Source organism: Prionailurus viverrinus, chromosome B2 (genome assembly GCF_022837055.1).
Source record: "Prionailurus viverrinus isolate Anna chromosome B2, UM_Priviv_1.0, whole genome shotgun sequence".
Lineage (NCBI taxonomy): Eukaryota > Metazoa > Chordata > Mammalia > Carnivora > Felidae > Prionailurus > Prionailurus viverrinus.
In genome coordinates, this window is record NC_062565.1 from 128565304 (window position 1) to 128709482 (window position 144179).

Here is a 144179-nt window from a genome sequence, read left to right on the forward strand (position 1 = left end):
TTCCTTCATTTATAAGAGGCCAACAAAGAATTCAAATGTGAACAATCTGACCAAGGAGAGAAAGATATCACAAAAGCAAGAGAAAGAGGAAATTTCAAAAAGAAGTGTAGACCTCTGTGTCAAATGCTCCTTAAAGATAAAAACAAAAACAAAAACCTCCTTTGAAACTGGAGCCTATGTCTTACTCATTGTTGTATCTAAAGTGCATAACAATGCCTGACCCACAGTCATTTCTCAGTAAACGTTTGTTGAACTAATAGGGAAATGTGGTCTGAGCAGCAAGGAGATTGCTTATTAAGACAGTTTTGGAAGAGTGGGATGGTCATCGGGTATTAGGTTGAGATTAAAATGATGTCAGGGATGGAGACAAAGTCTAGTGAAGCCCAAGCTGGATCAATATTCAGAACCACCTAGAGAGCTGAAGAAAGATAGAGTCTTAGGTTTCTCTCCAGACTTACACATTCTCTAAGATATAGAATGTGAGTCTCTACATTTTACTAAGATTTTCAAATGGTTCTGAATATAAACCAGGTTCAGAAACCACTTTTCAAGTAGATTGACTGTGGCAGTAAGCATCTTTCTGCAAGACCCCTGTGAGCTTGTCTGGTGCAAAGGACATATGTTCAGCAGTAGAGAGTTTCTGGAATCCAGCAAAAGTTCAGCGTTAAGAACTAGATGCCTGCCCTTTATAATATGTCACATCATGTTTTAAAAAGTATTTATAGCTCACAGCAGTAAAATTTATTCTGAATAAAATTACTAAATTTATTATTTAAAATATCTATTCACGATCATAGAACAGAATGTCTAAAATGATAATCTTTTAAAAATAATGTAGTAAGTGGGATGTCACCTTGGAAAAAATGAAAAATACTGGATTCAATTACCGAGGGCTCAGTAATTCCGTTTGACACAAATGGATTTACCCTCTGGCCAAATCACTTTGTTCTTAACCCATTAAAGTGTGTGACTTAAATGACACATGAAAGTCTCATGAGAAGGGGAATGACAATGACAAGTCATGTTGATGAAGGCAACAGGTTGGAACTAGCCAGTCTATGATTAAAGGAATTGGGGAAGGGCTATAGAAGGTAGAGAGATCACCATCATTAATTTTACAATAGGCTCATTTTGCACCCCACTTTACTGCCTATTATCTAATAATTAACTGCATATGTGAATAAATATTGTTTTGAATTAATGGGTCACTTGTCATCCTGACACATAGATGACATAGCAGAAGTAGTTACACAGCAACCTACTGTTTATGTTAATTATGTTAATTATGTTCATGTTAATTATGTCATTTGATAAAATAATCCTGTGTAGTAAAATTGATTGGTGTACCCATTTTACAGAAAAGCGCATTGAGACTATGGGATTAAGTGATGTTGAAATAACCACAGAGCCAGTAGGCAGATGACTTAGAATTCACACAAGACTATCTTGTGACTTCAGATTCTATATTTTTTCAGCTATGGCACATCACAGAGAATGCAACTGAAGAATTAAATTCTTTACCTCTTCTACCCATTTTCTCTTCAAATGTGATTCTTTTCCAAAAATTAACTTAAATTAAATCACAATTATTAAAATTTCATTTTCAAAATATTCTTCTCAAATTTCCACAAATGATAAAAGTAAAGAAGCTCTACATTGAAAGTTGAAAAAATATTCTTGTTTGTTTATTTTAGAGAGAAAAAGAGTGAGCAAGCACATTCACACACTCAAGTAAGTTGGAGGGGCAGGGAGAGGAGCAGAAAGGGAAGAGAGAATCTTAAGCTCAGATCCATCTGATGGAGATGTGGGGCTCCATCTCATGACTGTGAGATGACCTGAGCCAAAATCAAGAGTGGGACGCTCAACCGACTGAGCCACCCAGGAACCCCTTGAAAAAAATATTCTTAATGAAAATCTGCAGAAGAAAAAAATCAAAACTTAATTGCACATATATTAATGAAGATAAGGACTTGGGATAAATAAATGTTTAATGTTTATTCTTGTTCCCCTTGAAGATCCATGAATAACTGGAAATAGAAAATACTGCCCGGCACATCAATAAATCAGTGGCTTTCACAAAGATGGGCTATGAGCCTAATAGCATTGAATATTTTGTATCAGTAATTAAAGCAATAAGTTAAAAGACAGTTCATTAAGCTTGAACCTAGCAATATTAAGCTCGGTCATCACTTTGGAGCTTGGACTGAAACTGAAAATGACTTTGGTCATACAGAAACCAATAAGAATACAGGAATAAAAACAACAAATTATTAAAAAGGGAAATGTAATGAAGACGTGTATCTTTTTGTATAGAGAAATAAACAAACTTTCCAAATACCAAAGTTGTCAGTATATTTGGTATGTGGGTGGGTTCTCCATAGAGCTTACAATAATCTACTAGTTACATAAATATTATCTAAAACCTACATACTATTTCACAAGTAAAAGTAATAATGGAAAGTAAATACACAAATATAGCATATAACTATCTCGTACTGAATATTTGATCAACACCTTCTAAAAGAGAATCATCTACAACCCATATCAGCATCAACTTTTCTAGAAATGCAGTAAGTAAAAGTAAGGACTAACTAAAAAACTTTAAGTAAGAACTTATTGAATGGAATATTACACAGCCGTAAAGAATGAGATCATGCTATTTGTGACAACATGGATGGACATAGAAGGTATTATACTAAATGAAATAAGACATATGAGAAAGACAAATACCATATGATTTCATGCATGTGTGGATTCTAAAAAACAAAACAAATGAATTAAAAAAAAAACAGAATCAGATCTACAAATACAAAGAATGAGCTGATGGGTGCCAGAGGGAAGAGGGGTGGGAGATGAGCAAAATGGATAAGGAGAGTGGGAGATAGAGGCTTCCAGTTATGCAATGAATGTCACAGGAATAAAAAGAACAGCAGAGGGAATATAGTCAACAGTATTGTAATAGCATTGCACAGTGACAGATGATAGCTACACTCGTGGTAAGGATAATATAACGTATAGAGAAGCTGACTCACTATGTGGTACACCTGAAACTAATATAACATTGTTTGCCAACTATACTCAAATTTTAATTTTTTTTTTAAAAGAGCTTGTTGAGAATGAAAAAATAAGAATGCAATTAAAACTATTAAAGACCTTGGAGATCGGTCAATCCTCCTGAGGAATCAGCAACCAAAGGACCAATGTAAATTGTTATTTTTGTTCTTTAAACACACAAACAGGAAGTGTACTGGTGGGACAGCTAACAATAGGGAAAGTGTTGAACTTCACTGACTTCCTGGCTCAACTGGAGCAGATGGCCCCTTATTTAAATGCCCCACCACAGGCAAAAGACTGACAAGGTACACCGTAGAGAGTGTTTCCACTGAGAAGTGGACCAAATAGAGTCAGCATAAGTGACTAACTGAAAGACTTGTTGCAACGTGGAGGGCAGTGGTAGAGCCCCAGAGACAGAACTCACCATGCAGCTACCTCGCCAATATAGTGTCTCTTCTCTTTGGGCCTTTCTCCACTCAATACTCAGGGAGGGAAATAATAGGATCCTATCTACAGTCCCTTGGCTCTACAGTTGAAGACATTATTCTTATTTTGCAAATGAGGAAAATACTGCCTTATGAGCATGTGTTTTGCACTATTTTATCGTCTCCAACTAGAACATCAGAACCTAACAGATACAGGATTATCACCCACATGTCCGGGGCATCCCTCCTTAGTTATAGTGTGTCCCAAAAATTTCGGACCAAGGTGCATGAATAATCTTCAAAAACTATAAAGTAGTACACAAGTTATGGCAATAGTATGAATATTGTGAGAATTATACAGCCTCTCCAATGTCTCAGATTCCTTCTAAAGAGAAGGAGAAAGGACATAAGCTAGAAGCATTTGAGACTAATGAATAAAAGATATCTGAGTTACTGGAGTCAAAGATAGCAACTTTTATTCAACAAAAAAAACCATATAAATTCAGATTAAAAACTGATACATTAAGTGCAGATTTCAATTTATCCTGTTTTATGACTACATAAAAATAACAGCTGAGCACTTCTTATGAAAAATTATCCTTTTTGCATTGGCAGCTAGAAAGTTCACAAACATGTGACTCACATTTGTGACAGTATAGGTCACCTTATAGTCTTCAACTTTTATTTTTCCTCTCCCTGGATTTCCTCCCTTTTTTATATCTGTTGTATGTTGTTTGTATCTTTGTTTTTAAGCTCCCTTAAATTCTTTTTGGAACAAGTTGAAAATAAAAAAAGTCCTTGCTCTGGTAAAATGGGTTATCTGTAGGGTGAGTGTGGAGTATTCTCTTAGGTAGGTGTGGCCAATCTGAACTCCTCAGAAGAGTTTAGAAACACGCTCTAAGTGCTAATCTCAGCACCGAGAAGTAAGGGCTTCTCAGCATACTATCCAGGGCTCCAGACCAAAGAAGAAAACATCCCCAGTGGGGCCAGCTGGTTAATCAGTACCTGAGCTTCACTCAGGAGTTTTGGTGAAAACCCAGAAAACAGATTATGGCATTCCCTCCCATCACTGGACTAAGACTCATAAGAATGCTTCTGAAGGCCTTGGGACTGTTAGATCCACGGTGTTCATTTCATCTGTTTCAATATTTTAACAAATAATTATACCGAAGAGAATATCTGTTTGCATTGGTGTAATATCCAAATAATGTTAATGATTCAAGGTTCATCATACCTAACAGAACTAGCTTAGTTATGGAATTAAATCTGAGTATCCTAACTTGCAACTAAAAGCTTGAAATCATTAATATGTTAACACTTTAGTTAGATTTGGCAAAAAATTATGTTTGCATTCAATCCAACATTGGCTATTCAATACCAGAAAAACAACATAATCTGGTACATTAAATTAATATTAATTGCATTTTTATTATTTTATAGGTTTTTAATATTTAATTTAAAAATGCATTTTAGGGGCACCTGGGTGGCTCAGTCGGTTGAGCCGCCGACTTCGGCTCAGGTCATGATTTTGTGGTCCGTGAGTTCGAGACCCACGTCGGGCTCTGTGCTGACAGCTCAGAGACTGAAGCCTGTTTCAGATTCTGTGTCTCCCTCTCTCTGACCCTCCCCCGTTCATGCTCTGTCTCTCTCTGTCTCTCTCTGTCTCTCTCTGTCTCAAAAATAAATAAACATTGGGGGCGCCTGGGTGGCGCAGTCGGTTAAGCGTCCGACTTCAGCCAGGTCACGATCTCGCGGTCCGGGAGTTCGAGCCCCGCGTCAGGCTCTGGGCTGATGGCTCGGAGCCTGGAGCCTGTTTCTGATTCTGTGTCTCCCTCTCTCTCTGACCCTCCCCCATTCATGCTCTGTCTCTCTCTGTCCCAAAAATAAATAAACGTTGAAAAAAAAATTAAAAATAAATAAATAAATAAATAAATAAACATAAAAAAATTTTTTAAATAAAAAATAAAAATGCATTTTAATTAACAGTTGTATTTAAAAAATAAGAATTGATGCCTAGTTTTACATTGGTAAATACATAAAATTATTAAGTTTATAGTTCAGCCCTAGGAATCTGGGAAATTTTTCCTCTAAAGGAAAGAGGAGAACTCATTCTCAAAAGTTATTTGCATTTTAATTAGGGGTTTTTAGAGGCCAGAAGGTCTTCAGGAATCAAAGAAATTATATCCTAAGTTTGGAAATGAAGCCACTATAATAGATAGTGATGGAGATACCTGTAAGCCAACCACAAACAAAGTATGTTTATGGGATCCCACCTGCTCAGTATCCCAGCGTGTGTGTGTGTATGTGTGTGTGTGTGTGTATGAAAAACTGTTAAAAACATAATACCACAGAGAATATGCACATGCCTTTAATCAGCTATTTCATGTGAGCAAGCAAACAAGTACATTTTCAAAACATAAAAAAAAATCATCAAGATAAAAGTAGAAAATAAACTAAAATCACCAGACTCACCATCTCGGATGGGGCCCTGTCTCTCCTCCTCCACTGGGGTTATGAAATGCCCCTGAGGCACATCTACAGTGGACACAAAAGACCTTTCCTACGATGTACCCGTTGAAACTTCTCAAAAAACCTTGGCAATTCAAGGAATAATAATCTCAAGAACCGAAAGTGTCACCCACCCAACACTTTAGTCATATAGAACAAGGTGATTTAAGCCTCAAGGTTGATTCATAAATATTATATTTCTTATTTCAGTCTCTGCTCTCCGGTGATGCTGTCATCGATGCTCTATAACACTGAAGTCCACTTCATATTGGGATGTGCTTTCTGAAATAGAATGATCTTCCTGTTTCTTTTTCTACATTACAGTGATTTCTACTTCTATACTCTATTTTCTTAAGGAAAGACATTGAAGCTATCTAATGAAGATAGGATATTTGGTTTAATGAACAATTGAATTTGTTGCTTAAAAAGTTTTCCTATTGCCACTACCACTACTTAATTTTGAATTTTTATGATATTCTTTCCTTTTGTTGAATCTAATGAATCAGCTTTCGAAATCATTATTCCTTTTGTACTCTTGGGTGCTTTGCTTTAAATTGAATTTTTTAGTCTATTTACCATTAAATAGGAAAAATCATTAATAATTTCTTAGGCCTGGAAAAGTAATACTGTGGCTTAATGGTAAAGAGTATGGACTTTGAATTGAGCTCAAATGTTGGCTCCATCACTGTGAGACCGTGAAAATGTTGCTTAATTTCAAGGCTTTGATTTCTTCACTTTAAAATAGTAATAATAATAATGCCTGCTTCATAGTATTGTGAGGGTAATAAACTCACACACAGAAAAGCACAGTGCTAACTACAATTAGTCCTCTACTTGTTTCCAAATTCACAGGAAATCCAAACTTTGGTGAGATAAAATGGGAGGGGATTAAATACTTATCAACACTTGATCACTATGTTCTGGAAGAAAAATAGAAATGTAGACAATATATAGCAGAACGTTTCCAAACCACTTTAATTGACTATTGGAATGTATTGGGTAATTTCATCACCAGTGATTCCAGTTCCTTAATTTATATTTCCAAAACACACAACGTAGAATGTGGACCAAGCAGAAGAGGCAACCCACCTTTCTTTATCCTTATTATTAAAGTATCCACGCTGCATTTACAAAGTACATGATATATATAACAGAGCAAAAAGGTCAGTAAATACATGAGTAATAGCATGTTCTCAGACCTTGGTCAGAGCCAGCCAATTTACCTGTGGGTCTCCATGACAATAGATTGAGAAAAATGGCATAAAATAAACTCTAGCCCTGGATCTTGCTGCTAGCAGAAATCAAAGCACAATGATAGTAACTTTAACTATTGTATTCATAGCTATTCAATATGTTTTATTCTAATTATTAAGTAGTATTCTTTTAACTTTCTAATTAAAATGGGTCCTATAAAGAGGGGCAGCTAAACTAAAAAGTCATATTTTAATTACAGGGTTCAAAAAACTGTATAAAAGGTAATAGAAATAGTGTCATCTTAGCAAAATGAGGTACATATAATTTACCCAAAGACACCCATTTTTATAGGAATGTGGTTTTAGAAAGAATATGACACAAACTAAAAAGTCAATAATATTTGGTTTAAAAAGACAGAAGCTCTCAACTCGCCAGTGATTGTTGTCTTTCCTTCAACAAAGATTAACTCTTCAATGCCAGAGTGATGGAAAGGTATTAATGCAAATACCGGGACACTTAGATGGAGTCATTTTCCTCTCATAACATGTAAATTGAAGAAGAGGAGTGCATCCACCACCTTAATCATCCAAGTTCAATTGTTTATCTAAATAGCTTAAGTCAACACCCCATCCTGAAGAGAATTAAACCAGGGCTCCATGCACAGTTGCCTAATAGGACATTTTGTCCGCACCCCCATGCAGACATTTCTCCTGCTTAAATGCGGGAAAGCATGATGATAGAGAGACTGAGGGAGAGGCATGGACCAGCAGTCAGCAGTCCTGGATTCTCCAGCCTGCCCTGCCAGCGGGATTCACTTTCCCTGGGCCATCAACACCTAAAAATGACATGGTTGAACTTAGTTGGTCTGCAAGGTAAAATACTAGACCTGTCTCACCTTTAAATATGTGAAAAGCAAGTTTGATATCAAATTTGTATTTGTACACCACCATTTTAAGATACTAAAATTCAGTACCTACCTGTTTGCAGGGGAGGGGGATCACTTAACTTGAGGCATTAAAGCAAGAATGTGTAGTCAACTGTCTGAAGAGCATTTACTATTGTAGTTGTTTGACTTGGAATAAATAACAGAATTTGGTTAATAAGTATAAATGATGTTTCCCCATATTTGAAAAAAAAAAACTCAACATCAAACACTTTCCTAATATTAAGTTAGACATTCTTACCTATTGACTGAACAAGGAAAGTGCACTTGTAAGATTTTAGCACATGCAAAGCTCCTACGTGATAGGGTGCCCTGTTCCCCAATTATTCTATAGCTTTTCTATGAAATAGACAGTAAAGATTTTCAGAGTGTTTGCAGGGGAGGAGGGAGACTAGGCTATGCAATTTTAGAACTACTTTCAAACTAACACAATGTTAATTATTTTTAAAGGAATATTGTTCTTATATATTTTTTCAAGCTTCACAACTCAGTCCGTTTTTAACTCCTTTCACTCCAGTTCCCAGATACACTCTCTCTCCCTCTCTCCCTGCCCACCTGCGGGCTTTCCTTTCTCCCTCGCCCCCCACCCCCACCAGGGGCACCCCTGCCCCTCTGCGCCGCTTTTCCAGGCCACCACTACCTGCGCCCTTACCTGTCGGCGCTGAGGGCGGTGAGAGTGAACACGGAAACCCCCACCGAGGTGAGCTGGATGACCGGGATCAGTTTGCAGCCCACCTTCCCGAACATCCACTCGTCAAAGAAGTAGCGCGAGGCATCCACCGGGACGCAGGTGAGCAGCAGCATCAAGTCCCCGGCGGCCAGGTTAGAGATGAAGATGTTGGGGGCGCTCCTCATGGCGCTGTTGCTCATGAAGATCTTCACCAGCATGATGTTGCCTAGCAAGCCCACCGCGATGATGAGCAGGTAGAGGGACGGGATCGCACAGCGGATCGCGAACTTGGCGCTCGTCCCGTCGGCGGCGGCCAGCAAGTCCCCCTCGGACACCCCGGGAAAGAAGCCGCTCTGATTCGCGCCTGCGGTCTGGGAGAGGTTGCAGAGAGACTTGGGGGGCATGTTCTCCTTTCCAGGACAGTCCGCTGGGTTTCATGCGCCCAGGTGCTCTGAAAAGTGCAACACCCTCTTGGCCTTAATCAGTTTCCCTCTCACGGGGACAAGTTTACCGTCTAGGGAGAGCGAGTCACGCTGCCGCGTCCCGAAGAGGATCGGGCCTTGGGGAGAAGTCTGCCCACGCTTCGGGGCTTCACTTCTGGATGGGGCACCTGGCTTCCGCTGGCTCCGAATTAAAAAAAAAAAAAAAAAGCAGAGCAATTGAGTCTTCGTTCCAGTCTTCAACGGTTTGTTCCCTTTCACAGAGGAACCAGTCCTTTTGCGAACAAAGATTTTTTTCCCTCCGGAATTAAAAAAGTACCTGCCGGACAGTTCGCGGGGAGGGGAAGAAGTCACCTTGTCCTTGCCCAGCGATCCGCAGGTGAAACCCTGGGGGCGGCAGGCACTTTGCTCTTTGCACAGTTTTGCTCTTGTTTCTGCAGTGCCTGCCGTAATGTGCGGAATTGGAGGGGATCTGAGTCCTCTCTCGCTCACTCTGCGCCCCTACATAGTTACATCCTTACCCGCCTCCAAGCGGGAGGAGCCCCAGTTTGCAATCCTCAGGATTCAGGGGCTGAGCTGTCAAGGCCTTGGCAGTGTAACACTGAATTTAGGAAAGAGAATGAGTGACAAAGGACGGAATAAATGAACGGAATTCCGCAACCCCCACCCCCCCGCCCCCCCCCCACACTCTTCTTTTCTGATCCATTTTTCTCACCCCAAAGATGGAAACTCTTTCCAACAGCTGCGTATTAGTTTTAAACATATTTACTGAAATATAGCATGCATAAAGTACACAGTTCTTAAATGTACAACTTAATGTAATCACCATTCAGAACCTACAATCTAGCTGCTATCTCTTGAAATAACCACTATTTATTCTGCCTTTTATCATCTAAGATTAGTTTGCTGCTTTTGAGCATCCTATAAATGGAACCATAAGTGTTTAATCTTGTGTCCAGTTTCTTTCAGTTAACATTGCATCTGTGAGACCCACTCATGATTTTGTGTGTAGCATTTTTTTCATTGTTGCATAGTATTCCAGTATAAATATACCCACTGTATTTATCCCTTCTAATGAAGACACTTGTATTCTCTATAGTTTTAGCTATTTTGGACAATGTTTCCATAAATACTCTTTGCCTGTCTTCTGGTGCATATTTGAATCCACGTGTACATTTCTTAGGTCACAATGATTGAATATGTTCAACTTTAGCAGAAATGGGAAATTTTCCAAAGTGAATTCCACTTTTTTTTTTCCTTCTGGAAACTTGCTGGACGATATCTATTAAGGCTGAACATACATATGCCTATGATTGGGCAAGGCTTCCCCTAAATACATCCTTGATATATATGTAATACACTATTTTTTAGTTTCAGGTGTACAACAGAGTGATTTAACAATTCCATATGTTAGTCAGTGCTCATCCTAATAAGTGTACTCTTTAATCCCCATCACTGACAACGTTGCTTTAAATAAGGTGTTCCTAAAATCAAAATGACTTTCCAAATTCACACTATCTGAGTTTAATGTAATCTTCTCAGAAGTGGCACAGTTCTGAAGTGAGCCAAATCACACTCTTCATTAGGAAAAACATTAGGCAGGTTCTTGGTAATTAAAGAAGAAAATCATGTGATAAAAAGAAAATTAGTCAAGAACTACCTACAATGATGTAGCCAGAAGCTAATGAAATGTGCCAACCCATTTCTAAAATGTACACATTTTTTTTCAGATGTTCCTGACCAAGAACAGCATTTAATTATCGTAGTTCCATTAGACAAGTTAAACATTTGCACTATAATGAATTGTATGTTTTTTAACTCGATTACAAGTCTTTACTATACTCTCCTTGGATTTCATTACTTGAAATAATTTGTTCTTAGGTTAAGTTTGGCTAAATAAAATAAGTTTGGATATATGTATATAAATCACAATTTTTATAAGTCACTTTTATATATCATATATCAAGGCCATTCATATTACTTATTTCATGTCTCTAGGAATTTTATCTTCAAAGTTACTTAAATTTTGTCTTTTAACATCCAACCTTATTATGTGAGGTAAATTAACTACTAAAGCAATCTTCTACATTATGAAATCTCTCACTTTCAACCTGCAACTATCCCATTTTAACCTATTTTATATGAAAATATATTATACTCTAAATTGCTCTATGAATATCTGTATTCTCCTCTAATTGTGTCTGTATGATGCTAAGCATTCAGATGAAAAAAATGTGTAGTCTAAAAATTGGATTAATAAATATCTAATTGCCTGACATTGTAGAAATGAGGCATCTCGATCACTAAATTTTTGCACTTTAAGTGAGTCCATATGTATTAACTCAAAATCTTAGGTTCATGGGATTGGAGAGTATAATGAATGATTTAATACTGATAGCCTTACTGATATTTTACTAAAATGTTATGAAGTTATTATTTGGATATATCACCAACTTATATTTAGGTGTAGGGGTATTGTCTCTTTTGTATAGAATCAATACACATCAGAAAGACATCTACCAAAGGGACATTTTTTAAATTATAGTCAGTGCTTTATACATCACATTAGGTTCCTTAGAGTCATATCTAATTTAATGTTTGTAAGTGTTCTGTGAGGTACATATTTGAGTCTTAATTTAACATATGAGACAATCAAAACCCATAAAGGTAAGATAACTTGCTTAATTTTCTAAAAACTTTGGTAAAATGGTATTTTGACGTTTATTATATATGCCTTCAAAGTCTACGTATCTCTTTGTACCAAGAGAATAAAATTGCATGAAAAAAATGTGATTTCTATATAATTGAAGGACACATTTTAACTGAAGTATTCAATGTTTATAAAATATATATTATACATTTCATTTCCCTGAACTGAACAAAATCTATTCAGAAGTATATGTAAACATTCCTTGTTGTTTAAAATTCATGCAAATAAGCTGTAAACCACAACCAAAAAAAGAAAGAAAGAAGTCAATGAAAACTAAGCTAATAATGATACAGATGCTACAACAAGTAGGTAAGGATATTAAAAATGTAACCAAAACCTTTACACCATGTGTTTGAGTAAGGGAGAAGAAAACATTAGCATTAACAGAGAAATGACTATAAAAAGACATATATCAAATTTCCACAGGGGAAAAAAGCAATGTCTGTGATGGGAAGTATTACAGGATTAACAGCAGACCAAACACTGCAGAAGAAAAGATTGGTGAACTTGAAATATACTAATAGAAGCTACCCAAAATAAAATATCGACCTAAAAAAAACTGAAAAAAAATGAACAGAGTATCAACACACTGTGGGAAACATTTAGTGGCCTAATCTTTCTGTAAGTAGGGTCCCTGAAGGACAGGAGAGAAAGATTTCAAATAATGGCCCCATATTTTTCCCAATTTGATGAAAGCAAATCCCAGGCAGAAGAAAGATGAAGAAAACTCTACTAAGAAGAAAAACTGGAAGCTTTCCCACCAAGATTAGGAACAAGGAAAAGATATCTTCTTTCACCACTTTTATTACACATTGTACTGAAAGTCCTAGCAATGTGATAGGACAAGAAAAGGAAATGAAAAGTACACCGATTAGGAAGGAGGAAATCAAACTGTCATTATTCAAAAATGGCATGATCGTTTATGTAGAAAATCCAAAAAAAAAAAAATCAACCAAAAATCTGCAACTAATAAATGATTAGTTGCAAGGTTGCAGGGTATAAGGTTAATATACAAAAGTCAACTGCTTTTTTATATACCAGCAATGAATAAGTAGAATTTGAAATTAAAAATGCAATACCATTTACACTAGCACCCCAAAAATAAAATACTTGCACAAATCTGACAAAATATATCTAAGATCTATATGAAGAAAACCATAAAAACTTGATAAAAGAAATCTTACGAATAAAGGAATAAATGGAGAGATAATTCTTGTTCATGGATAGGAAGACTCAATATTTTTAAGATGTCACTTCTTCCATCCTTGATTACAATGCAATGTCAATCAAAATCTTAAGTTAATTTGTGGATATTGACAAAATGAATCTAAAGTCTATATGGTAAAGCAAGAGACCCAGATTATTCGACATAATATTGAAAAAGAACAAAGTCAGAGAACTTACACTATCTGACTTGAAGACTTACTATCGAGCTACAATGACCAAGACAATGTGGCATTGGCAAAAGAATAAACAAGTAAATCAATGGGACAGAATAGAGAGCACAGAATAGACTCACGTAAACATAATCAACTAATCTCTGACAAAGAAGCAAAGATAATAATTTGGATAATACATAATACTATGGAGCAAAGATTGTCTTTCAGCAAATGGTATTGGAACGACTGAACATACACATGCAAAAAAAAAAAAAAAGAATCAAGACACAGACCTTATACCCTACACAAAATTAACCATCAACCTAAGTGTAAAACATAAAACAATAAAACTCCTAGAAGATAACATAGGAGAAAACCTAAATGACCTTGAGCATGGCAACAATTTTTTTAGATACATAAAAGAAAGAATTTATAAGCTTGACTAAATTAGTGAGTCAAAATTACATACTTCTGTACTGCAAAACTGCTGTCAAGAATATGAGAAGACAAATCACAAAGTGGGAAAAGAAATATTTCTAAATCATATAGCTGGTAAATGTTATTCAAAAATACAAACACTTAATAGTCAACAATAAAGAACCAAAAAACTCAACATTAAATAGGTAAAAGAATCTGGACAGCTTACCAAAGAACATGTACAGATGGCAAATAAGTAAATGGAAAGATGCTCAACATAATTAGGGAATTACAAATTAATAAACAGTGAGCTTTTCCACCCATTTCCTCCTCCTCCAGTATGCCCTTCTGATTGCATCCCACTTACTTCCAGCTCTGGGCTCATGCTAAGCTAGCACCACCATTGACTCTCTGCAGCCATTGTCATGATCATCTGCTGGGACCTCATCAACCATGAGGTCAGTGAGACAGAGAGTAAGACTGATGAGTCACTCAGTGGAAATGCTTTCACTGGAGGCCCTGAGGACAAAGGTACTGGAAGCATGCTAATTGCTGTTGTTGATATTGTCATGAACTATCACTTGCAAGAAACCAGAATCACAACAGAAAGCTACGAGAAGCACATCAAAGATTATATAAAATCAATCAAAGGCAAACTTGAAGAACAGAGACCAAGGAAGAGTTAAACTGTTTATGACAGGGGCTGTAGAACAAATCAAGCACATCCTTGCTAATTTCAAAAACTACCAATTCTCTACTTATGACAACATAAATCCAGATGACATGGTTGTTCTGCTGGACTACCATGAGGATGGTGTGGCCCCATATATGATTCTCTATAAGGACGCTTCACATGTGACAAAATGGTAACATAATTGGCTGCTACTTTGGATGTTACTGCCCGTTGCCATAATTGGCTGCTGCTTTTCATCCACACAATGCCAGAACTTGTGGCAACTGACTACGTGTTGTGTGATTCCACTATATGATATTCTGGAAAACACAAAACTATGGAAACAGTAAAGGATCAGTAGTTGCCAGAGGTTACCTTAGGAAGGATGCAGAGAAAAGGAGGCAGTGCACAGAGACGTTTTGGGGCAGTGAAACTACTCCATATGATATCATAATGGTGGATATATGTCATTCATTTGTCAAAAGCCATAGATGTTCCAAAGGTGAAGTCTAATGTAAATTATGGACTCTTGGTGATAATGATTTGTCAGTATTGGTTTGTTAGGTATAAAAAGTGTACCAACCTTTGCAGGACGTTGATAGTGAGGCTATGAGGGGAGGTAATGTATAGAAAATCTGTTATTTTCAATCAACTTTTTTTGTGAACTTAAAGCCACTTTAAAAATTGCTCTAAAAAATAGGGGCGCCTGGGTAGCTCAGTCAGTTAAGTGTCTGACTGGGGCTCAGGTCATGATCTCATGGTTTGATTCGTGAGTTCGAGCCCTGTATTGGGCTCTGTGCTGACAGCTCAGAACCCGGAGCCTGCTTCAGATCCTGTGTCTCTCTCTCTGCCCCACCCCTGCTTGCACTCTGTCTCTCAAAAATGAATAAATGTTTAAAAAAATGTTTTTAATTGCTCTAAAAAATAAAGTATTTTTTAAAAAAGATAACTATGATAAAATCATATTTAGTTACTAAGGTGCTGCATTTTACCTAGACATTTATGTCTATAAGAATTCCTTGGTAGAATTATCTGTTCTACATTTTAATGTCAAAAGAAGTCTTTGGGGGATTGTTCTTGCTTTTTTTTTTTTTTAATAAAACCTCTACCTATGGTTTAAAAAAAATGGTACCAAGGTACATCATAGTCAAATCAGCACTCAATGACAAAGAGATTCTGCACAAGGAAAAGATAAGCTGTGAAAGCAGAGAGCTCCAAAGCTCTCCCTAAGGGAACTAACCATATCAGGAACAGAGTATGAGGAAGTCCAAGCTAATAGATACTCTTGAAAACAATGAAACAAAGAAGGTGACGCTGACAGTAGTTCAAATCCACATGAAAAATTAAAGAATGTGGGTAAATTTAATTAGAAAGGATAGCGTATCTCTTATTTTTAAAAGCAGTTGTATAAAACAATACATATAAAATTGTATTGTTGGGCCCATAATATATAGAAACATAATAATATTTGACAATCAATGCACAAAGTAGGTGGGTGGGAACAGACCTAGATACAAGTAAGAAAAATATGCTAAATGAACCCACAAAAACAAATGAAAAGAGCCAGGATGGTAAATCGGAAAGTTACTATAACAAACAGGAAATACATACTCACTCTTTCCTCTCCCAGCATCTTTAAAAGAAATAAATTATATAAGGTAAAAATTATAACAATGTATTGTTGGGCTTGTACCACACTCATAAACAGGTATTAATTTAGTGTAAGTTTGAAGTAGATTCTGATAAGATATATGTGATAAGCCCTAGACAAACCAAAAAAAAGCAGAAAACTGCGGTGTCTGGGTGGTTCAGTTGGTTAAACATCCGACTTCAGCTCAAGTCATGATCTCTCAGTTCACAAGTTCAAGCCCAGCATTGGGCTCTGTGCTGACAGCTCAGAGCCTGGAGCCTGCTTTTCAGATTCTGTGTCTCCCTCGGTCTCTGCCCCTCCCCCTCTCATGCTCTGTCTCTCTCTGTCTCTCAAAAATGAATAAACATTAAAAAAAAAGAAAGAAAGAAAACATATAGTAGAACAACTATTTAAAGCATTAAAATGTTAAACTAGAAAACATTTACTTTATACAAAAGACAGCAATAAAGGAGGAACAGAAGAACAAAAAAGATATGACACATGCAAAAAACAACAAGAAAAATTTCACATAAAATCCAACTGTATCAATAATAACATAAAAGGTGAGTGGATTAAACAATGCAAGTCATGAGCAGAGACTGGCAAACTGCAGTAAAAAAAAAAAGAGAGAGAGAGAGAGAGATCTAAATTTGCATGAGGCAGACACACTTTATTTTTTTTTTAATTTTTTTTAACGTTTTTATTTATTTTTGGGACAGAGAGAGACAGAGCATGAACGGGGGAGGGTCAGAGAGAGAGGGAGACACAGAATCGGAAACAGGCTCCAGGCTCCGAGCCATCAGCCCAGAGCCTGACGCGGGGCTCGAACTCCCGGACCGCGAGATCGTGACCTGGCTGAAGTCGGACGCCCAACCAACTGCGCCACCCAGGCGCCCCTAGGCAGACACACTTTAGATTCAAAGGTACGCATAGGTTGAAAGGGAAAAAAAATGGAAAAATATATGCAAACAGCAGCCATGAGAGAGCTGGAGTGCTATACTAGTATCAGACAAAATTGCCTTTAAAATGGGGTGCCTGGGTGGCTCAGTCGGTTAAGCCTCTGACTCAGTTTGGGCTCAGGTCATGATCTTACGGTTCACAAGTCTGAGCCCCACATTGGGCTCTGCGCTCTGCAGTGACGGTGTGGAGGCAAGAATCTCTTCTCCCTCTCTCTCTGCCCCTCTCCTGCTCATTCTCTCTCTCTCTCTCTCTCTCTCTCTCTCTCTCTCTCCCTCTCTCTCTCTCTCCAAATAAGTAAACATTTAAAACAATAGCCTTTAAAACAAAAAGGGTACTAGAGATAAAGGGCATTTTATAATGATAAAAGGGTCAGTCCATCCAGAATATTTAACAATTCTAAACACATTTGTACCTAACCACTACATCTCAAAATACATGAAGCAAATATTGGTGAAACAAAAAGGATAAACTGATAATCAATAGTAATAGCTGGAGTCGTTAATATCTCACTTTCAATAGTGACTAGAACAACTAGACAAGGAAGCAACAAGAAACTGGAAGGCGATAAACAGACTAAACCCAACAGACATCATTAGAACAATCTGCTCAGCAACTGAAAAATACATATTCTTCTCAAGTACATATGAGACATTCTCCAGGATAGATCATAGGCCAGGCCACAAAACAATCTTCAATAAACATAGAATTATTAAAATCATACAGTGTATGTTTCCTGACCACAGTGGAATAAAATTCTAAATCATTAACAAAGAAATATAGGAAATTCACAACTGTGTGGAAATTAGACAACAAATTCCTCAGGAACCAATGTGTCAAATAAGAAATCACAAGGGAAATGAGAAAATATTTTAAGATGAAAATAAAGATGCAACATACCAAAATTACAGGAATACAACCAAATCAATGTTTAGAAAGAAATTTATAGCTCTAAACACCTATATTTAAAAAAAAAGAAAAATCTCAACTTACTACCCTAACCTTTCATCTTAAAGCAATGAAAAGAACAACCTAAACTAATCAGTTGATATCCAATTAGGGAACTTGTGGGGACAGGAAACATTAAATTTTTCTCAGAAAATCCTACCAAAAAGTTGAATGGCTGTCTTAGCAGACTCCTTTCGTTGAGAAACCATTTCAATTTGATCCTATAAAATTATCAAAGATCTATAGCTATGTCCATAAAATATTTGTACCCTGAATTCATTAATGTATGGCCTTTGGTTACACCACTATGCACAACAAAATCTGGTACCAGGAAGTGATCATTTCTATTGAGAAAGGGCAATGGATACAACAGTCATAATCTCTGATTTGTTGATAAAAACCAAAGTTAAATATGTTTCTTCATGAGAAAAAATTGACCTGGTTATATAATAATGTGATTTCTATGAGTCTCCAATCATCAATGTTATTTAGGGAAAAAAAAGAAAGTTAACTAGACCATCCTTTATACAGCAGTCTCTTAACCTTAGTCATTTAGAGGGAACTTCCTTGAAGCAGTTTTATCCATCACTAGTTTCAAATAGGATACACAAAAATGTGAAATTGACCACTTTATTCAAAATAGAACATAGAATTGGGATGATATTGGTTCTTACTGGAAGAAAATTAAACTTTGAAAAACTGAGGATACCAAAATGTCCATGGACACTTAATCTATGTAGAAATGTAACTTCAGAGAACATGTATTAGTATGTTTTTTGTGCTAACTCTGCTGAATTCCCCATTTAAAATGCAACTCTTTATTTCTTGGTGGGATATTGCTCAAATAACTTGCTCAGGGGCCACCGAGGCACTTTATAACACATGAGTGTATGCTATTTGTGTAGCTTGTTAAATTGACAAAATGAGCAAATACTTCTATCTTTTCTAATTAAATAGTGTTTCCTTATGCTGAAAAGTTCATTTAATTGCCACAGTACAAAGGTTTTTATTCTGAATGGTTAGTAGAGCCACAAGACAAAAGGAATTTCCCCCCTTGGAACACTTGGCCTAAATCTTAAACTAGTAAATAATCTACTAAGATTAAGATTAAAAATCCTCAAAGAGGGGCGCCTGGGTGGCGCAGCCGGTTAAGCGTCCGACTTCAGCCAGGTCACGATCTCGAGGTCCGTGAGTTCGAGCCCCGCCTCAGGCTCTGGGCTGATGGCTCGGAGCCTGGAGCCTGTTTCCAATTCTGTGTCTCCCTCTCTCTCTGCCCCTCCCCTGTTCATGCTCTGTCTCTCTCTGTCCCAAAAATAAATAAACGTTGAAAAAAAAAATTAAAAAAAAAAATAATAAAATAAAAAAATCCTCAAAGATAAAAAGGATTATAATTTCTTGGGAGTTAGTAGCTCTTTTGAATTCCACATTTTGTGCTTAAAGGAATAACCACAAAGTGATTCAGTTTTTTCCAGCATATGAATGGAAGAAAGTTCATACGGGCAAAGGAGCAAACTGAAAGTTTAGCTTTCAGTGAAAGAAGGTGCTTTATTTTTGTCAAATATTATGAAGTAGAAAAGAAGGAATAAACATTATCTTTGAATTCAGTATAAAGTAGGGGCTGAATAAATCTTTAAAATCATTTTATGTGGCCTCAGCACTCCTCAAATGAGAAAAAATGTGATCAGACTGTCTTTACCCCCAACATTCTTATTGCTAAACTAATATATTTCTGGCTGTAGGAGTTTACGATTCAATATTTTGTGTCTCATTAGCGCCACCTGCTGAGTGCTGCTCACACTCAATTACAAATCAACTGCTTGTAAATGGAAGAACCAAATCAAAATAACGAAAGAATGACAATAGAATTATTACATCTCCAGCATTTTCCTTTCATCTGTGCTATTTGAGTATAGGTGCAGTAACCAGACCTTGAATGTGAGGTCAGAAAAATAATTAGCTTTAAATTTTATTTATACAAGGATGATACTTAATTTGATTAATAGAGGCTTTACCTTGACAAAAACAAATATTATTAAGTCATAGTTACTTTACACATGTCATGGATTTATGATATAAATTACCTAAAATAATGCATGCAAAAAAGAAATCTTTGCAAGCCACAAAACATTAAAAATGTAAAACATGCTATATAATTCAACCCACAATGGGATGGTATTTTCACTTTTATTTTTATTTTCTTCAAAAATTTTTAAAATTCCATAGCTGAATTTATGATCCAAGCTAGACTGATACTTTAGGTTCCATTGACTTAAGCACTTCGAAAAGCTGAAATATTTTATTTCACTGGAAAGCATTTTCCTGCATTTGACGGTTTGGAACACCCTTCTCTTATCTTCTCATTTCTAAAAACAAAAATAAAGGAGTTAACCTTATAGCCTAAAGTCATATTTATTTTTCAGTTCTGAAAATACACTGAGTCTCACACCCTAAACACAGCATAAGATGATTTCATTAACAAAAATATAGTTGGTAATTCAAACTTTTTATTTTGCTGCAACTACTGAGTCACGAAGCACATGAAAAACTCAGTGTGGTTAAGTATCAAGTTCATTGACTTCTGACTGCTGGTGAGTATTATGAAACAGAATGGTCTCAGGTAAGAAAAGTTCCTCCCACAAAGTCTGGTTCTTTCACCACCTACCTGTGGATCTTGTCTGAAGTAATAAGATAATAATAAAAATAAAATAATATAAAATAATAATTAATAAAATAAAAAGGAAATAATTCCGTATATCTGATTAAGTGAATTTATTACTACTCATTTTTTTTCTACTATAGTACAGGTAAAACACCAGGACTGAGGACTCAAACAAAGGTTTACATTGTTTATTTTCTTATCCACAGTATCCAGTTTTATAACAAGCAGATTACAGAACTTGGAAGCATCTAAATATCTATAAACATTCAAATATTTGTCATTTTTGCCTGAATTGTCAATTTTTACTTGAATGCTTCCTTTTCGCAGGGAGGCTTTCATATTTTATAAATATAAACATAGCCAAAATATTAAAGTCACTTACACTCTCCCAAAGCAAATATACGAATGTTTAACAAATATCTTCCTTTGGCCCAATTCCCTCCCATTCATATCTTCCTGGCTGCCCCTCCTCATCCCCCAAAGGTTTCTTGGCATGAAGAGCCCAATTATGAAATAGGAAAAGTTCCACTCAAAGCCGATATATACAGTTACAGAGTGCTCTGGAGAGGTTAAAAGACTGATATGAATTTGGTCCACTGAATATAACCTAAAGCAATATTGCCAGAGAAGACAAGAATTTGAATGAGCTTAGGTCGGAAAAATAAATTACTTTGTTGCCTTGAAGGCAATCTCCATGGGTCAAGGCTAAGGTCTTTTTCTTTGGTGTTGTATGGAGAATCATCTCTATCGCTGTTTCTTCCAGATAACTAGGTGGTTTTGACATTTTTGTGGTCAGTAATCTGATATTTTTTCACAAATTGTCTTTCAGAAAATGGAAAATGTTCTCATTAGTTGAATGGGAATGATTGATCATACTAACAAATGTCTTTTTCAAAATCTATCATAACTTTAAATCAAGGTCAGGGTATTAATAAGACTACTACCTTCCTCATATTTATTTTCTCTCTCTCTAGGTTCATATGTCTATATGTATCTAGCTAATATCAACAGCAGAAGAAAATAACATCTTGGCTCAAGAAACATAGTCTTGTTAATATTTATTTAAGAGGTACTGATCTAATAATGATCATCAGTAAACATTTCAGTCAAAGAAACAAAAGTGCATCTGTGTCTACAAATATATTTAATTCCCATACCCCAAACTTTAATTCAAGGAGAAAAACAGACTAACCCTGAAACTAACCATGGTAGCATAAAACATAATAATTGTGAAGGTCAATACAGTTTACTGATTAGAGTTTGTATGCCAAATATCCAGCTAGACATCTACATTCATTATTTTATATATTATTCTTATCGATAGTATGAATTTCATATTATTATCCCCATTTCCCAGGGAAGAAAACTAAACCTAGAGAGGTAAAATAATATATCTGAGGTCAGCCAGACAGTAACAGAAAAGAGAACTGAAGTCTAGCAAATCTCCATTCTTTAAGCCCCGTATTCTGGCAAGGAGCTTCATCTACAAGGTTTAGGAGGTCCTTTTCCTAATCAGTCTGCTCACCGTGCTGTGTGCCTATGGGACTGTCCGTCCAGATGAAGTGGGTTTTCTAATTTGTTTAGTATTAGCCCTGTATGTTTCCAAATGTTTTGAAAATTCAGAGAGAAAGTTTGCTGTTTGCTCAGTTGATCAGAGATGGAATCATAGATATAAGAAATTTAAATTTAGCCATAAAAAATAGGTAAGATTTTAATGAGGGAAATAAACAGTATGGTGGGAAGATAAAATAGGAGGACATTTTTGGAAAATGCAAAGGATCTACATATGGAAAGAAAAAGAAGCCATATTTGAGGTATATAACATGGTCTGGAGTGGCTGAAGCATAGAATTTTCTAGAAGGATGGGAGAACAGACTGAAAAAGGCCAACTTGTAGAATACTCCAAATGCTAAATTAAGGCATGTAGTCTCTGGTGATTAAGATTTGGGGAGCAAAGAGGATTTTGGAGGGAAACAACAAAACCACATGTAGGACAATTATTCTGACATTGGGTGTAGAAGCATTTGAGCAGGTAATATGGCAGTAAGAAGACAACCTCAAACTATTAATACCAGACCTGAACTACACTAGTAGAAGTAGAGGAAGAGGAGGGGAGAGATAATCAGTCACTAGAAATGCATTATTGTTCCTTCTTCCTATGAACGCTTTTTTTTTAAGTTCTTATTCTAATATTTTTCCATGTAGACATCGAGTTAAAACACTAAGATCTTTTGAGATTTGATATAGGGTTAATGGTTGTGAAAAACTATCCAAAGACCTTGAATTGTGATTTTACAAAAATGTTAAATCAAAGAAAGAACCTCAATATCCATGGCTCTCTGCAGTCTCTTAATCTCACAAAAAGATACACTTACCCAAACACATATACCCACGTCTACACAAAAATATATCTTCAGCCTACAGTTACTATAAGAAGCTATATATATAGGATATTTGGCTCCAAGGGGATGTGAAGAGTTATTAAAATCTTATTTGGACACAGAGAAGACCAAGGATTTCTATATTTTATGAAGGACTCACGGGTAAACTAATAGAACCACACATCTACTGATAGTTTTTTTTTAAGTTTATTTATTTTGAGAGACAGAAAAAAAGGGAGAGGGAGAGAGAGCACACAAGTGGAGAAGGGGCAGAGAGAGGGACAGAAAGAATCCTAAGCAGTCTCCACACCACCAGCCCAGAGCCCCATGTGGGGCTCGAACCATGAACCATGAGATCATGACGTGAGCCAAGTCAGACACAACTGACTGAGCCACCCAGGTGCCCCTACTGACAGTCTCAAAACCCTAATAGATTGTTGATACTTTTGAGTTCTCACGTATCAGCAATCAATGGAAGGGCTCTATATCATGTCTGTGATACCATTCAATTCCAAATTGCTCTATCAACTCCAGGGAATTGACCCCAAGAGAGTCTTGCTTTTTTACAAGATCTTTTCAGGTCATTTGATAACAAATGAACAATTTTCATTTTCTTATCCATTTAAGTTTGTATTCATAATTCAGTGTTACAAGTTTTTAACAGATCTGTTGGCACAAAGTCATCTTTCAGCTTATTGTTACTTACCGTAAAGTTGAATGGCTGTTAGCCAAATAACTCCATATTTATTACCTTCATCCTTAATATAATTGCTTTTAATAAATAAACCTCTAACATTATCATGATTAATATTGCTAGAAACCTGCCACCTCACCCAAAATAAGTTAAGAAGTCCCATATTAATTTTACAGATAAAAAATGCTATTAGAAACAGCACAACACTCATCTTAAATTATTTGTATCTTGATAACCAACAAAAAATGGCATTGGTATCCATTCACTTCAGTGTCAAAGAATGCTTGTGATCATAGGGTGACTAGATATTCACAGGACCTTTTAATACACCTGGAAAAGTTTATACTCCTAACATATAAAGCTGGAAAAATCATTTTTTGAAACTATCAGAATATGTGATGGTTTTAGTTCATATGACTCATAAAACTCAAATAATTATAGTCAGTAGCATATTAACAAAGTCATCTCACATATGGTTTCATATTTTACTAGCTCCAGTACATTTCCATCCCAAGATCTATATTAGCATTTTAAAGATAAATTAGCACATTCCAATACTTAATAAGTAGGAATTCATAGAAAAATGGCCATTAAATTTTCCTTATAAAAAGAAGTAAAGGTGGCTTATATATTACGTGTTCAAACAGAGAAAGGCATTAATCAGCTTTCAAAGGCTAAATTTGTCTCCAGCTCATTATTATTCAAAGCAATGAATTTTCCCTGGTAACATGTCACAAAGGGAATAAGGAATGGAAATTCTAATGATAGCCCAACAATTTAGCACGGGGTTTTAATTCAGTAATCTGGAGTTTGTGCACATAAGACTGAATATATGCACTAAAGTTTGATTGTATAAGCATTTCACAAATTAAAGGAATGCTATGAATTTCAAAAACACAAAATAGGAGTCAACATATAGTAAAATAAAGCAGCAGTTACCAAACATAGAAGAATCACAAATTCTCCCCACGTGAAAGCATACAACAGGAGTATTTACAATTTCTCAGTATGTCCAACATTGAAAAATTACAACAAATTGATGATTTACAGAACTTATAGTGATGAAAATTGGTGTGAAATAAGGGAAAGTGACCAACAAAGAGTAGTATTAGGCATGAGCTTTTTGAGTTTGAGTTTACAGGAAATAATTAAAACAAAACAAAACAAAACAAAAAAACCTTGTGCTATCAGATGTGTACCTCTTTACAGAAACCTGGTTCATGAAAAATAAATAAATAAAACTGGGCATGCCCAAATTTAAAAATTCAATATTTTTCAGAAAAATGAGAATAACCTCCAATAATAAATCTAAAGGATCCAGTCACAGTGCCATAATGCTCACTAACTCTTTTAGCATTGAAATAATTTGAAATAACATGAAAACTTGAACATGTTGGAAGGTGTATGCTAACACACTCCTATTCGTAGTCATCATGAAGTTACTATTACTAATAAGAATATTAATCACATGCACATAGCCAATCCGAGGTCAAAGGTTTTCGTTTGCTAATGGCAATTTGTGGTCACTTCAGATAAGAGCCCTCCAAAATCACATTTATAAGATGAAGGTTCTCATGTTCCCCAAGTGTCTTAGTCTGGGTTTCATAGAAACAAATTCTGAAATGGCAACATGTATGCAGGAGGTTTATTGAAGTGCTTTCAGGAGTTGACCCTGGAAGGAAATGAGGAAGGCAGGACTGAGCAGATGAAGAAACACTGTGCCTGTGCCTGAAGGCTCCATCATTCCAAGAGCTGAGATACCCTTCATAGTTGTTCTGAAATGGAATGGGAGTGGGCCTTTCGGCTCTGCTTCAGCACGTTTCTGGCCATGTGTCACCCTCTGGCAAGGAACACAAGCTCAGGTGAGAAGTCTCCCTGCAGAAGAAGGCTATGCTCAGTGAAGGATGTAGTCATACCCGGCCAGCAGCCAATATTCCCAGCAGTGGGGGGATAGCATATAGGAAAAATACCATAGCCTTTAATACACAAGGAAGGGAGATACGACTCAGTCATGCTAACCCCATTTAAATAAGACCTTGTTAGGCTTGACCTTCTGAGTTAAGTCAGTTCATGGATGGCTTTGGCTGGTGCCCTAAGAGCTGGTCCAGTCAGTTGCAGCCAAGTAAATTGGTCTGCTTTCATCCAAATGATAAAGCACAAAGAATTTCCAGGGACTCTAACATGGTGGGTACTTAAAGGCCTACAGACTCATTTTCAGTACAATAAATGACCACCTTCTCCATAACAATCATATCAACAACAGTACAATAATATTTATGTTAATATTGTACTTACAGTGCTAGATATTATGTTAAATACATAATCTATCTCATTTGATCCCAATAGCAACCCTATGAGATGGGCATTACTTTTTTGTTGTTGTTATAGATAGGAAATTGAAACCATGAAAAAAAAGAAGAAATGTCTCCAACATCACACAACTGGTGAGTTGTACAGCTTGAAATGAAGGACTTCAGACTTCTTCATTCTGAGCAACTTTACTAAACTATCAATGCAGTTTGACTTGTTGCTGACCCTATACCACTTGACACTTGGGTAGTATTCTGTTGACTTCTAAATTTTAAGTATAAAGTAAGATCTACTGTATTACGCATACTGCAAAATAGAAATTATATTTATTCAGAGTGCCCACGACCTTTAGTCTTCTGAACATTGTTGAGAACCATGAAACTAGTTTTAAAGGCTTTTGTGTTATGGTAGAAATAGAGTGATGAGGACTGGATGTTCTTTCTGCTTTCTGCTACAAACAACTAGAAAACTGGACCCCCAAAAGGAAGGATCATTGTAAAATATGAGACAGCCATTGGAAGACAAGCAGCACAGGACTGAAGTCGCTGGGGAAAGGGAAATAAACCAAGCAAGCCTACATGCAGCTCAGGTCACTGTTCAGGAAATGGAAACCCTAACAAAGCTCATTGGCCTCACTGAATTGAGAATTAGAAATCAGTGTTTAAAGAGACAAAGATGGGTAGAATTTGGGGAACAGAGTATGATAGAGGCAGGAGCTAAACAAAGAGAACCCTGGAGATCAGCAGTGGGGGTTCGTTTGAGGCTTTGACTGAGTACTGATCTGCTCAAGCATAGAAGAAACTTCCCAAGGTCAGAGAAAGAACCACCCATAAAGAGTTGAAGTACAAACTGGGTTGAGAATAGTTTGTGTCTCCACAGCCAGAGTGGAAAGACTTTGTAATGCAAGGTATATACTGTAGAATACACAGCATACATACATATTACTTTAGTTGTGAACCTAGATTTGCCCTACTGCAAGTTAATCTAAACCCATCTTAACACGACTGAAAGGTAGCCAACTGATTTGAGTAGCCTACCTGCATGTGAGGAAAAATTCTAACACCACTGAAAGGAAAACAACAAATTGCAACAACCCACAAAATGTTAGGAATCCAGTTATAAATTACCAGGCATACAAAAAATAAGAAAATATAACCCACAACGAGGAAGATCGATCATTAGGATGACACAAAAATGACAGAAATGATGGAACTAGACACAAGGACATTAAACAGCTGTTAAAATGTATCCCATTTACCTTTAAAAGGGTAGGGGAAAATATTAACAAGATGATATGAGAAACAGAAGATTAAAAAAAGACCCACATTCAACTTCTAGAGCAGGATTGGCTCTAGAAAGGTTGGCAAACTTTTTTCTTAAACAGCCAGATGGTAAATATTTTAGGTTCATGGGCCATAATCTCTGCTGCAACTATTCAGTTCTGACCTTGTAGAACAAAAGCAACTGCAGACAACACGAATTGGCATGGCTATGCTGCAATGAAACCTTACTTCACAAAAGGGGTGGCTGATCTATGGGCTTCAGTTTACTGACCCTTGTCCCAGAGGTAAATATACAATATCACAGATAAAAATGCCCTGAATAGGATCAACTTTAGATGAGATCCTGTAGAAGAAAAGATCCGTTGACATTACAATAACTATTCACACAATGAGAGAAGAATTTAGAGAGGATCAGGTACCATATCAAGCATTCTAGCATATATGTAATTGGAGTCCAGAACAAGAGGGGAAAAGGACAGAAAAACATTTGAAGAAATAATGGCTTGTTTTGCCCCCAAATTCATTGAAAACAAATCTACAGATCCAGAGAGCTAAGCAACTCCCAGGAAAGTGAGGTTTAATGTTGTTAGCTCATTTTCCCTAGGCATTTTTTTTAATGTGTATTTATTTTTGGAGAGAGAGAGAGAGAGAGAGAGAGAGAGAGAGCACAAGTAGGGAGGGGCAGAGAGGGAGAGAGAGAGAGAGGGAGACAGAGTCCAAAGGAGGCTCCGGGCTCCGAGCTTTCAGCACAGAGCCCGACGCAGGGCTCGAACTCACAAGCTGTGAGATCATGACCTGAGCTGAAGCCAGACATTCAGTCAACTGAGCCACCTCAGGTGCTCCCCCTAGGCATTTTTATCACAAGCTGTGATTCAATCTATGTTTGCCGATTCAAGTATACCTATCTGTATACTTCTCAGGTTTGATACAATGAGTAGAGTCTCCATAACAAGAACAAAAATAATATTTATTGGGAAATCAACTATGTGTCAGGCATTTTGCTAGATATTACCTCATCTACTCTCTCAATCATGTCATCTGTTGGGTAAGAGTTTGTAATTAGAAAAACTAAAACTTAGAGAGTTAACACAGAATGTTTAAATAACAACTAGTAATGGTAAAAAAGACACAAATTCAGGTCTTCTGGATTTATAGACTGTATTCTCCTATGGGGCTTGACTGTATAGATAAGCATCCAAAAAAGAAAGAAGTCATATGTGTTGTATAACTATAAGCCATACAGTATAGGCATATTGGAAATATCTAAAATGTATAAACTCACTGATAAAGAAGAAAACTGAGGTCTTCAATTTAACCATTAGGTCAAGCAATTATTGGCAACATACAAATTACTGACAATAAATCTCACAGCAAGTACAGTAGCTCCAAGAATGTTTACAAGACTTAGAATCCTAAAACCACAATATTGTAAAGTTATTTACAGATTGTTGCATCCAGCCTATTCTTTTTGGAGACCCGGAAATGCAACCCAGCAAGTTAAATCATTTGCCTAAAATAACATGATTGGCTATTGACCCTTTCTGCTAAGGCATTCCCAGTTCCATTCCAGAGAACATAAATTATTCATGCAGAAAGACAAACCCAATTTTGGCAGGTCAGAGATTTCAGTGAGATGTGAATTGGTTAAGGATTGTGATTTATGAATTGAGGCAGATGTCCAGATTGCCTTATCTCAGCTGTCCTTCTGTGAAATCTACTACTGGGAGTACCTAAATTGATCTCTATTTCATCCCATTCAAAAGTCATTGGATATCTCAGGAGGAGGAGGGTAAATTACTGTAACACAATGAGAACTTCTGAGAATCAAAGAATGCTAGAGAGGAAACTTATAAAGAGACTATTTCTCCTTGTTTCCAGATGTAAAATAAGCCAAGATAGTCTGTGACCATACTCTGAAGTATTGCACATAAATCATTCTTCATTTTAAGCAAATTACCAGCATTATATAAACCACATATATTTATACATATGTACATACATACATACTTACTTATACATATAAGCACATATGCTATTATAAGACCCATGAAAGCAAGGTCTGTATTATTCTCACACATTCTCAACAATGTACATAGAAGCTGACATTGTAGGTAATCAATATTTACTGGGTTAATGAAAAAAATAAGGGTGAATAAGCACAAACTCTAGAAAAGCATAGGTCTAAAACAGTACGTGCAGGGGTGCCTAGGTCGCTCAGTTGGTTGAGTGTCCGACTGGATTTCTGCTCAGGTCATGATCCCAGGGTCATGGGATCAAGCACCTCATTGGGCTCTACACTGACTGTGGAGCCTGTTTAAGATTCTCTCTCTCTCTCTCTCTCTCTCTCTCTCTCTCCCTCTGTCTGTCTCCCCACTTGTGTGCTCTTTCTCTCTAAAAAATAAAATAAAATAAAATAAAATAAAATAAAATAAAATAAAATACAATACAATACAATACAATACAATACAATACAATAAAATAAATAAAGACAAAACAAAACATGTGACTAAATTTAAAATGTTAATTTAGAGCAACTTGTAACTAGTAATAATAAAAAATATATATGGGTTGATATGTGTTAGCCAGCATAACTAGTGCTTTTCTGCACCTTTATTTCATTCAATCCTATCTTGGTTTCTGCACAAAATTAGAGGTTTATCCCCTTTCTGGTCTAGACCACACAGGTCTTAAATGGTCTTAATCTCAGAAATAAGAGTATCTGGCCAAAGATTATACAAGACTCCCATGGTTTAGAGCACTACTGGAAACAGTAGTAATGAATAAATGTCAGCAGTTTGTGTATGTGTGTGTACATGTGTGTATGTGTGTGTATAAGAAGTAGCAGCAGTAGTCATAGTAGAAAAATACCCGGGCCTTTCTTCACTCCTCTGCTACAATGAAAAGCTCTAGGCAAGCTAGTGCTACTGCCTCAAATTTTAGACCATTTACTTAGGAAACTGATGGGAGTGACTTGGTCATTTAAAAAACCTTTGGAGCTAGGAGAGCAGAGGTACATTTTAATGATTACATTTACTGAAGCTCCTCCAGGGTTCAATCTCACTAGTCTTGCTGAGCAGAAGCCCATATCTTGGCATTTTAGGAGGTTCCAAAGAAAGAGACACTCCCTCTCAAAAAGATTAAACAGAGATAGAGGAGAGACATTGGAAATAGACATGCATATTTCAATGTTACTGAAAGAGTAAATCTTGAAAGTTCTTATCAGAAGAAAAAAACATTTTTCAATGTATACAAACATCAAATCCTTACATTGTGCACCTGAACCAATATAATGTTATATGTCAATTATACCCCAACAAAAATGTTAAAAAAAAAACAAACAGATATGGGATTTGCATATGTTATTCATTCTTTCCTAAAATGTTCTTATGGCCAACACAAATATTCTTTACGTTAGAGAAAGCAGTGACTCTTCCTTGCTTAAAAAGGATGATTAATTTGTTAACATTATGTAATCTGCATAAAAAAGAAAAATTAATAGAAAATAATAGATTCAGGTCTCAGTAAAGAAAGGAAGAATATTGGGGCACCTGGGGGGCTCATTTGGTTAAGCATCTGACTTCGGCTCGGGTCATGATCTCACGGTTCGTGAGTTGGAGCCCCACATCGGGCTCTGTGCTGACAGCTCGGAGCCTGGAGTCTGCTTAGGATTCTGTGTTTCTTTCTCTCTATCTGCCCCTCCCCCACTCATTCTCCCTCTCTTTCTCTCTCTCTTTCAAAAATGAATGAAAATTTAAAATTTTTTTAAAGAAAGGAGGAATATTCTCCCAAATGCTTTAATAATCCCCATACAGTAACTCTGTGAGGTAAATAGTACCATCAACCCTAGTTGGAGAAAATGAAATTCAGAGATGGTAAATAATTTTCCTGAGATTTCAAATCTAACCACGTTGTGAAACCAGGGTTCAAATATAGTTTTTCTGATTCCAGAGCCCATGGCCTCAGATACCACATGGTTCCTCCTCTTCACATGGACACCAAATGAGAAAGCAACTTAGCTGAATTTCTGTGGAAGCCTTCATGGTTCTCAAGTGCTCCCCTGGCACGCGTTATACTTTGTTAGTTCTCTGCTTGGCTTTTCCTCTTCCTGTTGAGGTCAGGCCAGGAGCATGGGATAATGGCCAAGCTCTGGAGCACCATCCAGCTGCTATGTATCCCAATAACCCCTGAGATCTTCCCGGGAGAAAATAAGAAAGTCTGGACTTATTTCCCCTTAATTCCTCATGTTTCAAGGTCCTAGTAACCAGCCTAATAATATTCTCATGTGCCTGTAGCCCCACCAGTTAACAGGCAATTCATTCACTATCTTTCACTACCTGGTTTTACCACTTACTAACTGTAACTCGGGATAAGTTACTTAACCTCTCTAGGCCCTATCTGTAGAATAGACCTGTAAGAGAATAGAGCTGCAAGAATTCAGGGAGACCATTTGTTTTAAATACTTAATAGCAAATAGAAACCATTCCATAGGCTAATACATTGTTACTGGATGTTTATTGTAGACCAGTCCCCCCACCCCCCCCCACCCCCCCCCACCCCCCCCCCCGCCATCTGCTCTAGTTCTTTTCCCGTCCCTTTCACATCAGGAAGAAAGGGTTCAGTGGGCAGCATATACCCATGGCCCCAAACTGTAGTTTTCATTAATTGATTCTAGGCTTTTCTAGGAAGAAAGCACAAATCCTTGATTTCCAAAATGCATTTTGAAACAGACATGATTCTTGAATATCAGATTTCCTCAATTAATGCCCTTCAGTCTCAGGCTTGATTGTAAAATCACTACAAATTCTTCGCCATCGGAATGTAACTTCAGATCTTCCTGCTGAGAGCTGGAGTCCTAGTTTGCTGTGAGACTTGCTTTCGCCAGTGGGACATTAGCACCTCTGAAGCAAGCAGAGGCTTGAAATGCTCTCGCACTTTGGCCTTTACAATTCTTTCTGCTTTGGAAACTCTGTAACGCCCTCCACAAGCAGAAGTCTGGGCCAGTCTCCAGAATGACAAACAGACATGTGCTTTAGTCACCCTGATCACTCTCCCCAAAGTCTGCCAACCTCTAGGCATGTGAGTTAAGTCATCCCGGATAATCCACAGAGCAGCTGACCTGTTGCCTGACCACATTCGCATGCAAGAACCCAGCAGAGATCACTGAGCCACCCAGACCAGGAGAAATAACCACTCAAACCATGAGCTATATGAATGTTTGCTATTTGGCCATTAAATGTGAGAGTGCCTTGCTATGAAATAATTCTTAACTGGTACGGATATTGGTACTAAGCAATATGACTGCAGATCCTTCAAGAGGTAGTAGCCATTTCTCAAATCTGGGTTGGCTTTGCCTAATGTAATATTAGCAAACCTAAAGCAAACAGAGGACTAAATGATGCTTGCACATTGGGGATTGCCCTTTTTTTTTTTTTTTTGCTGTTCCTGGTACTCTGCAAGTCTTAGCATGTAAAGCAGCTCAGGTTGTCGTCTTAATTAACAGCTCTACTAATTGCCATGCATACGACGAGGCCAGCATCACTATAGCCACCGTCTTATCTGGTGAGTTTATCTTACATTTGGAAGGTAAAACTAGGCTTTCATCATTTCTTGGGACTTTCCCCTTGGGAGCCAGTTGTCCACAGACATCAGCACTTCTACTCTGTTCTCATACATAAATCTCATAGAGGGAGGGAGGCACTTCATGCAGGGAAGGCAGCCATGATACAGCACTGACCAAGCCTGCACCTGTGTCTGCCTAGGAATCACACTTTCCCAAAGAGATAAACCATGTTCCTCCTCCAACATAATCTTTACGGTGATAAGTATAATAAGGGCACTATTCTGGCCTCCAACTGCTTTACTCCTTTGTCTTATGACTCATTTGAATCATAACCTATAAAGGGAAGAGCAGTATTATTTATTTGGCCTCACATGGATCCCAACAATGAAAATGATACCGTGTTTCTCCCATCTACACATGCAATTTCACACAATTAAGGTCCAAGCCAATTTTTGCTCATCTCTGAAAAAACACAGGAAGACTTTGACGGTTTCTACCTGTCTGACCCTAGCATATGTTGGTCTAAATGATCATATTCATTACTGTACATGGTAGAAATCAAAGAAGAATTCATCCCATGCAAAAGATTGTTTTGGCTTTTGGATGCTTCTTCATAGGAATTGACACACAGCAAACCTGGAATTCTTTTTCTGAACAAGATGAGAATATAGACCAATTGCTCTCATGCAACAGCTCTGAGGGATCATTACGTTGTCCATGGTTTTTTTTTCCCTATCCTCTACAACACCGATTTAACAAGGCCACTGCCCCTTGCCCATTGGCTACAACTGCATGTGTTATACAGTTGCTTCTTCACTTGCTGAGGAGAGCAGTGCAGTTGTCTAGAGTTACAGCCCTCACAGATTGCAGATCACAAAACAAAGATGAGAAATGCAGGTAAAGGAAGCAGATCTGATTCACCATTGGCTGTAGGGAAGTATCAGTGGGTGGAAGATATTATACAGATATATCAGTTGGAAGGCATCTCCTTATCTGTTTTGGCCTCTGCTGATCTCAGCACCCATAATAATGCCTAGCAGACGATGTATCTACTGAAGGACAAAAGAAAGGAAGGCAGGATTGTTCACACGATTTGTGCCAGATCCCGGTTTTATCTTGGTTGGTAGGAAACCATCTTTTACTTAGAATAGAGATCTAACCACAGATTTTTTATGTCCATGGTAAGCGTTTGACAAGAAGATAAATATGGCAACACATCAGTAATATCCGATGCTGTAACACCTATCATAATCTGTTACAATTTCTTAAATGTCCCAGAAATTAGTTCTATTCCATAAAGGTAAACAAGAAAGAATCAGGAATATTTTCTATGTGCTTATCTTTTCAGATACACCTAAATGGAGGGGGAGGGGGAAAAATCACTTGACGTTTTGGAGAAAACTCTAAGCTTAAGAGTCCACTGATTTACCAATAGGCAATTCTCAGGTAACTGAGAGGCACTGAGTGTTCAGAGCCCTTGTTGAGCTGGCCTCTTGCTTTGCTAGCATGCCCGTCTGTCTGGCTGGCTATGCTGACAGTGTAAGTCAAGGGATTATTAGATTGAACACATGCCCTCAGCTTTTCTTTGTTTTTGTTTTGCTTTGGGACAGAGAGAGGAAAGTTGACTGGGGCCCCAGAGATCTATGAAAAAAAAAAAAAAAGACAGAAAAGGAGGAGGGGAGAGAAATTTGCAGTGATAAGTGTTTTCTGCTGTAAGAGTCATGGGAGAATATGAGTTTGATTCTGGCAGAAGCAAAGTGGCACTGTGGGTCAAGAATTAACCCACAGGGATGCCAGGATAACAACTCCTGAGACATGTCTCTAAATTACATCAAAAACTTCTATGAAGGATGTGTAAGTATTATGCAAACAAAAAACAAACAAAAATAATTGTTTGAGTCTTGTCTTGTATTTTAATCTGATTTGCATAAGTATTGATGAATGAGAACATCTACATATATGGAGAATAATATAAACATCAACCATATACTTCAAAATATGCTGAATTTAAAACTATATCCTGAATAATTCAGGAAGTACTTTTAGCTATTAGTGTTTTAAAGTAGCTCACTATCTCTCAATTCAATAATTAAGAAGTAGAAAATAAGCTGTAATGGCAATTAAATAAACATCATTTGGTTGTTCAGATAGTATGCATACCAATGAGTTTAATGTTAGATTTGTTATCTAATTTTCTAAAAGAGGTCCCAGATATTCTAAGATTCTCTTGATTTTATTGCAGAAGGATTAGGGGGGTAAGGATATTCATTGAATTCAGAGCTGTTTAAATATTTCCAAAATTATACATTTGATTAGCAATGTGTCCCTGATAGTTGCATTTCATATTTTCAGAGTTAAAAGGGCTGGGCAATCTCATAATGCAGAATTTGTATTGGGTTTAATGATGTCTAAAGTTATATCTTGCTTCAGAAATTCATGAATATTAAATATTTTTAAATGTGATCAAGAAAACATCCTTTAACATGTGCTTCTTTAATGTTTGTTGTCAAAACATTTTTTTCTCCTAAAATCACTAACAGGTGAAGCCTCCAACTGTGATTGGTCAATTCCACACCCTATTCTTTGGATCAGTAAGAATGTTCTTCCTTGGTGTGTTAGGCTTTGCGGTCTATGGGAATGAGGCTTTGCACTTCAGTTGTGATCCAGACAAAAGAGAAATAAATCTCTTCTGTTATAATCAGTTCAGGCCAATCACTCCACAGGTAAGTTTTTCTGTGGGCACGTAAGCCTTACTCTACACTGTATAAAAATTGGTTTCTTTTTAAATGTAAAATAATGTCACAATAAGATGAAGAATGTCCTAACAGGCATTGTTTGTAGAATTATTACTTTTTCTCTAACTGGCTGTATATTTCAGGTGAATTAATATGAGTTGGTCAAGAGTTTCTTCCATCTCCAGAATTCTGTTATCTATTTATGTTAGAATTATACTCTAGACCTGTAATTAGAAAATGGAAATTGGGTAGCTACTAAAATAAAGTACTTCACTATAATTAATAATTGGTAGATGATGACAGCAAAATATGACATTTTCACAATTACTAAGATGTTTAACATTTTAAATATCTTAGCAAGTAAACATGTTCAATAATACTATCTTCATCATATTATTTTTATTGCTTGCAAGACTTATGAAACATAGAATTCTTAAGTTTGCTTCTGTTGAGATACAGTCTCTTTAGTGTGTTTTTGGTAACATGTGGATTGATTTGACTAAGATATTTCTGACATACTTTAGGTGTTCTGGGCGTTACAACTAGTGATTGTCCTGGTTCCTGGCGCTATTTTCCATCTTTATGCTGCATGTAAAAGCATCAATCAAGAATGCATTCTTCAAAAGCCTGTCTATACTGTGATTTATATCCTCTCTGTTTTATTAAGAATTAGTCTAGAGGTGATAGCATTTTGGCTTCAGATTCACCTCTTTGGTTTCCAAGTTAAACCTCTCTACTTGTGTGATGCTGGATCTTTTGGGGAAAAATTTACTATTATAAAATGCATGGTGCCAGAACACTTTGAGAAGACCATTTTTCTCATTGCAATGTATACATTTACTGTAATTACAGTAGTATTATGTGTTGCTGAAATTTTTGAAATCATATTTAGAAGATTATGCTTTCTAATTAGGCAATGACCAAAAGGTTGACTACCTGCCGATATGCCACAATTCTTTATCAGTCATGTTCATTTAGTTTCATCTTATTCACTGACTATCTCAATTTCACACATAAATATCTATTCTTTAAACTTATCTCAGTGTGTCTAAACTTTATGTCTAATATAAAATAGAATACTAAGTTCCAAGGCGAGTATTCTTGAACAAACATTTCATTCTATTTTAATTTTGTCACGTATTAGAAAATATATACAGAACTAATGTTAATTCTTTTTAAAATAGAACTTTTATAGAGTTCTCACACATATAACATCTTAATCACAGTATTTTGTGGCCAGAGAAGTTTTATTATCTCTTCTACAGAGTGGAAAATTGCATCTTAGGGGGGTTAATATGTATGCCCAAAGTCATACAACCACATTAGAATTAAGATCCCCTAAATATAAAGGCTGAACACTTTTGGCTAAACTTTGAGGCTGTAATTATATTTGCATTCATATAAATATAACTTATTTAAGTGCAAAAGTTGTAAATTAATTATTAAAAGTCGTTCTATAGTTTGATCACTAACTTAAAGAAATGGAGTAATTACATTTTTAATATTATACTGTTTTCTTGAAATTTTTAACATCAAATGATATGGTAATATAGCCACCAAATAAATTAAAAATGCTATGGCAAATATTGTGAATGGTTTCCTTGTTTCTTTTCTTTTTTTAATGTTTATTTATTTTTGAGTGGGGGGGGGGGCGGCAGGGAGGCGTAGAGAGACAGGGAAACAGAAGATCAGAAGTGGGCTCTGTCCTGACAGCAGAAACCCTATGTGGGACTTGAACTCAAGAACTGTGAGACCATGACCTGAGCCAAAGTTAGACACTCAGTTGACTGAGCCACTCAGGTGTTCTGGTTTCCTTGTTTCTTATTGAAGGAAAAACAAAACAAAAAAAACACAAAAAACTCTGTGCTCACGGATATCCTAATAATGATAGCTTTTAGGGTCAAGATTATTGAAATGGAAAAGTATATTTATATTAAGTTAGACTTCCTAAAGAGTTATAAAATTATATCAAAGAAATTTATATTAGTTCAGTGTATTCTTTTTATCTTTACCAATAATCATATCTATTTGATATCATTTGAAATCTTTTTTTTTAAAGTTTATTTTGAGACAGGGACAGAGACAGACCGCAAGTGGGGGAGGAGGTAAGAGAGAGGAGAGAGAGAGAATACCAAGCAGCTCTTGCTGTCAGCGCAGAGCCCGACATAGGGCTTGATCTCAAGAACAGTGAGATCATGAGCTGAGCTGAAATCAAGAGTCAGACACTTAACCAACTGAGCCACCCAGGCGCTCCTCATTTATAATCTTTATGTATGACCGCCTTGTACTGATGCCTCATTAGTAAAGAAACTATAGTCAGTCAAATACTGAGGTTTTCAATTTTTCTTAACTATTATTCAGCCTATGCTTAATATCATGAATTTCTCGACTTAAGGATTTTAAATAATTGAGGCTTCCTCCACACAAAAAGCACAGGAGAAAAGCCAACTCACTTGCATTCAACAAAGAGCCGCTAAGTATCTGTCAGTTAGCATGTACTGCATTAAGAGTTCATATACAAAGACTGGGGCGCCTAGGTGGCTCGGTTAAGCGCCCAACTTCAGCTCAGCTCATGATCTCATGGTTCATGGGTTCCAGCGCCACCTCAGGCTCCACGCTGACAGTGTGGAGCCTGCTTGGGATTCTCTCTCTTTCCCTCTCTCTCTGCCCCTCCCCAACTTGCACTTTCTCTCTCTCTCTCAAAAATAAAAGATAAACTAAAAAAAAAAAAAAGAGTTCACATACAAAGATAACCAAGATTTAGTATCTTTATGAAATGTTTAGTGAGTGGTCGGTGACACATCCCAAAAAAGTGGGGCTGTGGAAATAGCCCACCCTGAAGGGAAGAAGTATTTATGTATTCACTATCTTTGTCTCAAATCACTGCAGGGCACCTAGGTGGCTCAGTCAGTTAAGGGTCTGACTTGGGCTCAGGTCATGATCTCACAGCTCCTGGGATCAGGCCCCACATCAGGCCCTGTGCTGCCAGCACGGAGCCTGCTTGCGATTCTCTCTCTGTCTCTCTCTCTCTCTTTCTCCCCAACCCTTGCTCATGCTTTCTCTCACTTTCAAAATAAATAAACTTAAAAAAAAAAAAAAAAAGAATCCCTGGCCCTATGTGCTAATAAACAGCAACAATGTTTAGTCCACTTTATTCTTATTTCCAGATTCTCTACAGATAACACACTTTTGGATCTATTTTCCTGCACCTTTGGAAGGCTGTTTGTTTGTTTATTTTTGATACCAGACATTGTGTGTTTTACCTTGTTGTTGGATGTGGGATACTTTTGTCTTCCCATGAATATACTTAAACTGTAATGTGGGGCGCGGATAAGTTGCTCAGAGATGGTTGATCCTTTGCAGTAGATCCTTTCAAGTTTTGTTAGATGGGACTAGTGCAGCTCTCACTGAAGGGCTAATTTTGCCCCTTTACCAAGGCAAACCCTTTCTGAGTACTCTATCAGATGACCCGTTAGTATTTTGGAAATGTTATGTTTCTACCATCCTCAAACTGGTTCATTCCTCTTAGTCCCTTTGGGCTGCTATAACAAAGTACATAGACTGGGCGGCTTATAAACAACAGACATTTATTTCTCAATTCTAAAGGCTGGAAGTCTGAGACCAGGGTGCCAGTACAGTGAAGTTCTGGTGAGAACCCTCTTCTGAGATACACACTTGTCCTGGTAGAAAAATGTGAGGGCACTCTACGGTTCCTTTTATAAGGGCACTAAACCCATTAAAAGGGCTCTACCCTCATGACCTAATCACCTCCCAAAGGTCCTACCTCCTACCATCACACTGGGGGTTAGGATTCTAAAATATGAATTTTGCAGGGGACACAAACATTCAGCTTATCACACTCATGAATGCAACATAAATTGCTATAACTATAGGAAGCAAGTCTTTGCCGCACCCAAGAAGGGAGAAGAGCAAAGGACCTTCTTCTGGTTTGCCTCTTAGGATTTTTCTCAGGGAAGATTTTTTGTTTTTTGTTTTTTTCTTTTTTTCCCAAAAACCCACAGCAGATTTCCCCTTAGTGTCACTAATAACTCTGATCTATACTCTGATTCGTCCTCTAGGACATTGTCAAAGTTTAACTCTTTTTAGAGAGATTTTCTACTTTGGCTATCAGGAAAAGCAACAAGTGTCAATCTTGTGTGAATCTTGAATATTGTTCCTTTCAATCTTTTCAAGAGTTCTTCTCTTTTAAAGATATTTAAAGATGTTACACCGATCAGGACTCCATTGGAGACCCTTTACAGATCTATGGAGCTCTCTTGCTTTGCAGTTCTCTCCCCTAAGGTAGCTTGCCCTGCAAAATCTAGCCTCCTTGCCCACCCCTGCCCCCCGCCCCATACTCTCTCTCCTCACTGGACAGGTAATGGCATTTCTAAGCCACCATAAAAACCCTGCTTACCTCTGCTTCCTTTCAGCAAACAGTACCTGTTATTATGTTTAAAGATACAGATTCAGTGAGAGAGTTGATTTGGACAATCTTTAATTCCTTACTATTCTACTTTTTTATGATTTCATTTCATTGGTAATTATATCAGGATTTTAGCATACAGCTATATACTCCTGAATAATAAATGATATATATAAATATGGCATTTATAAAGTAAATATAAAATATTTACAAAAAACATACATTCTAACCAAAATGCAAATGTAGTAAAAAATTAGTAAGAATGTAAAAGCTAAACATATACTTAACCATTTGAAAATACATTTAAGGGGCGCCTGGGTGGTGCAGTCAGTTAAGCGTCCGACTTCAGCCAGGTCACGATCTCGCGGTCCGTGAGTTCGAGCCCCGCGTCGGGCTCTGGGTTGATGGCTCAGAGCCTGGAGCCTGTTTCCGATTCTGTGTCTCCCTCTCTCTCTGCCCCTCCCCCGTTCATGCTCTGTCTCTCTCTGTTCCAAAAATAAATAAACGTTGAAAAAAAAATTTTTTTTGAAAATACATTTAAAATTATTTCATAAAAAGCTCTTGGATCAAGTAAGGTAATTTAAAATGAATTTTTTTTCTGTATTTATAAATGAACAGTCAAATGCTACATATTAAAAGCCATGAGATGGGACCAAATCTGTAGTACACAGAAAATTGACAGCTGAAAATATTTTCTTATTAAAAAGAAATAATAAATGTAATTTAAAGAGTAAAAATAAGAACTCCAAAAAAAACTAAAAAATACAAAAATAATTCAGGGTGCCTGGTTGGCTCAGTTGGTTAAGCCTCTGACTCTTGATTTCAGTTCAAGTCATGATCTTACAGTTAGTGAGTTCGAGCCCTGTGTTGGGCTCCACCCTGACAGTGTGGAGCCTGCTTGGGATTCTCTGTCTCTCCTTCTCTCTCTGCCCGATCTCTCTCTCAAAATAAACAAATAAACTTTTTTTGAAAAATGTTAAAATAGTTTAATAAGGATAAAGTCAGAAAGTACAGTAATAAATTAGAAAACAAACATATAAAACATATAAAATACAAATATAAAATGGTACTAGAAAACAGTAATAAAATAGATAAATCTGGTGGATCAAATTAAGTGTGATAGTATACTATTATCAGATCCTTACAATATATAAAGTTGTATATTATCAGTTAAAGTATATTGTGGTAATATATCTTTAGATATATACTATGACATATAAGCTGATAAAACAAAACAAGAAAATTTGGGCTGAAAAGCCAACAAAGTATATTAAATGGAATCATAAAACATGCAATTAGTCCAGAGGGTGGCAGAAAGAGAAAAGGGAAACAAAAAATCATGGGACAAATTGAAAGCAAGATAAGACAGTTGACCTAAACCTAAAAATATCGATAGTAGCAATACGTATAAAAGCTCTTACCACCCTAAACAAAAACAAAGATTAAACGAATGCACTGTTTTAAAAGCCAGACCAAACAATTAACAAGAACCCCACTTTAAATATTTTTGAATACTTAAAGATTTAGTACTTAGGCCATTCAAATATTTTTACAAATAGATTTTAAAAAATGGAAAAAGATATATCATGCAAAAGCGTTAGAGAGCTGAAGTGGCTATAATATAAGAAAACTCAAGTAGATTTCATGCAAGGGATAATGACAGGGATAAAAGAGACGTTTAATAATGATTCAAGTGTAATATCACCAGGAATCATAACAGTTCTGTAATGTCACCAGTTACAGAGTAGCAAACTACACAAAGCAAAACTTGATAAAATTCAAAAAAGAAATAAATTCAATTATAATTAAAGATTTCAACACCCATCTCTCACTTATCAAGAAGATAGAAAGAACATCAGAAAGGATATGGGAGTCTTAAACGTTACTAGTAGATGACTTGAACTAATTGATATTTAGAAATCACCTAACCACAGCAGATTATATATATATTTTTTTCATGCATATATGGAACATTCACCAAGGGAGACTATTTGCTGGGCCATGAGAAAGTCTGAAGGAATTAAATCACAGAGTATATAAGCTGATCACAATGGAATTAAACTAGGAATTAATATGCCCAAGTATTTGAGAAACTAACAATACAATTTTATTAACCCATAGATTAAAGATGAAATTATGTGGAAAATTGAAAACTATTATAAACAAATGCTAATAAAAACATGATTTCTGAAAAATTATGGAAAACAGCTAGAAGACTAGTTAACAGAACATTAAAAGTTCTAAATGTTCTGGTAGGAAAAAAAAATTGAGTTATAAAGTGATTTAAGCCTCTCACCTTAAGAAATCATAAAAAGAACAGTTTAAATACAAATTAAATAGGAGGGAAATTTTTTTAAAAAGCACAAAACTTTGAAATAGAAAACTGAAAGACAATAGAAAAAAATCAGTGGAACAAAAAGTGGTTCTTGGAAAGATTAGTAAAACTGATACATTCCTCCATAGACAGATTGAGATAATAAAAGAGAAAATGAGGGGCGCCTGGGTGGCGCAGTCGGTTAAGTGTCCGACTTCAGCCAGGTCACGATCTCGCGGTCCGTGAGTTCGAGCCCCGCGTCGGGCTCTGGGCTGATGGCTCGGAGCCCGGAGCCTGTTTCCGATTCTGTGTCTCCCTCTCTCTCTGCCCCTCCCCCGTTCAGGCTGTGTCTCTCTCTGTCCCAAAAATAAATAAACGTTGAAAAGAGAAAATGAAAATTACTCAGATCATAAATAAAAAAAAGGGGCATCACAACAGACTATTTAAATGATTTTAAGGAAACATCATCAATGTTATGCCAATAAGTTTGCTGCTTATATAAAATGAACAAATTCCTTGAAAAGCATATATTATTAAAAACTTAATTAAGCAGAAAACATGAATATCTTTATACTTATTAAAGAAATTACATTAAAAATGAAAAGCCTTCCCACAAAGAAAATGCCAGGCCCAGGCAGCTTCGCTGGTGAATTCCATCCATGCCCTCCCTCCTCTACCTTGCATAGATTCAAGCCCCAATCTGGAGGGTGATGTAAGATCCCTGAGCAACTGTTCAGAGCTGGATGGAGGAGAGTTTGGGTCTGTCTTCATAGTAACTACTTCATTATAAAACATCAACAAGAAAAAACAACCTCATGTTAAGATTTATTTTGTTTCACAGCATAATTTCAATGTGCTGTTAAGCTAACAGTCTCTGTTACTTTTCTCCCTCCTATCAATTATCCTCTCCTAATGGGAGTTCATTACTTAGAAAGAAGAGAGCGTGTGTTGGCAGATGGAGTAAAATCCAATTTTAACCACTTCACTTACTTGCTTACATACCCTTTCTTCCTAGAACATATGCCAATGAGAAAGAGACCTGAGCAACCTCCGGTCCTGAAAGGAGAGATCAGGAGAATAACAGGAAGGGGTGCTGAGTGGTTCAGTCACTTATGCATCTGACTTCGGTTCAGGTCATGATCTCACGGTTGGTGGGCCCGAGCCCCAGTCGGGCTCTGTGCTGAAAGCTCAGAGCCTGGAGCCTGGTTCAGGTTCTGTCTCCTTCTCTGTCTGCCCCTCCCCTGCTGACGCTCTGTCTGTCTCTGTCTCTCAAAACTAAATAAATATTTAAAACTTAAATATTAAAGTATTAATATTAAATATATTAAAAAATAAATATTTAAAATATTAACATTAAATATTGATATTAATAATAAAAAGGAGAATAGCAGGAAGGTATAGACTTCATTAGGAATAGGAACACATGATTTTCAGACACAGGATCATTCAATAGGAAAAACATAAAATACAATAACATATTGGTCTAGAGATATTAAAGTCAAGTAGTAGTGACTAGATTTACAGGCTCTGAAACCAAAGCACATGGATTTTTAATAACAAACATTCATATTTACTGGCTGTCATCTGGTGCAAGTTACATAACTTCTAAGTGTCTCATTTTTCTCTTCTGTAAGATAGTGAAAACAATAATACCTTATTCATAGGGTTGTTGTAAAGATGAAATGAGTTGACGTTAAATCCCTAGAAACATACATGATTCATGATAGATGCTCAGCAAGTGTTAGCTAGTTGTTATTACTTTGTCGTGGCAAAGGTGAGGTCAAACAATTCCTATGTGGTGACCTTAATCCCAACAGCAGGAACTTTAGTGTCCCATCAAGGCAATCAGGGCAGAGGGTCTAGATTAAAGACAGCAGAGAAGACTTGAAACATCAGCTATGTGTTGAAGATTCTTTATGGCACTAGTCCTCACCTTTAGATGTGTCATTAAAATTCCCCAAGACCTTTTAAAAATACTGATATTTAGGCTCCAACCAAGAGCAATTACATCTGACTGCCTGGGGGTGATATGTAGATATAAGTCTTTAAAACAAACAAAACAAAACAAAACAACAACAAAAACAGAACAAACTTCTTAGGTGAACTTTAAGGATAAGCACAGTTGAGAATGAAGAATAGGAAAATAATAAATGAGAAGTCATAAGGACAGAATGATGACATTTATGGTTATCCCACTCTGCTTTAGTTTCTACCAATCCAGCAACTTATGACTGGAAGTTAGAATAGTGAGAATAAGAGGAGAGAGAAACCATACAGTCTTTGTCCATTCAGGCTGCTATAACAAAATACCACAGACTGTGTGGTTTACAAACAATAGAAATTTATTTCTCACAGCTCTGAAGGCTGGATGTCTAAGATCTGGGTTCCAGCATGGTCAGGTTTTGGTGAGACCATTCTTCTAGGTTGCAGACTGTTGCCCTCTTATTGTATCCTCACATAGTGGGAAGGGCCAGATAGCTCTCTGGGGTCTCTTTTATGAAGGCATTAATCCCATTTATAAAAGCTCTGCCTTCATCACCTAATCACCTCTCAAGGACTCCATCTCCTAATACCATCACACTGGGTATTAGGTTTCAACAAACGAATTTTAATATATTCAGTCTGTAGCACCTATATTCTCAAGTGATAGTGAATGTGTTACTGAGATTGGGGAGAATACATAAATCAGTTTCTGTCAGGTAAAAACAGGCAGACCTAGAGCAATGTACTCTGCCAACAGAGAGGGACAAAGGAGGGGAAGTAGGGATAAAAATACGGACACAGGACACAGGGCAGTTTCTGCAGGGGTTGAGGGAAGGGGAGGATGATTTGGTGATTAGCAAACAGCATGCAGGGCAAATTTCAGAGCTTGGGATCTTTACCTTTGGAGATAGTATGATTTCAATGAAAACTAGTTTTAAGATGAACCTTCAAAACTGGGAACTGAGGAAATAAAGCAATAAAGATAAAGGTTACTGGAGGAGGCAAATGAAGTGTAAAGTCCCAGAAGATGACAGAATGAGAAGAGAGAAAAAGAATTGAAGTCATTGGTTGTAGAAGGAAAAGTTGATGTCTACAATGGTATGAGTTAAAATACTTGACAAATTGTTCATCATTACCCAGAAATAAATGACCTTCAGATTATTCATTCGCTAGCGGATACCGACCCAGTTCAGAAGGAAAATTCAATTTTCTTTAAGCTTATGTGCTTAAGTGTTTAAGCTGAAAAAAAGTCTGGTTATTTTATCCAATGTATCAATATAAAAGAATTCAACATAAAATTTTAAACACATCATCTCTCATCTCAGGCAATAATTGAATTTACTGTTTCTACAATCAGAAAGGTTTCTACGGACGCTATTAAAATAATCTGAGGAACTGGAAGTGATAATTCCTGAATGATGTCAACGACAATTCACTTTACCCTTTCTCCCAATCAGCAAACTTTATTCTCTTCATGTTTTCCCCTTTCTACTTTCCGTCTCGCTAAAGAGAAAAGAAAAAAAGAAAAAGAAAAAAAAAAAGGAAAGAAAAAAAACGCCTGGGGGACGCAAGAAAGTAAAAGAAAACAAAAACTCTTTTCCCTCCCATCCGTAGCCAGCAGAGAGCGCTGGTGCCACAAGCGGCACCACGGCGGTGCCGCTTAGCCTACACTGGTATGTAACCCCCCGGAGCCGGGTACACTGAGGATGTCCCTGCTGGGAGCCCGTAGTTGACTTGCTGTCGCTGAGCAACGGAAAGTGGGCGGGATTTTTGCGCGTTCGTGCGCGCGACCTGCCGGACGGAAGCGGAAGTGTCGGTAGCGCGCGAGTAGGAAGTGGTGATTCCTGGAATAGAGATGGCCGCGCTTGCTCAGCTGCCCCCACTCCCCCCCCAGTTTAAGAGCATACAGCATCATCTGAGGACGGCTCAGGAGCATGACAAGCGGGACCCTGTGGTCGCTTATTACTGTGAGTCTTTCCGAGTCGCCGTGCCTCTCCTTACCCTCCGGGGCCCACACACCACACCTTGGTTATTAAGGCAGGCCCCGCCCCTTCAGTTTTGGACCTGAGCTTTGACCTCTGGCCTGCCCTGGGAACACAGTGCGGCCCCGCCCTTTTCTGGGATTTCCCCACCTTACCCCCTTTTTCCCCCTCGCAGGCCCAGAGAGACAAAACTTAAAAGCACCCCTGGTTTTCCTCTCCTCTCCAGTCTTGGGCTTAAATATTGCCAAACTGGCTGCATGGGCTCATGAGCTCAGTGACACACTGTCTTAAGGTTTTCTGTGTATACTCAGCAAGTCTCTTGTCTCCAAAATCACCTCGACAGTTAAGTTGTGTTGGGGCTAAAACAAAGGTGAGTGTCCCGAAGACGGTAGTGATGTGGACAAAAGGAAGAAGGTAGACTAATTGAAAACATAGTAATGAGTGCAGGTTAATTATGACAACATGAAAGCCCATTCAGAAACTCATAAATGATGAAATGGAGATGAGCTGCTAGGAAACTAGCACTTGAATTTGACCATATTCCCACCAGTGGGAATTTTTTGTCTTCTTTGAATAATACCTGGGGCCAAGACATTTGGTAGCAATACTATCACCTTGGTTGATTATGAGACCTATAATCTACAGTTGATAGAGAACAAATTAGGTTGTTAAAATTTTTTCCTTCGTAGTATGTCTAGTAGTTTTTTTTATGTAAACTTTAAACTTGACGGCAAATAAAACAAGTTACCAAGCAATTGTAATCTTCTGTGAAGGACTTTTAGCATTGAAAAGCTCAATATAATGTGTCCTCTTTTGTGAACATTGAAACGTTCACTAAACTCTGGTCTACTTTCATCCCTGTCAAACTCCAGTACCTCCATTTCTCAAGTATTCAGGGCCCTTTCGCACCTCTACATTCTTCAGTTTCTTGGAATGTCTACCTGTTTTTTTTTCCCACTTGGCAAACTCCTCATGATACAAGATCTAACCCAAATGTCACCTCTTCTGTAGGCAGTAAGTTGATTATTCTCTAGGCTGTCTCCCATTTTGTTCAAATCATACAGTGTTATTTCCATTATATTTGTTTTTCAGGTTCCACAAGTAAGGAAGGACTGTTAATCATTTAATCGCCTTGTACTTATTGAACTTCTTCCTGTATCAGGCATTACTAGGCACTGTGGCTGCAGTTCCTGCATTCATGCAGCATATATACAAGTGAGGAAGAGAGGAGATTAAACAATAAAATGAGCATATTATATGGACTAGTAGAAGGTTTTGAAGACAGACAAAGCAAGGAAAAGAGAAGGGAGTACTAGGAGTAGGGTGGTAGGGAGCAAGGAGGGGATTTCACTTTCAAGGTAGTTATGGAATGTGTCACTGAGTTCACATCTGAGCAAAGACTTGAACGAAGAGGAAGACAGGCTTTGCATCATCTGGAAAATATAGAGGGAATAATATATGCAAAGGTCATGAGGCAGGGGCTTGTTTGAAGGAGGATCAAGGAGCCCATTGTAACTGGAGTGGCTATAGCAAGGAGAAAAATGATGCGATAAGGTCAAAGAGGTAATTTCTTATAACAATGAAGTAAGTAGGAACCCTTGTTCCTGTCTAAAACAAATTCCCGTTCATGAGTTCTGTATTACATACCTTTGTGAATACCTAGGGACTTTTATTTTCTGTGTCGTCATCTTCCCCCTTTCGCTATTTCTTTCTAAACTTGCCCCAGTTTTTTTTTTTTTAATTTAAAAAGAAAAAAGGAAAGCTGCCACTATGACATTCTTGTAAAGTTATATTCCTGTCTGCCTAACTTCAAAGGTAAGCTTGAAATAGTCGTGGGTATTGTCTTTACCTCCCTTTCTCCCAGAGCCTTTTCAGCTCATTGCAGTCTGCTTTTCATGCCTTTTATTTCACCAAAACTGCTCTCAACAGGGCCATGAACAAACATTTGCATTGCTTAATCCAAGTGGTAGCTAAATAATATTTTTGTTATGAAACATATGCATATTAAAGAATACATATAACATGTATGGTTTAAGGAATAATAAAATGAACACTGAGGTACCCACCATACTTGAAGTTATTAGACTTTTAAATTTTGTCCAATCTGGTGAGCATGAAATTCAAGCTGAATTTGCAATTCACTGTGTCTTAATGAGGTTGAGCGTCTTTTCATATGTTAATTACCATTTGTGATTCCCTTTTGAAATACCTATTTATTGCTTCTATTTTTTTTTTTAATTTCAGTGTTTATCTTTTCTTAATAATATACTAATCATTTGTTATATGTGCATTGCAGATGTCTTCTCCAAGCTCATAGTTTGATTTTTTTACTCTGTGAAGTCCTTTGATGTTCAAAAGTTCTTAATTTTAAAATATAGCCAATGTATCACTCTCCTGATTTATATTCTAATTTTCCAAGACTTGATTTCTTTTCATCTGCCTTGTTTGGGACTTTGGCATACTGGATTTGCAGATGGGTGTCTTCCATAAATTCTGGAAAATTCTCTATTATCTGTTCAAGTATTCTCTGTTCTCTACTGAAATTTTGATGAGACACGTGCTTCACTTTTCTCCTTTGTCTCTTAATGTTTTCATCCCTTTGTGTCTCTGTGCTACATTGTGTATAATTTCTGCAGGTCTGTGTTCACCTCCATATATCCTATTGTATAACCCATTTGTTGAATTTTTGTTTTCATTTTTTATTTCTGGGTATTCTCTTTTTGTTGTTTTTAAATTGGCCCAGCCGTTTCTGATAGTCTTTTGTTACTATATTTTTAAACACTTATTTCTTTAAAAGGTTTATAAATATTTGTTTGTATTTGTGTTCTGATCATTCCTATAGCTGCTGTACATGTGAGTCTGATTCTGTTGTGTAACAGAAGACTGCTCGTGGTGACCCCTTTACTTGTGATTTGTGCTTTACACGTACCAAACCAGTGTTCTTCAAACCTTGGGGTGCAAGTAATTCTACAGGAATCATATCCCCAGTTCTCAACTTCTGTTTCTTTTCTAACAAAGCTCCTTTGATCAGGGTAGCAAAGTAGTATGCTGCTTCTCTTTTCCCACATCCTGTTCACAATTGCCCTTCTCCTACTTTAAAGAAGAAAGGCACACTCCCATGCCTCGTGAGTATTTTTATGGTGTGTTGCCCTGGGGGAGAAGGTGGAAAACCTTCCAGGGTGTCTGGAAAAAAGGGACAATTCAAATTACTGGTATAGTGAAGTTTCTGTTAATTAAGGTATTAAGGAGAGCTTCCTGCCCTTCCCTTTTTTATATGGAAGAAAATCAGAGCAAAGAATAAGCCTTTATTTGAAAACGCTGGGCATGAGAAAAGATGTCAAAAGCAACATTCTAATTTGGGGAATGAGTCCAGAACATTTTATGAGGGGGAAGAGAAAGGATTGTCCTTAGATATTAGTAGCCATTGTTTGATCATTTGGGATTTAATCCAGAGGGGTGGTGAGGGACATTTTGGGATCAGAGTCATGTGTGAGAGAGTGTGAAAAGGTTTAGCTGTGAGGACAAAGACATGCAAGGACCACAGTGGAAAAGTCTGTCTTTCAGAGGTCTCGTATGTTTATAAATGTATCTGTTTAAGGGCAAAGCCTCGCATTAAAACCTGGCCTGAGTTGCAGTGTTCCGAATTCCCAGAATGTAAGACTTTTCCTGAAATGACCTCACCTTTTCATTTTCTATTCATTATGAAAGAATATCATTCCTGATAGAAGAGCAAACCCCAAAAAGCAAAGGAGAAATGCTGGAAGGGGTAGTGCCTTGTTTCATCCAAGTGACATAAGGATTTGTGGCTGACTGAAATTTTGGAATTAGAAGTCAGATGAGATGTGGTGAATGGGGACATGGGTTAACACTTATTTGATTGGAAAATTAAATCGTATTTTTCTGAAAAGTAAGCCACCATTGGCAGGCTGGTTTGGCATTAGCAGCAGGTTTTGCCATTTATGTTACACGATAGACATGCTCCAACTAAATGAGCCTAATTTTCGGCTCTGAGGTATTTTGTTTTTTCAGAAATACATTTAAAGCAAGTAATAACATAAAAACATTTGAATTGGTTTTGAGTTTTTCTAATGTTTTTGTTTTCTTTGCCAGAGCATGTTGAAATGAACAGCATTTCGGTTTTCCCAATCTTGTTTCAGTGTCTTAGAATAAACAAGCCTCTGAATGAAAGGACATGATGAATCCTCGTAAGATTTTTTGGTATGCTTCACAGAATTGAGAAAATGAATAACTCTAATGATGGGGTGACAAGTCCTTTTCTCGTTTTAAAACAAATTTTGAGGCTGACCTATATGAAATATCAGCTAAGAGAGATTATTAAAAATAGTATTTGATGATAGATGATTATATGCTTTTTAGCCTGTAACCCAGAAGGAATGAAAAGAATTCTATGATTCTGCTGTGACAAAACTTCCATTCTCATCTACTGCTTTATGTGAATGAACTTTCTCTGAAAGAGAAAGTTTCTCTGAACTTTCTCCTATGTTAAATTCATAAAAGTGGGAATAGAACCAATACATTACTCTGGTTCATTATGACAGTAAATCATACTGATTCCTAGATATACAGTTTAGCTCATTATAAGATACATTAACAGTAAATTTTACTTTTTCTTTTTAATTATTATTGAAATGTATAACATATTGATGTTGTTTTGATCAATTATTCATTACAATAATCACAAAAACCTCAAATCCAGAGGAAAAACTTTAATGCTAGCACCTTATTTCACAGGAAGTTTTGATAAATTTAAATTTCCGTTTTTATACATTTTTAAAATTGTTTTAAATGTTTATTTTGAGAGAGAGAGAGAGAGAAAGTAGGGGAGGGGCAGATGGAGAGAAAGAATCCCAAGCAGGCTCAGCACTGACAGCGCTTAGCTCGTTGTGGGGCTCAATTCCATGAACTGTGACCTGAGCTGAAATCAAGAGATGCTTAACAGACAGAACCACCCAGATGCCCCCAATTTTGATACTTTTTTTTTTTTTGCAGAGAAGTATGCTAATCAGGTTAGGACTTGTGAGCATACAAATATATTCTTTTATAATAAAATTCAGTAGGATAAGTAAATGGAAATGTAGGTTAAAAGAAATAACAAAATGTATCATTTCTGACTCTTGAAGAAAGACCTTTTTCCATTTTAAAATAGATTATGATACCAAATTGTTAATGATACTTAACAGCTGAAAGAATGATACAATTTTAGATGTATGAATTTGATGTACAGAAGTTACATCTTTTATACTTGCTTAAATATCTGATGAAAAGTGATAGATGTCAACTTAAAAGTGTGTGAAGGGATACATTTCTATAATCTTCGTGCAAACAATTTTCTAAATTTCCTAGAGCAAAGAATTTTTGGTGAGGAAAAAAAAAGAAGATTATTATGCTGAAGTACTTGCTGACCAGTAAAGCTCCCTGTTGTCTTTTACTTCTGAGGCTTTGCCTGGAATCCCCCTGACTTCCTCTTCACCTGGCTAACTTACTAGTACTGATTCAATACAAATTCTACATTTTATAGGCTGTTTTTCATTACCTCCAAAGGATAGTCTAGAAATTGTTCCAGTGTGCCCCTCATCTTAATTACATAGTGTTATAAACACCTTTTTACCTTTTAATCTTCTAGATTCTCCTGAAGGACAGGGAATAAGTATCTTGTTTTCTCTCACCACCTGGCACACAACTGACATTCATAAATATTTAATGAATGCCATCTCTCTAAATGTTACTAACATTTCACTAGAGCATAAGCTCTATGAGAGCAAAGTATGTCTTATTTGATGATCTTGGAATCTCTGACTCCTAATATAGTACCTAAGACATGGTGGATATGTGTAAATTTTGTCTGTTGATTGAATAAATGAACTATATAGTGCCTATAGAGTAATTTATAGCTTTTTGACATGCTCTAGCTACAGTAAGGAAATGTAATGGAAAGAATTCCAATGCTCTGTTTTATAATTTACCTTACTATGTTTTAAAAATGTTTTAATGTTTGGGGCGCCTGGGTGGCGCAGTCGGTTAAGCCTCCGACTTCAGCCAGGTCACGATCTCGCGGTCCGGGAGTTCGAGCCCCGCGTCAGGCTCTGGGCTGATGGCTCAGAGCCTGGAGCCAGTTTCTGATTCTTTGTCTCCCTCTCTCTCTGCCCCTCCCCCGTTCATGCTCTGTCTCTCTCTGTCCCAAAAATAAATTAACGTTGAAAAAAAAATTAAAAAAAAAATGTTTTAATGTTTATTCCTTCGTTAAGAGAGAAAGAGCACACACAAGAGAGAGAAAGAGTGGGGGAGGGGCAGAGAGAGGAAAACACAGAATCTGAAGCAGGTTCCAGGCTCTGAGCTGACAGCACAGAGCCCGATTCGGGATTTGAATTCATGAACTGCAAGATCATGACCTGAGCTGAAGTCAGATGCTTAATCAACTGAGCCACTGGGCGCCCCTTACCTTACTATGTTTGTAATTTTAGATGAAGTCATAGGTATAGTATCTAGCGTAAGGTATAGTTATTGTGCCTCCTCCATTTTGGTATTATACGATTTCCAGAAATGATTTATCTATGGGCTTAATGTGAATACCCTAGTGTTTTATCATGTTTTAAATTATGACCTTAATATTTCTATATTTTTATGTTGTTTGGTCTTTTGTTTTCTTTTTAAATCAGGAATGTATATTGAATGCTATGTATCAAATTACCTTTTTGTACTATTTGTGCAAGTGGTAATGTGCTTGTGCTTACTTCTTTGAACTTGTTAATTTAGTAAGTTATAACAAAATAGTAAATGTTCTCATTTAAAACATCCTTCCATTCCTGGAAAGAATCCCATTAGTTTTTTTTTTTTTAATTAACCTTTTTTTTTTTTTTTAAGATAATTGTAGATCCGTATGCATGTCCCAAAAATAATACAGAAAGATCCTGTACCCTTTACTCCCTGTCTTCCAGTGGTAATGTCTTGCAAAAAAAAAAAAAAACAAAAACAAAAAACAAAAACGATAGTACTATGACCAGAATATTGACATTGATAAAATCCACCAATCTTATTCAGACTTCCCCAGTTTTATGTATATTCCTCTGTGTGTGTGTTTGTGTGTGTGTGTGTGTGTGTGTGTGTGTGTGTGTGTATTTAGTTCCAAGCAGTTTATCAGATACAGGTTCCTGTATCACCATAGTCAGGAAAACAGTTCCCTACGAAGGATCCCTCATGTTACTTTTCTAAATCCACATCTGTCTCTTGTCAACCTTACCCTATCCTTGTATCCTAGCAACCACTAACCTATTCTTCGTTTCTAAAATTTTATCATTTAAAAAATATTATATAAATGCAATCATTGTATACCCTTTAGACTTGACCTTTTTTCACTCAGCAAGTAATAATTGCCCGGAAGCTCGTCTAAGTTGTTACATGTATCAATATTTTGTTTCTTTTTAATGCTCAGTAATATTCCATGGTATGAATGTACCAGAGTGTAACAGTTCAGCCATTGAAGGACATTTGGGTTGTGCTATGATCTGAATGTTTGCCTCCCTCCTCCCCAATTCATGTTGAAATCCTAATCCCCCAAAAGTAATGGTATTAGTAGATGAGGTGTTTGGGGGACGATTAGGTCATAAGAATGGAGCCCTCATGAAAGAGATCTGTTATGAAAGAGATCCCACAGAGCTCCCTACCCCTTCTTGGTATTTAGTTTTATAAGAAGCTAGCAAAACTTTTCCAGATTGGCTGTACCATTGTACATTCCAATCAGCAACGTGAGTGGCGAGTGACCCAGTTTCTCTATGTTATTGCTGGCATTTGGTATGTCACTCTTTTTTTATTTTATTTTTTTAATTTTTACAGAGAGTGTGTGTGTGAGCAGGGGAAAGAGGCAGAGGGAGAGAGAGAGAATCTCAGACTTCCATGCTCAGCACAGAGCATCTGATGAAATCAAGAGTCAGATGCTCAACCAGCTGAGCCACCCAGGCTTCCTGTGTCACTATTTTTATTTTAGTCATTCTGGTAGTTATGTTAACATCATGGCTTTAATTTTTATTTCCCCATGCTACTGAAATTAACATCTTGTGCTTATTTACTATCTGTATATCACCTTTCAACAAAATGTGTTTTTGCCCCTCCCCCCTTTATCTTTACAGTTTTGAGAGTTCTTTATATATTGTAGTTACTGTAAGTTCTTAGATATGTGTTTTGCAAATATTTTTCCCAGTCTGTAGCTTCTCTTTTGTCTTCCTAACAGAGTCACAAAGTTTTAAATTTTGCTACTACCCAGTTTTTCAGTTTTTGCTTTTTTATATGCTGTTGGTATCAAATCTGTATGCTTTATTGTGTATTTTTCTTAGTGTCCTAGTCTGTTTTTTCTGTTTTTCTCCCCCAAGAAGAGTTCCTAAATAATATTGATTTAGCTCTTTTTTTTTTTTTTTTGAGTGTTATCATTGTCAGATTTTTAGTACCAATGTCATGCTGGTTTCCTAAATATTTGTTGAAAAGGTTCTCCTATCTGACTTGGACTAAAACACAGTAGATCTATCTCTCTCTTTTGATTAAAGAAGTCCTTGTAGAGCAGACCTTTGTTCTTTGGGGGGAAATTATTTTATATATTTACCAATTTCTTCCATTTAAAATATTTTTGGCTTGGGGGTACCTGGGTGGGTCAGTCAGTTAAGCATCCAACTTGGACTGAAGCAATGATCTCATGGTTCGTGAGTTCAGGCCCCACATCGGGCTCTGCACTTACAGTGAGGAGCCTGCTTGGGGTTCTCTCTCCCCCTCTCTCTCTCCGTCCCTCCCTCACTCGCACTCTCTCTCTCTCCCAAAATAAATAAGTAAACTTAAAAAATACACATTTTTGGCTTGAACCTGTGTTGATATATTAAAGTTTTCTAGAATATCTTCCATTTCTGTCAGATTTGCAAATTTATTAACTAGAAATTACAAGCTGAACCTTTTTTCCCTTCCCTCATATCTTTCACAGTTAGTCGTTAAATTTTAAAAATTTTACTTATCTCCTCATTTTCTTTTGGTATATACCATACCCTTATCTTACACCTAAACTACTGACAGAGGTTCCAAGTTTCTACTTCAAACAGGTCATCCCTTGAGCCACTAGATTAGAACAGGTAGTCTGTTTTAAATGCTTAGTTTAAATAAATAAATAAACAAATAAATGATAGAGTTAACTGTAAACACTTAGAAATTCTGTATGACACACACTACAATTTTAAAAACGTTGCGTAGGAAAAATATTTCCAGTAGATGAGACAAAGGGCCAATATCCGTGATACATAAAACACTCATATAAAATCATTTTATAAAACCTAAGATACCCATAGAGAAATGGACAAAGAACATGTATATACAACTGCTGAAGGAAGGAATGGGGATCATTAAAATTCAGCATAACTAGTAATGTAAATTAAAATCACTTACGTTTTGCAACTAACTCAGTAGGTTAAGTGTCTGACTCTTGATTTTGGCTCGGGTCATGATCTCCTGGATGGTGGGTTTAAGCCCTGAGTCTGATGGTGCGGAGCCTGCTTGAGATTCTCTCTCCCCCCACCCCCGTCTCTGCCCCTGCCCTACTCAAGCTCCCTTCTCTCTCCCTTGCTCTCTCTCTCTCTCTCTCAAAATAAATAAACTTAAAAAATTTTAAAAACAAAAAATCACTTACTTTTTTTGGCTGTAAAATTGTAACAGTGCAGATGAATTTACAGTGAAATCTCCATTGACAAGGCAGTGTGAATTGGTACAAAAGTTTTGGAAAGCATTTTGGCAAAATGGATTGAATCACAAAAATATCTGTAATTCAGTAATTCTAGTTTTGGAAAGCTTGTGCTTAGGAAATAATCACAAATATATTGAGGGCTTTATGTGGAGTTCTCTGGATGATTATTTATACATTTGTGGAAAATGCGAAATAACCAAAATACAGATCACTGTGGAGATGGTTAATTAAGTTATGGCATATCTACTGGGTGGAAAGTAATGTAATCATTTAAGAATTACAAAGCATCTTTTGTAACATGGGAGGAAGTTTGTATGAAAATGCAGGATATAAAATTGTGTATACACACACACACACACATAATTTGAACTTTTTAATGTGTATATACTTGGAGAAAAAGATTGTGGCTTTTAGTTTCATATAGTGTTTCTTTTGAATTTTTTGTTGTTGTTTGTTTTCTGTTCTGTAAGTGAACATATTCCATACCATAAAAAATTTCAAAGCAAAAGCTATATTAAAACCAAATTGTTTTTTAAAAGCCACCTATAGGGGCGCCTGGGTGGTTCAGTTGGTTAAGCGTCCGACTTCAGCTCAGGTCACAATCTCGCTTCCGTGAGTTCGAGCCCCACGTCAGGCTCTGGGCTGATGGCTCAGAGCCTGGAGCCTGCTTCCGATTCTGTGTCTCCCTCTCTCTCTGCCCCTCCCCCGTTCGTGCTCTATCTCTCTCTGTCTCAAAAATAAATAAACGTAAAAAAAAAATTTTTTTTTTAAATAAAAGCCACCTATAGTAGCTCCGTATGTAAGTGCCCTTAGTTATTTGAACTCTGAAATCGTCTTTAGCAGTTCTAATCAAGCTGAATTTCATTGTTTCCCGAACCTTTCTCATTTGTCTCTTGTCTTCAAGTCTTCCAACATTTTGTTCGCTCTGTCCTGACAACTGTTTACTTCTTCACCACCCTTACTCTACTTTATCCTTATGTACTACTTGAATGTCACTTTTTCTGGGAGGCCTTCTCCTAAACTTCCTAAGGTGCTTCTTTTCTTTGTCCTCATTGTGCTTTGTATGGCTTTACCTTAACTGCTTTTCATTTTCTGTTGTCTCTTCCAGGCTTTAAACTTAAGGCCTATTGTGTCTTCTAGGCTTTAAACTTAAGCACCCTTCTGGGTGCTTTTTATCTATTTACAGTGTCACTTAGTGCTAGGCCACTAGAGATATTGACACAGTAAAGAAAAAGGGCTCAAAAATGTCTGTTAAATTGACTTGGATTGTAAGGCAACCTGTGGTCCCTAGAGGGAACTATGGCCATAGAGTTGTCACTGGATAAAGAAGCAGACAAATAACATTCATGTAGCTCTTGGCATTTGTAACAATGCTTTCTTTCAGGATATCTGATTTGAACCCTACAATCATCCTGATTCTTCTGTTAGTAAGTGATGGAACCAGGATCTGAATGGCAGATGCTAGTTGAGAAATAGTTGTATGAAAAATCTTTGATAGTAGGTGGTAATTAGAAAACCAGTTGCAGAGTGAGTGAGGGTAAAGGGACTATCCTAATTGGTGAAAAATGAAAGGGGGGCAAAAAGCCAATGCAGTGTAATCTGGGAGATTGTGATAACTGAAGGGTAGAAATGGAGGACAGGCTTGATGTTATTAACATAATTTTGAGCAACGTGTGTGTGTGTCTCTCTCTCTCTTTTTTTTTTTTTTTCCTTTAATGAAGCCAGAAAATATTTGAGTCTCTAAATGTGGACTCTTTATGGTAAATATTTTGATTCTGTCAGATTTGGTGTTGTAGATAAAGCTAAACCCCATAAAGAGTCCTTCCCTTGGTATTAGCTTAAGTAACTAAACATAGTTTCAAGTTCGGTTTTTTAAAGTTTCCTCTAGAGGGTGACAGTGTACAATTAACAGACTTAATGAAAGCGTAGATGTTCTTTGAGAGTCATTTGTTTATGATCATAGGAAAATTAAAAACAGTTGTTCAGGAAGTTGTAAACAGGTATGGCCATTTCAATTCTGAGCTGTAACAGAACATGGGGTGTAAAATTGTAATTTAGTTTAAATAAAGGCTAAATAATAAGAGAGTTTTTAATTGATATGTTAAATCAGACGGGTTTGAGGATTAATAACCAGTTGCCTATTATTTTTTTTCTGTTGTTAATCACACAGAAATTAGATCTTTTGAAGCCAGTGAGACAAACTTAACTAGACCAGTAAAGATCTCCCCCTTTCTTACTGATATGTGAATCTCTGTGATTAATGGAAGTCTGTAGTCCTGTTGTTAGAGTACTTATCATTTTTTATTACAGGCTGACTCAGGCTACATGATTGTAGCAATCACAGGTTAATAATAAAGCACAGTTGGACAGCTGATTTATCCATTAACATTCCCCATTTATTTACCTTTTGTTTGTTTTTGGAATTGTGTTGCAAACATGAGTTTTATTTTTTTAAAAATGATCATTTTAATAGTTCCTCCTAGTTTTGAGTGAAGTAAATCATTTCATTTTAGATTCTCAATCTGTCCCTAAGGTTGAAGGCCCAGGGGGCTGGTGTCAGGTAATTCGTCCTTTACTGTCATCGTTTTGCTTTGGCACCCATGCAGGTTTAAAGTGTCTTTTTTTATGACAATTATGTTTGACGTTCGAGGTGAAAACTTATTTTTGAGCAGCGTGTTATTACATGAAAGAGGTTTCAATGCTTGTGAAGTTCCTGCTTTCGTTCACTTCATCGTTTATTTTTCTGTGGCTTGTCAGGGTTTTTTGGTTTTTAGATGTTTTTTAACCTCAGTTACTGCTTCTCTTTGGAAGCACTTTGGATTCCCTTGTGCCTCAACTATGGGCTTCTTAGATATTCCTCCTCGTTTTATGTTTTTAGTGGTTGCTCTAGCGTTTATGTTAACTTATCATAGTCTACTATCATATAACATACTGCCTCAGATTCCAAGTAAGAACTTTCCTTTTCCCTTCCCCTATCCTTTGTTTCCATACATTTTACTTGTAGATATGTCATAAACCCTAGCATACATTTCAATTTCATTAACTGTCATTTTTTACAAGAAATTTATAAAATGAAATAAGATGTTGAAATATTTTCACACATAATTACCATTTTCAGCACTTGTTACTCCTCTCGTTAGATCCCACTTTGAAATCTGGTATCATTTTCTTTCCTGTGGAAGAGCTTTATCATTTCTTACGCGGGCTTGCTGCTGGCAAATTCTTTCAGCTTCTATTGTGTGAAACAGACTTTAATTTCATACCTATTTTTGAGATATTTTTGCTGGATAAAGAATTTTAATTTGTTTATATTTTTCTTCAGCACTCAATTCTTTTTCTTTCTTTTCTTTCTTTCTTTCTTTCTTTTTTTTTTTAACCACACCTCTCCACCCTCTTTGGAGAATCCAGTTACACATACATTAGAACATTTTTTTTTTTTCATAACTCACTGAGACTCTGGTTTTCTTTTTCTTTTTCTTTTCAATCCCTTTTTCCCTGCGTAGAGTAGTTTTTATTGCTGTGTTCTGAAGTACACTAATCTTTCTCTCATGGTGTCTAAACTTCTGTTAATCCCTATCCAATACATTTTTTATTTCAGGTATATTTCATCTCCAGAAGTTCCATTTGTGTTATATATGTTCTGTTTCTCTCCTCATTCATGTTTTCCATTAAATACTTCATTATGATTTCCCAGTAATTTAATGTCACTGCTATTTTTAATGTCACTTTCTGTTATTTTGTCAGTGTTTGATCTTATTGGGCTGTTCACATTCTCCTGCTTATTGCCACCTTAGTAATTTTTGATTCATTGTAGGACAGTGAATTTTAAGTTCTTGAACATCTAGAGTTTATAGTTTTGAACAGATTTGATCTGGCCTACAGTTAAGTTAGTTGCAGTTCAGTGTGATATGTTTGTGCCTTATTTTGTTTGTTATTAGTTTTGGCAGCCGGTCTAAAGTAGCTCTGAGGACACGATAATCCTCTACTAAAGCATATCCCAAATTTAGGGTCTGTACTGAATATTTTGGATAAGCATTAAGGGCTCTGCACCCTGGCTGGAACTTGAAAGCACCCCAGTTTTGGGGATGTGCTTTGGCGATGGTTCCACTCACGGCTTCTGCTCACTCTTTGACTTTGTGGAGTTTCCCTGTACACCTACACCTGGTAGTATTCAGCTTAGCCTCAAGTTTATTGGTCAGATTTCTGGGGTTCTTTTCTGCATGGATTCCACTCTTCCGAACTCTGCGCCTCCATTTATAGCTGCTTCCGGAGACCTGAACTCTATAGTCTGTTTTCTCAACTCTACTAGACTATGCTCTGCTTGGGTCTCCCCCCTACTCCTTAGTTTATAATGTGCCTCCAAAGGGGCACCTGGGTGGCTCAGTTGCTTAGGCTTCCGACCTCAGCCCAAGTCATGATCTCATGGTTCCTGAGCTCAAGCCCCACATCCAGCCCTGTGCTGACAGCTCAGAGCCTGGAGCCTGCTTCGGATTCTGTGTCTCCCTCTCACTCTGCCCCTCCCCCACTCGCGCTCTGTATTAAAAAGAAAAATGTGCCTCCAGGAAGAATGCTGGGCTGATCATTGGTGTGGTCGTCTCATTTGTTTCCTTTCTCCAGGTGTCATGGTCTTCCCATCTGTTTCCATTTGTGAAAATGTGGTTCATATATTTTGTCTAGTTTTTTGATGTTTATGGTGAATGGCAAGTCTCATTACTCCATCATGGCCAAAATTTGAATCTGGTCTCGTTTTAGTAATCAAATAGTCACTTAGTATTTGCTCTATACCAGCATAATCTTCTAGTAAGAATTCAAGAGTAGTTCACTTTTTCTTAAAGCTACTATATTATGACAGGAGCTCCAAAAATATTGTTAAATGAAGGAATGAGCAGAGTAAACACCCTTTATTAGTAGACACTCATTCATACTTTCTTTTTAATCTTTGGCTCAGAAGTCCCTTCACAAAAGCTAATACTAACCATATAGCAAATATTTATAATATACTTACAAATAGAGTAATATATTCAGTTCTGTTTATTGGAAAAAAATCTTCTTTTAAACATCAGTGTAAATCATAATGATTCCTATTTGAGTGCCATGTTTATTTCACCTATCAAAGCATCACTCTTCACAACTGCTTTTATATATCTTTTTTTTGTATATTTATATCATGCATTTCATAGTTTTATATTTCTCATGTTTAAGCAAGGATGTGTTAGAATGTTAATGTTTAGATTTTATGGAACTTTGAATTACACATACCTTCAGGATTTGTAAATGTTTATCTCCTAAATGCTTCACATTAAATTAAAGTTAGGTTGGAAAGTAGTTAATCCTTTTGCAAATGTGCCTCATTACTCATCTTCAAATAATATTTATTCATAAAAATAAACACATTTCCTTGATGAAATAAATCAAATATATTTTCTTATACATGATTTTAGCTACATATTTTTTCTGTTTTAGTAGGTAATTTTCCATGTTAGACATTAATTTTTCATCATCCTGCTGCTGCTACAATGAATTACTTGTCTCGAGCTGTACATGAAAGTGATTCCTTTTCCATCCCTTCTGGCAAAAAGATCTTTTTGTGTACATATTAATTTTCACAAGTAGATTTAAGGTCTTCTCACTTTTATTAATATTAAAAAATGTATCAGAAGATAATTTTCTGTATTTAAGAAATCAAACATGTGAGATATTAAAAAATGTTAAAGCCAGGCCAATTTTATCCTGTTTCCAATTCTGTGATGATTCTTTCCAGTTCTTCAATTAAAGGTGTTACTTGTGTTTGCAAAGACTAAATTATGCACATAAACCAAGAAAGAAAATGCATGAAGGCAAAACCAATGAACTGTATTGTCATTACATTTTATAGCAAGTATCAAACATCTGTGTTAAGGTTAACTTGTGGACAGGAGCTGATACTGTGTTGTGAGGAAGTATAATAATGGTTGTGGTGATAGTGAATTGAGAATAATTTGATTTTTTGCTTCCGAAGAAATAAGATTTAGATACTCTCCATTTTTATTGTAAATAACAGTGGTAGTTAAAAATAACAAATTAGAAACTGAGAATTGTACTTTAAAAAAAATTTTTTTTTAAGGTTTATTTATCTATTTTGAGATAGAGAGCCGGGGAAGGGCAGAGATAGAGAGAATCCCTAGCAGGCTCCACGCTGTCTGCACAGAGCCTGACTCAGTGCTCTATCTCACAAACTGAGATCATGACCTGAGCTGAAATCAAGAGTGGGACGCTTAACTGACTGAGCCACCCAAGTGCCCCCTGAGAATTGTACTTTTTGCATATGAATAAATCACTTAAATCATTTTCTCGTGGTAAAAAGAAAACTGCTCAATTAATTTCTGCGTGTTTCCTTAATGGTTAAGTCCTAGATGGCTGCCACTTAAGCCATTGGAAACCTAAGAATCCATCTCATCTTTTCAACCTGTCTATGCTGGATAGCCATTTATCCCCAAAGTTGGTTCACCAAATAGCTAATTACACTCTATGGATTGTAGGATTCATGTAGTGTTCACTACCATGTTAAGAAGGTAAGGAGAAAGACCTCCTAGGAAAACCAAACTGTCTGTATTGTATTTCCTCCACATTTTCATGACATCATGTTAGCCAGTAGTGTATATAGGTAGTGAATAATTAACTAATGTATATTACATTTTCAGTGCATGTTTTTGAGGTTGTTGTTTAAAGAGATTGACCAAAGGGTGCCTGGGTGGCTCAGTCGGTGAAATGTCCAACTTCGGCTCAGGTCATGATCTCGCGGTTCATGAGTTAAAGCCCCACATCAGGCTCTGTGTTGACAGCTCAGAGCCTGGATCCTGCTTCAGATTCTGTGTCTCTCCCTCTCTCTGCTCCTCCCCTGCTCACACTCTGTCTCTCTCCCTCTCAAAAATAAATAAACATAAAAAAAAAATAGGTTGACGTATGTTTGAAATAGTTATTTGGGAGGTTGGGAAGGCATGTGTTAAGCTCATTTGAGGCTGATAATTTGAATAATTATAATGGTGCTAATCTGCTAGTGGTATTTCTCAAATATAGGCATAGAGAATGAGGATTGTTGAGTTTATATATGAGTGTACTTTTGCCAGAGGAATATAGTAAAAAGATTATGGGATAGAAGGACATAGGGCAATGAAATTCTAGAAAAATACATTGTAAAATAAAAGCTGGTTGCCGAGAGAAGTTAAAGGAGAAAAGACTTGATTGTAAATGAAGAAATAGACACCCGTGAACTGGACACCTGTTTTAATAGGCATAACTTTAAGTTGGAAAAAAGGGAAATTGTATTTAGACTTGGTACTTAATATACTGATTTTGGAAGTACAACAGTTTGAGGTGGTAATTTAATTATGGAGTGACTGGCATATAAGGGAGAGTGCGTACAAATTTTGGAGACCAGGTCAATAAGAATTGAGAAGATGGTTCTATGTATTTTTAAGATTAGATTTGCTTTCTTATTGCTGAAAATCCAGAATAACAATGGCTAAGTAAAAGAAGGACTTGACTTCCTCATTTAAAACAAAGTCTGATGTTGGTAGTACCCAGTGTGTGCCAAATCCATGAAGTCTGCAGGGACCAAGGTGCTTTCCAATTTCAGCTTTACAAGCCAGCACATGATTATTACCATTTGCAGGGTTGCGTTGTGATCTAAGGTATCTACTAGAGTTTCAGTCATACCATTTCTATTTTAGGCAGCAGAAGTAGAAGAGGGAAAGGGTCAATGAAACCTTTCCCCAGCTGTTATTCCCCCTTTTAAGGTGACTTCCAGAATTCTCTTCCAACAACTTCTGATAATATGGTGCCAGTTTTAGTTACTTGGTCGTATCGTGCTTTCAGGAATACTGGGAAATGTACTTTTGGCTAGGTACATTACAATGCCCTTAATAATAAAGGGGGCTCCTTAGCAAAGGAGGTAGGAAGAAAGAATGTGGGTAGGCAGTTAGCAGTCTCTGCCACAATTATTAATTATCCACGTGAACAGGAAAACTTTCAATGATGGACACAGAAGGACCTTGAGGTCCTTGGGCAGTTACAGGCATTAACAAGATCAGGTGGAAGAGAGGGGCTTGAGCGCTAGACCAGTGTTTTTAGAAAACATGGAGAAAAAACTGTAAGTAGCAATGGAATGCACAGGAAAAAAACCATTATACTTGCCAGTCCCGAGATCCGAAGAATATAAGAGAATTTCTTGAGGTGACATCAAGGTTTAGTGAAGACAGGGAGAAGGAATCTGAGGACATGTAGGGGATTTTTCCGATTATAAAGCAGTAGCTCCAAGGGATATGGTAGAAGGAATGGGGCCCTGTGGAAGACGTAAGTGGTAGGTTGGGGTAAGAAAGTATAGTTTATAGTTGAGAGGAGTAAGGATGCTGTGAGTAGTGATTCTTAACCTATCCATGAGTTTTTAAAAAAAAATTAATCTTTAATTATATTGTATAAATTATAAATTATATTTGCATATTGATGTACTAATGTATTATAAAAACACTATATGTATTTTTAAAGATACAGAAACATAGAAACATAAAGAATGATATACAAATTATCAGTAGAAATGCTAATATTTTCTTTCCCACACTCCAGCTCGTTTTCTTGCCAATCCTTGGGATCATGTAGGTCCCAGAGGCTGCAGTTTCAATATAGCATAGGGCGGGGACTCAGTGTGACTATAAACAACCTGGCACGAAATTGATCCCTACTGCCAAGCAGAAGCCTTCCTCTTAAAAATAAGAGCAAGAATACTTAAAATTCTTGGTAGAATTTTGGCAATACCGTAAAACATGGCAAGATTAAATTTGGAGGAAGAAAAAGCATATTACCAGTTACAGATATTGTCATTTGTAAAGATGGCATTTGATCTGTGATTTCAGCAAATCAAATAGCCAGGAAATCTAAAAAATAAAAATATATTAAAGAGGGAACCACAGATCATTGGAGAAAGGAAGGATCATTTATTAAGTTTATTTGAGATTGGTGCCAGTAACTTGGGAGGAGAGGAAATGCAAGTAAAAGAGTTAAATTTGAAAAATTAAAATGTAGGAAAAACTAGAAAAATCATGTAAATGAGTATCAAGTCCCTTGGAGATAAAAGAACTTTTCCAAGCACAGAATTGACAAGGAAAAAAAAAAATCACAAATAATAGCTTTGAGTACATAATATTTCAAGCCTCTGTGTTTCAAATCAGCATTCAAAAATCGAAAGACGGCATGATATTTGCAGCCAATATGTTTGTTTTCCAAAGAGCTCATGTGATGTACTTTAGAAGAAAAAATGCAGCAAAAATGCTGGAAGAAAAAACCTGAACAGCTCACAAAGAGGAAGTCTTGGGGAGTTCAGTCACAGTCATAAGAAGAAAAGGAGTTTAAGGCAGGCACAGATCTTGATCAGCTCAAAAGAGATGTGACTGGTTTAAAAGGAAAGGGTGTTCAACCATGTTTTAAAAGGTGTGGGGGGAAGGGAGAGATGACTGAAACCTAACAGACAACATGCTAAAGAAATATGACTGGTTAAAAGAAAGAGAAGAAGAAGAAAATTTGGTCACATTTGTGACCAATGGATGTTTAAAATGATGGGGTTTTTTGCTTTTCAAAAAGCAGGTTCAAACCAGAACCTGGTTTTGGGTCAAAGTGATACCCAGTGCTGGCTGGTGTGCAGGGAAAATGAAAACACCATGCTTTTTATTTATTTTTTTTTTAATTTTTTTTTCAACGTTTATTTATTTTTGGGACAGAGAGAGACAGAGCATGAACGGGGGAGGGGCAGAGAGAGAGGGAGACACAGAATTGGAAGCAGGCTCCAGGCTCCGAGCCATCAGCCCAGAGCCTGACGCAGGGCTCGAACTCACGGACCGCGAGATCATGACCTGGCTGAAGTCGGACGCTTAACCGACTGCGCCACCCAGGCGCCCCAACACCATGCTTTTTAAACTGTGTAGCACTATAAATCTGTACAGTACTTTTGGAACTCCATTTTTTTCTTGCATTAAAACCTAGATGGATCAGACCCTTAAATTCGATATATGAAAATAAATACATTAATAAACATCCAACTCTGTATGTAACATGGAATAAACTAAAAGCCTAAGCATTAAAAAGTAGTTTCTTCAGATTAAGCTATTAAAATTAAAAAGAGAGAGTAAATAACTGCATATTATATATGTATATATATCTTAATATATTTTTAAAAGATATGATCGAGTAGACATAATTGAATTGGAAATCCTGAGAGTAACAGATACCAAGCCATGTTATAAAGCTCTAGTAAATAAAGCAGTGATAGGGCAGGAGACAAATGAAACAGGACAGACAGTATACAGAATTGGGCCCTTTTATCCCACGGAAGCTTAATATATGATAATGAATGTTAAAAGTGGCATTTCAGTCAGTGGGGCAGAATGAGCCATTCTTTCGTCCATGTACTTATCTATTCAGAAAATGTTTATCGAAGGCCAAGCATTATCCTACATGCCAAGCCAAGGGTACATCAGCAAACCGAGTAGACGAAAATCGCCATCATCACAGAGTTTAAATTTGAGTTGGAGTAGAGATAGTGGATAAATAAATAGAATATGATTACGTGCTGAGGAGAAAAGTAAAGCAGGGAAGAGGGATGGTGTTCACAAGCTGCCATTTGAGGGGAAAACATTCTATTCCTCCTTTATACTGTGTAAAGAACTGCCACAAGACAATTTGTTAAAAAGCAAATGAAATTTGACAGATTTTCTTTCTTTTATTGATAACTACTCCTAATTGATACAGGGGACTATAGAGCTATGCAGTAAATATGCAGTACTTTTTTAGGAATGAAAATGAAAAATCACTTAAAATCCTGAGACTGATAGGAAGTTTAATAGTATCAAATTTTCATGGGTTTGGGGAAATGAGTGCTTGTATATGTTGGTGATATAACGGCATATTGGTAATCTGTTTTGGAGGACAGCTTTAGAGTAGCTCTCAGAAGTGAAAAAAATACATATACTGTGACCCAGGAATTCCATTTCTTGGTATTTGCCTCCGGGAACTCTTGAATGTATCACAAGAAGGTGTAGTAGCACAATATGATTTGTAGTCCTCAAAATCCAAGAACTACCTGAATGTGAATGTTGTGTCTGTCCACAGGGTGGAGCACTGTAGCACTATCACAGATTTCCAGAACATATTTATAGACTATAAGAGTAAATCACAGGTGGTATATGTATACACCAATGGTAACAACAACTACCACAGAACTGTTCATAGCTCCCATTAATGGGAAAGGTATTAGGGTCATGGTGTCACAAAGGTTTTTAGCTTTAGCCTTTCTCTAATTTTATTAACTTTTTAAAAAGAGAGGGTGTGTATTTTTTTTTTGTATATATAAAAATGACTAGGGGCACCTGGGTGGCGCAGTCGGTTAAGCGTCCGACTTCAGCCAGGTCACGATCTCGCGGTCCGTGAGTTCGAGCCCCGCATGGGGCTCTGGGCTGATGGCTCAGAGCCTGGAGCCTGTTTCCGATTCTGTGTCTCCCTCTCTCTCTGCCCCTCCCCCGTTCACGCTCTGTCTCTCTCTGTCCCAAAAAAATAAACGTTGAAAAAAAAAATTTTTTTTTAAATAAAAAAATAAAAATGACTAAAACAGTTCTCCCTGTTAGCCTGAGCTCAAGATACATTTCCCAGTATTCTATCCCATATTATATATTTTATCAGTATCACTTAACTGGCACTTGGATGAGTGCTCTTGTGTAAGTGGTTGTTTTTCTGAGTGCCTTAACTTGCCAATTAAATTACAGGCCTTTTAGGGGCGCCTGGGTGGCGCAGTCGGTTAAGCGTCCGACTTCAGCTCAGGTCACGATCTCGCGGTCTGTGAGTTCGAGCCCCGCGTCGGGCTCTGGGCTGATGGCTCGGAGCCTGGAGCCTGCTTTCGATTCGGTGTCTCCCTCTCTCTCTGCCCCTCCCCCGTTCATGCTCTATCTCTCTCTGTCCCAAAAATAAATAAACGTTGAAAAAAAAAAAAATTAAAAAAAAAAATAAATTACAGGCCTTTTGTCAGCTTAGGACCTGGTCTTTTTTTTTTTCTTTTTTTAATCATAATGTCAAAAAAGAAGGTCTTGGTAAAAAATACTGCTATTATCATTATGAATTTCTTGCATTCTTTGCATAATATTTGTGTGTTCTTTATTTTTGTAAATAAGATCTATAGTAAATCAAAGTTTTATTTCTAAATTCACTTAAATTTTAAATTATTTATTAGAACACATATTTTAAACATTCAGTAATAGAGGGGCGCCTGGGTGGTTCAGCCAGGTAAATGTCCAACTGCAATTCAGGTCATGATCTCGCGGTTGCAGTTCGTGAGTTCTAGTCCCGCCACATTGGGCTCTGTGCTGACAGCTCATAGCCTGGAGCCTGCTTCAGATTCTGTGTCTCCCTCTCTCTCTGTTCCTCCCCCACTCGTGCTCTGTCTCTCTGTGTCTCTCAAAAACAAATAAAAACATTTAAAATATTTAAACATTTAGTAATAGAAAGGAACATTAAAAAATGAGATTGTTCAAACCATCTTATTTTTCTTTGTAGGTCGTTTATATGCAATGCAAACTGGAATGAAGATTGATAGTAAAACTCCAGAATGTCGTAAATTTTTATCAAAGCTAATGGATCAGTTAGAAGCTGTAAGTTAAACACTGATCATCGATTTTCTGATTAATGTTTTAAGTGGCATTTTATTACATTTGTGTATGTGTATCTTGCCATTTTAGTTCCTCCCCTTGACAGCAATCCACAAAGTTTTTACAGCTGAGAAAAAATTAGACGCAATTTTTGTTTGTTTGTTTGTTTACATCTTACTGCTAAGGGAGTTAGTTGTAAGCATAAAGTAGTTTTCAGTGTCTTTGCATTTACCACTATATCTTGTTATTATACATGTTATAGATGGCCTTTGAGTCATTTTTCACAGGTGACAGACCCTTTCTAACCTTACTTCATGCAGTCACATGGATGATTGATTTGAGAATTCTTAGATAGCTCTTATAATAATGAAACGGGCTATTTATTTAGTGAAAGGGACATTGAAGAAAATGGTATCAGTTGCCTGTAGTCTCGTTGTCTTACTTTCGGTACCAGGACACAAGATACTTTTCTGGTCCAGGCATTCTTCCCTGCTAGCAGAAATGTGGTAGGTGACTAATGTATGAGTCACCTTCTTGAACCATGATATAATTTCACAGGTTATATAGAGGCATCGATCCAGGGAAAATTGAATGGGTTTGAAGTACAGGAAGGCAGGGGCAGCCATAGTAATCCCTCTTAGTAATCAGGGCTCCACCCTGTGCCTCCTCTCCCAGCCGTCCTGGTTTCTCTTTTAACAATGTCAGGGTCTACTCCTCATTAATTCATCTCTTCAGAGGCTGTTATATTAATAGCTGCAACTTTTTATTTACTTATTTAATTATGTGCTCCTGCTCAGGAGAATTATAAATCTAAATATTTATTTGACTAGTTGCATTATTTATTTAGAGAGACAAAATTTAGATACATTAAAAATCAAAACATTTATAATAGTCAGCCCAGAGCTTTTATAAATGTTGAAAGTTATCCAGATCAAAGCCTTATTAGATTAAACAGCCATGGGCAGTAGGGTTATAACTTGATACGGATATCTGGCCTTCTGACCCGGAATCCCTGTCATTGCAACTTTTAACCACTGATGGTGAACCTAGTGGCACCAGTGATGGAAACCCAGCTGTCCTTGAAGGCGGTCTGTCCTACTTCTAACATGGGTTCTGTAAGCACAGGAAAAATTTGAGTACTCTTTTTTTGGAAGGTGGGGTTAGGAGAGGAGAAATATGTTCCACACATAACAATATATTTTTAAAATCCTGTCACTAATAAACTATATAGCATATATCTCTATTAGTTTCACAGTATAAAAATAATAACTAAAATAATAGCTTACGGATAAGACAGAACTCAGAATAGTTGTTTATAGTAAGTGAAGTGTAAAATCACATTTATAAAGGGACTTGGCAGGAGTGTATTATTATCTAAATTGCACAGCAGGTAGAATAAGCATATTGCATGGTGAGAACCCATCGGCCTGTGCTGTAATGTTTAGTGTATGTGCTGCCGAAGTGACCACTGAGCTGTAATGTTTAGATTGCAGTTAGTAAACTGAATGTATGATGCTTTTGCTGCCGATATTTCACGTTGAAGATGAGATGAAATGACATACTCCCGCTAAATTTTTCTAGAACTAAATCTAGAATTGAAGCATATCATAGTATGGATACAGTAAACTAGTGTTAGATGTGGGTTTTTTCTGTTTTTGATCAGGATAAGCATAGGGAAAACATTCTTAAATTCCAACATTATATCTCTTCTGGAACTTAAATTATTCTGTTGTAATTTTAAGGATACTTATTTTCCTGATTTTGTGAAAAATCCTGAAGCCTTTTTTAAATTTGATTTTTTACTTCATGGTGTCTTTGAGAAAAACCATTTTTAAACAGTAGTGTGGTACTCAGATCTAATATTTCAGAAAGTCATTTCATTCCAGTAGAACAGTCTGGGTAAGATGTAGGAACTTAATTTGTTGTGTTTAAAATATTTTAAATTATTGGGACACCTGAGTGGCTCAGTCGGTTAAGCATCCGAATCTTGATTTCACCTCTGGTCACGATCTCACCATTGTAAGATCGACTCTACACTGACAGTGCAGAGGCTGCTTGGGATTCTCTCCCCCTCTCTCTGCCCCTCCCCCGCTCACTTTCTCCCCCTTCCTCTCTCTCTCTCTCTTTCTTTCAAAATAAATAAATAAATTTTAAGACATTTTAAATTATTGTATGTGTGGGAAAGGGATGTACTGACTGAAAATTTACAGTTGCGAATTGTGTTTTAACTTTGAGGTATTAGGCTAAATTTTAAAAACTTCTGTAATCCTAGTCTCAGTTTGTGATCTTATACTGTAGAAATAGATCTTTTTTTTTTTTTCACAGTATCCTCTGAATGATACTATTTTAGGATATAATGATTTCCCTAATCTCATTTTTTATATTTGATAGAAGAAATTGAAATGGGAATAAATTAAAATTTTAAATTGTGATTAGGAATTCCTAATCATAAGAATTTCCCAATTCTGTTTTTAGGATACCTGATAGTATATTGACTATTATCTTGAAATATTGTCTGATGCTTTACATAGATAGTTGGATGTGTTATCTTTTTATTCTTGCTTATTTTGATTTTTAGAGCTAAATTATCCTTTCAGGTTATTATAAATATGTTTCTTCAAAATTTTGTAAACATTGGATTTTCTAAAAACCTTGGGCTGAGGGAGAGCAATTTTTATGAGATTTCATTGATAGATCTACTGAAATGGGTGTAATTTTTAAAATATAAAATGATTATTAGGATTATAAGATTATTTGTACTTAAGTAGACTTCTTGTGAGTCCAAATCTTAAGCTTTGTACCTGATTTAATTTTAGCTTAAGAAACAGTTGGGTGATAATGAAGCTATTACTCAAGAAATAGTTGGTTCTGCCCACTTGGAGAATTATGCTTTGAAAATGTTTTTGTATGCAGATAATGAAGATCGTGCTGGACGATTTCACAAGTAAGTAAGGCAGAAAAATTAAATTAAACTTAAAAATTGAAATTACTGTGTAACTGGAATTATCGTCTTCCACTGAATGCTTTCAGACCTCTTGATTAATGATTTAGATATTTTTTTTTAATTACTTGTAGAATCTCAGAATGATTTTGAGTTACAAGAGCAATCCTGCCTTTTTAGAGAAAATTGCTGAAGGAAGAATACCAACGGCAGATTTATTTTTTCAGTGAATACTCTGCAAATAGCCATTATTTAACATTTGGTAAAATCTAAGAGTTGATTTTAGCCAACAACAGCCTGTTTCAGTGAAACTGATTTTTTTTAATTACCACAACCTGCCAAGTGAAATGATTTGTCATTATTTTAATAATAACGCAAAGAAATGAAAGTAGCTTGATACAGATTTGGATAATACTATAATTGCATTTTTTAATGAAAAGTAGACTATAAAACTTTGCTGTAGTATATTTACTTATGAGTGTTGTTACTTTCCCCCAATACAGATTATAAAAGGAGCTTTGTTGTGGTCTTGAAATCTGATTTTATTTAAAACATTAATTCTTGACTGCTTTTATAAAACACTAGAATTTTTTTTCTTATAGTTACCTGACTAATTCTACAGCTTAATGGTTTTCATTTAACTCAACCAGCTCTCTCTTCTTGTTTAGAAACATGATCAAGTCTTTCTATACTGCAAGTCTTTTAATAGATGTCATAACAGTGTTTGGAGAACTCACTGATGAAGTGAGTATGCATTCTTTATTGTTTTATTAGCTAAAGATCGGTATTGTCACGCTTTTTTGGTTTTGTTATTGCCTTGCTTAGTTACAGCAGCATGCCTATCAGAAATGCAGTGTAAGCAAAAAATGTTCGACTAGCTACATTTGTAAAAGTAAGAAGATGAAGCATTTCTTAATAATATATTTTATTTTTAATAGTATATGTTCTTTACATCTAGTGTGTATTTTACAATTTGGCAAAAGCATAGCTACTGTATTGGGTATTACAGGTTTAGGGTTTGATTTTATTAAGTGTTTAAATATTATTAATCCTGTATACTAGTAAATTTCTACACTGTTATTTCATCAATATACTGGGGGCAGAGACTTTTAGGACCTTCTTCCTATTTCATTTCTAGTCAGAAATATTATGATTTGTCTCATTGTAAAGTACCCATAGAACTTGATATTTTCTGAGATGCTTCATATCCATTTTATCATGTTGTTTCTCATAACCTCTAAGGTAAGTAGAGCATATATTCATTTTATACATGAGCAAATTGAGGCTAAGTGATGAAGTTATTGCTGTGAGTTCAGTGTTGTTTTCACTGTAGCAGACTTTACCATTGGCGTGGAAATTGTGCTTTTTGAGAGGGGAGATATTAATCTAGAGACAGAAAAAAAAAAACAGCTACAAATGAGACTGATAAAGCCATGTTATATTAGTGATTTGGAATTTATGAAGAACATTGCTTTCTGTGATGTGAGTTTTTTCCAAATGATAAGCAGCTCATAGTATAAAGTTCAAAACAAAATGAAATATTATTTATGAGATGTTTGCACTTTCATAAAACAGAATAGAAAAACTGTGTAAAACATTATGTTTAAAAAAATTTTTTAATGTGTGTTTATTTTTGAGAGAGAGAAACAGAGTGTGAGCAGGGGAGGGACAGAGAGAGAAGGAGACACAGGATCCAAAGAACACTCCAGGCTGTGAGGTGTCAGCATGCAGCTGGATGCAGGCTCCGACTCACTGACCGTGAGATCATGACCTGAGCCTAATCGGAGGCTCAACTGACTGAGCCACCCAGGCGCCCCACCATTATTTATGTTTATATGTAAAATTAAGTTAAGCTCTGGGCTTGATGATTGTAAGCTAGGTTTTTGCATTGGCAGAGATGTACAGGACGTTTCAAGGTTCTGCCCAGTAAGGAACAGTTTTTTATTATGTGGAACTGTACTGTCTCTTTTATTTCAAAACATCAAGCATCCCTGGCCTTGCCCACATAGCATTTCCCAATCATTCAGATAACCAGAAGCCACCCCCAGATATTTCCAAAACAATGCCTAGGGTATGGGGCAATGCCCATTGTAAGTCAGTGTTTTTGAGTTTCCTTGAGACAAAGTAGTATAAGAGAAAACAGACTTGGAGTGTGAAACCTGAAATGCTTCTCAGTGGGTATCCCTTCTTTGTATTCTGAGGTCCCTATAGATCCACTCTGTTTTAGCTCCCTTTCCCATCTTTTATTGCTGATCTGATGTTCTTTCTGTTTTTCCGGTGTGCAGCACCATACTAGATACTTGAGGATACAGAAGTGGTTTAAACATGATGGTGGAATAGTCACGTTTAAAGCTTTAGATAGTTCAGTATGGTTTTGGAGAGCACCAGGTGGGTGAAGGAGAATAATGAGGCTTCAGATTAGACAAGTAAGTCATAAGACAGATCAGAAGGAAGATAGAAGGCCTGGAATCTTCAGTTAGTGGGTTTTTTGAATAAAGAACTATACTCGGGTGTGCTTTGTATGCTAGGAATCTGTAGAATGGACTAGCAGGAGGAAGAACTGCAAGTCATTTGATGAAAGAATTGTTAATAATTATTGTGGAAGTTTGTACAACGTAGGTTTTTTATTTGAGGAAAAACGATATGTTCAGACAGATTATAAAATTTGAGATGCAGGTATGACATCCACAAATAAATCAACACAAGACTCTTAGAAATAAAGACAAGATGGAGCGCCTGGGTGGTTCAGTTGGTTGAGCATCCAACTTCGGCCCAGGTCATGATCTTGGTGGCTGGTGAGTTCAAGCCCTGAGTTGGGCTCTGTGCTGCCAGCTCAGAGCCTGGAGCCTGCTTCAGATTCTGTGTCTCCCTCTCTCTGCCCCTCCCCTGCTCGTGCTCTGTCTCTCTCTGTTTCTCAAAAAATAAAACGTTAAAAAAAAAAAAGGAATAAAGACAAGAAATCTGCAAAAATAGAGGTGACAGTTCAAGTTAGATTATACAAACACTAGGGGAAGAAGATAGTTTGAAAGAGTAGATGGTCAAGTAAACATCCTAGTAAACACCTATTGAAAATGCAAGAGGAAGATGTGAATTAAGAAATACAGAAGTGAAGAAAGTCAAGATATGAGAGAAGATCATGATAAGGCAGAAAAGCAGATCGAATTTGCCCAAGACTTCCAAAAGGACTGGCCTTGCTTCTCCCTCTTCTACTTACTTAGGGAAGCTGCTTTTGTTGCCGTTTCAGAAGACCACAGTCCTTTGAACTTTTAAATGCCAACTGTGAGGATCCCCAATAGTAGATAAAGTAAAAATACAGGGGAAAAGAACAAAATGTCCAGAAGTCCTAAGTGAGTAATGCAGGTTTTTTTTTTTTTTTTAACTTAAAAGATACATGGATACTTGCACATATAATTAGTATGAGGTTCATCTGCATTTCAGAAGAAAAATCTAGGTTTACATTTAGGTATCCCTAACAGAGAACAGCTTCCTTAGTTATTTGAATATAGTAACTAGGGCAGGGACTCTGAATATTTGGGTAAATGGGAGGGCTTCAGAAGGAGTTAGGGGAGATTGTTTAGAGACTGAAGATACTGAAGAATATATGTAGCAACAGAGTAAAGAGACACTTTCCCAAAATGTTGACGCTTTTTCTTTCCCTGTCTCACCACCCAACCTGCTACCTAAGTTCTTCTGCCTTGCATTGGTACTAGACTCAAATAGCATCTGTGTTGGTGGTTAAAGGATCCGGGTAGCTGGAGGAGTCCAAGATGGTACAGAGAAAAGAAGTTAGGCATTCTAAGGCCAGCCTGAAAAGAAAGTGTTGTTAGTTATTTGATTGGGGTGAGGTTTATTCTTTCACCTTCACCATGTAAATTATGCATATTGATTGATTGATTAAAAGCAATCTTGTTTTTTAAGTTTATTTATTTAGAGAGACAGAGAGAAAGTGCCAGCGGGAGAGGGACAGAGAGAGAGAATCCCAAACAGGCTCCACACTGTCAGTGCAGGGCCCGATGTGGGTCTCGAACCCACATACTATGAGATCATGACCTGATCCAAAGTCAAGTTGGATGCTTAACTGACTGAGCCACCCAGGTGCCCAGTTGTGCACATTTAAATTGGGAAATGTGTGTACACACAATTTATGTGTAATTATATTTTCACTGACTTACATATGTTATAACATGCAAAGTTTGTACATCCATTGAAAGTTGTGCATATCAAAATCAACAAATTGCTTGACACAGTGCTGACATTTCTTATATTCATTATCATACAATGCTCTTATATGACTTGTAAACTGATTTTTGACCATGAACTAAATACAGAGAGTCGGCCAACAAGGAAAGTAAAATAAGGGTGAGACTGACTGTCCATCTGCCATTAACATAATGCCTGGGCCTACCAGTTTATCGGCATACTTGCAGATTCTCTTTTCTCTTACTTTTAATGTTGGATTTTTGTTTCATCATGTTCCATGTCTGCTAATGGCATCTTCATCATTATTACTGAGATTTAGGTTTTTCCAAATAATGGTTTGAAATGTCAGATAATTGTAGGTAAAGCTCCACTGAGTGGAATCGGGAGCAATCCACTCTGGCTGTGACTTTACCAGCTGTCACCAGTACAGATGAGCAGGATGGTGATTGGCATCAACCCTCTCCCCTACGTCTTCGTGGGTGTCCTAAGAAAATCTGAGGCTTGTACTTATTTACTTGTGATGTAAGCCCAGTATGCCTAAAACAAGACACTGACTCTTATAACATTTCTTATTTCAAAATAACTGTTAAAAAGATGAGCTGTTTTAGGAGTGCCTGAGTGGTTCAGTCAGTTAAGCATCACGATTTCAGCTCAGGTCATGATCTCGCAGGCTGTGAGTTCGAGCCCCGCATCGGGCTCTGTGCTGACAGCTCAGAACCTGGAGCCGGCTTCAGATTCTGTATCTCCCTCTCTGTCTGCCCCTCCCCCACTCACGCCCTGTCTCTTTCCCTCTCAAAAACTGAATAAGACATTTAAAAAATTAAAAAAAACAAAACTGTTTCAAAAGCTATGGGTATCAACTGGCTACTTGAAGCATTTAGCAGTTTTAACTCATTCCCTCCTTTCCACTTCCACTTAGTTTCATCCACTTGAAAAACACTAGCAGGAAACAAGTGGGAAAAGAATGAGTTTAAGGATTTCAGGTAGGCAGATTTTTTTTTTTTTTTAATATATACTCCTGTAGGTATAGTTCAGGATTCTATAACTTATTTGTTCATGTATAAGGTGAATGCAGTGCTGCATTTAACTAGATATATGCCAAAGCTTTTTAACAAATCTGCAGCTTTCCTCAGAAATACTTGTTTTCCTTGCTTCTCAAAGAATGCTGTTTTAAGAAATGCTAAAATCTATAACAACACAGTGGGGAGGAGAAAAGCATTATAATTGTCTCATACTTTTTATTTTGTATTTTTAAATTATCTTTTAACTTTATCATCTTTACAAACAAGGGAATGGTGGTTTTTAAATTAATGTTTTTTAAAGTTCTTAAAATGTTGTTTTTGTTTTTTTTTTTTGTTTTTTTGGTTTTTTTTGCTATCAGCCCTGAAAATTTACTTTATTTTTTTTTTTTTTTAATTTTTTTTTCAACATTTATTTATTTTGGGACAGAGAGAGACAGAGCATGAACGGGGGAGGGGCAGAGAGAGAGGGAGACACAGAATCAGAAACAGGCTCCAGGCTCTGAGTCATCAGCCCAGAGCCCGACGCGGGGCTCAAACTCACGGACCGCGAGATCGTGACCTGGCTGAAGTCGGACGCTTAACCAACTGCGCCACCCAGGCGCCCCTGAAAATTTACTTTAAACGTAAAGAGATAGTGGTTGTCAAATGCAAGCCCCACTCAACTCCAAACCAAGAAGTCATTTTACCTCTTTGGACTTGGTTTTTCTTCTGTAAACTGGGAGGCCAGCTCCACCAGTCTATGAGTATATGTGCCATGTGTGGGAGAGGTGCTGGAAAAAGGAGAATGAGAAACAGATGAAAAAGCAGACAAAATAAGGAGAAAAGCAAAGCAAAAATAGTTTTAGGTTAGAAGCTACAAAAGGAGGGGTGAAAAGCTAACTTACATCGTTACATAAATGAAAGTGGGAAGTAGACCCACTGAGAATATCACAAAGTACAAATTTCTAGTAAGAGGAAGGGAGAGGAAAGGGACCATTATCCGAGTGTTGTAACACAGAGAGTGGGCAAGCTGAACACCACCTGGGGCCTTCTGTATGACATTTGTATGTGAAAATTTTGAGTCTTCTATAATGTATTGCCTTGCAGGGGGGACTTTGTCCATTCTACTCTTACATCTTCTTTGGCATTAAGTGTAAATTTCCACCCTGAGGAAAATCTCAGAGTAAAAAACAGAGGCTTTTTTGTACCATTAACATAACAGTTGGGGCGCCTGGGTGGCGCAGTCGGTTAAGCGTCCGACTTCAGCCAGGTCACGATCTCGCGGTCCGTGAGTTCGAGCCCCGAGTCAGGCTCTGGGCTGATGGCTCAGAGCCTGGAGCCTGTTTCCGATTCTGTGTCTCCCTCTCTCTCTGCCCCTCCCCCGTTCATGCTCTGTCTCTCTCTGTCCCAAAAATAAAAATAAACGTTGAAAAAAAAAATTTTTTTTAAATAAAAAATTTAAAAAAATTAAAAAACATAACAGTGATTATTTGGTACTTCAGATGTTGCTATAGTTTAGCTTTTCATTTTTCTGTCTATAGATGGAGATAAGGTTCAGACTTGTTTACACAGAACTTCTTTCCTAACTCTTCTAAAATGTAATAGACTTCATTTACTCACAGCATTTTTCTTGGTCTGTTCCCTGATAATTTTCATTTTAAATTCAGGTCATAGTTGCACAAAAGTAAAGTCTGTATCTTCTTTAGTTTTTGACTTTTTTTTTTTTTAAATATTTTATCTGCCACCATTCTGTATCTTAACTCTGCTATCTCTGTTTTAGTTGTACCTGTTTAACTCTTTTAACTGTGCCTTCTATAATTCCATCTCCGTATTTAAATTTGTTGTTAAAATAAACTTCTGGCATTTCTGTAGCTACATGGAAATCAGTGTCCCAGTTTTAGCAATAGAATCACCAGAATATATATTAAAATTTTTAATTTTGTATTTTAAAGCAAGGGATGTTTAAAACATAAATACTTTATTTTCCTTCTATGGTATCTTGTGCAATCTGTTCATGACCAGTATTGTTGATAGACTTCTATTGTATTTTAGATTTGTTTCACTTCTTGCAGTGTTGAGGAGCAGACAGCATTTTGCCCTTTTTCCTTCATGGTCTTTGGTTTAGGTTTAACACTGCAGTTTAGGAAGAAAATAAAAATCGCAGGTAAAAGGTAAAAATACTATTCTTATCTATTGAGTTTCTGCTAATTTGGGGGGGGGACTCAAATGAATATGGCATGTTTTCTTGCCCTCACGGAGCTTGTGTTCTAATTTGAAAAGAGAAGCTAACTAATTATGAGGATATATGGTGTAGTAATGATAAAGTACAGGGAAGAGATTCCACTCCCGCCACTTGCCTGGCACTGTGCTTACACAATTTAGATTAACCTTATTTCACCTTTTACGACTCTGAATTACAGTAAGAACACCAATCAGAAAAATATAAGTACTTTGTCCCCAGATGCTGTGGCCCGGAACAGTATTCTCAAACTCTGATGAACATCCAGCCTTTTTTTTCTTTCTTTTTTTTTTTTTTTTTTTTTACTTTGTACTTTCCATTATGTTGCAGACTGATAGTTTCATAAAATACAAGTAATAATTGAATTACTAGAAAGGTGAAATTTAAAAAAGATGTGTAAGGGGCACCTGAATGGCTCAGTCAGTTGAACATCGGGCTCTTGATTTTGACTCAGGTCATGATCCCAGGATCCTGGGCTTGAGCCCCACATTGGGCTCCACGCTGAGCAGAGCACGGTGCCTGCTTGAGATTCTCTTTTTCTCTCCTTCTGCCCTTCTCCCCCAGTCACAAGCTCTCTCTCTCTCTAAAATAAAAATTAAAAACAAAAAAATTTTTAAAAAGACATACAAAGTACAAGCCTAATTTGTTATAAGTTTCCTAAATACTCTGAATTTCTGTACTATCTTGTCACAAACTGGTAAACAGTTTGCACACCCATACTGAGTGTCTTTTGATTGGCACTGATCATTGGCTTTTCTTGAAGCCCCCAGAGAATCCTGTTTATATCCTGATCTTACTCTCCCTGCTCAGAAAACAGAGCTTTGCAACCTTACCGCAGTGATTATATATATGAATAGCAGGCTGGGAAGGAGATAATCTGTCTAAAGTATCCATTTGCACTAGAAGGTTCTAAATTAAGCAACATCTTATTGCTAACCTAGAAACCATGGTGGATCAGGAGTGATTTATCTAATTACAAAAGCATGTGTTCAGTACATACACCATACCTTAGGTTTTTATACTTTTACTGTATGTACACTGAAGGTCCCAGCAATTATAATAACAAACAAAAATATGAGGGTAGTATCTCTTACTAGAGTAGGAATTCCATATATTTTGTATTTGTTTCTGTGTAATAATTGCCAAGAAGTGTGTGCACCTCATATTCATTTAATTGTGAATGAATGGAGTATGTTTGCATGTAGTGTTAGTACAATGTGACTAAGAATGCTACAGGCATTGGCTTCAGAATTCCATACGCACTTCATCACTGTGTTACTTTGGTAAGTTATTTGATTTATATAAGCCTGTTCCTATGTTTGTAAGGTGAAGAAAATTATAATAGTTATTCTTTCAAGTTTTTCTAGACTTCAAATGAAAAACTGCATGTAAAGCCTTTAGCAAAGTGCCTAGCATATAGTAGATGCTTAAAAAACATTAGTTTTTGCTTTCACTCCTTGATGGATAATGTACTGTACTATATTTATAAAGGGCATCAGCAAATACATGGCAGTTTTAATGCAAACTATCCTAAATTGCTCAATCTTATGTATTTACTTCAGATGAATTTATGCCTTATTATACAGAAATACTTATTATACAGAAATAAGTAGGCATTATATATCATTACCACTATGTTTGGAGACCCATCATGTGCAGTTGGAGTCCCAAGAAAGAGAGTAGAAAGAAAATATAGAAGAAAAAATATTTATAGAAATAAATGACCGTAGATTTTCTAAAATGAATCCAACAAAGTCAGTGAACCCTAAGTAAAATAAATACAAAGAAAACCATACCTGAGAACATTTTGGTCAAACCAGTGAAGTTCAGTGATGGAAGGGAAAATCTTGAGAGAGTGATCTTGGGAAATAATACATTGTACAAGGGATAATGTGCTTTGAAGGTAACAGTGCTTTGAAGGATAGTTGACTTCTCATTTTTTGAAAAAGTAGTGGCAAAAAGATAATGAAATTCACATATTTAAAGCACTGAAAGGAAAAAGGAAGAAAAAGCAAGGAAAAAAACCCTGTCAGTGTAGAATTCTGTATAGAGCAAAGCTATCCTTCAAAAAATGAAGGTAAAATAAAGGACATTTTCAGGCAGGTTAACTCACTGCTAGCAAATCTGCTCTAAAGAACTAAAGAACAGCAGAAAGAAAGTTTCTTTGGCCTGAAGGAAAATGATACCAGATGGCAGCTTGGATTTCCAGGAAGGAATGAAGTACACTGGACATAATATGTAAATAAATATATTTAAAAGACTATATATTTTTTCTCTTCCTTCATTTCTTTAAAAGATCTATGCCTATTTAAGTAAAAAATTATTATAACTATATATACATATTTGGTAAACCCAAAAGAAGGCAGATAAAGGGAAGAGAGGAAAGTAAAAACAGGTGGGAGTAATATAAAACAATATAGCAAATTTTAGGCCTAAATATGGCTATATCAATACATACTGTAAATGTAAATGGACTAACACTCTAAAAGTAGAGACTGTCAAACTATATAAAAAAGCAAGCTATAATTTTATACTGTTTACAAGAGACACTTTTTAAGTACAGAAACATATTTTGAAAATGAAAGGACAGAAAAAATACTGAATGCCAATACTAAATAAACAAAATTCCTGGTGAAATATTAATATTAGACAAAGCAAACTTTAAGAAGATGTGTTAGTAGAGGTAAAATGGGACATTTTATAACAATAAAGGGTTCAGTTCATCAACAAGGTATTATAGTTATAGATGTGTACATACTAAGTTGTAATCTGCATAAAACAAACATTAATAGAAATAAAAATATAGAAAAATTCATAATCACAGTTTCAGATATTAACACCCCCAGTTATCATTAGAATGAGTAGTTTAAAAACAGTAAAATTAATAAAGACTGGCCAAATATTGGTAAGAATGTAGAAAAAATAAGAGCTTTCATACATTGCTTGGTGAAAATGATAAATGTTATAACCACTTTGGGAAAAGATTTGGCATATTTTTATGAAGTTAAATATACACCTACCCTTTTACCCAGCAATTCCTCCTTGGTATTTATCCAAGAGAAATGAAAACTTATGTCCAGAAAAAGACTTGTTCAAGAGAGCTCATAGGAACTTTATTCATAATAGCCCAAAGCTGGAAAGATCCCAGATGCCTACCAACCTATGAATTGATCTCAGCTGTTACTGAGATGTAAAAAGGTACTGCAACACGGATGGATCTTAAAAAGATTATGCTGAGCAAAAGAAGACTCAAAAGAATGCAAACTGTGATTCCTTTCATATAAAGTAGTACAATATACAAATTTATTCTAGTGAAAAAGTTAGGGTTTGTGTCTGTGTATGTGTGTGCAAGGGCAAATTGATCTGGAAAGAGATATAAAGGAAACTTCTGGGGAACTAGAAGTATTCTATTTTGATAGGAGTATGTTTTATATAGGTATATCTATTTGTCAAAACTCATACACAAGATTTATGCATCTCAAGGTGTATCACTATTGCTGCAAAAAAAGGTTAAATATTGAACTATTATTTATAGGTTTGGTTTTTCTTAATGGTATTAGGTTGGCAATTCCAAAATTGCTTATTCTGTAATCTAGGATGGAGCACAGGAGTAGAAATACATTGAGAGAGCCAGTTTTCTCACTTCTGGGGAAAGAAGTTACAATAGGATGGGAGAAGACCAGATTGTGTTATGCTGTTGGGTTGGAATTGGAGATGTCCATATTATTTGTGCTTATTAAATATATTAGATAAATAGAGCAAAATGGATACATGTAGTATAGTAATTGTGTAGTAGTATAGGTAGTATATATACTATAAATGTATGTATAATATATGTATTTGTGTATATACACATATCATACATACATAGATGTGTGTATGCATGCACATAAAATATAGTTCTTATAAGGGACCTAGAAGCAATGATGCACCAATAGCAATGAGAGTACCCCAGTGTCTGATTTGGGGTTCTAAATACTGTTCATCTATAAAAGGAACCAGGACTCTTACAGAAAGGCTGAATCTAGGACTGGGTCAGGGAAGACACTAGATGAAGCTGGTCCTTTGTCTTGGGCTAGAAAATAAAATGTTTATATGATCTTGGGAACATGTCAAAAGGATCCAGAAACCAACTGGAAAGGGTTTCCACTGTCCATGCTGGGGACAATTTGAGAATCAAAATGAGAATGATATTAGTGATAACTCAATGAATAAAATAAGAATCAATGGGTCTGTACTGAAACATACAATGAAATACATGAATGAATGAATGAATGGATGAATGAATGATGGAAAAACAGAGAAGGCCTTTTACACTAGAATTCTAATAAATGTAGAAAAATGATAAAGGTAGAAATAATCGGGTTTAAAACGAATGGGTGGGAAGTTTGATGAAGAGTGAGGTAATTCTGTTAGTTTCTAAATGTCTCCTCTCAACTGCGTACTAATTTTAAAGCAGAAAATAGTCTCAATGGAGAAACCTGTGTGACATCACTTTAACCAAGTTCTCAAATCTAACACAACCAGTATTGGAACCAACCAATACCATATGCCTTCTAATAAGATGAAGTGAAAAAGACAAACATCACTTCAGTGCTAATCCTGCTAAAAATGCATAACCTGAACCTAATCATAAGGAGATATCAGACAAATCCTAATAAATACATGCTTTACAACTTAGGCTGTTTTGTTTTGTTTTGTTTTGTTTTGTTTTGTTTTTTAATGTTGAGGTTGAGAAGCAAACACTAACAAAGGCTGGCGGTTCCAGATTAAAGACTAAAAACACATGACAACTAAATAATGCAAGCTTCTTAAATGATATAAACCCAGAAGAGGAATAACTACTGGGGGCATTAATAAAATTGACAGAATTTGTTGGAACTGTGGATCAGAGAATATTCTTATATAAGTGTTAAATGTCCTGATTTTAATAACCATTGTGTATAAGATTGTCCTTGATCTTAGAAAATGCACAATGGAAGGGTAAGGGGCACAGTGACTTCTGACTTACTCCTAAATGGTACAGAAAAAAATGCATATATATAAATAAGCAATTTGCATATTGATATATGCATAAATATGTGTATATTAATGGATTGATAAAATGTAAACAATTGGGGCATCTAAAAGAAAGGTATATGAGAGAGTGTCTTGTAAAACTTTCTTCTAAGCTTCATGAAGTTGTATAAAAAATTATTTCACAAAGCTGTGTGTGTGTGTGTCTCTCTCTCTCACTATATATATATATATATGTATTTTAAGATAATTTTGGTTCTTTCTTACCCCAGTGGATTAAGTATTAAACAGTTAATAATCATACCTTCTTTGAAAATCTTTTGGCTAAATTTGAATGTACATTCCAAATATTATAAAACTAGGATAGTTAAATTTAAGTATTTATGTATTATAGTTTTGTATATTTATTTATGTAAGTACATGTAAATTTAAATGTTTATGTATTATGGGTATGATTTTTTGGTACAGTTTTATAAAATTCTACTTGTTTTGAAAAATATAAAAGTAGGGGCGCCTGGGTGGCTCAGTCAGTTGAGCCTCCAAAATTTCGGCTCAGGTCATGGTCTCACGGCTTGTGAGTGCAAGCCCCTCATGGGGCTCTGTGCTGACAGCTCAGAGCCTGGAGCCTGCTTTGGATCTGTGTCTCCCTCTCTCTCTACCCCTCCCCCACTTGTGCTCTGTCTCTCTCTGCTTCAAAAATAAATACACATTAAAAAAAAGAAAAATATAAAAGTATAAAAATGTTAAATATATCTTAATAATACATGTAATATTTGTACATGTAATTTGTGATTATAAATACTTCAGTGTTTGAGTCATTGTGGTAATAAATTTGTTGAATGTGTGTTTTTCAAGCATTTCTCATTGTATTTTGTCCAGTGTCCTGGGAATTTAATAGAGCCCTTGTTTCTATACTATATTTGGGAGCATCGAGGGGCTAAGTATAAATATATTATCTGTGGTATTGCCACAGAGTTAGAGATTATTCCTCTCCTTTGTATCATTAAGTGCTTTGAAATGTTATGAAAGCTACGGATTCTCTCCCATGCATTTGTGCATCACATTTTTGCGTATAATTCTGCGAGTTTCACAGACATCCTCTACCCTAACCACTGACCCTTCTTTGCAAGCCCAAGTCAAACTGCATACTCGAATGTAATATTCACATTTATTCCTTAGTGAAAAATGTTTCATTCCAGTTTAGTGTTTTTTGTAGTATAGTTCCAAGACAGCCACCTTCAGAATCATTTGGGGTATTTGATTTTAAAAAAACATGTATTTCAGAATCTAGTATCCTATCATTCATCAAATATTTATTAAGCTCTACTATATATCAAACATGGTTCTAGGCACAAGTAATGCAGCAGTGAATAAAATCCCTGTCCTCGTGGGAATCATATTTCTCTGGTGGAGACAGACAATGAAAAAATGAATAAATAAAATACATAGTATGTCAGATGGCAAGTGCCATGGAGAAACTCAAGGTAGAGATAGGAAGGTCTATTTAAAACGGGTGGTTGGCGATGGCCTCACATTTAGCAACATTTAACAATGCCTTGAAAGATAAAGGGAATGAAATACAGAGATGTTCAGAAAGAGACAAGAGAAAGTACAAACCTTTTGAAATAGTAAAGGAGGTCTGTTCAAGTTCAGGTAGTAGCAGTGAAGACTGGCTGAATCTGGAGTGAGAGAGATTAATAGAAGTGAGACTGGGGGAGGAGGAGTTCAGTGAGAATTGATAGGATTTAAGTGCTATTTTTAAAGTATTTCTTTCACTCTAATGGTCAAGTGTGGAAGTAGGGAGACCCATTAGTTCATTACTAAATAATCAAAACCAGAAGTAGTACTGGCTCAGACCAGTATTTGCAGTAGTAGATGCTGAGAAGTGGCTGGACTCTGGATATATTTTGAACAGAGAGCTAACAGACTCTAAAAGATTTGTTGGTAGATTGTAAGAGAAATAGAGGACTAAAAATGACTCCAGTGGTTTGGGCTTGAACAACTGCAGGAATGGAGTTGCCATTTACTGGCATATGGAGGAACAAATTTAGTAGGAAAAGATCAGAAGTTGGTGTTGAACTTTGAATGTTTTCAACTATCTGCCATACAAGTGAAATGTGAGGTGAATATAAGTCCTGACTTTCACAAGACAGAACTGAGCAGAAGATACGAATTTGGGAGTTGGCCACCTAACGTGGTACTTAAGGCCATAAGAGTAGATGAGATCCTTCAGGTAAAGTGTCAGAAGAGAAGATGAGAAGTCCAAGCAAGAACTGAAGCCTCTGGCCTTCCCCACCCTGGAGCTAGAATCAGGAGCACCCTGCCAGGCAAAGAAAACCAGATGACCTTGATAACCCGGAAACCAAGTGAAAGGAGGTTGCAAAGAGGAGGGAGTGCTCAACTTTTCACTCTGATAGAGTCAAGTAAGATGACATCTAAACTGTGGATTTTGCAAGAGAGAAGTAATCTGTAACCTAGACAAAAGCAAGAACTTGACTGGGTGGGCTCAAGACCAAAATCCAAGAGGAAGAATTGGAGCATTCTTTTTCAAAGTGGCTTTTTGGTATGCTAATAGAGAATGTTTTCATAAGATTTCCCATAGTTGAGGCTAAGAAGTTTTGTTACTATATCTTCATGGGATTCTTACATGCACCAGGTTTGAGAACCCCTGCTGTAGCCTGTGCTTGGTATTTGCTAACCATTCTTCAGTATAACAAGCGCAAATGATTTAAAAATTAAATGGAAATTCTACTTACCACTGTTGACTCTAGTCAATTGGCCCAAATTTTGGGCAAAATTGGCCCAAATTTGCAGTTGTCAGTGATTCTCATCAATCCTGTAACAAAACAGGAACTTAAAGGCCAAGGACAAAAGTAAAAGTTCTTTTTGTAATTCCTGTTTCCCAGAAAGGATGTCTAATTAGCCAAAAAGAGTTAAAAGATGTCAAAAATATTGACATCTTGAAAATTTCCTCTTAAAACATTGTTTTATATCTAGCATCCTATATTTTAAAGAAAATAAAATTAAAAAGCAAATTCGTTGTAACAATTGCCAAAATGTTCTGTATTACATATTATAAGCTCCAGGTTGCAGGGGTGTTTTGAAAACAGTGCAGAATAAAAAGCAAACTGTTGTATGGATTTATCTGCTCTGGGGAAATGTTTTTTTAATGTATATACTAAAATGAAGCCATCTTAGGTTAGCGTAACATTTTTAAACTTCACATACTAATGAAGGAACCCAATGTGGTTTAAATATTTACACTATTTGTACTATGATATTAGGAATGAAGGAACCTCCTGAGGTTAACACAATACAACTTAACCCAACTCAGTCTTTAGCATTAAATTATTTCATGCCAAGAATAATCTGTCCTATTCTTAAAGCTGAAGAAGGCAAATTAAACTTTCTTAAGCAATTTATTCATTTTCTTTCAAAGGGGTCCTCTATATATACCAAAGTACAACCTATATAACATGCATTAAGTAGCTGACCTTTTAAAGCTAGTGTTCCCTTATTTCATATATTCCTAAATTGCAAAGTGCACTGTGCTAATTATAGCTTATTAAGGCAGCCCTGAATCGAGTGGTTGGCTTCACTGCAAAATAGTGTGATCTTGGGTAAACCATTTACTTTTGTATTGCCATTTCCTCATATTTATAATCATGGGATTGCAGAATCCTAAGAAAGGCGAAGGAAAGATTACAGACTTTGGGTAGTACAGGTGCCACGTGTAGTAATGGAAGTTATTGCCCAGCTTTCACTTTGGATTCCAAAGTTCACACCTACTTTGTTCATCGTTATCCCCAGCACTTAGCATAGTGCCTGACTTGAATAAATGATAAATTATGTGTTGACTTGCTGGTATTCAGGGAGCCTGATAAGGAAGTAAACATTTGAACTGAGCCTAAGGAGACTTTTGTCAGAAGAGGAAACCATCTTAGATAGGGAGACTAGCATGAGAAAACACTGTAGGTGAGCCAGTCCTATCTGGACTCTGACCTTTTGTGTGATGAAAATGAGAACCAAACAGAAGAGAAATAGAGACTTTTTTCTCTAGAGTAACTGTGAAGAAATGAAAACTTTAAATGCGGATGCTTCTTTTGAAGAGCTTCTTTGTGAAGTAGAATAAATTATAATCATAGCTGGAAGAAAATGTAAACCCTGTACAAAAGACTTTTTAGTAGAATATATGAGGATTGTTTGATAAGAAAAGGGAAATTAAATATGGTACGAATTCAGTAATCTGGGAGTTAACTTTTTTTTAGGTATCTATATACTTATCTGTAGTAGTATCTAGATCATTTTGCATAAAAAACTAAGTATCTGTGCTGTGTGCAGTATTTCTATTTATTGGCGACTCAGTGGATCTTTGCAAAAGGCAAATTATAATTGTTTCCAACATAATGAAACCGCATACAAGTCGCCTGGAGATCTTGTCATGGGGCGGATTCTAATTCAGTAGGTCTGGGAGGTGCTTAAAGATTCTGCATTTCTAACAAGCTCCAGTCATGATTATCATAAAGGTCAGTTGGAATATAAACTAAAAATTACTAACCCATCCAAAATTCTAAAAGCTTTCACATTTATAAATTTTTGTCTTAATTTTATAGTGTGTAAGCATCAATTTGAAGGCAGGAAAGAAGAAGAGGCAACTCGTAGGTTCTTTATTGATATTTTCAGTTCTCATAACAACCCCATGAGGTGTATTACTTTTCCCCTTTTTGGAATTGAGGTAACTGAGATTCGGAGGTGGTCAAAAAGTTAAAAGGTCAGATTTGCCTAGCTGTCTGTCTAGTGTCTGTTTTAACAACTGCATCATCTTATTTTTCTTTTTGTTTTCATAATGTGTTTTCATAGATTTGTACAGATCAATTTTTTCTTCTTTGGTGAAATAGTTGAATCTGTTGTTACTATCTTTTACATTTAATTTTAGAATTCCATTTAGCTTAGTTCTCCCCTGTCCATTAGAGTTACAAGTTTTGCTGGAAGGACACTCCCATATTTTCATTGCAGACCTTTTCTAAAATTAGAAAATCATAAAAGGGAACTAGGCATGTGTTTTGAGGAAGATAGCTTTTTATGGTCTGTCAAGCACCAGACAGCTGGTAGGATCCAGTGGGGAAAGGGGATTCTTTGCCATATTCTTGCAGAGATACAACATGGAAAAATGGGTTTTATCTGAGAAATACCATATAGGTTATCACAAATGTATATTTTCATTTGACTTATTTACTGCAGTCTAATACTAAAATATTCCTTCTAGAATGTGAAACACAGAAAGTATGCAAGGTGGAAGGCAACATATATCCATAACTGTTTAAAGAATGGAGAGACTCCTCAAGCAGGGCCTGTTGGAATTGAAGAAGATAATGGTATGTATTTATTTATCTAAGCAAAATGATTTAGCAGAATCATAATTGTTCCAAATATTACTCAAAGTTTTTGGAAGAAACTGTACACTTTTGTTTGTCGTGTTCTAAAATCTGTGAAAGTTAAGTGTGAAATCATAAATCTAGGGACAGTGAGAGATTAGGGCCAAACTGCTCTAATGTCTGTGTCAACAAAATGGCCTGCCTCTCTCCTACCTATAATCAGATTTTATTCCAACATAGAACAGGTAATCCATTTATAATTTATAAAATATTTCCAAACCACAAAGACACTGTTATTTTTTACATATCTATTTGAGGTAGATTTTTTTGGCAGAGGGGAAGATAGTACATTCACATGGTTCAAAAGTTATAGAGGATATAAAATATATGAAATGAGTTTCTCATTTCCACCACATCCCTCATTTGCCCAGATTCTACTAAAACCCAAATAAACATTATTTTCAGTTTTTTGTGTACCTTTCCATATGATTTTTTATGAATTTACAAGTACATAGGAATATATATCCTCTTTTTTTTTAAGGTTTTTATTTATTTTTGAGAGAAAGAGTGGGGGAGGAGCAGAGAGGAAGACAGAAAATCTGAAGCAGAGCCCATATCACCTGATTTCAAAAGTATTATGCTAAGTGAAAGAAGCCAAACACAAAAGGCTAAATACTATATGATTGTATTGATATAACATCCCAGAGAAGGCAGTGCTCTAGGGACAGAAATCAGATAAGTGAGTACCTAGAGTGAGGGAGTGGATTTACTACAAAGGAACATGGGAAAGCTTTGGAGATGATGGGATGTAGTGGTTGTACAGTATATAAGTTCGTCAAAACTGTATACCCAAAAAGTAAGAATTTTACTGTATATAAATTATATATCACTAAACCTGCCTTTTAAAGACCAAAGGGGTTGGGGGGAGACAAAGAAAACCTTTGTGTTCTATTTATTTAGTATTCAGGAGACTGTTTAGAGTGTTATAATGCCACTTGGTGAGAAAGGTACACTGTGGTTTTGTATATGAATACTCTGTGTAAATGATTTTGTAGTCCACATCTTAGAGATGCAAGCTTTCATGCATTTCATGCTTTCATTTCAGGTTAATTTCTTGCTATCCCTGAAGCGCTCTTCATGATATGCCCTTAATATAATGTTTTGTTTTGTTTTGTTTTTAGTGTTTTTTAATGTTTATTTATTTTTGAGAGAGAGATAGAGCACAAGCAGGGGAGGGGCAGAGAGAGAGGGAGACACAGAATCTGAAGCAGACCCCAGGCTCTGACCTGTCAGCACAGAGCCAGACGTGGGGCTCGAACCCACAAACCGTGAGATCATGACCTGAGCCAAAGTCGGACACTCAACCGACTGAGCCACCCAGGCGCCCCCCTTATCTAATGTTTTAAATAGTCTTTTACACATAGAATTCTTCTTGTAATTATTTTATGTAATAAATACCTTGCATTCATATAGTGCCTTAAAGCTTACAGATTATTTTCACATTTCTGAAGCCCTCAGAAATCCCTTAGGAATTGTTACTACTATTTTACAAAGGAGGAAGTTGAGGGGTTTGGGCCTGCCTAAGGACTTAGAACCTCACAGAGGAGAACTAGAACTTGAGCCTTGGCCCACTTACTCGGAGTCCTGTGTTTTTTACATTCTTCCTTTCCTACTTTCATATCGACTGTAGTCCAGAATGTTCTATGTCAGGCCTACTGTTAACAAGCGTCCATGGGAAAATAGCCAGCATCCTCAGGCTACAAAGCAAGAGTAACCACAATGTGGCATCAACCTACTTTACCATATCTCCCTCCTAAAATACTCATCTTTCTTTACTTACCTGAATCCTGTCTGTGATATTTTCTCCTTCATCTGAATTTCTGCAGAGCTATTTTGTTTATATATGTTTGTAAAGTCTTCATAAAATATATAGCATTTAATAAAGTATCTTCATAATTTATGTTAATTTTTATCATTTATGGGGCACTTGCTAGGTATTAGGCACTGTGCTAAATATTTTACATATATAATTTAGTTCTCAGAGTTTCTGAAGGTAGCTGCACATCCCTGTTCAAGCTCTAATAACTAGTTAATGAAACTCAGTATTGGAACCCAAATCTTTCTAATTCTGAAGTCTGTACTCTCGTTATACATTTAAGCAGATGCATTTTTTCCTTCAACCAGTTTGACATTAGATAACAAGACTTAATACATATTTGTCTTCCCCACTGAGTGTTACAAGAAAATTTCTACGTCAGCCAGTCAACATAACTGTTAATTTAACATTCTCTTGAGAGCATAGTACCAACATTATGAGGAACACTTCTGTGCTTTAGACATGATGTAGAGCCCTAAATTTGGAATGAACTCCCACTTCCCAGGATATACCTTTGTACTTAGATTTTTTAAATGTAATTTTTTTCATTCATTTTTGAAGAAAAATTTTTTAAATGTCATTTAAATTTGTTTTAATGTCATTTTTTAAAAGTCATTTATCAGCTAATGCTGAGTACCAGGGATAGTACGAGGGATAGATACCAGGGAGTACCAGAGATAAATAAGAGACATGGTCCTTTACTTAGGAGCTTACAAGCTCCTTAGAAGCTTAGCTCCTTTACTTAACAGCTTACGTCCTCATGGGGAGCAATAGGTTTAATAAGGAGTTATAATAAATACATGATAGTAAGAGATTGTGCTTATTGAGTCTCCAAAGAGAAGTTGAATTAAGTCAGGTAAACAAAAAACAAAGGATGAAAAAAAGCATCTTCCAAAGCAGCAGGGAGGCCAGTTGAGAACTGGCTGGACTGTAAGTATTGTTTGCGGGGAGGAGCATTTTGGGGAGTGAGTTGAAGGATAATTCTGCATATTGTGAGATGAATTCAAGGGCTATTAATGACCTAAATTATAAATAACAAAAGCCTGGGTGAGATATTGGCCATGAGGATAAACAGAAGGAAGTGTAATCAATAGAACATAGAATACTTCAGTGACAGAAGAAATGGAAGATGATCCCTAAGTTTCCAGCCTTTCAAAGAAATGACTAATACAACATGAGCAGGTTTGGTGGGGAAAATTAAGAGAAGACACTGAGATAGTCATGTGATTACTACCTGGAGAAGTCGCAAGTGGCAGATCTTCTTCCAAAGATTGCAGGAGAAGGTTCTGGGCTAAAGGTAGAACTTTGGAGTTGTCAGCCTGAAAGCAAGAGATGAAACCAAAGTAAAATGTTGGATCACCCATGGAGAATGGATAGCTTAGGACCTAAGGCCAGAGATGGAAACTTTCTTCACATTCAGTAATTACATTAAATTGGAAACCAAAGCTGAACCACTTCTATTATCTGATTACATTTAAGGTGCCTTTTACACATTATTTGTAGTAAATTTACTCATGTTCTAGTTCTCATTACGTTCAAACATTTGGTTGGAGACACTTTACTTCTTGTATATGGTATACATATATTCTTAAATATACCATGAAAATATCTTTTTTGTTTTAAACATTTTATTTTTTCAGTACTATTTCAAATGTGTCATTTTAGGTACATCAAAATGCCTAATAATCAGTGTTATTTTTTCGACATTCTTTCAGTATCAATGACTTCTCTAATATTAACGTTTTTAACTTTTGCCCTTGAAAGTATTACATTTTGATTATTATCATGATCACTTTTGTTCTGAAATGGTTTCTTTTAGGTTCTATAATACTACCTTATTAGAATATTAGATCTATATAATTTTTGTTGTGTTTTCCAAAAGTTGGCTTAAGTGGAGCTTGTAATTTGTATTCGTTACTTTTATTCTGTTTTTGTGGAGCTTCTAGATAGTAGAAAATGGTGAGTTACAGAATACCAGTAATAAATCCTTTAAAATATGAAGAGTTTTTTTCACTCTGTGCTTTTTCAAAACAACTTAAAATGTAACCTGGTGGCATAATCAGTGTCATTGTCATAACCTCTAACAGTATATGCTCAGAAGTGGTTTATGGCTCTACCAGAGGATGTCCTTAAATCTGAATGTGTAAGAGAAAAGTCTTCTTTAAACTATGATTTTCTCGATATACCATTATATTCTCTAGTGTTCTTAAATTAACTCCTGACGTAAAAAGTATTACATTTAACAAAAGTCTAATTCTCTGGAATTTAATTTCTAGTAAAAACGATTTTTAAAAAAGTAGATACCACACCTTAGTTAACTTAGAGTAAGAAAAAAGAGAAATATACTTACTCCTGAAAATAATACTGTATGGAATTAAGCCCATAAAGAAGCCACATGCTTAGTACAAAAATAGCATTCTAGGGAAAAGGCTCAACTGAAGGGAATTCTGTTAACATTCAAACTCTGGGCTTTCATGTCCATTTGAATTCAGTATCTGCAAAATGGTATTACTTCTGACTGGTCATTATTAACCTATACTCCAGCAATAAAAACTAATGAAGGTAATTACATATTTCATATTTCTAGTGATTTAAAATTACTCTCTTTCAACAAACCATAAGATACAGTTAACCTCAGCATTTTTTAGCCTCGATAAATATTTCCTATTAAGACCTGTAGTTGAAGAATATGAGAGATATAAAATAAGTCAATACATTATGAATCTAAAATGTAATCTTAAAGTGTCCTAATCTAGTGTTAATGTCATAACTTTAACAGTATCTTCTCAGAAATGGCTTATGGCTCTACAAAAGGATATAATTTTACAAATACACATTTTTTGAAGAATTTGAAAATAAATTGGAGATACACTCTTTTACCTCTAAATATTTCAAATATTAAGTTTGATCAGTTGATTCAGTAATCTCCTTGGTGGCATTTTGTGTCCAAGATCCAGTCTAGGATCAACCCATTACATCTACTTTTCATGTCTCCTTAGTCCCTTTCACCTGGAATGGTTCTTCAGCCTTTGTAGGTGTTTCTTGGCCTGATGTTTTTGAAGAGCACAGGCTAGTTACTTATAGACTGCCCCTCATAATTAGATTACTATTATGCATTTTTAGCAGAAATACTCTAGAATGAGATTGTGTTCCTTACCTCACATTGGAAGTGTATAATATTGTGACATATTGGTGAAATAATGGTGATATTAACTGATCACTCAAATAATGTGGTATCCTCTGGGCTATTATACTTTAAAATAATTTTCCCTTTGTTATTAATAAGTTGTTTGTGGAAGATACTTTGAGGCTATGTAAATACCCTATTTTTAATGGAATATTACCCCACCATCATTAGCATCTACTGATGATTTTCTAACACCATTATTCCTTCTATATTAATAAGTTGGCATTATACTGTAAGAGTGTTCCTATCTCCTTCATCTGTGTATTTACTCATTTAATTATTTATGTCAGTATGGGCTCATGAATTTATATTCAGTGATTATAATCCATTACTATCATCTCTTTTTATGGTGGTCAAAATTGTCCCAGATTCAGACAGTGGGAGTTTTTCAGTCTGGCTCCTGTGTCCTTTTTGTGTGTTTCTATCGTTCTTGGTGGTATACACTTCCTCGCTTTCTGACACATCAGAATGCTACAAGTGCATCTAGTTCTTTTTTTGACCCAGCACTAGAATCAACTTTTTCTTTAAAGAGCCCTTGGTCCTTTTTACTGGAGAATGGAAGCCAAGACCTGGGAACCTGGGCATGATAGGCACTAGGTGTCTGCATTGCTGCTGATATATCATTGCTTCTAGGCCTTCTCAGAACACAGAGCAAGGGAGACACACACACACACACACACACACACACACACACATACACACACATTATTTTCATTCTTCAACACTAAGTATTCTAGCTTTCATTAGCTTCAGTTTAGTCATCCATTTACTCATGTCTGAAAAACAAATGATAGAGTCAGAATTAGTAATCTGTACCACTGTAAAAAAGCAAAGATAGAAATTAAAGTTTACCTGTTTACTTAGAGTAATTCAGTGACTCGGTGACTTTTGACACACATCCCTCTAAATAAATAATATTTCCATTACCTCTCAAAATTCCTCATACTCTTTCCCAGTCCATTCCTACCTTGAGAAGCAACTGATTTAGTTGTTTGTTTAATCAAAATTTAGTTTTACCTGACCTGGAGCATTGTGTAAATGGAGTCATACAATATTCTTTTGCACCCAGCTTCTTTCTCTCAGCATCACATCTGTGAGATTCATCTATGTCTTGTGTATGAGTAATCCATTCTTTTTTACGGCTGAGTAGTAGTTCACTTTGTAGATACCAATAATTTACTTATCAGTTCATCTGCTAATGAATATTTTAGCTGTTTCTAGTTTGAGGTTATGAAGAATTAAGCTTCTTGACACTTGAATACATGACATTTAAATGCAAATACATGTGGTTTTTGACATACTTCACATTATATGTGAACACATGGCATGTGTTCCATTGCTCTGGGTCAATAGCTGGAGCAGAATTGCTAGGTTATATACGTTTAATTTTTAAGGAATTCCCAAACTATTTTTAAAGTCATTGTACCATTTACACTTTCAACAGCCATGTATTAGAGTTTCTGTCATTCTATGTCATTGCTAACACTTGGTATTGTTAGCATTTTTAAATTTAGCCATTCTGACCCATGTAAAGTGACTCTTCACTGTGATTTAACTTGCATTTTCCCAATGACTAAATGTTATTGAACTCTGTTAAATGTATTTATCAGCTTTTCCTATATCTTTATTGGTGAAGCATCTGTTTAAATCTTTTGCCTGTTCTTTTTTGTTGTGGTAAGATATACATAACATAAAATTTACCATTTTAGTTATTTAATTGTGTGGTTCAGTGGCATTAAATACATTCATCTTGTTCAGTTTATCATCAGCATGTATCTCCAAAACATTTTTCATCTTCTTAAATTGAAACTCTGTACCCATTAAACTGTAAGTCCCCTTTCCACTGTGGATTCCCAGCCCCAGGTCACCACCATTCTGTCTTCTGTATCTGTGGATTTGACTACTCTAGGTACCTCATACACATGGAATCATACAGTCTCTGACCTTTTGTAACTGGTTTCTTTCATTTATTGTAATGTATTCCAGGTTCATCCATTTTTTTTTTTTTTTAACGTTTAATATTTTGAGAGAGAGAGAGAGAGAGACAGAGTGTGAGTAGGGGGCAGGGGGGACAGAGGGAGAGGGAGACACAGAATCCAAAGCAGGCTCCAGGTTCCACACTTGTCAACACACAGCCCGACATGGGGCTTGAACTCATGAACCGTGAGATCATGACCTGAGCTGAAGTTGGATGCTTAACTGACTGAGCCATCCAGGCACCCCAAGGTTCATCCATGTTATAGGATGTTTTAGAATTTCATTCCAAAGGCTGAATAATATCCCATTGTATGCATATACACATTGTATTTATTCATCTAGTGGTGTACATTGTGATTGTTTCCACATTTTGGTTGTTGTGAATAATGCTATGAACATTAGTATACTTGCCGGTTTTTAATGGATTATCTGTCATTCTAGTATTGATTTTTTTTTATAAATTATGAACATAAGTTCTTTGTCACATACATGTTTTACCAATATTGACTCCCAGTCTGTTGCTTACCTTGTTCTTTTAATTATCTTTTAAGTACAAGAATCTTTAATCCTGATAAGTATAATTTATAATTTTAAAAAATTTATGGCTATTTCTTGTGTCCTGCCAAGTCTTTTTTTCTATCTCAAAAATTCTTTTATATATATTTAATCTTGAAGATTTGTAGTTTGCATTTTTACTTTTAGGCTTGTGAGAGACCTTAAATTTTTTTTGTGCACGTGGTGTGAGGTAGGGATTCAGGATTCTTTCCCCCATAAGGGTATCCTATTATTTCATCACCAGTTGTTACACATTGTCAGAAATTCAGTTAATTGTGTGATTCTATTTCTGGACTCTGTTCAGTTACATTGGTGCATTTTTTTGTCTATACTAATAGCACACTGCCTTCCATCTTTTTACAGTAAATCTTGAGGTCAGCTGGCAGAAATCATCCACCTGTTCTGGTATCTTCTTTACCCACATGTTCTTAGCTGTTCTGTATCCTTTGAGTTTCCACATAAAGTTTAAAGTAGGTTTTTTCAGTTTCTGTTAAGAAAAAAAAAAAAAAACAAAACCTACTGGAATTAGGAGTGATATTACATTGAATTTATACATCAATTTAGAGTGAATGTATACCTTAACAAAGCTGAGTCTTTAATTGTACGAATATGATACATCTTTCCATTTATTAAGCCTGCATTAATTTTTATCAACAGTATTTTGTATTTTTCAGAATATAGATTTTGAACCTCTTTTGTTAATTTCCAAGAAATGTGTTTTTTCATTCCCTTGTTTACTTCTAATATGAAATACAATTGATGTTTGTATAATGATGTTGTATCGTACAACCTTGCTAAATTTACTTGTTAGTTGTGGTTGCTTTGTAGATTCCTTGAGAGTTTCTGTGTAGGTAATCATGTTATCTGTAAGGAGAGACAGTTTTGCTTCTTTCTTTCCAATCTTTATGTCTTTTCTTTCTTTTTCTTGTCTGTTGCACCAGCAATGATATTTACGTGTGTGGTTTTGTTTCGTTTATGGCCCCATCTCATCTAAGGAATCCCCTCCCCGCCAAGCCCCACTTCCAGGGAACTGAAAACTTTTGTTTTAAAGGGAGGTTAAATTTTATCAAGTGCTTTTTATGCATTTATTGAATTTATCATGTGGTTTTTCTTTCTTTATTCTGTCAATATGAATGACATTGATTTTCAAATGATAAATCAATTCTGCACTCCTTGGTAAACGCCATTTGGTCATGATGTGTAATGTCTTTACAATATATAGCCGGATTTGGTTCTCACTCTAAGGATCTTTGGATATGTGTTCACATTTATGAGGTTTGCTATCAGAGTTAGACCAGCCTCATAAATAAGTTGACAGTGATTCCTATTCCTGTTTCCTGAATGTGTTTGCGTAAGACAGATATTATCTCTTACTTAAATTTTGATAGAATTTGCCACTTTATCTAGGCTAGGCATTTTCTTTATAGAAAGTTTTTTTGCTGTGAGTTCAATTTCTTCAATAGATACCAAACTATTCAGATCATTTCTTCTTGGGTAAGTCTTGGTAGTTTGTGTCTGTATTTTTCATAATGATGATAATCATACAGACATTGAAAGGATAATGACATTTCCCTTAGATTGTGTAATTCATTGACTTCATATTTCCTTTCTTTCCTCATTATCCTTTTAATATCTGAAGAATGTGTATTGATAGTGCCTCTTTAATTACTAATATTTATATTATCCATTTCTCTGTCCTTTTTTTTTTTTTTTTTTTTTTAACATTTATTTATTTTTGAGACAGAGAGAGACAGAGCATGAACGGGGGGAGGGCCAGAGAGAGAGGGAGACACAGAATCTGAAGCAGGCTCCAGGCTCTGAGCTGTCAGCACAGAGCCTGATGCGGGGCTCGAACTCACGGACCGTGAGATCGTGACCTGAGCGAAGTCGGACGCTCAACCGACTGAGCCACCCAGGCGCCCCAATTCTCTGTCCTTTTTCTAATCTGGTTATTTTTCAGTTTTTTTAATTGTTCTAATAATATCTTTATTTTCTATTTCCTTTATGTTTGTTTTTATATTATTTTTTCCTTCTTTGTACTTGAGATTTAATTTTCTTTTAGTTTTGATTTTGTAGCTTTTTAAGAGAAAATGTAGACTTTTTATTTTAAGCTTTTCTTCTTTATTAGAAAAAGCACCTAAAGCATCAGTTATCTTCCCTGTGGGGACTGATTTAATGACATCTCACAAATTTTGATATCATTTAATTCAAAATATTTATTTCCTTTGTTCTTTGAGAGATGGATTATTTAGAAATATATTGTGTAATTTAAAAATATTTGGGACTTTTCTTTTTGATTTCTAATTCAATTCTCTGGTCAGGGAACATACTTTGCAAGATTTCAATATATCAGAGTATACTAAGATTTATTTCGTGGTACAAAATATGATCTGTCTTGGTGAATATGCTACTTGCATTTGAAAAGAAAATATTCTACATTTATTTGTGTGGTGGCCCATGAATGTGAGTCATAGAAGCATATTAAAGTTTCAACTGTGAGGATTTTACTAGTTCTGTCAGCTTTCGTTTCATTTTTATTAGGCACATACACCTTTATAATTGTTTGATTTTTTTTAATGACTTCACCTTTTTATCATTATGAAACATCTCCTTGTATCTCTACTAATATTCCTTGAAATGAATCCTATTGTGTCTATTATTGGATTTAGCCATTTCAGCTTTTACTTGGTATTTACATAGTATATCTATTTTCATCATTTTAGTATAAACATATCTGAGTCTTAAAGCATATAGGGTTTTGTTTGTTTTTCATTTTTTAAAAAATTTATTTATTTTGAGAGAGAGAGCAAGAAGGGAAGGGGGAGAGAAAGAGGGAGAGAGAGAATCCAGAGTGGACTCCATGCTGATAGTGCAGAGCACGACTCAGGGCTCGAACTCACAAACCGTGAGATCATGACCTGAGCTGAACCCAAGAAGTCAGGCACTTAACTGACTGAGCCACCCAGGCGCCCCTTTTTTGTTTGTTTTTTGTTGTTGTATTTTGTGTCGGTCAACATCAGCCTTCAAAATAATATTTGGTCCATTTAATGTAATTATTTCTATAGCTAGATTTAAGCCTATTATTTTTACCATTTGTTTTCTGTTAGTCCTGTTTTTGTCCCTCTTACAGTTTCTTTTCTCTGGTGAGTTTTTCTTCTTTCATTATGACTATATTTTTTTCTGTGATATTGAACATATTTATAATACCTGCTTTAAAGTGATTATTTATTTATTTATTTTACTAATTTTGATATCTGGGTCATTTGTGGTCTATTTCTATAGACTCTCTTTTTCTCCTGACTCTGGTCACATTTTCTTCCTCCCTCCCACCCATATTTCTATTAATTTTTATTGCTGATCACCTCTTGTAGCTCCTTTGCATTTTGTTATCTTCCCCTGCAAGTTCTTGCTTACTGTTCTAATGGCAGTTAACTTGCCTGAACTCGAACACTGTCCGTCTTTCACCTTTAAGGCTGTTACCTTTACCAGGACCCTCAAGAATCTCTCTGGATTGTGCGTGCATAATTCAGGGTCGTACAGTATTTACTTGGGGTTCACACACATATTTCAAGGCTCACTTCTCTCCAGTTCTTTCTTTTGCTCAGACTGTTGAGTGCTGCAGGTGAAAAGCCACATGAAAGCAAACCTTGCCTGGTGAGATTTCCTCTCCTGGGGGCCATCTTCACCCTGGTTTCTTCCGACTTTTAGTCACTTTCTAGTGCCTTTAAACATTGGACTGAGAGGTTCCTTCCTATCTTTCATTTAGGGTAAACTAATGTTACAGTTCTCTAATAGAAGAGAAAATTATTTTAGTGTATATAAAATATAAATACATGTACACGGTTACTTAGTAACATATATTTCAGAGTAGGTAGATTTTTTTGGTTGCTTAAAATTATCTGCATTGGATATATAATGTGGCTATGATCAGACAAAAATGTTATTTAAAAAGTTGATAGGAAATAAATTGATTTCAGAAATCTGTTGCTCTAGTTTGCATTTCAAATTACTAAGATTCCCAAAAGTGGCAAATTGTCATTTTTTTTTCTTTTTTTTCTTTTTTTCTTTTTTTTTTTTTTTTTTTGATGTTTGTTTATTTTTGAGATTGGGAGGGAGCATGAGCAGTGGGAGGGGCAGAAAGAGAGGGACACAGAGGATCTGAAGCAGGCTCTGTGCTGACAGCAGAGAGAGCCTGATATGGGGCTCAAACCCATGAACCATGAGATCATGTCCTGAGCCAAAGTCAGCCGCTTAACTGACTTCAGCCATCCAAGCGCCCCACTAATTGTAATTTTTAAATAGACTGTCAATATTTAACTTTCCCAAGGTAGTTATCAAATTCAGCTAATAATATAGTATATTTTAAGTCTGTATCTCAAAACTTCTCAACACAAGTCTGTCACTACTTTCTGTGCAGGTAGCTCAATGTGAAATTTCATTTTCTTTGTTTTTGTTGATGAACCTAATACTTGAACAACAAACACACAGGTAATCATTTTATAGCTAGTGTAAACAACAAATGCTGAGTAAAAGGCTGCTGTCAGAAAAATAAAGTTCTTATGGATAACATTAAATATGACATGTTTTGCCAAAAATATCCTGTTTTTCATAAGTTTAAAGAGTGAGTTTAAAAAAAACTGATTTTTAAGAAAAATATACTATACGCAAAGATTTTATATAATTGTAAAAAGTCTTAACTTAAAAGAAGTGACAATCATATTGTCAGGCACAATTAAGTGTTTCAAAAAAGGAAAACAGTTAAAACTAGTATTTTAAGAGATAAAGCCTGCTTATCGAGTGCATTAAATAGAATTGCCTTTGAAGGTCTGTTTGTCTTATCTGTATAGCGAGATAAGAATATTTGGCGTGTTTATTTCAAAATACCTAATTTCGCTTTACATATATATTATATAATAGATGTTGAAGAAAATGAAGAGGCTGGGGCCACACCCCTGCCTACTCAGCCACCCCGGCCTTCATCTTCAGCTTACGACCCAGGCAGTGTGCCGTCCAGCAGCTTCACGGGAATCCAGATCCCCCCCGGTGCGCACGCTCCAGCCAACACGCCAGCGGAAGTGCCTTCCAGCGCAGGTAGGAAGTTCAAGTTAACCAGTTTTGAACTCTTCCTTTCGTAAACAAGAACCGCCTTTTCCTTATGTTTATGCCTCATAGTGATGGTCATAAAATATGGTAAGATCTTTAAATTCTATTTGAACCCACAAAAAATGTTAAATCCTTTTTGTTGAAGTTTTAATAGTAATTGTCTTTTCTTTTGAGAAATGATAAAACATTTACATATGTTACTATTAACTTTATATGTTTTATTACTAAGAACTTCTGTGCTTTTCATGAGTCATATTTTCTTTTTTTCCTCTCCCTTTTTTTGCCCTTTAGTGCTGTTCAGGATTAGCAGTGAGGTGAGCTGGTCTATTACAGGAAGTGTTGGTCAGCGTCCCACTGTATGAGCAAGATTTCATTTTTCTTGCTTTATTTCCTTAGGACCTGACCTCTGCCCTCAACATAGACATTATTGATGGAGGGAGCAGGCACTGAGGCACAGAATCTCAGTAGCAGTGGAATCACAGACAACTGAAAACAGGGGATTTGGGTTGTTTCTTTTAATATTACAAACAGGTGACTAAAGGAAAAAAAGGGAAGTGATAACTACTATCCTTGAATAAATCAGTATCATAGGTCTGTGCTTTCATGGAAGAGATCTGACAACACTAGTCTCTAGTAATGTCAATGTCAGTAAATGAAAGATACTTTTAAAAATTGCAGACATGTACTTGCATTGTTGACAACAGATCACCCTTACTTTTCAAATAGAAGGGCATTTAAAACCATAATTTAATATCTTGATTTTTTTCCAAAAATTATTCTTACAATATTTCTTTTATCTCCACATAATCTATGGTAGTAAACTGTACAAACATTTCAAAATATATTTTTTAATGTTTATTTATTTTTTGGCAGCATGCGTGTGAGCAAGGGAGGGGCAGAGAGAGAATCCCTGCTGTCAGCACAGAGCCTGACATGGGACTCAGTCCCACAGATGAACCGTGAGATCATGACCTGAGCTGAGATCAAGGGTCAGACGCTTTAACCAACTGAGCCACCCAGGCTCCCCCAAACATTTCAGAATATTTGATCGAGGGGCGCCTGGGTGGCGCAGTCGGTTAAGCGTCCAACTTCAGCCAGGTCATGATCTCGCGGTCTGTGAGTTCGAGCCCCGCATCAGGCTCTGGGCTGATGGCTCGGAGCCTGGAGCCTGTTTCCGATTCTGTGTCTCCCTCTCTCTCTGCCCCTCCTCCGTTCATGCTCTGTCTCTCTCTGTCCCAAAAATAAATAAAAACGTGGAAAAAAAAAAATTAAAAAAAAAAAAAAAGAATATTTGATCGATAGGAAAGTCATCCTTTGAGCCCCATTAATAACACATCATTACTTCATTGACTTTTAAATTTTCAGCCTCAGTTTACCCAAACCATTCTAGGTTATTTTGCATGAGTTGACCACTATCTAAAAGTGTTCTACTTGACCATTGTAGCACCAGCTATTGTTAGTTTCTTTGCTCCTATTTTAAAACTTTTTTAGCTTTAGGGGCACCTGGTGGCTCAGTCAGTTAAGTGTCCGACTTTGGCTCAGGTCAGGATTTCCTGCTTCAGATCCTCTGTCCCCACCCCTCCCTGAGCCTCTGTCTCTCTCAGATAAATAAAAGAAACAAACAAACAAAAAGAAAACCTTTAAAACTTTTAGTTTTATATTACCTGCAAATATTGCTGTTATTTTTGTCTTGAAGAATATTGATGAATGTGGTCATTTTAACACTGACCTCTTTTGTGTCACCATTCTGCATATTTTAACCTGACTTTGTTTTATGGTCTGTATGATGACTTTAATAGACACACCAATTTGAGTTTGTTCTGTAAGTATCATGGAACAGAATTATAAATATTTTCTTTTCTTTTAGAAATACTCAAGGGGCGCCTGGGTGGCGCAGTCGGTTAAGCGTCCGACTTCAGCCAGGTCACAATCTCGCGGTCCGGGAGTTCGAGCCCCGCGTCAGGCTCTGGGCTGATGCCTCAGAGCCTGGAGCCTGTTTCCGATTCTGTGTCTCCCTCTCTCTCTGCCCCTGCCCCGTTCATACTCTGTCTCTCTCTGTCCCAAAAATAAATAAACGTTGAAAAAAAAAATTAAAAAAAAAAAAAAGAAATACTCAATATTTTCAGGTAGAACAATATAAGCAACACCACCAACTACGTATATGTATTTGCTTTAGGTTAATACTATTCTAATTATACTAGTGAATTTAAACACTAACCAGGAGCCTCAGACACACCAGTTTTAGAAAATAAAATGCATTTTGAAGTCAAATTGTATTGGTTATTAGTGCCTACCCCTTGCTAAAGCACAGACTCAACTGTGATACAGCTTCTCCTGACCTAGGTTTTGCCTCTTTCTAAAATGAAATTAACCATACTCTCATAGTGATTTTAATTATTAAAGGGGAAAAGGTTGAAAATTCACTACTACTATGCCTAACACAAAATCAGTGTTCAGCAAATTAGTTTCCTTTTCCTTTTTTTTTCGCTTCCTTCCTATTTCTGTGCCAAAGACAGGGTATTTAGCACCAAGCTAATGAACACTTAAAACCATTTTGTGAATCAAGGGAAGTGTCACCTTTGGGGGTAGGGTATTGACCTTAAAAAAAGTTGCATGAGGGGTGTTGGTTTAGACAAAATATCTTTGGGCAGAATTCTGTATAGGCATATATTTGTATATTTAATATATAGTTCTACAGTACATATATAGAAGAGGGAAAGCTTATTTCTAGTAGGAAGGCTGAATTAGGTTTGGTACAACAAAAGTGATCAAATATTAGTAGTTCCATACGTTCAGACTAACAGTATCTCCTGCTTAGAATATTCATGATATACATAAAGATAGATATCGAGGTAGTTTTCTGTTAGGAAGTTTTCTGATATAAGCAGTTAATTTTGATCCAGTTAACTGGCGTAAACCTTATTTATTTTATTTTATGTTTTCTCTTTTGTTCCTCAGAGCAAGCACATAAAACCAAAAGCCTTGGAACTTATTTAGGTTGAGGTTCTCTTGTGTTACTTTATATACACTCTAAATAGACTTAGCATTTAAATAATTGCCATAGCTATTTTATAAGTTAATTCTTACAGCAACTATATTAGAAATTGTTGTCTCTTATTTACATACTGTAAAGAAATTAAGCAATTGTCCCATGAAAACAAATGTACAGGCATACCTGTTAGTGACAGAACTAGAAATTGAACCCGTGTCTTTCTGATTCTGTTTTTGGCACCTCCTTTCTATGTCCCTTCCTCCAAGGAACTAAAACCCTGTTAAATCAAAATCTACTTTTCCCATATAGTAATTTACCCCTTAATACTGGTTTAAGATTTTGGAATCTCCTCTTAGCTGGCAGATTTTTTTTTCTATTATATTTAAAACAGTTAAAAAAAAAAAAAAAGTCCACAGTTGCCTAATAGCAAATGAAATAACATTTCTAGTTTATAAATATAGCAGATGTTTCCCCTCTTGCTCACTTTAAGATTGATTTACTTTCCCTCATATAAAGATCCAGGATGCACTTTTATCAAAGGGAAATCCTTAAGATAGCTGAGAAGAATAGTATGTACTAATATACAGTTTTTAGTTCTTCCACAAAAACGCACCGAGGTGCAAGGAGGGCAGCGATAACGTTTGTTTAAGCAGGGGGAGTGTTTGCCTCTTGTATTTAACCACTGTGGACTGTCAGAAGTAGGTGATGGAGCAGGTGGTTTTTCCTTTCTCTTGAAACATGCGCTTTACACAGCCTGTAAGTGCTCAGGAAGAAGAGCTCAGTAATAAATCTAAGTAGGTTAAATATTAGAACTGTTTTATACTTAATGCTAGCCTCTTGATGATAAATGTAGCTCAGCACATACAGAGATCAAAAACTTAGCGCTTTTATTGTTGTTCTTTTAAGTATCAGCACTGCATTTGAGTTCTCCTATACAGCTTTCAGAGTTGTTAATATTTTGTCCTAACCATTTCAATCAATGCTATTTTCCGTGATTATACTGAGGTTTTACTCAACCCAATCCTCCCATTTTCTTACCTCTGCTTACAGTGTTCCTTGTAGATAGCATGTCTTTCTTTTCTTTGCCTCTCCAAATGCTACTCTTTAGGGTTATACTTTTTGGATAATCTTCTAGTTTTCTAACCACTACCTATTATTTCTCCCTTTTCAGAATCCCCACATCATGTAGGCAGTAGAACAATTCAGTACTTAATTAGACATTTTTTAATGTTTAATTCTTGAATGTATATTAATGCCATTTAATAAGCTATGTAACCATCTACTTAAAAATTAACCAGAAGTTACTTGTTAATACCTCATTTTGTTAAATAACAGAAGGAAGGAAATTTCCAACACAGTTCTGCTTTCCCCAGGAATGTTTTTATGGTCACATCACTCCAGCATATTGCAGTCTTGGGGACTGCGATCCATTTATGAATTGACAAATGAGACCTTTCCAAATCCCGAAAGAAAGAAAGAAAAATAGATTTGGGCATCTCGAAAAAAAAAAAAAAGTAACATAAACCACAAGCTATTTTTACAAATTTAACAAGTATTTATGAGGGGCGCCTGGGTGGCTCAGTCAGTTAAGCGCCTGACTTCAGCTCAGGTCATGATCTCACGGTCTGTGAGTTTGAGCCCTGTATCGGGCTCTGTGCCGACAGCTCAGAGCCTGGAGCCTGCTTTGGATTCTGTGTCTCCGTCTCTCTCTGCCTCTCCCCCACTTGTGCTCTGTCTGTCTGTCTATCAAAAATATATAAAATGTAAAAAAACAAAACAAGTATTTATGAGCTTGTGTTGGGCCTGTACACTAGGTCCCCCTGGGAACATGTCATGATGGCTGCCAAAGGACAGCCCTTGGCTCGTGCATCAGGACAAATGGAGGCAGCATCTTCTTACTGCTGCGTGAGGCGCTGAGCAGCCTGTGTTGTCAGTTCAAGTCTTTGTTGAACGACTGTGACCACAAGTTCTTTTTTTTTTTTTTTTTTAATTTTTTTTCAACGTTTATTTATTTTTGGGACAGAGAGAGACAGAGCATGAACGGGGGAGGGGCAGAGAGAGAGGGAGACACAGAATTGGAAACAGGCTCCAGGCTCTGAGCCATCAGCCCAGAGCCTGATGCGGGGCTCGAACTCCCGGACCGCGAGATCGTGACCTGGCTGAAGTCGGACGCTTAACCGACTGCGCCACCCAGGCGCCCCCACAAGTTCTTAATAAAATACACACCACATAATTTTTTTTAGTATTGCTTAAATAAAATTTTACTACATAACTAAATTTCTGTGCAAATTCTTTTTTGTTCTTGTTAATTAATATTGTCTACTTAGTCATGTGAAGATGTACAAATAAGCATTTAAAATTTAATAACAAGATGCTGATTGGGGCATCTGGGTGGCTCAGTTGGTTAAGTGTCCAGGTTAAGTGTTTGGCTCAGGTCATGATCTCGAGGTTTGTGGGTTTGAACCTCGCAACGGGCTCTATGCAGACAGCGCAGAGCCTGGAGCCTGGTTCGGATTCTGTGTCTCCCTCTCTCTCTCCCTCCCCCACTCATTCTCACTCTCTCTCAAAAATAAATAAACATTTTTAAAAATTTTTAAATAACAAGATGCTGATTAATAAAAATATTCCTTCTCCATAGAGGAACAGATTTGTTTGGAGAACTTAATTTACATAGAAACACAAATTATTTAGCAAGGAATGGCAATGATATCTAGATTGATCTGCTCATTTTTTTTTAACATCAATATGAAAAATATGTAGTCACGTCTCTATGCTTTAGATACATCAAAACACTACACTTGATTAGGTAGTCTTGAAGATCCCTGCCAAAGGTTGCATTCCCTTTTTTTTTTTGTTGATGTTATTTATTATGTGCCTTTAAAGGTTAACAAGTTTTGTGGGAACAATTATGTCAGATGTTGATAGTTTAATATATTTGGTTAGCAATTATCAAAATCAAGCGAAAGATAGTCATTAAATTAGTCAGTTTAAAATTAAAACCTGACTTTGCAGTTACACTTCTTTAAATTTTTCCTATAAATAAATTCATACACATTGTACATATGTATATGTACACAGTATATAAGAATATTCACTGTAGTGTTATCTATAGTAGCAAAAGAATGAAAGCAACCTACATGTCCATCAGTAAAGGACTGCTTTATAAATTGTGGTTCATACATGAAATGGAACACTTATGTACCCATGTAAATTAATAAGGTAAATTGCGAAAATATATTAAATGAAAAATGTACAAAATAGTATAGTATGCAGACATATTACCATTTGCGTTAAATACGTTATGTAAGCACTCAAAATATATTTTCCTGCATGTTTTCCATTGCAGCTTCCAACATCAAACAAGTGTGTCAAATTATAATTCATTAAGGTTCCAAAATACTAAGAAATGAAATTCCTTCGTGATCCTCTGAACGCTTTCCTAGTGTATAATTAAGTATAACTGTAATACCCATTTGTGCTTTTCCGATTTGCAGGTGTAACAAGTAATACTATCCAGCCTACTCCCCAGACTGTTCCGGCTATTGATCCTGCACTTTTCAGTACAGTGTCCCAGGGTAAGTCAGCTGTTTTTGTGATATATTGTATCTCCTGCTTTGGACGTTGTTTGGTAATTTTACCTTAAGAGTGTTGTATATTTGAATGCCTAGGTAATTTGAAACACATTTCTTTGAATGGCTGTGTTCACTAGATTCTCCAGTGAGCCAAGATTATTTCATATTATCCAAAATACCCAACTTTGAAGGCATTCCCTTTTTTTTTTTTTAGTTTTACAGTTCCTTTTTTTGTATAATGATGGATATAGTGGCACAAACATATAGCCAAAGCTATCATGAAAGCTTATACTAGATGACTTTACTTCAGAATTACCATGTGTTATGATTATGGTCTTCCTTATCTACTACATTAAATTATTAGATTATCCGAAAAGGGAAGTGACTGTAATTGAAAATAAAAACAAAAAAGAACCTTTAATAAACTGGCAGATTACCCAACAACATAATGGAAAACATATCACCTGCCCAATGAATACCATATTCCTCTGTTAAACTTGGTTTCCAGACTCCCCTCTATAATCCCCCTCAATTTTAAAAGCTCTGTCTAAAATCTGCTGTGAAAATATCTGAAAAAGATAGATCAATGACACAGTAGGGAATCTGGAAACCAGGCCACAGAGTATGGAAATTAATGACAAAGGTGGCATTTGGAGCAATGTTGCAAGAATATATATTCAGAAGTGATGTTACAACAGTTGGTTATCAGGAAAAAATATATATTAGATTCTGTCTCCCAGTTCTCGTATCTGATTTAGTTGCATCTTAACAGGCTTAACTAATGAAAAATAATAAATTCCATACCACGGAAGATTCCCTCTTCCCTATTACATTCTTAAAATGCAACTAATAGACCAGGAGGGAATTGAAACTTAAGGAATTAATGTCCAGAGCATATATAAAGAGCTTCTACAAATGAATAACTAAAACTCAGTTCACCAAAAAAAACAAAAAAACAAAAAAACAGAGAATATGGCTGGTAACACAGATAAGCAGTGAACACATGAAAGGATGCCCAGCCATACTAATAATCAGGGAAATTGAGAATTAGTAGGAATTTGGTTTTATGTCAATAGATAAGAAAATATTTTATGGCACAAAAACAGACATTCAGATCAATGGAACAGAACAGAGAACCCAGAAATGGACCCACAAACATATGGCCAACTCATCTTTGACAAAGCAGGAAAGACTATCCAATGGGATAAAGACAGTCTCTTCAGCAAGTGGTGCTGGGAAAACTGGACAGCGACATGCAGAAGAATGAACCTGGACCACTCTCTTAGACCATGCACAAAAATAAACTCAAAATAGATGGAACACCTAAATGTAAGACAGGAAGCCATCAAATCCTCGAAGAGAAAGCAGGCAAAAACCTCTTTGATCTTGGCCTCAGCAACTTCTTACTCAACATGTCTCCAGAGGCAAGGGAAACAAAAGCAAAAATAAACTATTGGGACCTCATCAAAATAAAAAGGTTCTGTACAGCAAAGGAAACAGCAAAACTAAAAGGCAACCGACGGAATGGGAGAAATTTGCAGATGACATATCCGATAAAGAGTTAGTATCCAAAATCTATAAAGAACTTTTCAGACTCAACACCCAAAAAACAAATAATCCAGTGAAGACATGGGCAAAAGACATGAATCAAAGAAGACATCCAGATGGCCAACCAACACATGAAAAAATGCTCAACATCACTCATCATCAGGGAAATACAAATCAAAACCACAATGAAATACCACCTCGCACCTGTCAGAATGGCTAACATTAACAACTCAGGCAATAACGGATGTTGGCGAGGATACAGAGAGAGAGGATCTCTTTTGCACTGCTGGTGGGAATGAAAACTGGTGCAGCCACTCTGGAAAACAGTATGGAGGTTTCTCAAAAAATTAAAAATGGAACTACCCTAGAACCCAGCAATTGCACTACTAGGTATTTATCCAAGGGATACAGGTTATGCTGTTTCAAAGGGGCACATGCACCCCCATGTTTATAGCAGCACTATCAACAATAGCCAAAGTATGGAAAGAGCCCAAATGTCCATCGATGGATGAATGGGTAAAGAAGATGTGGGGCGTGTGTGTGTGTATATATATATATATATATATATATATATATATACACACACACACACACACACACACATACACACATACAATGGAGTATTACTCGGCAATCAAAAAGAATGAAATCTTGCCATTTGCAACAATGTGAATGGAATTAGAGGGTATTATGCTAAGCAGAATTAGAGAAAGACAAATACGTGACTTCACTCATATGAGGACTTTAAGACACAGAACAGATGAACACAAGGGAAGAGAAGCAAAAATAATATGAAAACAGGGAGGGGGACAGAACATAAGAGGCTCTTAAATATGGAGAACAAAAACAGAGGGTTACTGGAGGGGTGGTGGGAGGGGGATGGGCTAAATGAAGGAATTAGGAATTAAGGAATTAAGGACATTAAGGAATCTACTCCTGAAATCGTTGTTGCACTATATGCTAACTAATGTGGAATGTAATTTTTTTTAATTACAAATATTAAAATATATTTTAAAGGATTGATAATTTACAGTGTCAGTGAATACCCAGGGAATGACTCTTGGCATGCTGTTGCTGGGCAGTATACGTTAGTAAAGTTTTTTGCAGCACTATTATGTCACTAATTTTTTGACCCGGCTATATTCCACTTTTAGGAATCTGTCTTAAAGAAATACGTAGACCTGAACACTAAACATGTTTACAAGGATATTTTATTTCAACATCATCATAGTAGTAGAAAATAATCTTATGGTATTATTTAATAATAATGAAAATTATGGTCCATTTGTCCCATGGACTACTGAGCACATATTAAAAAAGAATATAGTAACTCTGACATGAAAGATCTCCTCCACATACTGAATTAAAAAAGCAAGTTGTAGAACATTCTGTATAGTATGAGCCTGTTTAGGGAAAAAAAAATTAAGACTCTGCCTTGCCGCATGTACATATGTGTTTAAGTACATAGAAAAATTCTAGAGAATGCACAGACTACAACTAGTCGTCTCATAACCATCACTAGCTTCACCACCACCTCTAATACTCCCTAAACCCCTTTGCTGCTACATTTTTCTCTTTAGTGTTTAGTACTCCTCACCTTTTAATACCCATATTATATGTGTGTTAATATATTAAATATTTTTTGTAGTGAGTCTGTGGCTGACTGTGGAGAAGAGAATGGGATTGGAAAGGTGGTAGATACAGGAAGCAGAGCATTTCCCTTTTTAACTTGTTTAGGTAGTATTAGAATGTGAATAACAACGTACCTCGTAAGTTTTTTTGGAAGATTAAATGGAATATCTGAAAAGTATTTAGCACAGTGCCCGATGCAGTCAAATTCTGCCTCAAATCATTACTGCTGTTGCCATTTTTAAGTGACATATCTTGGCAGTGCCTGCATATAAGGGTTTAGTACTGAGGTTTGTCTCTACCCTTAAGGTTTACTGGGTATCAGATGGTTCCCCTGTGATCCTGCCTGTGCTTTCCATTCAAGTCAGAGGATTATAGAGTCCACTAGGGTCAGATTATCCAAAGTCCCTGACGTGAATTTCTAAAATTACCAAGTTAGATAGAAAAGAGTCTTTAAAGACCCATTTTGGAAATTTTTACAATGAAATATTCTATGCTCTGTCATGACATTAGATAAATCAACCTTGGAAATGGATTCTTCTGTCAACTGAGTGTGCAGAGATTTTCTCTTTACACCAAAAATGTTATCTTTGATCCAGTGCTGACCCAGGCTCTTTCTGCTGCAATAGGGAACTTCACTAATAGCCCTAGCTGTCTTCTGCCTTCTCGTACTGCCCTGTAAAGGAGAAAAGCAGCCCTGTGATGAGGACTGTCTTGCCTAAAGCCATTTGGAACATATTAGGCATAGGGTTCAGAAAAGAGATGTTCTGTTAGACAGCCTCTCTAATCCTTTAAACACCTTTTAGGTCCACAATACGCTCTCTCTGCTCTGATTATGGCCTCTAGTAAACTTTAGTAATTGAAAAAACAGCTTCTATATGGGTGCACGGAGAAGTTTTTACAATTTGGAATATAATATCAGATACTGAAATTGAACACTTGTTCTCTTATGTATTTTCCACTTCAGTTTTCAACTGCTAATTTAAAAGAATCATAATTAAGCAGATTTCATTTTTTTTAATTTGAAAGTTTAATGACATGTTTTATTATTGATGACTCTTAGATGATATTTGTTAAATGAAGGAAAGCCTGAAGTGTTACAGAATAGCAAAAGTAACTATTTGACATGGCTTTTTAAGTTCTTTTAATTGTTGAAAATAAATCTAACATCTCTATATAAATCTGTAAGTTACATTTTGTATCTGAATGTGTAAGATGGTTATTATCTAATGATATTTTATCTGCTAGTTACATAATTTCATACAAGTTTATAAGATACATATGTATCTGTAATGACATTTTCCTGTTAAAATACTTCCATTCATATTTTCTGAATATTTGTGTTTTAAGATAGTTTTATCATTGGTGTATAAGTTTAGTTTGTAAAAACTAAAATAGTGACAGAGTTCTTGCCACTACAGACATCTTATTAATAAGTAAGTGGTATGTCAGCAAAACAGTGCTAAGGCCAATGGTATAAAAACTATTAGTTCTGTGCATTGGGTTTCCTTCCAGCAAGTCCAGTAAATTCTAGATGGATGCCCTACATATTTAAAAATTGCCCTGGAATAAGAGGACAGGCTGTTAAAGTACAAAATGATGAGTGGGGTGAACTCAGTTTTCAAAGATGTCTCACACACCTAGATAGTATGTTTAGCTCTAGATGACCAGAGCCTGTTAATATATCTAGAAAAAACTTTGAAAAATCTAGTAGGTATTTTCAAGAAAAAAATACAACCTAAAGTGTCCTGACTAAATTGTCAATAGAGCTGCAGGATAATTGGTTTTTAAGTTTAAGTGGTAACAAATGCCAAGTCACTAAATACTAAAAGAATTTAGTACTTTCAGTAGTACTAAAACTTTTAGTACTACTGGAGAACTTTTTTTTAATATATAATTACATTTTACTAGTTTATTGATTTGTATTTTTTTGCTTTTTAAGCAAGACTGGAACTTAAGAAAATTGAAGTAAGTTCTGTCAAAATTGGAATGTGTAATTTCTTACAATAGTAAGATTAACCATTATAACTTTAATAGCATTCAACAAGTATTTGAAGAATTTATATGTAGCACACTGGCTAGTTACCATAAGTAGTTATGTGTATATTTATATTCTCTTAAAGTCAGAAATTAATATGTAATTCTGTATGAACTTGATTCCTTTTAAAATGTAGGAAATAATATGAAGTGGAAACATATTCATTCATTAAAGTTCTTCAACATTTATCGGTGCCTGACCCTGCCCTAGAAACTTTATGATCCATTATTTCAGAACTCTTTTGAAAATTTTAAAGAAAACAATAATTTGGATCAGAACTTAGTGTCCAGATACCTGCCGTTGCTATATGTATAGATATGTATAACATACGCACATATATCTTTGGCAAAATTAAAGGTAACTAAACAAAAATAGTCTGTTTATAAGTACAGACTTATAAATAGAATTTGAAATATATTATTTGCTCGTTATATTCTGTGCCTCAGCCTCCTATCACTTCTCTTTAGAATCCTCATAAAAAATTCTAAAGAAAATGGTATTTCAAAAGACAAGACATAAAGTCAGTTTTTAATTTCATCTTTAGAAATATATATTCAGGTATGTTCAGGGCGCCTGGGTGGCTCAGTCGGTTAAGCCGCCGACTTCGGCTCAGGTCATGATCTCGCGGTCCGTGAGTTCAAGCCCCACATCGGGCTCTGTGCTGACAGCTCAGAGCCTGGAGCCTGTTTCAGATTCTGTGTCTCCCTCTCTCTGACCCGCCCCCATTCATGCTCTGTCTCTCTCTGTCTCAAAAATAAATAAACGTTAAAAAAAAAATTAAAAAAAATATATATATATATATTCAGGTATATTCAAATTTTAGAATAAATGAAATGTTTTTAGCATTTTGGTTTTCTTTTTTACCCAGATTATTTAGTTGAGCACTACCCATATTAACCATATATGTAACTGGAAAACTTGCCAAGAATAAATTTTGGACATAAATTGTAAAAGTTGTTCACGTGTTGAATTTTGTAGTTCAATGATAGTATGTTCGTTAAACCTTAGAGTTTTATATACGGATGGCACAAAAACACAAAATATTTTCATGCTAAAATAAAAGTCAAATGGCTTATGTAATTTTTTAAAAATGTTACTTATTTTTGTCATTGAGAATTATATTTATATTCTAGTTCAAATGAGGGTTCAGTGGTTTAGTCTGTGTGTATTGTTCCATGAAAAGAGAGGCTTAGCAATTCTAACATAAACACCTAAACTACTGTCCTTATTTTACACAGAATATAATTTTTTTTTGCAATTAATCTACCAAAATACAAAAGCCTCTAGTTTATTACTTGGGGGAAAAAAACCTTTTCATATAAGTTATTGTGTAGTGGCATGTGTATAGTTGATATGAGTAAGAAAAAATTTGAAAAGCATGGAAAAAACTTAAATACCCTGGGGTTGAACAAAGCCTTCATGTTTTTCTATAACCTTAAATATTTTTTTTATAATTTTAAATGTAAGCATTTAACCTAACAGAATACGTTTCTATTCTTACGGATAGTCTTAATTATTCTGTGTGTCTTCCAGCGGATATCCGTCTAACACCAGAGGACTTTGCCAGAGCTCAGAAATACTGCAAGTATGCTGGCAGTGCTCTGCAGTATGAGGATGTCAGCACAGCGGTGCAGAATCTACAGAAGGCCCTCAAGTTGCTAACTACGGGCAGAGAATGAAGCCTTTGTACCACACGTCCGTACATTTTTGGCTTAAAGAACTAACAGTCCATTACTCTCTCTTCAGCCTATCAGGAGCACAGTTTTAAGGAAGACTTCAGTTGCATTGACTATAACAATGAAATCTGTGTCTGTGTATCAGATTCCTGTTGAAGCATTCAGCAGCAGCCTCAACCAGTTTTCATTGTCCATTTAGTGGATCCAGTAATCTCCGGGTATATCGGGCTGATGTTAGCAAGATCCAGAAATGCCCATTGAACCCTGCTTCAGAGAATGAAATCACACTTCTATAAAATGTATTGGGATTCGCAGTGTATCTTAATATACATAAATTAAAGACTTTTAAAAATCTTATAATTTGGGCACACAGGCTATATTACTTTGCTATAAAATTCTAAATTTAACTTTTAATAGAAATTGCCAGAATATTCTAGATAAGAGATCATGTTTCCACCCCCTCCCTGAATTTATAAAACAAATATGAACATCCTAAACTGTTAGATGAATTTGAAAGGGATTATGTTCAAAATTAAAATATGTTCATGTTTAATAGAACTACATTAAAAGTGAAAATTGTTACAGAAGAAACCAAGGTAAAGAGGTAGAATCACTTTTAGACTTAAGAATAATGTCGGTTTCCCAACAGCTTTCCCTTCTCCATTGAAGCTTAAAGTGAATTGGTATTTATTCATAGGCAGTTTGACTGCATGTATTAGGGAATGAAAAGAAGACATTTGTAGTAATGCCTGGAAACTTGGTGCTTTAAGTTAAGGTTCTCCTCTGCTGCTATGGAATGGATTCCATAAAGTGGATAGCTCTGAGCGCTGCAGAAGACTACAAGAATTTAGACTCTCAGTTGTTCAGTTTATAAGTTTTGTGGGAAGTGATGGACTTACTGTGTGTCACCTACATTTGTGCTGTGTAAAAAATAAATACAAGGATTCTTTTAACTCGTTCCGTTTATTACAAAGCCAAATGTCTGTTTTAATTTGCATGCTAGAGTTGTCATTTTTTTTTTTTAAGTCATTATGTTTAATTACAGGAACATGGATGTTTCTAAAGTAAAAGGCGAACAATTTTTAAAAAGAGGGAGGTAAATTTGCTAAATTTACCTGAAATTTATCTGGTCCATTTCATTCATCCCACTGAGATTGGAGTCATTTAACGTAGGGGTCCACAAACTATGTACGGTCAATGGGCAGACCACCAGTTATGTAAATAAAGTTTTATTGAACTAAAACCTTGCCCATTATTTATGTTTAATCTGTGGTTGCTTTTCCTGACTACAGAATCACATGGCCTGCAAGTCTAAAATATTTACTCTTTGGCTCTTTAAGAAAACATTTGCTGAACCTGTTCTAACAGTCTATTCCAAAGAAAATGAATCATTATCTCATAACCATTCGTCTTTCAGTTTTTCTTTGCTAAGTATAATGCTATTGCATAGCATTTGATAGAATGAATATTCAGACAGAATAAACTATTGTAAATCATTACAAAAACAAGCCCACAAACCATGCCTCCTGAAAAACATGTTCATACCTTTCACAACTAAATTCCTATAACATTTGTGGAATTTGATATTTGCATCTAGAACTCCAGTGCTCTGAAACATTCCTCTAGCACTTTATTGTAGTACAAGAGTGTCTAGGATGATCTTTTAATGTTATAAGAAGTAAATAAATTCAGTGAAGTTTAATTCAGATTTTAACGTGTGTGGATACCAGAAAGAAAACTGTCACCTCCCATCTCACACCCTACTTTGTTGCTCCCTATTGGGAGAGCACATTGAGGGGAAAAGATAATGTGGAAACCCTGGAGTCCGCTGATAAGTGCGCTGTGTTATAACAGCCCTTATCTCTAAAATGGAAGCCATATCACCAGCCTCCTCACAATTTGTTAGAGGAGATACTTTACATGAAGTGCTCAAGAACCAGTAGCTTACCATAAATGTTTATTGTTAATGTTCATGTTAAGATAATGTAAATTATTAATAATTTGTTTTCCAAATATCAGGAAATCCCAGTTGTCTCTGGCAGTGCTTTCTTACCTGAGAGGATTGAACTGTAGAGATTTTTGGCTTTGCATGTCTTTATATAAAATCTGTCAAAATAAGGTTAAAATTGTTTGATGTAGTGCTAGAATAAGCGATTTTCATTTAGTCACTCAACGTGTATTTATTGAGCAGCTATTGTGTACCTAGTATTGTCCTTTGCATGAGAAAACAGCAGAGAACAAGAAAAGAATTCTGGCCTCTTAGAGTTTATCTTCTTAGGGAAAGGAAACAAACTTAATAAAAAGTTTATATTCAACCAGTGGTTTTCAAAGGGTAATTGTTAGAAATGGCAAATCTTAGGCTCTGCCCCATTCCTATCCAATCAGAAAGTTGTAAGGGTGGGGGCCCAGCATTCTGGGTTAAGAAACACTTTAGTCTGATGGTCCCTAAAGTTTTAAGTAATTCAGTCCTACCCAAATCACAAATAAGAACGTGAGAAGAGAGATTCTCCTGAAGCAGTAGCTCACAAAGTGTGTGGTTCCTGGACCCCTAGCTATCAGCATCACCTGGGAACTTGCCAGAAAGTTCTGGGGATCATACTTGAGTTTATGTAGTAGTGATAAATTCAGTGGGGAAAACTAGAGTATGGGATAGGAGATGCTTAGATGGGTGTAGACATGCATGCTCATGTTTAAGTAGGATAGGATGGGCCTCACTGAGGTGACTGCCTGAGGGAGGTAGAGGAAGAGCATTCCTAGCAGAGGGAGGTAGACAGAAGAGGTCAGAAGGTATAAGCGACAAAGGTTGGCGAAGGGAGCCACAGGCTTAGGAACATATACAGGCTTTTTATAAGAGACCAGACTTTGAACAAAATGAGCTGCTGAGAGGTTTTGACCAGAAGAGTGGCCTGATTGTGACTTAACTTTTAAGAGGATTGTACTGGCTACTGTGTGGAGACTAGACCATAGGGTGGGTAAGAGTGGAAGCCGAGAGAGCAATTAAGAGTATTGCAATAATAAAGGTGAGATATGATGGCTTAGATCAAGGGTAGCAGTGGAGGTAATAAGATGCCTTTGGTTTCTGGCTGTCCTTTTAAGTAGAGACATCGAATTTCTGATAAACTGGATATGAGATCTGAGCATGGAAGGAGTGAAGATTGACTCCCAAATGTGCAACCTGAACACTTAGAAGAGTAGTTGTTAATTGCAATACGGATAGTGGCCAAATTCTGCTGACGTTTAGGCTGAAGTACAATGTTCCCAAGTTCTGGTGACCATCCCAAGTAAAGCTATTCGATAACATTGGTTTGCCAATGCAGACAGAGGGGGAAGAAAAAAGATAAGTTCTGTCTATAGTGATTGTCACAGATATCTCACCAAATCACTGCTGAACTGGAGCTAGAAGCCAAGGACAGAGCCCATGGTTAGCCTGGCCAAGGAAGTATGCAGCCTTCAAGATTACTCCCAAGAAAAAAATCCCGGTTACAGGTCCTGAAAATTAACGGCCTAGGGTGTTCATAGAATTGATCTCCCTATTTATATGACGTGTAGAAATTTGAGGTTACTGTGTATGCACTAAAAGATTGTATGCTGTTCTTTCTAAAGAAACTTACACCCTATTAGCAGCATCGTTATAAATACCTTCAAGTGAAAAAATGATAACTGACAAGGGGTTGAAGAGTTCTGGTTATCTGCACAGCTTTCTTTAGCTATCCCCATTACAAAAAAAAAAAAAATTCATGTATCCGAGCAGTTGGAGCAGATCATCTACCTTGGACCATAAGTAAACCTCCAGCAGTACTGCTCACAAAATTTTAAGACACCCCTCACGTGGAGGTATGCTTACCTGGTTATAATCTCTGATGTGTGTATGGAATTCTGAGACCAAAACCTCATTCACTGGACTTTAAGTAGGAGTAATTCTAAGTAAGAATACTTAATAAATATAGTAGCTCACATTTAGGTGCTTACTAGGGACCAGGCACTATTCTAAGTATTAAAACTAATATTAACATTAATACTAATTAATAATAATATCATTAATGTTAATAATCATTAATATTTTATTATTTAATTATATTAAGCATTTAATATAAATTTATATTAATATAAATTTATATTAATGTAAAATTATATTAAATATATTGTATTAACTTATTTATTATTTTTGATTATAATCGTAATATAATAATTAATTAAAATGATTAAAATTAATTAAAATTAATTAATTAAAATCAATTAAAATCAATTAAAATCAATAATTAAAATTATTAACTAATGATTAATGTTAATGTATTAATACATTTAATCCTGCCAGCGATCCTGAGAGGGGGTCCTATCATTCACTGTCCCTGTTTTATAGGTGAGAAAACTGAGCCACCAGATAGTAAATGTGGCTGAAGCTGAACAGCTAATACTGAAAGTTTCTAAGCTCAGGTTACCTGTTTCAGACAATATGTATCACCCATTTAGGTAAATCACCCATTAGGTAAATCATCGGTTAAATTATTGTAAGTATAGTGAGAAGTTCTAAGTGAACCCCACATTATCAAGGTTATGGGTCACAACCAAGGTCACAATTCCTGTTATTAGTGAGAGGTGTTCAGCTAGACTTTTCTGTTATCTAGCCTATGTGTTCCAATTAACTGGGGGTGCTAGGCAGTGAATAAAAAACGTGAACACAAACTCTGGAGCCGATGGCCTGGCAGCAAATGGACTGAGTCCAGGGAGAAAATAGCCAGGATACAAATGGATTAATATATTCTCTTGAAAAGCGTGTCCCACATTGCTAGGGAGACCCGAGTTTCCCATTTTTTAAATAGCATTATTATCTTCATTTCAAATATATAATGTCTATTTTAAATATTTTTATTCTAAAAATACATTAGACTTTACCTTCAGGAAATGCAATTGGAATATGAACGTCAATATGAAATTAACAATAATCTTTATAATTAGTTATTTCCTCAAACTTCTCCCTGAAAGTCTGAGGCAGGAGCACCTGTCTCTTCAGCAACCCCCTGTTGTTTGGAGAGGGGGGGTGGGCAGAGGTTATTGTATAACAATAGTCCACGACAGAGCTTTCTAGAGAATTAGCTCTGTAGTTCAACGATATTAGGAGATCTTGTAAAAATATTAGTATCTTCCATATGTTCAAAAATATTTATATGTATTGAGCATCCTTTGTCAATTAAAGTTCAACGTGATAATGCTATATCCTTGGAGGTTATATACAAGACCCAGTAATTCTTCCTGGGAAAAATCTGGGAAGGTCTCGAAGAAGAAGGTTGAATTATAGGTATGCCAGGCAGAGAAGCAGGGAGAAGTGAGCAAAAATAAAAGCATGCACAGCAGCATCAGGAAAAAAAAAATGTAAGAAATTAGGGGAATTTGAATAAGTGTTGCTATGGCAGAACGCCTGTCAAGAACAGGAGTTGTAAGTGTGAGATTACACAGGTGAAGAGGTGTTAAGGACTAGATTGTGTCCCGCCAAACTGTATGTTAAAGCCCTCCCCCCCAGAGCCCCCTCACCTCCCGCCCCCCGCCCCCACAGTGTGACATATTTGGAGATAGGGCCTTTCCGGAGATAATTAAGATGAAATGAGGAGCGGGACCCAAATCCCATAGGACTGGTGTCCTTATGAAAAGAGGAAGAGACACCAAATATCTCTCTCGTGTCTCTCCTCTGCCCTCTCTCTCTCCCTTTTTCTCTCTTTTCCTCTTTCTCTCCATGCACACAGAGACAAGGCCATGTGAGGACACAGCAAGAAGGCAGCCATCTACAAGCTGGAAAAGAGAGACCTCCCCAGAAACCAGCCATGACGACACCTTGATCTTGAACTTCTAGCTTCCAGACTGTGAGAAAATAAATTTTCATCACTTAAGCCACCCAGTCTGTGGTATTTAGTAATGGCAGCCCAGGCCGAATAAAACAGGGGCAAAAGGATAAAGGCACTGAGAGTCCTGCCAAAGAATTGATATTTTCATCTCGAAAGTGATGGAAAGCATGATTTCCAATTCTCAGTTTCCTCTAAAGTCTGTGGCCCAATTTGCACTTTTGAAAATGGTCTTTATCTACAAATCTCTATAAAGGCTTTGCTCAAATATGCTCTCGACCATATTGATTGCTTGCTTTATTGGGTAACCCATAGAATTGTTCTTGGCTCTGACCCCTCAGATATGGTATTTGTGTGGCAGTATGGGGGACATTCAGAGTTTCTTCAGAAGGAAGAAGGACACTTAGATGTGTCTGTTGTGCCGTGCCTCTATACTTTCTGTATGAAACTATACCCGTCTGACTATAACTTGGCAATTTACCTGTTCACTTTGTATATCATGTAGGTTAAGCTTTATTATGACAAATCTTTCATTAGATGCTAAGCTCCTTAATGGTGAGAGCTATTTAAATCTGTAAATCCCTAGTACTTTGTGTGATGCCTGATGCAGACTAAGTATCTCTAACCTGTAAATTAAAAAAAAAAATTTTTTTCTTAGTGTTTATTTCTTTTTGAGAGAGACAGAGAGACAGAACGTGAGCAGGGGGAGGGCAGAGAGAGAGGGAGACACAGAATCCTAAGCAGGCTCCAGGCTCCGAGCTGTTAGCACAGAGCCCAACACGGGGCTTGAACCCACAAACTGCGAGATCATGACCTACTGAAGTCGGCCACCTAACCAACTGAGCCATCCTGGCACCCCACTAACTGGTAAAATTAATAGATGATTGAGTGAAGAAATTATACTGAAATCATCAAATTAAGGTTCATTATGTTCAGAAAACTCTGTTCCCTGCTATTGTAGTGTGAGATAAAACTAGAATGAGAATTGCATCGAAAAACTCTGAAATCATTGATCATTGTTATCTAAAAAATCCTCATTCGGTAACATCAGAATAGTGGGATATTGGGTAGAGTTCATCCATGCCCCCCAGAAAGTCTTGATTACTAATTCAAATGCGTGGTTCTTTATCTGTTGAAATCGTGAAGTGTAACAGTGAATCAGATGTCCTCAGAGCATCCTTATACACTAATAACATCCGAATAACAACATCCATGTTCTCTGCAGATAGTTTATGTGTTCTTGGTCTATCCATACTCTTGGAGAGATTAATATGCTCAAGCCATCCGAATTATTTAACAGAAAAACCTGCATGTATTAAAAATAGGGGGAAAATACATGGACTGTATTGTAATTGAAAATAATTAGTGTGTCTGAGGGAATTGTAACTGAAAAATCATTTTTACAGGTGAATGGACAAAGAAGCGGACGTTTAAAATGATAGAAACTGCCACTGAACACTGAAACCCGAACACTTTTGGGGAAGTTGGAACTCATTTGAATTTTTTTCCTCAATACATATACTCTCTTCTGTCCATTGGTCCAAAGACAAACAACTGAAAAAAGGAGTGACAATTATAAAGCCATGGGCATAGGGTGACATAACGTAAAGAGTATTCTTTTGTGAGACAGGAAACTGGGTTTCTGGTCCCCCTGTTGCCATAGTCGGTTCTACCACAGACTTTGCCTTTCCTGACCCTCCTCTAAGCATTAATCCTGTCACAGATAGCGTGAGGGGGCGGGGCTGGAGACCTAACATCCTTCTGAAGATCTAAGATTCTTTATGCTTCTGAATAATTCTTAGACTTCTGTAGACAAAATTTGAGGTCTGCGGTCCTCGAATCGCCTCTTACTGAACTAGATTCATTGTTACATTATGTTTTCAAAATTTAAATCCTTACATCCATCCTATTTCATAAATAAATATCCCCTGAATATCTTAGGTCAATGTGTCAAGAGTTCAGCAATACATCCCTTTAAATAAATATTGAAACGAAGGATCAGGACGGCTAAATAATTACTGTTCCTTTGGGTAGAGAATTTTCTTCTGCCAATGTGAAGATTCCCAGTGAGCAAAAATCTGACAACAAAGGTTTCAGAGCAAAGAATATCCCCAGGGATAAAGAGAATCATTTCAAAATGATAAAGGGGTCAGTTAGTCAAGAGAACATAACAATCCTAAAGGTTTATGTTTCTACCAAGAGAAGTTCAAAATACATAAGGCAAAAACTAATACAACTGCAAGGAGAAATAACAAATCCACAATTATAATCATAGATTTTAATACCCATGTCAATAATTGATAGAACAGTAGGAAAATATGACTGGCATACTGGACCCTTAGATTTGTCCTTATGACCCTGTTTTTCTCATGATTGGAGAGTTTATCTATATGTGTGAAGATTGCAAACATGTCTGCCTCTTTTGGTGATGAATTAAAATGGGAGTGGGGGCGCCTGGGTGGCTCTGTCGGTTAAGCCTCCGACTCTTGGTTTCGGCTCAGGTCATGATCTCATGGTTTCATGAGTTCAAGCCCCACATCGGGCTCCAAGCTGACAGTGCAGAGCCTGCTTGGGATTCTCTGTCTCCCTCTCTCTGCCCCTCCCCCACTTCACTATCTCTCTCAAAATAAATAAACTTACTTTTTTAATAAAATGAGTGTGTTCAGTTATTTATAAATGAGTATATATATTTATTGAGTATATATATATATATATATATATATATTGATTCTTTTCTTTTTTTTTTTTTTAATTTTTTTTTCAACGTTTATTTATTTTTGGGACAGAGAGAGATAGAGCATGAACGGGGGAGGGGCAGAAAGAGAGGGAGACACAGAATCGGAAACAGGCTCCAGGCTCTGAGCCATCAGCCCAGAGCCCGATGCGGGGCTCGAACTCACAGACCACGAGATCATGACCTGGCTGAAGTCGGACGCTTAACCGACTGCGCCACCCAGGCGCCCCTATTGATTATTTTCTTAATACTGTCTTGTGATGCTGCTTGTAAACAACCCATGATAGGGGCGGCTGGGTGGCTCAGTTGGTTGGGCATCTGACTCTTGATTTTGGCTCAGGTAATGATCTCACGGTTCATGAGTTGAAGCCCCGAGTTGGGCTCCATGCTGACAGCATGGAACCTGCTTGGAATTCTCTCTCTCTCTCTTTCTCTCTCTCTCTCTCCCCTACCCCTGCTCATGTGTGCACTCCCTCTCCTCAAAATAAATAAATAAACATTAAAAAAATTATTAGTGTTTATTTTTGAGAGAGAGAGAGAGAGAGAGAGCGTGCACATGAGTGGGGGAGGGACAGAGAAAGAGAGGGGGACACAGAATTGGAAGCAGGCTCCAGGCTCTGAGCTGTCAACACAGAGTCCAACGTGGGGCTCGAACTCACAAGTGGTGAGATCGTGACCCGAACCAAAGTCGGACACCCAACTGACTGAAACACCCAGGCACCCCAATAAATAAACTTTTTAAAAATCCCTGATATTCTATGTATTTTCAAAATGAATTAGTCTGAGAGTTTTTGCTATAGTGACTTAGAATACATTTTTTCCCAAGCTGCCTGTAAGTCTGCAGCTTGGGAAAAAATGTATTCCAAGTTACTATAGCAAAAACTCTCAGATTAATTTTATTATTTATTTGTATCATTTTTGAGAAAAATACCAGTACTGCAGATAGAATAACATAGAGAATCCCATTAAGTATATATTTTGTGTGTGTTTATAAAATATTATATATCATATATCTCATATATGCATATATTGATGTTTATGTATCAGTAGTAATCCTTTTGAAAATAATCTTTAAAATTATGTGGACCAAAAAGCAAAGAAAATTAGGAAATAACTTATTTTCTATTATTGTAACCTAAGAGCACGAAGTTTTATTAGAAGTCTCTGCTGCTCAGGAGTTTAAAATCTATGTAAGGAGGCAGATGTGCACAAGTGAACATAACTGGAGGCATAGTTTTAAGTGCCATAAAGAGAAAAGTCATGAATTGCTATTGAAACTTAATACTTTTTTTTTCCCCAGGGCACCTGGGGTGGCTCAGTCGGTTGAGCATCTGATTTCGGCTCAGGTCATGATCTCACCATCAGTGGATTCGAGTCCTGCATCGGGCTTTGTGCTGACAGCTCAGAGTCTGGAGCCTGCTTTGGATTCTGTGTCTCCCTCTCTCTCTGCCCCTGCCCCACTCACACTCTGTCTCTCTCAAAAATAAGATAAGATAGGATAAAATAAAATAAAATAAAATAAAATAAAATAAAATAAATTTTTTTCCCCAAACTACGGAATCTGGACAGGACATTTTCCTGGGGTGGTGACCTTTGAGCTGCACCTTATTCCAATAAAATGAAGTGGGTAATTAAGGTAAAGGGAAAAGCATAAAAAGAGAAATATAATAGTGGGAAAGTGCATGATCCCTTTTCTTCAATTATAGCAAAACAGCCATAAGGAGAAACCACCTAACAGAGTATAGTCATGTCGTCCCAGAGAGATAGGCAGCAAAATCTCTTAAAGATGGAACAGATTCGAGTCTAAACCCTTTCCTACTATATAAATCCTAAGGAAATTCTAAATCCTCCTAAATAAAGTGTTTTTATTCTTTCTGAAGCTGAACGTGTATCTGCTTGTAGATGCCAACTTGATATAAGCCCAGTTCTCTTGACAATCTTCATCCATGCTGCTCTGTGCCTTACATCTCCTAGAGACTAGGATAGAAGGAAGGAAGGGTTCACCCTGGGGAGAGTCCTGTGGAACAGACAAGACAGAACAGGGTTGTGGGGAGAGCAGGGTAGGGAGGAAAATGGGAGGCAGGTGAAGAGGTGGATATTTTAAGATTTTTAGAAGACAGAAGTAAGGGGGCAGCTCCATCTCAACAATTTACAGGAAAAGTCACTAAAGTCCTGCTCGGAGACTCACTGCTGCCCTGTCTGTTCAGGGAGTGCTTCAGGTATGTTACCTGGATGCTTAAAGTTCTGTAAGAAAGTTGTAGAAAAATTCACAGCGTGCTTTCATAAAAAAGTTTCTGAAGACCTTACCAACTAATCCCTCTTTCATCTGGGTATGAAAGAATTGGACTAGGATTGGAGATAGCCTGTCACTTCAAATGAGTCTTTTGAAAGAAGGAATAAATTGTATTAGGAGAGTGTGTAGAGTCATGATTTACCTTCTCAGGAAAGTCTCAATCTTCAGACATTTAAATTGTTAAACGGCTTGGGGAAACTGAATAATCCTGGAAACTCGAACTCAGTCCTAATGAAGTGTTAAAAATTTTAGTAATGTGACATGAACTCTTTGATTCCCAGCTTTATGGAGAAAGCAGAGCTTGAACATAATAGGGTTTCCTGGTGTCAATGAAACTCCCACTTACCTGCTATCTTCACTGTGCCTCATGCTCCAGGATACTTTACTTGACTGTATAAGGCTCTGTGGACTTTCTGCCATTGTCAGAGCGACCTCAGGGTATCATTTCTTGATGTCTCTTTAGAACATTTTTTTTTTATTTATCCTGAGAAAGGATCTGTGGTTTTGGATGAGAAAAAAAAAATACATCTTTTCTTTCTTAATCTCTAGCTGACATTTAACATTCCCACAGTTATGAATAAACAATAAATCAGTAGAATTAGCACTTCTTGTGACTCTGTCACCAAGAAAAATTACAGAGATTTTCCTACCTCATTACAGCCATTGCAGTTGTTACTGATATATTGAAAAGTCATTTTTGGGGGCACCTGGGTGGCTCAGTCGGTCGGATGGTTGACTTCGGCTCAGGTCCTGATCTTGCAGCCTGTGGGTTTGAGCCCCACGTCAGGCTCTGTGCTGACAGCTCAGGGCCTGGAGCCTGCTTCGGATTCTGTGTCTCCCTCTCTCTCTGCCTCCCCCACTCGTACTCTGTCTCTCTCAAAAATAAACAAACATTAAAAAAAAAAAGAAAAGTCACTTATGGTTACCACTATTTTGAATTCACAGACAATATTTGACCTGTTCTAGATATTAGTGTGTTAATAAAGGCAAACATGTATTATTATATTGCACATTTGGATTTTAATATATCTTTATTACTTGTTTCTGTGTAACTATTTCATCCATAATCCTAATTAGGTAAAATAATGGCCTTCAAGGATGCCCACACCCTAACCCCCAGGATCTGTAAATATGTTACCTTACATGGCAAAAGGAACTTTGCAGATGTAATTAAGGTGAAGGCCCTTGAGGTGGGGAGCTTATCCTGGATTATCCAGGTGAGCTCAACCTAATCACAAGCATTCTTAAAAGCAGAGAACTTTCCCAATGTGGTCAGAGAGGAGAATGTGAAAAGGACTTGATCAACCTTCGCAGATTTTGAAGGTGGAAAAAGGAAGCCAGCAGCCACGGCATGTGGGTGGCCTTTAGAAACTGGACAAGACAAGGAACGCAGATTCTCCCTTAGATCTTCCAGAAAGAAGTGCAGCCCTGTCAACACCTTCATTTTAGCCCACTGAGACCTCTGTCAGACTCCTGACCCTCAGAACTTGAAGATAGTTTATTTGTGCTGTTTAAGCCAGCTAACTGTGTGGATATTTGTTCTGGCAGCAATAGAAAGCTAGTATACTATTTATTTTATATATTTAAAAATAATACTCTGAGAAACTTCTCCAAGGGCATTTATGCACAAAAATAGCTTGAAAACTCCTGCCCACTTCTGTCTGTTGCAGCAGTTCAAAGGAAAACCTTAGGTAGTTGCCCAGTGACACCTGTCAGTATGTATTGGGGCCCCAAAGGTAGATTGTATATTTTTTTGACAATGGTTCAAATGTTCCCGTAGAAATTTTTGTAGCAAAATCACAACTATAGTTCTTATTCAAGCTTTACTTTTCTTCCCACCTTCTTTCTCAGTGCTTCGTATTTTTTCTGGCTTCCAACATTTCCAAATCTGGATTACATTCATATATGCAGCTCATTCATGTGAGAATGAGAGCCAAGGGAGGAGTGATTTTAATCCTTTTAATCGACATTATTACTTTATGAGCTTCCAAATGAACCCAGCAGCCTCCAAAATATCATGCGAGGGAACTGTTGTAAGGAAATGAAAACCGAATAAAGAGGACCTGTGCCAAAGGAGATGTGTTTTCCATTCCCAGTGGTGATAGAGTCTCTGAAGATTCTTTACTGAAATTCTTGGGATCAATTCCTAATTTGTTACAACATGTTAATGCAAAAAATGATTTTAAAAAAGAGTTTTCATTTCCTTACTTGTTAAAAGTAAATGGCACCTTTTGAAGTATCTGATTAATTAGAATTGGTAACAATGTTTGGGTTCTGTAAAGTTCTAGGGAAGTACCTGATAGAATTCTACCAGTGCATTCTTATCTATTATTTTGTGTGTATCAGAATGAAAAAAAAAATCTTTCTTTGTATTTCCAAAAGAGATGTTTCTTCCTCCATAGAAAACCACAGTCATGAAGCAACATGAATATGCCTTTGTCAACAGCAGCGGCATCTGTCTGCTCTGAGGCACAACTTACAACACACCCCTCTGCGTGTCCGCGTTCTCTTGTTACCAGCAGGCTTGCTAAATGTGTGCTTTTGGATCTTAAGAAAACAGAAAACAAAAAAAAAAAAATTAGAACTGCCAATGCAAACATTGTAAAATTCTAAATTATTGATCAGTGTGCTTTGGAAAACATGCATAAAACAATCTAACCTTCCTTTCCCAGGACTGGCTCCTCTCGGTGATTAAAGACAGAGCTGCTAGTTCTGCTGAGGTCAAGTACATACAGTATATAATAAAGTATGATATCTGGACCTTGGACAAAATGGAATGCCAAACCTAGAATGTTGCCAGCTTTCCACTGTGCAAGGTCTAATTTAGTTGATACATCTGCTTTCCATACTTCACGAACCCCAATGCATTTTCAGGAATTCAAAGCTAATATTTCTCATTACTAAAGATGCATACTCGCTCAGAGCCTGGAGCCTGTTTCCGATTCTGTGTCTCCCTCTCTCTCTGCCCCTCCCCCGTTCATGCTCTGTCTCTCTCTGTCCCAAAAAATAAATAAACATTGAAAAAAAAAAATTTAAAAAAAAAAAAAAAGATGCATACTCATTCTGGCCTCAGGGACATAAAGTTGTGTTAAATGACGCGTATTTTTACATGGAAGATTTTTTAAATGCCTTATACAGAGTTTTCTAAAATGTAAAAAAGTATGGGGTACCTGGGTGGCACAGTCAGTTAAGTGTCCAACTCTTTATGTCGGCTCAAGTCATGATTTCAGGTTTTGTGAGATCGAGCCCCGTGTCTGGCTCTATGGTGACAGCACAGAGCCTACTTGGGATTCTTTGTCTCCCTCTCTCTCTACCCCTCCCCCACACGTGCGTGCTCTCTCTCTCTCTCTCTCAAAATCAATAAACATTAAAAAAAAAAAGATTAAAATGAATAACATGTGAAAACATGATGCTAAAATCTAGCTTAAAAAATCCATAAATATTTAACTTGTGTTTTATAGGAAGTTTTTTTCACTAAAGTAGTTGCATACTTTCACACCTGAAAAACATCTCACATCTCTAATAGCAACCCTCAACTGAGACTAGCATTTTGTTGGTATTTTCATATAACTACACACTTCCTAAATGCTTGTGCATTGTATGGTAAATGCTGTTAACAGGCAGAAAATGCATATTGGTGATGCAAACAGTTTGCACCTAGCAGCTCTGATTTTTTTTAATTAATTTTCTCTCACAGAAAATGGCATACTACCAAAACCAGACAAGGATGCCCTAAGGAAAGAAAATCACAGGCCAATATCTCTGATGAAACAGATGGAAAAATCCTTAACAAAGTATTAGCAATTCGCCAGTGGTGAAGAGTTTGAAAAAGAAAAGCTCTCCTCCCCAAGAAATACTGATAGCTCGCTGCTTATCTCACCCACTCACCTCTTTTAGCATCTGTGTGTAAAGAGAAATCCCAATGTCTGTTGTACTTTTTCAGCTATATCTATGTAGAAAAAGCATGTCAAAATCTCCTAGGCTGGCCTGCTTTTCTTAGTGAAATTCCATTTGTCTGTGTTGGTCCGTCTTCCACTCTCTCTGGCCTAACACTGTGGATAGATAAGAATCATGAAAACCATAACCCCCACTGTACACAGTTACTTCAACTCTTCCCCATGAGGCCACCTTCCACCCTCATCCACCCACTGCACGGAGCTTGGAGGATGACAACCCCCTCCCCCATCGCCCCCATCATGGCTGACTACTTTCTGCGATGTGTGGGGAATTGGGATCTCTGACAGGACACACAAGAAGGAAAACCACCGGGAGGAAGAGGAGGGCACTCGTGTGATCTCAAGAAGCAATACTTGCTGAGCAGAGGTCAAGTTTCTGGATAAAGACCAGAATCCTTCACCATTCCTCTCAGGTGCTCTGTCATCTGATCCACACCTGCCTCTCTAGTTGGCTTCATATTACTCTCTGCCTTGCTGTTTGGGTTAAGCCACCCTAGGCTTCTTCTTGGTCCCCCAAAGTCATTGCTGTATCCTGTCCCAGAATTTTCACATGTACTGAAGCTATGCCTAGAAACACTCTCTCCCTCAACTTCATTCTGTACTTAATCTCGTTCAATCTCATTCATTTTTGACATCAGATAGATTGCATATGGAAACATTTGTGTTTTAACACACTTTTGCAAGAAGAGATCTTAAGTTCTAGATTTTACAGTTGAAAAATTTGAAAAATTTGAAAAATTACTAATGAATATATATTTTATTAGTAATTTAAGTGCTTCTCATACTTCACTGTGTATTCAAGTAAAGTTGACATTTCATTATAAGAATTAAGAACACTAAGAGTATATTTGCCTGGAGAAGATGGATCCCTTCATTAGGGCAAATTAGCACTGATTCTGTCAAGGTATTAAACAATGCTACCCATAGGAAGAAACCTCAGGACTCTATATCATAGAACAGAGATCAGCAAATTATGATCTATGGGACAAATCTGGCCCACCACTAGTTTTTACCAATAAAGTTTTACTGGAACATGATCATTCTCATTCATTTATGTACTGCCTGTGGTTACTTTCATGATGCAATGCAAGTAGTTGAGTAGTCATGACCAAAACTGTATAGCTCCCTGCCAAAGAAAAACTAAACTATTTCCTTTTTGGCCCTTTAGAGAAAGTTTCCTGACTCTTGTCATAAAATATAATGACAAAGATTTTAATCTAGAAAGTTCAATGCCAGGAAGTACCAGTAATCCTGAAAGACATAAAGCATGAATTCTTCAGAAAATCTAGTATAAATTATACTCTACTCTGATGGCCCCAACAGGAAGAGTTGCCCTCAAAAGTCTCCAAAGTAACAGAATCAGTTAATTTGTCTAAAGAGTGACTGAGAACTGTAGTTTTTGAATGTTAGATATGTATACCAAAATGCGTGTGTGTGTGTGTGTGTGTGTGTGTGTGTTTGTGTAGAAGTTAATGTTATGACGTTGAGCTCTTCTATTGGGAGTAACTAGTCAGTCACCAGACCCTACTCTTAAGAATGTCTTAGTTTATGATGGGAAAAAGCCATCTTCATTGAAGAAAAAGATTTTTCTTATTGTGCATGTGTCCAACTTATCTAAAAACCAAATCCTTTAGATATGTTAACAAGAGGTAGGCAATGGCTTTCACCAACTTCTTTTCTAACACTCAGCACTGGATTCTGATCAGCCAAGAGAATATTTCTCTTATCTCCAATTAGAACTGTAACATTTCAATACTTCCTTTGAGGCAGTTGTTAAAAGTATGTCTTCCACTCTCTCAACCTCAGTAGAATCAGTAAGTGCATGCTTATGTACATAAACTAATCTCTAATTTTGTATTTCTGGGTGTATGATAAATGCCAATAATTATCTCCTCATGGGGAAAAATAAACAAATACAAAAATACAGGCCCCGAGTTCCAGTAACCAGAACAAATTCAAGCTCAGCAACTTACTAGCCATGTTGCCATGGACCAGTTACTTAAAACTACAAAACTTCTGTTTCCTTATTTATGAAATGGAGGATATAATAACACCTACCACATAAGGTTTGCCTGAATAAAAATAGAATATTTTTGAAGCACTTATGTGATGTCTTGTGTAGAGTAAAATATATATGGACATGTTTTAGGGCATGCTGGTGATGAATCATGCAGATGGGCCCATCAACTTTTCCCATCTCTGGACACTCAAGTTGGTGATAAATCAACACAGGATGCAAAGAGTCCTAATCCATGATGATGAAAAAAACATTGTATCTTCTGAATCTGGTTCTCAGCGTGAAGAGCACAGCAGTGACCATCAGTGGAAAAGCTGTCCCTAAAATCCACTTCTTCCCTTTCAAGCTATAGAATTGACATATCCAAAACTCTAGTCTCTGAAGAAAAAATATGTTAAAATATGAAAAAAAATGTCTAAATAAAGTGTGAGACATAATTGGTAAAGGGCAGGGGATTGCTTTTTTGAAAATAGAATAAGTCGATGCTTCTCGAATGGTCTCTGGAAGGCAGAGGAGAATGAATGGACACCTGCCAAGTGTTGTGGAGCAGAGCAGAACATGACCTGTCTCTGAAATCATGAGGTGTCAATTATGATGCATAAAAATGTTATATTCTACGTCTTATTTTTTATATTTGTTAGCTTAAAAATTTCCTTAAAATCTCAATGAAAAGGTGCATCTTACACATTTGAGGTCTTCCCAGCACACTGGTACTTTTCCAGTAAGACGCACAATTTGAACAGGGCTTTGTCTATGGTATATATATATATATATATATATATACCTGTTGAGGGAATTTTCTTTAAGGAATAAATTAATCTAGTTAGGGAAAAAAAAACTATCACCTGGAATAGCATCAAAACAGTTATCATGATAAAAACAATTTTTCTCTCAAACCCTATAAAGCTAAAAGTGAGAGTAGAGAGTCACTATTTAAACAATCCTTTGGGGAAATTGTGAGATTTTATTCAAGGGAAGCCAAGGCAATCTTGATCTGAGGAAGCTGGTTATGTAATACAAAAAAATGAGGCTTTTGCAGTCAATGTATTACAAACCTGGGCCTGCCATTTGTTATGTGAAGGAGAGTTATTTAACTTCTCTGAGCCTCAATTTCTTCACCTGCAAAGGGAAATAACAATGAAGAGTTGTTTAAACAGCCAGAAATAATGGTGTGAAATGCCTGGATTGCTTACTACATGGAGTTGATGCTTAATGTAATAGATACAGTAATACTTTAGGAGCTTATTAATTCATTTATTCATTTTGGTAGAACAGTGGGTCACTGAGACACGGTGAAAAGTAGTAGTATGAATACTATTCTTGATATTTTATTGATGTCTACTTGCAGAGGCTTCTCCAGGTACAAGCATAGATCACAGGGGGCATCAGCCACTGAGTAACCCAGAGCAATGTGAACAACCTGTCTATAAAGCAATGAGGTTATAAGTCCATTAGGGTGGGTTTGCATATAGGTTCACCTAAAAAAATAGTTATTGAGCTTTGACTATGCAAAAAAGCATCATACTAGCCATAAAGCCCGTAAAATGGAAGGACATATTATAAAGAGAGCAAAAATTGCTCTTCCTAACTTCTAAGGAGCTCACCTCTGAAGGAGTGTAAAATGATGAACATGCAATAAACCCAGTGCATTTGTTCTTGGAAAAACACAATGAATCTAGGCTCTGGGAAAATTCTCAAAGCTCATGAATAAAATTTTTACATCAATGGAATACTTGCAGTTGCATAAAGCACTCAAATATAACTTAGCACCATCAGCTCTAAAATTGCTATGTAGCTTGGCCTAGAGGCCATCTACTTGGAAGGAGAACCAGACAGATCTGCTTTGAAGCGTGGTTGACCTGTACTCTGACTTTATTTAATAATGTACCTTTGGTGGTGGTGAAGACTATGGAGAATGTTTAACCACAACCTCTACCCACCACTCAGACCCAGTGACCCCTTACCACCATCTCAGAAATTTGGGTTGAAGAACTGGTTTTATCCTTACTTTTGGAGCCGAAATATAACACCTGTCCTTTGACTATATACTGAGTACCTCATATGTACTCTACCAAGTGCCAGGCAAAGACACAATATGTTTTCCCAAAGGGCTCAGGGTCTAGTTCAAGGGACAGAGACCTGTAAATAAATAAGTACAACAGTGTGATAAGCATTCATCTGGACTTAATTCTTTTCAAGTTGGTGTACATGGAATGGAAATCAGGCTTCCATCCAGAACAGGCAGGGTAATCTTTCCACAGTTGGGGTTGGTTAGCATAAATCCAACAAGATCCTGGAAATCTTTCTCCACAGCCCAATTTCTAAAAAATAAAATGTTTATTTTCAAAAGTCATGTTTCCTATAAATATTATCTTCACTGGTAAATTTTTTAAATGGCTCAAAGTATAAAAGATTTATACATAACTCTCCTGAGAAAGCCAAAAATTGAAAGAAAAAAAAAAAAGGAAATCACTAGCGCCTTAATGTTGCATTAGGAGAAAAAGAAAAGTACTTTGGCTGCGCATTGCTAAGGCAGTTAATTAGTACCCAATGAAAGTTAAGCCTTGTTATAAAAAGTTAGATATATTGAGTTACTATCATGAACCAGAGATGGTTCTGGGTGATTTACATGTATGATCCCTATCAGAATTCCTCAGAATAGTCTTCTTTTTCTTCTTTTTTTTCCCTCAGAATTGTCTTTTTAGACAAATTTTTATCCTAGAGCCCTGAATTAGTCTTCCCAACAATGTTTTGATTTCTAGGAACAACCTTCCCTTCATCTACCAAATACTACTTCAAGGGCAGAGTTTGAAAAGCAAGGCCCTTAAAAGCCTTAATTTCCTTTTGATTTTCATCTATGTGGGATCACAAGTATTTGGTTTAGAATTGACCATTTCTACAGTAAGCTTTAAGCGAGAAAAATTCCGATGTGGCTCTGACTGAAATATTTGACAAAGCTCTGAGGCTGTCGGGAGAGTATTGACTTTATATTTTGATTTTTTTACTTTTTTAAGTGTTTGTTTATTTTGAGAGAGAAAGAGCGCGTGAGCAGGGGAGGGGCAGAGGGGGAGAGAGACTCCCCAGCAGGCTCCATGCTGTCAGTGCAGAGCCTGATGTGGGGCTCCATCCCACAGATCATGAGATCACGACCTGAGCCAAAATCAAGAGTCAGATGTTTAACTGACTCAGCCACCCAGGCAACCCTGGATAGTATTGACTTTATAAATAAATGGATCTCACTGAGGTATAAATGTGCTCTTCTCCTTTGCCTAAAAGTAGTTAGTTTAGAAGATGTTTACTGATATATAGAATAAAATATCTATTTGTATCTCAAGTTTATTCAATATCAAACCTTGTACACTTCAGATCACATAACGTAATGAAAGACACATAGGGTGCAGCAAGCCCAGTCTGCACCTTACAGGTGCACCTTATAGGTGATGAAGTCAACTCAGAAGAGGAGGAGTCTCCCTGTGACATCATGCAGCTTGAAGAGAAATGCAGATCAGGATACTGTGTAGCTCTCCTCACTCCATTTCCTGCCTCTCCTACTGCACCTCTACATCTCTTACTGATGGCATGGGTGCTATTTGTATGCTGAACTCCCAAGGAATGTTCTCCCAGTGTATCATTTTGGAACACTATTTGGCTACTCATCTCTTAGTTTTCTTCATTACCACTGAACTTAAAAGAAGCTCACTCAAGAAAAGTCTTTCATAAGACAATACCCAACTGTAATCTAAAAGCATATGACACTTTGTTACATCAGGAATCCCTGCCTTCCATTGATTTGTGGGATGCCAATTTGTAATAATGGTAGTAAAGAATTCATTGGAAAACCAAGATAACACATGGCCAGAGTTCAGTGGAGAGGCAGGCATGTCAACTGTGGGAATGGCTGAGTTGACAATGATATAAACTCAAAAGAACATGTTCTAGTGTCTGTTAATTAATAGGCCTCCAGAACTTCTTGTATTTTTTGACAGTGTTTAAAATCTTTCCTCCTGGGGCGCCTGGGTGGCTCAGTCGGTTGAGCGTCCGACTTCGGCTCAGGTCACGATTTCGCGGTCTGTGAGTTCGAGCCCCGCGTCGGGCTCTGTGCTGACAGCTCGGAGCCTGGAGCCTGTTTCAGATCCTGTGTCTCCTTCTCTCTGACCCTCCCCCGTTCATGCTTTGTCTCTCTCTGTCTCAAAGATAGGTAGATGTTAAAAAAAAATTTTTTTAATTAAAAAAAAAAAAGAAAAAAAGAAAATCTTTCCTCCTTTTGAAACTGTTTTCTATTGGCTTCCAGTGCATTATTCTATCTTAGTTCTCCCTCTCTCCCTCCATCTGTCTCATCTTCTGAATATCTGCTGAATATCATCCTTCTACGACACTGATGTCTTTTTCTCTCTCTTTCTCACCATCATTTTTCCATGGAGCTACAATTTTACATTTTCAAAACCCAGAGAGTATCCACTATTTATTTCTATGGCATCCCAAACTCTGTGTGTCAAAACTGAATTCATTTTTGGGGCACCTGTGTGGCTCAGTCTGTTAAGCGTCCGACTTCGGCTCAGGTCATGATCTCACAGTCTGTGAGTTCGAGCCCCACGTTGGGCTCTGTGCTGACAGCTCAGAGCCTGGAGCTTGCTTCAGATTCTGTATCTTCCTCTCTGCTCTTCCCCTGCTCACATGCTGTCTCTCTCTCAAAGGTAAAGATTAAAAAATTTTTTAAAAAATTCATTTTTTATACAAACTTCTCTTTCAAAGGAGTGAAGCATATTTCTCCATTCTTTAAGTGTGAGCTGTGCACAGTGACTTCCTTACAAAGAGTATAGTATGAAAAAGAGGGGAAAAGGATTGTTTCACAGTGGAGGAGTCTGGAAAACACCTCAGTCAGATAATCAAGATCAACCACAGTATTGATAGTACATCCCCTTAACATGATGTGATGAAAATGGTACTTTTTCTCTGTGGTCTTCTTTCCAAAATGCATAATCCTAGTGTAATCATTAAAAAAAAAAATCAGACAAATCCCTATCAAGGGACATTCTACAAAATACTTGGCCAGTACTCCTGAAAACAGACAAGATCATCAAAAACAAGAAAAGTCTGAGACACCATCACAAACAAGATGAGCCCAAGGAGACATAACAACTAAATGCAATGTAGTAATCTGGAAGATATTCTGGAACAGGAAAAAAAAATACATTAAAACTAAGGAAATCTGAATAAAGTCTGGACTTTAGTTAGCGATAATGTATAAATATATGATCATGAATTGTGACAAATGTACCACACTAAGAGGTTAAGAATCGAGAAACTGAGTGTGAGTAGATGAAAACCCTCTGTGCAATCTTTACAAATTTTCAGTAAATCTGAAACTATTCTAAAATAAAAATTTTGTTAAAATAATGAATTCATACGGGCCCCTGGGTGGCTCAGTCATTTGAGTGTCTGACTTCAGCTCAGGTCATGATCTTGCAGCTCGTGAGTTCGAGCCCCGCATCGGGCTCTGTGCTGACAGCTCAGAGCCTGGAGCCTGTTTCAGATTCTGTGTCTCCCTCTCTCTCTGCCCCTCCCCTGCTCATGCTCTGTCTCTCTTTGTGTCTCAAAAATAAATAAACGTTAAAAACTTTTTAAATAATGAATTCATAAATTTCCCTCCCAAGCCTTTTTTTTTCTTTATGCTCCCTATTTTCGTCAGTGTAATTGTGGTGGGACAACCAGAACTTTGTCCCAACTATTCACATTTATAAGGCACATGGCTTTTAATAAACAATGTTTTCTTAATTCTGAAATTTAATATCTGAGTTTAGCACCTACATATTGAGAAAAAAATAGTTAACATAGGAAGCTACCAGATAGCCTCCATTTGTTAATGACACAAATCTGGGTACCACACCATAAAGTACAAAGTTGATTTGAGATCATCTGTAGTGGAGAAATCAGAATGGACCCACTTTAACTCAGATTCAGAAAACTTTAAACTTATTTTTCTTTTAAAATCTTTTTTTTAATAGCATTTATTTATTTTGGGGAGAGAGAGAGCATGCATGCACATGAGTGGGGGGAGGGTCAGAAAGTGGGAAAAAGGATCCAAAGAGGGTCTCAAACTCTCCTTGAGATCATGACCTGAGCCAAAGTTGATGCTTAACCGACTGAGCCACCCACGCGCTCCAAGAAAACTGTAAACTTTTTTTTCTGTAAATTATCTAAACTGCCTCGTCTGAAGATAACCCCACATGCTGTTCTGCCTTTTCTGCCTGCCAATTTATATTCATTAATGTCTTTCCTGTTTAAATCCTAGAATGCATTTTATGCTCCTCCCTCAACTGTCTCTGCGTCTTCCCTTTGTGCTTGTCTGACCGGAGGTGATGTAACGTCTCATGTAGCCTCTGTGCCCTGTTGCGTGAAGAGGAAAGGATCACCTGGTCTGCCGCCCTGTCCTGCCCTCATGGCTTCTGCTGGGTCTCATACCACTTCCGTGTTCCTTTCCAAGACATACAGAAAGTCCTGGATACCTTGCAATCCACACACAGGCTCTGGGAACCAGGAGGGACACGGAAGGCCCATCCGCCTAAACCCCTTCTTTGTCACTGACATTACTGTTTTGTTCATGACTGTATTCTTGGCATGTCATTCTGCTCTGGGATTATGCTGAATGCAGGCCTTTTCAGAGGGGCCATGCCATAGGAAAGAAGGAACAGTCCTCCTCTTTGGGATTTTCCCAAACCAACTGGGTTTTTTTCCACCACAAGGCCTGGCACCAGATCCTCTACTCCTTTACCTTGGTGAGGCAGCAATGGAGCATGGACTGGATCCCCAGTTGGCCTATCTGCTCCTCTCTTCGTGTTTCACTGCGTTCATGAGCTCTCTCTTCTACCCTCTCTCTCCCCACACACCCCAGCTCCTCCCCCTAGACTTGGAAAGAATTTTGATTTCCTTTTCCTCCCTAACAGGAACTGCCTTCATGTCACAACCACATCCTTCTTTGTTCCATAATTTAATATTAAGACTTTATGCTATAGTCCTGTTTATGACTCTTAATATTCAAAGCCTAGCTTTGGAAATTCTAAGAACACTCTTTCTCTCCCACAAAGAAAGGCTCTGACAAATCAAAAGACTTCTTTCAGACTGTCATCTCGTAACGGACTTCAAAATTTTCTCTTTGAACTTCAAAGCGGAACAATGATTATTGTCTAAAAATTTCTTTGTCTGGATCTTCCTTCTGCTGCCGTTAAGCAATAAAATCAGGCTTAGGTCTTAGCCTTCTTGGCAGAAAGGCTGCCAAGGACTAACCTCAGTTACTCAGAGAAAAATGCCACAGGTTGTATTTAAGATATTATCTCAAAGTACATGGTTTTTCTCTGCTTGGCTTCAATTCCAACCAGGCAGAATGCTTAGCATGGTAATTGGCTGCTACAAAGCAGGCACACGTGGTTGCCTCTAATAACATTATTGTTGACGTTATTGTTACTATTATTATTCTCAAAGGTCTGAGATGTTTTAAGAGGTTCATGATGAGAGAGACAGTGAAGGCAGAGTAGGTAGGCTTCAGGGCCATGCAGCTGGGGGGGGGGGGGGGAAGATCATGAACACAGGTGGGAAGGCAGGAAATCACAGAGCAGTAAGAAGGCAGCAAGATGGAAACAGAAGGAAGGGAGGGAGAAAAAGATTGGAGAGGTAAGTGACAGAAAAGTTACAGATGACCATAATTTCTAAGACTAAGAATTTGTATTTTATTTCATAAGCACCCAAGAAGTTTTTGCTTTATCCTCACAGAAAAGTTATGAGTGTGTGGTGTGAGCACACGCATTCACCTGTGAATTCTACAAACTAAAATCAGCGTTCAAAGGACAGCAAAAACTAATGGATCTGCCTGTTGAAGCAAACAGGCTCCTCACATTTTCTGAGTAGTTACTTCAGAGTTTTTTAACGAGATAAGTCCTTACACACGAAGTTGAAGTACCATAATCTTTTATTCCCATTCTATTTGCCAAATACATCATTGAGTTTGTATGTAGTACCTGTTAAATACTGGGGTGTGTGTGTGTGTGTGTGTTTATGTGTGTGTCTTAAGTTTATTTATTTTTGAAGGAGAGAGAGAGAGTAAGCAAGGGAGAAGCAGAGAGAGAGAGAGAGAGAGAGAGAATCGAAAGCAGGCTCCAGGCGCTGAGCTGTCAGCACAGAGCCCGGTGTGGAGCTTGAACCCACAAACTGTGAGATCATGACCTGAGCCGAAATCAGACGTTTAACACACTGAGCCACCCAGGCGTCCCTAGTTACCTGTTAAATATTTTAATATTTTTTAGCCTTCATTTTGGTTTTGCAGCAAGGTTTTGCCTTCTGCCTTTGATTTATTCTTAACAAAAAGAGAGAGAAATGTGTCAGGACCAGGGATAAAGAGAGAAGGAAATTAATAATATATGGCTTGGAAAAACCCAGGGATAAATCTCAAGGGCAAGAGGCTCATGAAAAGGCAACTTGCTTAAGTGAAATTGTAATAAAGAGACCCATATATCTAGAATAACTATTCAATAACCATTCCCACCAACAAATAACCCAAAAAAAGGACTAAGACATATAGTGAGGCAGGTAAGAAACTGAATCTGTTTTATATTTGGAAGCAAAACTCCACACGAACCCAGGGCTGCACCGATAGTCAGGTTGGGAAGAATTCAAGATTCAGTTCATTGGGTGATCGATTGCCAAGCTCTTAGCAGGAAGAAACCATATGCCTTATGCACTGTATCAGCACCTGTCACTAACACACACCTGGCCTTCAGTGAGTTTATTGAACTGAACCAAACTGAATACCTGAGCACTGGAAAATATAAAATCTGGCCCTTGAATTGGGCTGACTCTTCCCAACCTTTACGGGGAGTTCTGTATTATCCTCCATTGGCTATATGATCCCTGGCCTGTAGAACTTGTTGAGTGAAGTCTTGTTTAATTTTACGTTCTTACCAAGGAATGTGTTATAGGGCTGTTTATTCTCTTACTGGCCCTTCAGTATAAAGAGCATTTACGTATCATGATTTCAAACACACTCAAGGATCCAGTTGCCTCCTTCCCCCGAGGTTCTCTGGAGCTTCAGAGAACGGACCAGACTTCCCAAGAAGGACGGTGTTCTAAATCCACTCTTGATTAACTCCATTTTGCTTCCTATTGGGTCCTTCCTAAAAGACCATGAGATGTTCTGCAGATGCTTCAGAATTACTAACGATAACTAAGGAAAAGGAAAGAGGTTAAGAATGCTAGGATTGGTGAGTTAATAACAAAATAAAAACTTGAAATACTGTTCTGTTTCTTTACCCCATGTCCTTTAGCCTCTTAATTAACCTCTTCAATGTATAAGAAAAATAGGACCTTAACTCCCGGGGGATCAACGTTCTTTGAACCTTTATGGTGCACTTGAATTACCCTTATTAATACTGAGATCATGAAAGAATGAGTAAGACATTCCTACTCATTAAAGTGCTCCCAAACGATACATTCAAAACTTTAAGTCCTTTAAGTGGATGTAACTTTCCATTAATAATGAAGAAAAGCTCCTTATTTTAAAATTTCTAGAAATTGGAGTCTTGGAATACATTTAACATAAAAAAGGTCAATTCATTTGTTATGAAATATCCTTTTCCCCTCTCTTTCCTATTATTGGGAAGGAGTGATAGAGTCCTATCTTTTATTCCTAGGCCTCTCAGGGAAGTTACATGTGGATCAGTGAAGATTATGTTAAAGATTCAAAAAGTCTAAAGATGTAAAAAAAAAAATGCAGATACTATTGATATTTTGTCTTTGCTATCACTCCACTAACTTCCATTTTACCCGTTAACTTTTTATTCCCAGTCAGTGGTTTTATTCTGCTCAAAAAAGTCTTAATTTTTCATCAATGTTCGCTTTTAAATATCAGTTAAGTAACAAAATGCTTTCCCCCTGAATTCAGATGGAAACAAAACCAAAACATTTTTTAAAAAGGGAGGGGGAGGGCGTCTGCTCCTTGAAGGGTTATCAGACACATTTTTGGGACATCTGTGTCCCAGAACAGCTCTGGTTACCCAGATCTTTCACTCACCAAGTCTTCTTAGTTTGAAAAGTAGTTGCATAGTTTTTAAAATTATTACTCAGTTTGCAAGAATCTTCTCAAAAGGATGAAAGAGTGTGTGTGTGTGTGTGTGTGTGTGTGTGTGTGTGTTTCAAAGACAAAGAAAACCCATAATTAAAAAACAATTCTAATCTGCTCAGGCCTGAAAATAGCCCCAATTCAAGTTCCTTTTTCCCACACAGCTGAGGTGCTTCAAAGTTGTAATGGAAACAAAATTGAAATGAACCGAGAATGATTTTGAGTGTAAGGGAGAACTTTCCAGTTTTACTTTTGTTCAATTTCCTGATGGATGAGGCTGTACCACAACCTGACAGGGGAGGAGGTAAGGCTGGCCACTGTGCAGGCTGGAATACTCCTGCAGGGGCACAGAGTAAAAATCACAGACCGAGCCAGATCCACATTTCTGCTCTACACTGCTTCCCAGGAGCTTCACAAATCTAAAACACGTGAAGAAAGTAATTGAGTAGCTATAAATTCCATCATAAAACTTTCCTACTGGGAATAGGCAATAAGTCCATTAAAAATAAACCACAACAGGCATGCTTGATGGTGGAAAACATTACAAATAACTCACACGCTGGCAAGAAATTACAACCAATAAGTGTGTTCTAAAAATAGTGGGCCAGGGGAGGGAAACTACCTACAATAAGTGATTTCCAAAGGAAATGCCAATTATTACAAAAAGGCCAACAAAAATGGTGAGGATGGCCCGGGCTCCAGCCTGCAGGGCTCTGTCTCTCTCCACTGGCTGCAGTTAAAAGGAAGGATTTTTTTTTTATTTCCCCATTATGAGTAGTTCCCATGCTTTAATATAGTCAGAAGATTTACATGTTTTTCCCACAATGTAAAAGGGAGACTTGTTCTTTTTTTTTATATATGAAATTTATTGTCAAATTGGTTTCCATACAACACCCAGTGCTCATCCCAACAGGTGCCCTCCTCAATGCCCATCACCCCCCCTCCCCTCCCTCCCACCCCCCATCAACCCTCAGTTTATTCTGTTTTTAAGAGTCTCTTGTGGTTTGCCTCCTTCCCTCTTTGTAACTTTTTTTTCCCCTTCCCCTCCCCCATGGGTTTCTGGTAAGTTTCTCAGGATCCACATAAGAGTGAAAACATATGGTATCTGTCTTTCTCTGTATGACTTATTTCACTTAGCATAACACTCTCCAGTTCCATCCACGTTGCTACAAAAGGCCATATTTCATTCTTTATCATTGCCAAGTAGTATTCCATTGTATATATAAACCACAATTTCTTTATCCATTCATCAGTTGATGGACATTTAGGCTCTTTCCATAATTTGGCTATTGTTGAGAGTGCTGCTATAAACGTTGGGGTACAAGTGCCCCTATGCATCAGTACTCCTGAATCCCTTGGGTAAATTCCTAACAGTGCTATTGCTGGGTCATAGGGTAGATCTATTTTTAATTTTTTGAGGAACCTCCACACTGTTTTCCAAAGTGGCTGCACCAGTTTGCATTCCCACCAACAGTGCAAGAGGGTTCCCGTTTCTCCACATCCTCTCCAGAATCTATAGTCTCCTGATTTGTTCATTTTGGCCACTCTGACTGGCGTGAGGTGGTATCTGAGTGTGGTTCTGATTTGTATTTCCCTGATGAGGAGCAACGTTGAGCATCTTTTCATGTGCCTGTTGGCCATCTGG

General features: G+C 36.7%; 4 protein-coding genes across 6 annotated transcripts in view; 3 read left to right on the forward strand and 1 right to left on the reverse strand.

Moving 5' to 3' along the window:
- Positions 1–9198, reverse strand: part of NMBR (neuromedin B receptor) — a 17416-nt gene extending 8218 nt beyond the window's left edge. The window contains exon 1 of the mRNA XM_047860073.1: positions 8777–9198. Coding sequence (XP_047716029.1) covers positions 8777–9198 — 422 coding nt within the window. The remainder of the gene's footprint in view (positions 1–8776) is intronic.
- Positions 9199–14165: 4967 nt separating this feature from the next.
- On the forward strand, positions 14166–14426 carry LOC125166515 (translationally-controlled tumor protein-like). The gene has a single exon (XM_047860383.1). It carries the CDS (start codon positions 14166–14168, stop codon positions 14424–14426), a length of 261 nt encoding a protein of 86 aa, XP_047716339.1.
- A 15681-nt stretch (positions 14427–30107) lies between these two features.
- VTA1 (vesicle trafficking 1) lies at positions 30108–116545 on the forward strand. 3 transcript variants are annotated; one of them, XM_047859818.1, is made up of 9 exons: positions 30108–30113; positions 46147–46260; positions 68576–68670; positions 71484–71611; positions 72277–72352; positions 89331–89439; positions 101952–102125; positions 108624–108704; positions 115450–116545. In XM_047859818.1, the coding sequence occupies exons 2-9, from the start codon at positions 46149–46151 to the stop codon at positions 115593–115595; spliced, it is 921 nt and encodes a 306-aa protein (XP_047715774.1). In that variant the 5' UTR covers positions 30108–30113; positions 46147–46148; the 3' UTR covers positions 115596–116545. The 3 variants fall into 3 exon arrangements, with proteins under 3 accessions (XP_047715774.1, XP_047715773.1, XP_047715775.1); XM_047859817.1 differs by lacking the exon at positions 30108–30113 and having other exon boundaries at positions 46112–46260; XM_047859819.1 differs by lacking the exons at positions 30108–30113; positions 68576–68670 and having other exon boundaries at positions 46120–46260.
- Positions 34651–36490, forward strand: GJE1 (gap junction protein epsilon 1). The gene is made up of 3 exons (XM_047859820.1): positions 34651–34689; positions 35376–35558; positions 36095–36490. Exons 1-3 carry the CDS (start codon positions 34651–34653, stop codon positions 36488–36490), a joined length of 618 nt encoding a protein of 205 aa, XP_047715776.1.
- Positions 116546–144179: the final 27634 nt, after the last annotated feature.

Excerpts from the sequence above, each read along its gene's own strand:
- LOC125166515 (XM_047860383.1), top strand. The coding sequence starts at position 14,166 with ATGATCATCTGCTGGGACCTCATCAACCATGAGGTCAGTGAGACAGAG.
- GJE1 (XM_047859820.1), top strand. The coding sequence starts at position 34,651 with ATGTCTCTAAATTACATCAAAAACTTCTATGAAGGATGT. Across the intron at positions 34,690-35,375 it reads AAAACTTCTATGAAGGATGT|GTGAAGCCTCCAACTGTGAT; the intron begins GTAAGTATTATG and ends AATCACTAACAG. Across the intron at positions 35,559-36,094 it reads TCAGGCCAATCACTCCACAG|GTGTTCTGGGCGTTACAACT; the intron begins GTAAGTTTTTCT and ends GACATACTTTAG.
- VTA1 (XM_047859818.1), top strand. The coding sequence starts at position 46,149 with ATGGCCGCGCTTGCTCAGCTGCCCCCACTCCCCCCCCAGTTTAAGAGC. Across the intron at positions 72,353-89,330 it reads TTGGAGAACTCACTGATGAA|AATGTGAAACACAGAAAGTA; the intron begins GTGAGTATGCAT and ends TATTCCTTCTAG. Across the intron at positions 89,440-101,951 it reads TGGAATTGAAGAAGATAATG|ATGTTGAAGAAAATGAAGAG; the intron begins GTATGTATTTAT and ends ATTATATAATAG.